This window comes from Pituophis catenifer, unplaced genomic scaffold, assembly GCF_029215685.1.
Source record: "Pituophis catenifer annectens isolate HBS135680 unplaced genomic scaffold, rPitCat1.0.hap2 SCAF_1, whole genome shotgun sequence".
In the NCBI taxonomy this organism is placed as follows: Eukaryota; Metazoa; Chordata; class Lepidosauria; order Squamata; family Colubridae; genus Pituophis; species Pituophis catenifer.
Genome location: NW_027256881.1, coordinates 258,126,101 through 258,247,758, shown reverse-complemented (window position 1 = coordinate 258,247,758; position 121,658 = coordinate 258,126,101). Strand labels below are relative to the sequence as shown.

Below are 121,658 nucleotides of genomic sequence, written 5' to 3'. Positions count from 1 at the left end.
TGGTCCTCTCGCCTCTTCTGTTCAACATTTATGTGAAGCCGCTGGGTGAGATCATCCGTGGTTTTGGGGTGAAGTGTCACCTGTACGCTGATGATACTCAGCTGTACATCTCCACCCCAGACCACCCCAACGATGCCCTTGATGTGATGTCTCGCTGCCTGGAGGCCGTACGGGCCTGGATGGGGAGGAACAGGCTCAGACTCAACCCATCCAAGACCGAGTGGCTGTGGTTGCCGGCGTCCCGATATAGTCAGCAGGTGCCATCGCTGACTATTGGGGGTGAATCCCTGCCCCCCACAGAGAGGGCTCGCAATCTGGGTGTCCTCCTGGACGCACGGCTGTCTTTAGAAGAGCATATGACGGCCGTGGCCAGGGGGGCCTTTTATCAGGTTCGCCTGATCCGCCAGTTGCAGCCCTTTCTGGACCGGGATGCCTTGCGCACGGTCACTCATGCCCTTGTCACCTCCCGGCTGGACTATTGTAATGCTCTCTACATGGGGCTCCCCTTGAAGAGCACTCGGAGGCTCCAACTGGTCCAGAATGCGGCCGCGCGGGTGGTTATGGGCGCAACCCGCTGTGCCCGCGTGACACCCCTCCTGCGCGAGCTGCACTGGCTTCCGGTGGTCTTCCGGGTGCGATTCAAGGTGTTGGTTACCACCTTTAAAGCGCTCCATGGCACAGGACCCGGGTACCTTCAAGACCGTCTTCTGCCACCAATAGCCTCCCACCGACCAGTCCGTTCCCACAGAGAGGGTCTCCTCAGGGTGCCATCAGCCAAGTTATGTCGGCTGGCGACACCCAGGGGGAGGGCCTTCTCTGTGGGAGCCCCAGCCCTGTGGAATGAACTGCCCCCGGAAATACGCAAGATCTCTGACCTCCGGGTGTTCCGCTGCGCTTTGAAGACCTTGTTGTTCCGCCAGGCAGGGCTGTCAATATAATAATTTTAAATTGGGGTATTTTAAATTTTAGAGTTTTTAAAGCAGCCAAATCTATTTAATTATTTTAATTTTTAATTATTGTTGTGTCTTGTGTTTTAAACTGGCTGTACACCGCCCTGAGTCCTTCGGGAGAAGGGCGGTATAGAAATAAAATTATTATTATTATTATTATTATTATTATACCAGAAATCTGTTTTACTGTGGCAAAGCAAGCCTTTAGGTTCCTTCTCTAATTAAAGAGTAGTTGTAAATCACCCTTGGTGCTATGCAAGTAGTTCTGTCCTTACATGGAGAAAACAATTGTATCAGTGTGGGAAGATTAATGTTGAATAAAAGGAAGTTAACCCAAGTGCAAGTAAAAGTTTCCAATATATCCTCTGAAAGTTGTTCCATTCCAGGAAACTTCTGTGCTCAAATGTCTTTATATTCTCAATGAACCATGGTGGCATAGTGGTTACAATGCAAGCTAATTCTCCTGATTGCAAATTGCCAGCAGTTTGGTAATTCGATTTTCACTGGTTCAGGGTTGTCTCAGCCTTCTATCCTTCTGAAGTCGGTGAACATGAGGATGTAGATTGTTGGGACAATATGCTGACTCTAAACCACTTAGGGCTGTAAAACACTGTGAAGCAATATATAAGTCTAAGTACTATTGCGATTATCTCATATTTCATAACAATGCCTATAAATTACAAATACTTATTCAGTAGCAATTGACATCAAAATACTTAGCCCACTGGTCTCCTGTATTAATTAAATCAGATTTTAATTTGAAAATACTTGTCTCTTTTTCTGAGTACTCATTAGCTTTAGTGTACTACATTATAATATCTCTGGCAGAGATATATCTGATTTGAAATAATGCTAAGGCTGGTACTCAGCATTATAGGTGTCAGCCTTGGAAGCCATATTAGGCCGGAAGCTTCAATGCTGCCACTTCATGTGTGGGAAGGTAGGAGGAGGTATTTAGGAGAGGGGTTTAGTAGACCTAATAGCATTCTTCCTGTTGGTCAAGGTCAGGGCGATCCAGCATCTGGAGAAGGAGTAGTCGGGGATGGGTTGAGATGGAACGGACTTTGATTGGAGCATGTGATCGACTGGGGAGAAAGGGAATGATTTTGGGAGCTTTGACTTACTGAAGGAAAACCTGGGCTTTTCAGATTCAGGATTTCCCAGATGTGCCAGTTTACCTATTCTAATGAGAACTTTGGAAAATGCCTGCTTCCGCATCTTTACTTGGAGTTGGGGTTTTTCTGGAACACTGACAATAGGTTTAGAACAGGGCTGTTCAACCCGTGGGCCAGATGCGTCACACACTGGCCATGCCCATGCCCGGTTTAGCAAAGGGGGAAAAAGTTGTGATATGTCATGTGACAATACCGTGATGATGCAAGTTTAACACCCCTGGTTTAGAAGATTGCTTTCAAATATGTTGCATGAAGGAAGAAATTTGAAACTCGGTAGAGTGGTAAAAATAATCAAGATGCGTATTTTGTTCTTTTTCTACTTTTGAATTAAACTGGATGAGGAAGTCACAGATTGATATTCTAGCTGAATCCTTCAGTTGTTTCAGTTGTGTTTTGGGTATTTCTATACCGTATTGAAAATATATGCCAATTACTCCAAAGCATCTCCTTCAGGAAGAAAATTGACAGGTTTATTTGTTCATAGCAGTATATTAAAATGAGAGAACCATGGACAGGTGTTGCTTGCCTAAAATATACAAACATATTCCAAAAAGAACATGAAATGTTAATAACTACTTGAACTGGGCAGTGATCTGGATTCAAAAAGAAATATGTGATTTTGGAGTATAACATCTTGCACTTGTTGCCATAACCTTAAAACTATATTTTCCTGGCTGCATGTCCTCCTTCTCCAATCTCGGGAAAAGGCCCCCTTTCTAAACAGTTGCCAGAAATGTTAAATGAAATATGAGAAACAAATGGGTTACTACATTTTTTTTCCAGATATCACTATTTCAAACCCAAGTTCATCATCACTAAAAAAACTTATAAGAATATTAAACCACCAAAAGTTATTATGCCATTTTTTCTCACCCAGTTACAATCATTGCAACATACCTGGTACCTTTCTATTCATAAATGTGTAGCTTTGACTTAGAGCAGAAATATTGTCCATTATGTTGCCTTTATGGGCAGGCAAACCATAAACTTCAGGGATTGATAGACTACAGGCATTCCCCACCTTTTCTTTTGAGTGGCCCCCAAGTCATTGCTGCCTAGAGAAACAAAATAATAGAAAAACAGAGTTGGAAGGGACCTTGGAGGTGGTCTAGTCCAACTCCATGCTCAAGCAGAAAACCCTGTACCATTTCAGACAAATGATTATCCAATCGCTTCTTAAAAATCTCCACCCACAACTGGAGACAACTCATTCCACTGCTTAATTGTTCTGTCAAGAAATTTTTCCTTCATTCTAAGTTGGTTCTTTCCTTGATTAGTTTCCATCCATTGCTTTTTGTCCTTCCTTCAGGTGCTCTGGAGTATACATTGATCCTCAAATATTGGAACACTGCTATCATATCGCCTCTAGTCCTTCTTTTCATTAAGCTTGACATACCCAATTCCTCAAACTCTTCTTCATTGACCTGTCAATTTTCTAAAGTCTCTTTTAATTTTGCTACATCCTCAAGCCTCAGATGAGTACTGTGACTTCTAATAACATCAACTCCACACTTTATTCAGATCTCAAATACTTTTAAAAGACATCTCCTGAATATAAAGTTTGCATATCTGCTCTGTCAATTGTGTTTGTGATACTTTTATACAGGCAAATAGAGGAGTTCTATGATTCTGTTGCCCAAAATATTTCTATCTCATCAGAAAAAGTGATGCATTTCAGATACATTTTCTAAATATAAAGTATATGTTGTATCACACACATCATAGCCATTCTGATGTGTGGTGTGTGATATGAACTTGTCTTGAATGGTGAGATAAGTGGCATATAAATTTAATAGTAATAAGGCATACATGGACAATGCCAATGGTGGTTCAGGTGTAAATCTGAGGAATGTTTATGTTGGTATAAATGAACAATCAAGGAGTATTAGGTTCATGTATTCCTCCTTCCCCTATATGTAAGCATTTACTGTTTGAGACGGCCCACAATCAGCAATTTTCACTGAAACAGCATAAGAAGGAAGGCAGTGTGAAAGACGAAGGAATATGTGATTCTATACAATATATCAAGAATCAGAGTTTCTCATATAAGACTACTAGACTGTGTTGTCATGAACAATGGCACTTTTAGAAGAGAGACACCTTGCCTTCCTTCCTTTGCCTCAGTCATAATCAGTAAAACATTCTGCTTCCAAATCATTTTACCCTTTGCTACCAATAATGTAAAAGAATATACCTTCCATATTGCATTTCCAAAATGGAAGATATGTTATTTATTCTTGGCAGCGAGGCATGGGAGTTGAATGTTTAATTCTATTAACTTAAAAATGCCATAGTGATAAAAACATAATATTACAAAAAGAAAAGTGCAATTTTTATCATTGTATCCTAGCTGCATCGTATTATGCAGGTAGAGTAGTATAGCAGGTTTGAGCTTGAATGCCTTCTTCCCCGAAGGTTAACTCTTAAATAAGAACTATAAATAAGAGCTAGGAAAACATTTCCGCTCTCTCCTTATTAGAACCATGGGAGCAACACTATGGAGCACCACAGGCCTACAACATGACTGCAACTATTCAGATGTAGCCATCAAAGCAATAATCCAATTATATTGCCTAGTATGCTACCTACATTACTGCACCTAATTCTTGCTAAATGCAGAGGATGGACTGAGTCTAAGGGTGTACAGTTTTTGCCAGCAGATATTTCCATAGAAGCTTCTAAAAAAACCCACATAGGTTTTCTACATTGGAATTTAATAAAAAGATCAATGGTGATAACCTGATCAGTTTGGATTGGTCAGCCACTATTTAAGGGGGATTAAAATGGTATTTTTCTAATGTCAGTTATTTCCTCATTGCTTATCCTTATTTTGTTATTTTATTGTTTCAGCTTATGCATGTATATGTTTTTTTTACTTATTTAACCCTTTCTGTATGCATTTTTTTAAAAAAAATAGTTTCTGATCATGAATAAGTTTATTTCCACAATATGTTTGGGATCTGTAATTCTCTTCCATGAAACATTATAAATTGAGAGCGATTAACCCAAAACCACGCAATAAGCTTCCTCTTTAATGAAGTTTCATTAATTGACCTGTTCTAAGAATTCTTGCCCTATGCAGCTTGTTAAGCTCACTGGACAACCTAGTGCTGCATAATGAGAACAATTAATCTGTGGAGCAGCTTGCTTCCAAAACTTGTGGGTGCTCCATCACTGGAGGTTTTTAAGAAGAGATTAGACAGCTATTTGTCCAGAATGGTATAGGGTCTCCTGCTTACGCAGAGGGATTGAACTAGAAGACCTCCAAGATCCCTTTCAATTCTATGTTCTGTATAACCTCATTTAACCTCATATTAACAGCAATTTTTGTCCTATGACCTGTCTTTAGGACTGGAAAGTTGCCCATGATTATGATGGGCAATTTCTGAGATCTATGTGGTTTTCCCCCCGATCATGTGACCAAACAAGATCTGATGACTTTGCAGCTGGTGCAGTTTTTCCCCCTCCTCCTTGCTGCTTCTTTAATTGCTGTTGTCTTGAGGACTGGAGTATTATGATTGCCTTTCTTTATAGTACTGTTTATAAGTACAGGAAGTCCTCAAGTCCTCAACTTGTAAGTACAGGAAGTCCTCAATTTATGAGCACAATTGAGCCCCAAATTTCCATGGCTAAGTAAGGCAGTTGTTAAGTGAGTCACATCCCATTTCATGACCTTTTTTGCCTTCACTGTTAAGCAAATAACTACAGTTAAGTGAATTGTTATCATTAAGCAAATCTGGCTTCCTCCATTGACTTTGCTTGTCAGATGCTCCCTAGCAAGGTTGCAAATGAAAATCCCAGGGCACAGGGATGCTGCGACCATTGTAAAAACATGCTGGTTGCCAAACACCCAGTTTGATCATGTGACTGTGGAGATGCTGCAACAGTCAGAAGTGTGAGAACTGGTCATATAAGCCACTTTTTTCAGTGCCATCGTAACGTTGAGCAATCATTAAACAAATGTAAATGGAAGACTACCTGTACTTTACAACGATAAATGTATTTTTTTTTTCATTACTGTTTGTTTGCATCTGCCTTGCAATTGCTTTCAGAAATACTAGCCAGCATCTACAGAAGAACATTCAGCACTGTAAAGTTCCTTTGCATTCTACTATATACTGTATTTGTTTGCATGTGTTTTATATTTATTCATCTCTTCTTAGCATTTACCAATAACCTGCTTCACAGGATCATTAAAAGAATCAGCAACGCCTTTACGATCAATCAATCAGAATAGAGCTGGAAGGGAGCTTGGAGGTCTTCTAGTCCAACCCCCTGCTCAAGCAGGAGACCCTATACCATTTCAAACAGGTGGCTGTCCAGTCTCTTCTTAAAAACCTCCAGTGATGGAAGCACCACAACTTCTGAAGGCAAAGCTGTTCCACTGGTTAATTGTCCTCACCGTTAGGAAGTTTTTCCTTAATTCCAGATTGCTTCTCTCCTTGATTGGTTTCCATCCATTGTTTCTTGTCTTACCTTCTGGTGCTTTGGAAAATAATTACTATTAATACATCATTATTAGCAGTATTTTCCTCACGTTTTCTCTTCTCCCAATTTAAAAATCAAAAGTACTGGGCTGGAAAAAAAAAATCAGTGGCTTAATTTTTTTTTAAAAAAAGGGTATGTGTGTCATAACGGTGCTACTCTCCCGTTCCCGGGGTTTTGGGGAGGCGGGATTGTCGTTTTGCTTGCAAGGCTTATCTCCCCGCCCAGAGAAAGACACATGCATGTTGCGGGGGAGGAGGAGGAGGAAGAGGAACTGGATACTGAGCCCGGGGCTGCTGGAATGGGCTCCGGGGGAGACCCGGTGGGGTTTCCTCCCAAGACTTTCTCTCCTTACCCCGTCCAAGAACAACGCCGCTCGCCGACATCTTTTCGCAGCCTCTCGCTATTGTCCATCAAGGATTTGCAGGTACACGCGCGCGCGCGCGCCCTCTCTTTCGCCTCGGCGGGGCGCTAACATGGCTGCGCTCTGCGGCGGACTGACAGCCCCTTCCGCCCCGCTGCAGACCTCCGGTTGGCCGTGAGGAGAAGCGCGAAGAAGCTCGGCGTCTGGCCTCCCGTGTGGCTGCTGTTGGTACTGCGCTGCCGGCGGCGCCGCACCCTGCCTCGGTTTACCGCCTCTCCACCCCGCCTCGTTTGGGAGCTGATCGCAAGCGGGGGGCGAAAAGTTGACTCCGCCCGCGCAGGTAAGCAAGCAATAAGACGGGGAGTGGGGGGGGGCGGCGGAAGAGAGCCGACCCTCTCCCTCTCCCCCTCGGCACTAAATGGGTTGGGTAGCTGTGGCTATAGAAGGGGGGGGGAGGTGTGTTGCTTTGGGAAAGGGAAAGGCCGGGAGCAGCATCAGATTCAGCCTTAGCCGGGCTGTAAGTCCTTTCGAGGCCGCGAGTCAAGCGGTGCCCTAAATAAACCATCCTGTCCCTGCAGCAGAGACGGCGAGAAAAACCATTTAATTCGCCAGTCACTGCAGCGGGGATGGTCAAGGGCTTCTTCCAGAGGCCCGTGTTCCCCCCCCCTCTCCCCGCCACCCCCCTTCCCGGGCTGCCAGTCTTGGCCTTGGCAGAAAAATAACCGAGGGGTCCTTGGTGCTCTCTGGGCTTGCTTGTTTTCTTGGAGACGTTTCATTACCCTTAACTAGGTAACATCATCAGTGCTAGTAAGGAGTGCTGTTTGCTGTCAGTTTATATTCTGACAGTTTATATTCTGGTGTCTTGCCTTGTCTGTGAGACAGTTGTAGGGGTCTCCTGCTTGGGCAGGGGGTTGCACTAGATGACCTGCAAGGTCCCTTCCAACTCTGTTAATCTGTTAAAGTGTGTGTGGGGGGGGGGGCGGGGTGTTTTAGAGATCCGTTGGTTGGGCTGTTTACTGATGAAACATCTGCAAGAAAACAAGTAAATTCAGAGAGCGCCAACGACCCCTCATTTCAACCCTGAGCTATAAATATTCTCCTTTATTGGAGAAAAATAACTGTGAGTTGGAGTAAATCCCGCTTCCTGAGTCTTAACTGGAGAAGATGGGGTGGGGTGAGGGGAGTTTTATCCAGCTGCAAGGTACAGTTATGCCTGGGAGGAGTAGGAACCTGGCCTTCCTGTTTGGAAATGCTAAAGAAAGGGTAGGGCGCATATCACTTGGATTTATTTTACGAACAAATGTGAAATACAATCCTGTACAGACTTAGTTGAATTCGGTAGGGCCTTTTCCCAGATACTCAATTGAGGTCCTACTCCTTTAGGTGCTGCTGGATTAATGTTTAGGGTATGCAGTGGAAGTTTTCCTTTCCTGCTCCTTTTCTACAGCTGCCCACTATTTGGGCTGACTCAATACTCTGGAACAAAGGAGGAGGAATTTTACCTGGAATAGGTTGAGGTTGGGCATCCTTGGATACAAAAATGAAAAGATTTCAAATGTTGCTTCTTTATCTCCAGTTCTTGTGTAACTTAGTTCCTGGGCTTGTGAAAGAACAAATGAGAAACAGGGTTGATAATGGAGTTCCTTAAAAAAAAAAACCCCAAGATTTTACACTCATGTACAGATTCTACACAAAAAAACCAAATAACAGCAAACACAATAAATGAATTTTTACCTATTTATTTACCCATTGCCGGTAAGGTTTCCTATACCAACCAAGATTTCACCTCAAATAAACCCAGATTTCACACAAACGGTAACAAAAAATACAGTTTAAATTAAGTTATTTTTACCTATTTAATACATACAATATAATGTAATGTAATGTATAGAAGAACTTAGATTTCATTAAATATTAAAATAAAAAGCTATAAACTCAGAGAATCAGCATTGGCAACCCTGAGGAAAACTATTTTCATAGTTTTTGTGTGACTGTCACTGAGAAAGGTTCTGAAGATAGATGTACAGTATATACATTGTAGTGACTTAGATTAAGGATTAGTGTGTGCAGGGAAGAATGTTGGAAGAAAGGAGGGAAACACTAAAATTTATTGAAAGTTTAATTTTTTTTAAAAAAAGTAAATTCACTATGGCAGCTATAAACCCTACCCCTTTTTACACATATTGTATGCGCTGTCATGTAAAGAGGTGGGGTTAAATCATATAATTAAGGTTGACATAATTATTTTTTGATCTTTCCATGAGGTTAAATCTGATTTTTTAAAAAATTGATTGTGTTTGGTGTGTTGATTATTGTAATTGCATTTATAAATATTCTTTCAGATCTATTTAGCAATAAACAATCTCAAGAATTAGACTTCTTTTGGATAGGAGTGTTAAGATAAATTTTATGGGAAAATTGTTTTATAATTAGGTAAGATGATTTTGAATCTGTTTCTTGCATATTTTGCTTGTAAATAAAAGGTTGACTCAGCCTTCCATCCTTTTGAGGTAGGTAAAATGAGGACCCGGATTGTGGGGGCAATAAGCTGACGTTGTATAAAAAAGAACACCGCTTGGGGGGGCCGAAAGCCCTACTAAGCAGGTATATACAAAAGTATGGAGGCTATTGCTTAACGCATTGTAAGCCGCCCTGAGTCTCCGGAGAAGGGCGGCATATAAATCGAACCAATAAATAAATAAATAAATAAATAAATAAATAAATAAATAAAATCCCCCATATTAGATTTGCATAATCAGTTTTGATAACAGTGTTGGATGGGACCTTGGAGGTTTCTAGTCCATCCCCCTGCTCAAGCAGGAAACCTTATCCCATCTCAGACAAATGGTTATCCAATCTCTTCTTAAAAAGTGATGGAACACCCACAACTTCTGAAGGCAAGCCATTCCACTGATTAATTGTTCTAACTGTCAGGAAATTTCTCCTTAGTTCTAGGTCAGTTCTCTCCTTAGTTTCCAATCATTGCTCCTTGTTTATTTTAATAATTCATTTTGGTAATCCGTTTTGGTGGTATGATTAGGGGAAAAAGGCAGTCATTGAAAGAAAATGGCTTCTGTCTTAAATTCCTACAAATCATTATAGTACGTCTAGCATTGTCTATTTGTGAGAAATGGTTTGTTATTAATACTTTCACCTTCAACCTTTGCTTGTCTTTTTTAAAAAATATAATTTCGGTATGTCTGTCTTACAGAAGTCTTGATCCTGTTTGGTTTTACTGGCTTGAAATTATCATCTTGTTTTCGTGATTTTTTTCCTATACCTATACATATTCATAACTTATTATAAGGACATTAAAGTGAAAAGTAAGTGGCAAACAGAGATCTGGAGTGATATAGAAAATTGATTTCAGTAATTTGACTTTTATTCAGATGCTGATTGTAGAAATAAAGGCCTTTTTCAATTAAATTAAATTAAATTTTATTTTACTAATAAGCTTTATCAGTTTTAATATTTTGTTCATGATACAGTTGACCACTATCTGTGTAAGATTCTATGAAGTATAATTCACATTATTTATGTCTGCTTGCTACAAGAACGTTGATTTCCTGGATTATAAAAGACTTTCCTTCAACAAGACTAATTTATCTTTGAAACAATGAACTAAAATAGGAAAAAAATTTTAGAGCTAGATTATTTTTAACCTCCAGTTTTTAAAACACTGCACCATACTGCATCTTAGTATTTGTATTTCAGTATATATGTGGTTTGTTAAAAATCTAACCTTATCTTACAAGAGTTTTTGTCCTGTTGCCTGTTTAGAATAAGGGACTTCCTTGTTGTAAAAATATAAGTTTCTCAGAAGAAAATTAGAACTGAACTTGTGTCTCAAACATGGGTTCAGATTTCATTTTGAGATGGAACAACAGACCATAATTATTAATATTAATGATACTGTTGACACTCAGCGTTAAGGTTTGGAAAGCTACATATTCAGTGCTGATAAACACTGAATGTGTAATAAGTTGGCTGTGGCAAAATGACTGTGGCGAGTTGGCTATGGCCAATTCTAGACCAGTCTTGATTCTGAAAATAGTTCTGTACCTCTGTTATGGTTAGGATGTTTAGGGGACTACATTTTGCTACTTGCTCCTTTTCAAGTGCTGCATTGTGCCAGGATCTGCAGTGAGTTAGCATGATTGTTTTGATTATTCTGTCTTTAGTTATAGCTTTAGGGGACACTAATATTGTAAACAAAACAAATGTGCTAATAGGTATTCAGAGAAGGAATTATCTTGAAACATCAGTATTTTGAGGATAGGAAGTAAAGTGCCATTTTCCAATATCTATTTGACAATAGTTATGCGCAAAAATTTAAATATACTTTTGATGTCATAACAGACAACTTTTAAGCTTAAAATGTTCACAACTCCATGTGCAAATACAAATGTAGATCAGTTCAGTCATCATTATAGAATAGAAAAGATTGATAGGCTATCCTTCCTTTGCCAGTCACTTTTGAATAGAAAATAATAAAAAAATAAACAGTAACTATAAACAAGAAATCCAACAGATTGGTGGAAATTTTATTTATTTACTACTAAATTTATATGACTGCCCATCTCACATACGTGACTCGGGGCGCCTGCAATAAAACGAGTAAACAATGTATAGAAAAATATAGTATTTTGTTGGCTTGCTTGGTGCTCACCATCCATAAAAACAACTTCTGTGCTTTTTTCTGGTGGCAGAGATATAGATCTGCTTGTATGTTGCTGATCAGTATGTCTCTATGTTATGTGTGCAGCCATGCCAGATATTCTTTTGGAATCAAAGCACAACAGGTTGGTCATATGACCATCCGTTTTTCCTTAGCATCTTATCTGTTGGTTTGCAATTTATACACAAAGCAGGGTGCTGCTGTCCCCCTAGCCAGCATGGAAATGCAGCAATGGATAAGTTTTGTTTCATTCTGTGCTGGGTGCAGAAAGGTGGCAAAAACACTGTCCTTCACACACTGCTCGGAAATTGGTGTCTTGCAGAAAGGATTTTGTCTTTCCATTAGCAGTCAGTGCACTCAGAGAGGTTGTAATTATTTATGTTTTGGACAACTAGATGAATATTTAATTAAAAGTCTGAGACAAGGCCTAGGCAGGAATTCCTCTTGCAGGGATGAGAGATGCTATTGCGTAATATATTGTTCTCTAGTTTAATTGGAATCAGTTTGGTCCATAGCCAATAACATATTGCCATTTGGCTTTAAAGTTAATTCTGTGTTTTGTTTGATCTTTAGAACATTTACTTCATAGAATATTACTTCAGTATGGCATAAGTTCATTGAGTGATGAATGTTGCCTATTTTATCACTTGGTGTCTTGGGTACTACGTATATTTCAAAATAAGGTGGTATCGGATTTAAGGTTTCTTATTCCAAAACAAAAAATAGAAAAAAAAAACTGTAAACAAACACAAGAGATCTTGTGCAATGCTCTTTTTTCCCACTGGGTCTATCTATGGTTGTTAGTTTCATCTGAAAGCAATCCTAGGATTTCATTGTTCACCAACAAAACACTTCATCCAACTTGTGTGTGAGTGTGCTTATTAAATGAGTACACTCCATACATGTAATTCTTAATCTGCAGAATCAAATGTATCATGCTGATTTTTTTTAAAGAAATTGAATTATGATTATTATAACTGCTAGAGTGTTATTTTAATATGCTACTTTTCTCACCTTTAAAAATTAGATTACATCAGTAGTGGTAGATGCAAATTTGTATTGATTAACGGTTTAGTATAGAATTTGGCAGCAGTGGTAAAATTATATGGATAAGTCTAATTCCATCTTTCTCAACTGCCAAAATTGAGGATGTCTCAGGATCCAAACATACCAAATGTAACTGAGGGAAAATCAGATGTGCCACAGGATAATCAACAGGACCATGTGGACAATGCAGAGCAGTGTGTCCGAAAGAAGATTCGACAGAACACACCAAGTCCTAGTAGAAGCAACATATCTGAGGGTAAGCAAAATTATTCCGATAGAATACTTTTTATCACAAGCAAAATAATTGTTTCGCAGGTTTCCTTCTGCTCTGTATATCTGTGTAGCTTTCTTCTGATAAATGAAACATCTCCCACACCTCAAAAAATCTCAGAAACTATTCACTATGAATGTGTTTTCTAAGAAAATTACTTGGACCTGCATAGGGAGTGGAGCAATGGTGGGACCTTTTTTTTACCTAATTTCTCTATAGAAAAATCCTTTCATTATCCAGATTAAATGCCTTGCCATCTATGTTCCTGGAGGGAAGATTCAACAGTATGCCACCACAAGGTCCCTTGGGCCCTTGCTCCAACAGGTTGATCAAGATACTCTCGGACATTCTGTTGCACTGCCCGTTTAATCAGCCACAGTGCTCTGAATTAATTCTGCTCTTACTAATTTCTTGCTTCGTTTGGTTAGAATTATGCCTGCAGAAATGTATAGGGCTTACTATGATTGTTTGATTATAATTGTTATATGACAGCTTTGAAATTAATTTTGGCAGCATTCTACTGGCAGATTTATCTTTGCTTTGATGGTTGATAATATTATTAATTTCCTGGGGAAGGTGTTTCCTTTTGTTTGTTTTTTTCTGACTATATTATGTTTGATATTTTGGTCTTGATCACAAATTAACTAAACTAAACACATATTTAATATGTATTATGTATACATTAAAACTTTTGCTATGATACTGTATCATGTCCGAATAAATGTTTTTAAAAACCTAACTAGCAAGCTAATGTCTGGCTAACATAAAACTGCCCAATCTTCAGTCTTCCAATTTGGGAGATTTTCTGAATTAAGATCTAAATGCTGATTCTATTTTGCATTCGCATTTCTGTTTCATCCTGCACAGATGGCTCTTTGTTTATCCTTAATCTCTATTTGCCACTAACTCTTATTCAAAGCATGGATATGGTAATGAAAATAATAATGATAATACATTGATAAAAATGCCAAATTAAATCCAAACGTCTGGCTGACTGTGCAACCAACCATAATAATATAATTTATTTACCCAGCATTTCAATTTCCTTTCATTTGGGGGGACCTTCATTTTTTTGTGACCATGTTTTTTCAGAAAAGAGATGAAAAATGGTACGTACATATGCTTACACCCAGGTATCTTTAGTGAAAACCACTCATCAGTAACCCAGATTTTTTTTTTTCATTTCAAAGGTTGTGAAGTTAATCTTCTATGGATTGAGTATGAAAAATTTGAATTAGATTCTGTTAGAACCAGGGGTGAAATGCTCCCGGTTCGGACCGGATCGCCCGATCTGGTAGCGATGGAGGCGGATGGTTCGGAGAACCTGTAGCAAAAATCCCTGCCCCCCCCATGTCCAGCTGAGCCGCACAATCATCAGAGGCTTTTTTTACTTTTAAAAGCATTTTTTCTACAACCTCTTCAGCCAAAAAATGTTTTTAAAAGTAAAAAAAAAAGCCTCTGATGATTGCGCCGCTCAGCTGGGATCGTCAAAGGCTTTTAAAAGAAAAAAAGGGTTTTTTTTCCTTTTAAATGCCTCTGACGATCCAAGCTGAGTTGCCTGATCGGCAGAGGTTTTTTAAAAAAGCCTCTGCTGATCAGACAACTCAGCTGGGATTGTCAGAGCCTTTTGAAAGCATTTTTTACAACCTCTTCACCAAAGAGGTTATAGAAAAAATGGTTTTAAAAGTAAAAAAAAAAAAATGGCCATGCCCACCCAGTCACATTACCTCCTCCCCCAAGCCATGCCACAGAATCGTTAGTAACAAATTTTAGATTTCACCCCTGGTTGTCATGCACAATGGCACTTTTAGAAGAGAGATACCTTGCCTTCCTTCTTTTGCCTCAATCAACAGAACTATATCAACATCAAAATTAAAGTCTTCTTGGTATTAATAGCAATAGCACTTAGACTTATATACTGCACCAGAGTGCTTTACAGCACTCTGTGAGTGGTTTACAATGTCAGAATATTCTCTCCAACAATCTGGGTCCTCATTTTACTGACCTCAGAAGGATGGAAGCCTAACTCAACCTTGAGCCAGTCAAGATCAAGCTCCTAGCAGTGGGCAGAGTCAGCCTGCAATATTGCATTCCAGCTACTGTACCACCACAGCTCTTTATAAAGACTTCCTTATACTTATCATGCTGTACTTGGATTGTATTTTCCTTCTAATATCCAAAATATTGGTACAACATGATCAGTTCTTAGGAATTTTAACACAAAAAACATTTCAGACTATACTTAATTGCTGGATTCAGCTGCATTAATGTCTATAATTTATTTGTTAGTTTTGTAACCTACCATTAGTCCTTGTACTGGGTGACTTTAGGCCAGTCATTCTCTCTCTGCCCAATTTACCTCACAGAATTATTGTTGTAAGGAAAATAGGAAGAGGAAGGTGTGTTAGACATGTTTGCTGCTTTGAGTTAACTTGTAAAAATTATAAAGGTGGGATATAAATAAATACGAAGTAAATATTGATAAAGCAGTGATTGGGTGATTGCTCATTGAGCACATCTTTTCTCCCTATATGGCTTCATCCTCATCATTTCACGTCCTGTAAAAATCTAAAATTTAAGGAATTGCATTGAGAGAAGTTCACAAGAGGCTTAGAACAAGACAGATTGTTATCTGGTAAATTGAGAATTGGTTTGGGGTGAAAATAGACATGAGAAAATAGGAAAATAAAGAAATGAGAATGAAAATAAAATGACTATAAGAACAGAAAGTATTAGTCCTGTATCAAAAAATAGATAAATCTCCCAGCAGAATGAATGATGAGTAAAAAAAAGAAAGGATGATATTCAAGCTGCTTACAACAGCATGAAAATAATTATTTTGACAGAGTGCCATAGAAACATGGGGAATTTGGCAGATAGGCGCACAAGCAGACAGACAACCAGCTAGTTAATAAGAAGTAGCTAAATAATAAGAGAATTGTATTAAAAATGAGGTTGGGAAAAAACATTTCTGAATGTATATTTGTGTGCTATGCACAATATTTGTGCATTATGGTTATGCACACACACAAAAATAGTTCCAAAAAGTATTCAGAAGAAACAACAAATAAAAGAAGCTAAGAAAATGTGAAGTGATTTGGATATGAATAAGAAACTTGTTTTAGAAGTAGGTGAAAAAGGGCTAAAGATGGAGCCTTCAGTACATTAAGAATAAAAGTCCTGATCCTGAGTCCTTTGGGAAAAGGGCGGTATAAAAATTAAATAAATAAATAATAGATAAAAGTGATAAAATAATTTGAGTTGAAAGCAAAGTGAAAAAAATTAGAAATTTGAATGGGAATGATAGCAATATGTCAGACTGAAATTGAAAGGAACTATAAAAGTGTCCCAGCAGAGAAAGTTATGAAAAATAATTTAAGTACTGTGAGAATGCTGAAAAATGGTAAGGGTGCTGGTATAGCTGCTTTAACTGGTAAAATGTTGAACTTTGGATGTGCTTTGTTTATGAATGGCAGGGTAGTTTCTTTACATATGTGAAGGTTGTATCTGTGCATGAAGATTGGAAGAATGCCTATATTGTTTTCTCATACAAAAGATTAACGTAAACATTAGTAATCTAAGTATGTTTAGGAAGGTTCTTGTCAAAATTCCGACTGAGCAAATGTGCAAAATTTGAGAAGCGTCAAGTGGCTTTATGCCTGGCAACAATGTGAAGTCTAGATCTGAAATAATTTGATCATATATAAAGAGTGAATGAGGATCCAATTGCACAACAAATACATGAGGAAAGAGTGAGTGTGGTGAGACAAAAAAGAAGACCAAGAACATGTTTGTATGTGGAGTTTATAATACCCTTTAAAACTATAGTGAGAAATTTAAAGAACAAAAGATTGTGAATTACTATGTAGACATGATTAAAAACTAGGATGATTTGCAAAAGCAGAAATGTGTTGACAGGTATGAATGATGTTGGCATAACAAGATTGGGATAAATTAACTATATCAGTTAATAAAAAAGAAAAAAATTACATAGCATTTCTTAGTTTTCTTTTCCACGTTGCATAAGGATTCTTTATTTTGAAAGGGAATACACATGATGGGTACATATATATAATACATGATTATATTACAGCTTCAGGTGCTGTATAGCTTGATTGAAATGATCAGATTGTATGTTCAACTAGGATATACTTTGCTGAAGCGTATTTCTTTGGTCCACAGCTAGCCCTGCTCAGTTTGTGTCAGTGGAGGAACTGATGGATACAGCAAAAGGTGTTACAAACATGGCCTTGGCCCATGAGATTGTTATCAATGGAGGTTTTCAGATTAAGCCGACTGACTTGCCAGAAAACAGGTAAGAGGCCTGTTATGGGTTGAAAAAATTCTAGAGGTGGGCTATAGTTCATAATCTTAAAGGAAATATATTTTCTTTTATGGAAGAATACCCATAGGAATTTTAAGACAGAAAGAAAATATATTAGGACATAATCATTTTTTAAATACAACTGCAAAAATACAATAGTTATGAAATACACACTGTATTTCATTAGCACACAGTAAACGAACAACACAAGTATTTTATCAGTTATTAAAACACAGTTGGAATTAGGCAAGTCTTGCCAAAGTGTTGATTGCTTTGCAGAAGGAAGAATAGTTGTCATGGATGATTTAATGTAGAATAATAAAAATCCTTAAAATCATGTGTAGAAAATTAGCACCTATCCCTCCTAAAAGAATGAAATATTTTAGGAAATATTAAAAAGGGAGGATAAAATATTTCCCCTAAAAAAGAAATAAAAATCTTAAAGGAAACAGAAACCCAAAAACCCAGCTCTCTGCCTCCAGTAGATATTTTGGTACACATTGGGAAGGATTGGGCCATCCTATCTAAAAGACCCCCAGCTCCAGAGTGATGGGATTAAGACATGACCCTCCAGGACATTATAGGATTATCTAGCAGCAGGGCTCACTGCCCCAATCACTTGGGGACATTACATCAGCCCAAGGTTCAACCAAACTTGATTCAGACAATCATGACTCTACATTGGAGTCTGACAGCAACCAATAGAATACATGGTCTTGCCACAGGAATAGGAAGCTCAGGTTCAAAGCCCAAGAGAGGGTGTAAATACCTCTCACTCTCCACTCCATGTGGACTTCAAACTCATGTGGTCCTGTCCCTCAATAAACCTTCTTTCCAATCAGCCTCCATGTTTCCAGTGTCTTTCTCCCCACTTGGAACTGAACCAGATGGATATTTCTTCCAACACATGTGTTCCAAGTTGTGCCACTCTTTGTTTATAGGTGGTATCTTCCACAGTTCTGTCTCCCAAACCAGGCCAAGCATTCCATTATTTCTTTTCAATTGCATTTTATCATTCTAGCAACTGCCAAGAATAGTGAAAATGCATTTTTAAAATGGAATTCCATATAGAGACAAGCATGGGATAAAAGCAAACAACTCTTATGTGAGCTCTTTTGTTACATAATACATGGAGCTTTCAAAACCTGGGTTAATTGAAGCTTTTCAGCTTCTCTGGTAGCCATTCCCTCTTATATATATATATATGAATGAGTAATAAAACCTGCTGAGTTTCTCTTACTGCCATCATAGTCACTGAGCTTAGCAAGAAATTATCTTGCCTTTTTCTTCTCCATTGTGATTCCTTCTTTAATGTATAATCTTTGTGGGTTGGTTGGCAAGAGATTTACCCATGCATTTCTTATAATGTGTTTGTTAATTAACTTCACATCAGAATTTCTTTTCTTCTAAATCCCATATGCTGATTATTTTTATTAATGTTATGTTTTCGTTTATTTATCTTCATTTTGCTTACCAGTTTTGAAAAAAGAGTAAGAGATATTGTCCACAAAGCTTTTTGGGATTGCTTGGAAACACAGTTAAAAGAAAACCCCCCTTCATATGATCACGCAATTAAACTTGTAGGAGAAATTAAAGAGGTAAGATAGAAAGTATTTGTTGTCATTTGAATGTTTCTTGTCTATCTGCAAATCTAATTATTTAAAAATAACTGAAGTAGCAGCAGTCTATATACAGCTTTAGTTGTACACCTAGTGATCTCCAAAGTTTTTTGAATAGCTAATCAGCCAGGATGGGGGATAGCAGCGGCAGCAGGAGGTGGTCATAAATATGAAAAGTCCAAATTTTGTTCATGTGACTGTGGGGGCATTATGACAGACAGAATTTTGAGGATTGGTCATAAGTCCCTTCGTTCAGTGCCATTGTAACTTCAAATGGTTGCTGAACATTAAGCAAGGACAATTTATATGTTTTATCTTCCAAATAATCCCATTTACACCGTTGCTAGTACTCTTAAAGTACTAAAGTATTCAAAAACAATGGAGTAGTATACACGGAATACCCAATGAAGATGTAAAATTGGGCCTTTGTGTCCCATTTTGATATTCAGATGCAGTTTTTGGAACTCTGGAATATGGTATGCTGAGTTAGATGAACTTTGGTTTGATCCTTTAAAGAAAGTTTTTACTTTTTTAAAACCATGATCTATTTGTTTTCTTGTGCTTTGGAAACATGGATGCAAATCCTTTATTTGTAATTTTGAAATACCTTTTGTTGCTTTGCTGTCTTCTCACTCCTTTAAGATCTGCCATATATTGCTCTAAAATGAATGTACTAGGACTTTTTATTTTCCAATTATCTGGTTTATGACCTGACACTACCGAGTCATTACGCTAGTCATTCTACGCTGCCACTTGACTGAACAAGATTTTTCAATTTGGTTGTATAATGGCTATAACCTTTTAGACACGCCTTTACCTACCAAATTGAAATTCTATCCATTGCGTCTTTGTAGCATGATATTGGGAGAGAAAAGTGTTGCAAAAAACATAAGGCATACAGAAAGAGAATTGCTTAACTTTCATTTACTTTTTTTCCTATTTTTCCCAATTGAATTGTTCAAGAGGCTTTAAAAGAACAATGGAGCAAAAATCTATATTCAACTGCATGTCGAATGTAGTTGGAGAAATGTCCAAATTTCAATAAATAAAACTGAAACCTAAGATCATTTGACCATATATTTTTATATGACCACTTTTCATAGTAACATAATGTTGTTGTAGTGTTTTTTTATTTTTGAATGGTGATGACAGCAGTGTAATTAGTACTAGGATCTAATAAAAAGGACATTACTTTCTTTCAGGCTCTCTTGTCTTTTTTGCTGCCTGGCCATACTCGATTAAGAAATCAGATTACCGAAGCTCTTGATCTGGAGCTGATAAAACAGGAGGCTGAGAATGGTGCCCTTGACATTTCTAAGCTGGCAGAATTCATCATTGGAATGATGGGGACACTCTGCGCTCCAGCAAGAGATGAAGAAATCCGGAAGTTGAAAGACATTCGTGAAATTGTTCCCCTGTTCAGGTGCTAGAGGGGGAAAAGAAAAAAAAGGAATAAGTCTTCAGTTCAAAATGGCTTAAACAGCTGCATCATTTTAATAGGCATTAAATGCTACGTGGACTACTTGAATATATTTTCTTCTTTGCTTTTTATTGGAGACGTTACGTTAAGAATTAAGAAATTTGGAATAATAAAGGAAGATTATTCTTTGATTAAGGATAGTTCTTGTAATGTTTTGCAGTGAGGTGTATTTCCAATTCTTTAAGGTGAAAGTTCAACCTCTTTATAGCAGATCCTAACAAGGCACAGGAAGTTCTCAACTTATAACAGTTCATAGTGACCATTTGAAGTTACACCGGCACTGAAAAAAGTGACTTATGTCCGTTTTTCACACTTACGACTGTTGTAGCATCTCAGTGGTCATGTGATCAAAATTCAGATGCTTGGTAACTGGTTCATATTTATGACGGTCGCAGTGCCCTGGTGTCATGTGATCCACCTTTTGCAACCTTCTGAGAAGCAAAGTCAATAGGAAAGCCAGATTCACTTTACAACCATGTTACTATCTTAACAACTGCAGTGATTAGCTAACAAATGTGTGAAGAATGGTTGTAAAATGGGGCAAAATTTACTTAACAAATGTCTCATTTAGCAACAGAAATTTTGGGCTCAATTGTTGTCGTAAGTTGCGGACTACCTGTAAAGATTCACACAGTTTCGTTAATCAGGTTTAAGATAAAGAAATGGGAGATTATCATTCATTCATCTATCTATCTATCTATCTGTCATATTTCTATGCCGCCCACTCTCCGAGGACTCTGGGCGGCTTACACCAAAGACAGTATACTAAATAGCATATTGCCCCCTAACAATCTGGGTCCTCATTTTACCCACCTCGGAAGGATGGAAGGCTGAGTCAACCTTGAGCCGGTGAGATTTGATCCGCTGATCTGCTGAACTAGCAGTCAGCTGAAGTAGCTGCAGTACTGCACTCTAACCACTGTGCCACCTCGGCTCATGCAGAACCTTGCAAACGAAATAAAACCCATGCCTTCATTTATGAATGAATTCGTAATAGTGGGCTCTTTGTGAATTGTTTGAACCTCTTTTCCCCAGAATGTATACCTTAATGGCTAAGTGTCCTTTTCCAGATAAGCTCAGGAGTGCAATGTTCATCTCTGTTTGTGAGTAATGTTTTCATATATGTCTCTTTCTTTCCCAGTCTCAGTGAGTTCTCTTATTTAAAGGCTCCTCTGACTATAAATGTGGATTCCTTCCAGAAAAAAAGCCCCACTAGCTTGGGATTTTGCATCACATGCCATTTTTCTGTGTAGAAGGAATTGCCTCATGGGTAGCATTTCATCACCACAGATCCTCTTTCCTGGCATTCAGAAGTAGTATTGCTCTGAGGTGGGCATATGTTATCAGTAGGAACTGGGCTACAGTTATCAGAATAAGTATGGATAAAATCATGCTATTTGCCTTTCTTTGGAAATCAATTCAAATTGATTCAATGGAACTTTTCCCCCAGAGAATAGATATAAGATTGCAATTTAAAGATAATTTGTAAAATAATGAAGCTTTCTCAATCTAGTATCTTTCAGATGTAATTCAAATCTCATACAGTAATTTCCAAATACAAAGGCTGAACGCGATATATCTCTGTATTATGGGAATTTCAGATAAGAACTTCTGGTGAGCCTTTGTAATAAGGATAATATGTAAAGCATTATTCCAATGTAACTACTATTGGAAAATACTTCGTTATTTCCATAAACTTTCCTTGAAAAAAGACTAATTCTTCCTTTCCTTTTGACTTAGTTAATTTTCTTAACTGTTCAAGGCTTGCTGTATTTTTTAAAAGTATGAGTCAATTTTGAAAAGCTTAATGTCTTTTTATTTTTTTGCAGAGCAATTTTCTCTGTGTTGGATTTGATGAAAATGGACATGGCTAATTTTGCTGTCAGTAGCATTAGGCCACATTTAATGCAGCAGTCAGTAGAATATGAAAGAAAGAAATTTCAGGAACTATATGAAAAACAGCCAAGTATGATTTTTCTTGCCTTCCTTTACTAAATGATACACTTGCATTGTTAAAATGGAAATTATGAAGTAGATTCAGCATGAATATTCAGTTTCATTTTTTAACAATTTACTTAACTGTTCAGTAATCAAAAGAATATTAAATAAAAAACTCCATAAGATATGCCCCAAATCCCTGTTTCCCTCCCAATTCAAAATGATGCAAGTCAAAACAAATTAAAATCTACCACCAAATGCCTGCGTAGTGCTGATCTTTATATATCATAGATCCAAATAAAAAAATTATACCAGATTTCTTGGGCTTTGCTATGTAAATCTGGCAGCTATTCCCCAAAGTGGAATTTATCTCTTGTGTTGGATGATTGTACGGTAAATGTCCTGGGAAAATGGACAATAATAGCATAATTATTCAAATGTTTTAGTTACAATAATGAGTAACTAAATGTGCATAAGAAATGGTGGTACCTGCCAATTTTATGATAACTTCAGTATATGACCCCTTCCACTTATGGACCTGATTTAAGCCCTTCCTGGTTCCTGTATGGAGCTAGGTGTGTGTGATAACCTGGATTTGAGAGATTATCAGTATTTTTTTGGATATGAGCTGTTGGAGAAGGTTCTGAAGCACATGATGAGTATTTAGCTGCAGAAATCACTCTCGAAAGGCGATATAGGTTTATTTTAAATGGATAAATAAATTGGTGGAGTAATGACAATGAAAAAAATCTATCTCTCTTTAAAATAGATTCCTTAGATTTTATGACTGAATGGCTGCAAGAGGCCATGGTTGATCTACAATCCAAAATTGCCTGTGGTAGTAATAATGGTGCTGCCTCACCCAGTAGAGTTCCGGCACTGAGTCCTGTTGCTGTACAAAATCATGCATATATCCAACTACTCAAGTGGAACCATCTGCAGAAACCTTTTCCAGAAGTAACTATATCTGTAATTTCTGAAATCTAGATAACAACAACTGTGTGAAATCTTAGGACAGATTTTAAATCAGCCTTGTTCTTAACTCTCCTGTTAATGCAATGAAGAATTTAATCCAAAGAAAGAAAACATTATCCTAGATGTGAGTGGGTAATGATGGGGAAAGAGTATTTACCTCTAGAAAATCAATGTATTTCTTTATTGGGTGTACAGGAGAATCATGTCTGCCTTCCTGCTCTTAGGTTCTTAGAGGAGGCATAGAAAGCCCCATTTCTTTGGAGCGCCTACATTTTTAGCGTAGCTATGGAGAGGTGGTTGTGATGGCTCAGTGGTTAAGATAAGGGGTGGTATTCACTTACCTTCGCTACCGGTTCGCAAATGGGAGCGTGCGCCACCTCTGTGCATGCATAGGAACTTTGCATGCGCAGAGCGTCAGAAATGGGATGTGATGACATCCAGGAGAGTGGACGGAGCCTCCCGCAGCTGCCGCTACCTGTTCATCTGAACTGGATATAACTGGTTGAATAGCACCACTGGTTAAGATGCTGAGTTTGTTGACTAGAAAGATTCAAGACCCGAGTACCACATGATGGGTTGAGCTCCTGTTTTTGTCCCAGCTCTGCCAACCTAGCAGTTCCAAAGCATACAAATGCAAGTAGATAAATAGGTATCACTTCAATGGGAAAGTAACTGCATTTTGTGATGTCATGCTGAACATGATCATAGAAACGTTTCAGAGTCATTGTGTCAAACGGAGATGAGCACCACCCCCTAGAGTCAGCTATGACTAGCAGAATAAAATCCTCAGGGACTCCCTTATGGAGAAGAGTACAAATACTCACAAGAGGTTGTCAAGGGAAGATACTCTCTTTTCTCACTTTTTATCTTCTCTGGATTTGCTTACATTTTTATTTTTGTATTTATTAAATTTATAGCCACCTATTTCACTATGAAATGATTCTGGACATACATTATTACAAATAAAAGTTTTTTCCCCTATAGTTACTTTATATAATCCAAACTTTATAGTACTTAAACTGTTTTTGCATTTAACTATTTTTTTCTTTTCTCTTTTCAAAGTAAGGAAGTTTGGAGAACTTTTTTTTCAAGGGAGAAATTATTTGACTTTATGTTAAATTTTAGTCTTTTATATTATGCTGGAATTATATATTTGTGAAAATGTGGATGTGCTTATGAGTTAGAGTGGAGATATGGAACAGGATAATTTTCTATTTAGAATATGTAGTAGAGCTTGCCTTTTGTAAAGGAAAAATGGTTTATCTTCATCATATTAAACTTGAAGTTTCTTTTTTAGTTTGCTTATATTAGGATATTTGAAAGCCTTTTAAATTGAATTGTGTTATACTTAGGAGTTGATATGTGGAATGTTGAGTTTTATATATGTTAATTAATATTAAAATGTTAGGGCTTTGTTTGGATCTTTTGCTGGTAACTGTATTGAAGAAGACATTACATATTTGACTTGACTATTTTTAAGACATAGTTTATGGGATTAAGCAGTGGTGGGATGCTACCGGTTCACCCTGGATTGGGCGAACCGGTAGTGGCGGTGGCGGGAGGCTCCTCCCACCCACCCAGACGTCTCTGCGCATGCGCAGAAGCATCACATGCGAAAGCAGATGCGCGTGCCCACAAGCAAACTGGTAGCGGCCAAAATTGAAACCCACTACTGATTAAGAGTTTTATATTTGTTAGGTAAGAGGCAAAGAGGTTATACAGTAGGATTGTTTATACTTGCATTGAAGAAGGCGGGAAATCAGATGGGAGTTCTTTTTATGCTTCTTTTTCTTGCATTTTTTTGTTTCCTTCTAATTTGTATCTTTTATTGCTCTAAAATCTGTAATAAAATTATTTTTTAAAAAATGAAAAAATAAGGCGCCATATGTATCTAATAAATGATTTTTTCCTCATGGAAAATAATTATTAGTACTCGTTAGAGAGCAAACCTATGTGAAATGGCATATAGATAACATTGATACTGGATCCTTTATTTTCATAGAGAACTAATTGCCTTTTTATTATTGTTTTCTTGGAATTTTGAGAAAGAGCCTATATACCTTCACAAAATTGAGACAATTTAATAGCAATACCCTGTTTCCCCTAAAATAAGATATCTCCTGATAATAAGCCCCATCAGGCTTTTGAGAGCATGTGCTAAAATAAGCCCCCTCCCCGAAAATAAGCCCTTCCCGAAAATATTTAAATGCATGTGCAGCCAGTCCCTGCCATTTCTTCTGGTTAGGGAGGCAGAGCTGGAAATCAGGTAAGACGGCAAGAGGAGCCCCGCTTGCTCCACGTGCCCCAAAATAATAAGACCTCCCTGGAAATAAGGCCAAGCACTTATTTCGTGGTTCAAAAAAATATGACATGGTCTTATTTTTGGGGAAACATGGTATCAGTAAGCTTACTGACTATTTGAGAAGCTGTTGTGTAATACCTGAGCAGTTCAAAGCAGCACTGACAAGGACCTCAACATTGGAACAAATGAGAAGAGAATTCAATTTTGAGTTGTCCCAAAGGTACTTTTTTAAGAGGCAACTGGACTTCGTTTTTCCTTGAAGACATTTCGCTTGTCATTCAGGAAGCTTTTTCAGTTCAGCTCAGTTTTGAGCTATTACCAAAATGACACTTTGTCTTACATATGCATGTAACCAAATACAATGCTTACTGCATGAATCAGTTCTTAGAATATGGTTTAGATTATATAAGACAAAGGTTGTGGTCCCAAGCTACCTAGGATTTTAAAGTTAAACCCATAATTTATGAGTTGTATCAGTCACAGAAACTGCTGTAAATAAATTACGTTTGAGTGACCCACCAGTTCTGATTGATATATTTTGATACACATGGCATGTCTTGATTTATGAGAAATTTCTATCTATATTGGTTTCCTTCCCATACTGTAGTTTAAAAACCAACTAATTAAAAACTGGAACATTCTATTCATTGGTATGAACTTTGCACAGAATGATTTAACTACAGCAGTTTTACAACATCGAGATAGGTGGTGGAATCCAATACCTTTTATAGTATTATGAACCGGGCAGGGTTCAACTTTCTCATGATTTTTAATTGAAGAAACTCAGTGGGACGTTATAGAAAAGTGTATCTTGAATTGAGATACAATAGGAATTGATCAGAAGGAATTATACAACATTTGATCCATTGGTCTTGTGTAATTTTACATTAGCTTTTCTTCTTACTTTTTACTTTTTTACTTCTCTGAAAGCTTTGTATTTATTAAAGGTTTAATTTCAGCCAGTTATAAGTTGATTGAAGTTTTTGGAAAAGAATCCATACATGTATATTGTGGCTTAAGATCAAAAAGATTGAGAGGCTGGCACCTAGAATAGTTTGGAAGTTAACTATATTAAGAACTTTGAATAAGCCCACTTATGTTAGGCTGTGAGATTTCTTTCTTACCACACTTTGTCATTCTTTATAGTCTAAACTTAGATCCATTTTCTATGCTGAAAATGTTTTTGCAGACTGTCTTAATGGACCAAAGCCGTTTCCAGGAAATGCAGCTGGAATTGGACCAGCTTATTCTAATTGGTGCTATTCTTCTGGTCACATTCAATGCATCAGGCACAGCTCTTTCTGATTTGCCAGTTTTTACCAACGAACTCAAAATGGCTATCAAAGTATTGCTGACAGGGCTACACCTTCCGTGAGTACCTTGCAAATTTTGGTCCTTATGGTATAATGTTATTTTGGTCTCTTATGCTGAATGTTATTGACATGAAACTTTGAGCTTAGGCCTACTTATTTGAAAGGATTCAGGTATTTTCCTCAGCTTCTGTTTGATAGTAAAAAGCCTTAAAATTATTGGGAATGTTATTTGCTTGGTAGATTTTTCTGAACTTGGAATAAGGAATCTGCTTAAAATCAGCTGACCTCAACGTTACCCAAGTTGGTCTATTCAGCCTACAGATTCTGTGCTCCCAGCCAGCCAGCTAACCTAAAGCTACCAATGAACTCACATGTGCATTCTAAAAAATGCAGGTTTGAATTCCGCCCCCCCCCCAAAAAAATCATAATTAACTCCTAGTGTGAATAGGAAATGCTACTTTGTCATTGTCATTTCTTTATGAATTTAATTTCCTATTACAGGTAGTCCTCCACTTACGACTACAATTGAGCCTAAAATTTCTGTTGTTAAGCGATACATTTGTTAAATGAGTTTTGCCCCATTTTGCGACCTTTCTTGCCACAATTGTTAAGTGAATCACTGCAGTTGGTAAGTTAATAACTTGGTTGTTAAGTGAATATGGCTTTCCCATTGACTTTGCTTATCAGAAGGTCGCAAAAAGTGATCAAGTGACTTAGGACACAGCAGTGGTCATAAATATGAACCAGTTGCCAAGCATCTGAATTTTGATCACATAATCATATGGATGCTGCAAAGGTTGTGTGAAAAATGGTCACATTTTTCAGTTGTGTTGTAATTTTGAACTGTTGTAAGTCGAGGGCTACCTGTATATTTACAAGGCACAAAAATGATGACATAGTTTCCACTAATGCCACTTTTCTTCTTCAGGACTTCTTATTGGTTTTTATTTTGGGGCAAGGCTTATGATTTTGCTGTCAGATAAATCAGTTTTAAAGTTTCATGTGAGCTATTCTAATATATGGAAGCTTTTTATCATTCTTTAATTCTTCTAACCTTTGTCTCTAGTTCCTTCAACTTGGATGAAACGTTGGCTGTTGTAAGTGAAAAGATTTGTGCTGAAGTTAACAGTTGCCTTTCCCAGCATGGCTTCACACCATTTACATCTGAAAAAGTGATTGTGCTTAAAGGACAAATCCAGGCTCTTGCCAATCCTGATAATGCTGTATGCAAATTGATAGGTATGCATTATGGATAAAATGAATTTTGTTCAAAGTTTATAATTGTCCGCAAGTTCATATTCATATTTGAGAACATGCCATATGTTAATGTTATAAAAAAGTGGAAATTATTTGGGATAACCTTTGTGATAGGCCATATCTTTTATATACATAAACAATTTCTTTTAGCTAAGTGAACAAACTAAATGATATTAAAAGATTAACGATTTTATCCTGGGATAATTGCAGATAGATAAAAAAACAGGATATGAATCCTTATATTTTATATATTTGGATGCGACTAAAATACAAAGATGCATTGGGATATTTGGACTAAAAAGACAATTATGCTGAAGGAACTTTTAGTATTCATTATTGGGATAGGTTTCTTGAATCAGAAAGCAGCAGAATCCTTTAATTTATTTGACATAATGTATTTTTCGGACTATAAGACACATTTTTTTGACTCCCAAAAGGGGTGAAAATGTCTGTGCGTCTTATAGACTGAATATTGCGAAACCCCGCCCACCCACCAGCTGGTTTTTTGCCTCCGCACGCAAATTTTTGGGGCTTTTTTCAGCCTGTTTTTGAGGCTTTTTTCGGCCCATTTTCAAGGCTTTTTTTGGCCGATTTTTGAGGCTTCTTTTGGCCAATTTTTGAGGCTTTTTTCAGCCCGTTTTCAAGGCTTTTTTTTGGCCTGTCTTCGAGACTTTTTTTGGCCTGTTTTGAGGCCTTTTTTGGCCAATTTTTGAGCCTGAAAAAAGCCTCAAAAACGGGCCAAAAAAGCCTAAAAATGGCCAAAAAAAGCCTCAAAAACAGGCCAAAAAAGTCTAGAAGACGGACAGAAAAGAGCCTTGAAAATGGGCCAAAAAAAGGCTGGAAAAGGCCCCCAAAAAGGCCCGAAAATGGGGCACGCGGAGGCCAAAAACTTTTTTTTGTTGATTTCTTCTTTTAAATTTAGGTTCATCTTATAGTCAAGTGCGTCTTATAGACTGAAAAATATGGTAAATTTAATTTGGTTCTTGATAAATTAACAAGATAAATTAAGACCTCTTAAATTGTGTTATTAACTCTCTTCTTTTCTCAAGATTCAAGGATCCAGTTGTTTTTAGAGAATTACCTTGCTTGTGGTCATCAGAAATCACTTCCTCCTGTGCCTGGTGGATTGGCCCCTATTCAGAGAGAGCTGGAGGAGATTGCTATCAAGTATATTCGCCTTGTTGACTACAACAAGCTAGTTTTCAGTCCTTATTATGATTCAATTCTCAGCAAAATATTGAATAAAGAGTTTCCTTAGTTGTGAAGAAAACTGAAAAATGCCAAGTCCATTTGTATGCAGTCCCTCAACAATAGGGATTCAGTCGGGGGCCAGAAGGCTGTTTTAGTCTGCTTTTACTCTTTTTTGTCAAAATTATAGGGCTGGAAAACGAAAGCTTCCTTTAGATACCAATTGTTCATTTAGGATCCTTACAATCAGTCCTGCCATGTTCTGTAACCTTCTGGGTCACCTCTCCCTACTCAGCCCACTGCTATTCAGAGACCTCTCTTTTAAACATTACCTGGGGCAGATACATTCGTGCATTTAGGGTAAAATGCAGTATCTCAAGAATTGTGCTGATCATACTCCAATTGGACTATACTCCCCAGCATGGTTGGCTTACATCACCGCATTCCACTTGTTCCTTTCAGATAGTAGCTTAGAGATACAGATAAATTTAGGAATCAAGTGATTTGCTGTATTCTGTCAAAGGAGAATCATACATGGAAAAAAATTGTGAATCTATGCTTGGATATTATTGCTGGCTTATTGTGGTTACCTTTCACCTATTGAAAAAACATTAAAACATTTAAAGAGAATAGCTTTCCAAACACGTTTCCAAATAATTCAATAGCAGTGATCAAATATCATTATGTATAATATACATAAAATATTTTGGCTTGGTATATAACTTTATTAGCCATGATGGCCATTGGCAACATATAAGGGTAATTATGAAAACTATCCTGTTCACATAATGCAAAGTACATGCTAACAGGTTATATATATATATATAATTCTTCAAGCCTGTTCTAAAATCTACAACTTAAATTTCCACATATTCAGAGTTTGAATATTGGTAGTTAAAGCACTTTAGATGTATTCTGCAAGCCAAGGCTCTTTTGTGTTTCTGCGAGCCATGGTTTTCTATAGCATTTGTTTCTGTACCTGCAGATACTTGGTCAAAATCATATATTTTTGTAGAGTATTTTCCAGTTCTTTATTTCCCTATTCATAAGAATGCTGTTCTGTAGACTGAAGGAAGTGTTTTTCTTTTGACCTGTGAGAACTCTTTTGAAAAGAGCGGTTTCTTAGTTTTCTATTAGTGTAGATTTTCTTTGCAGCAAATACGAACGAGACCTTGAATAAGAATTTTTCACTAGATATAACGAGAAAATGGGATGAGGTTTTAAACATTAAGAAGGAAATAAAAATGATAATATTAGAGAACAATGAAATAATTTCCTAGTTTCTTAGTTTTCTATTAATGAAGTATAAAATGCTACTAAAGACAAGCAAACTTTTATAAGCTGAAGCAGTTGAGTAAGATAAATCCACTGAATGTTAATATCATTTACATAAATGTTTGGGATTAGAAGAAAAGACAGATTAAAGTCCTAGCTTGTATCCTCCTTACTAGTGAAAATATGAAATTTCCAATTCAATTGCTATTTTAGTTGCAAATATTGGCATTAGTGTGCTCATCTATCTAGATCAGTGATGGCTAACCTTTTTGCTGTCGCATGCCAAAAGCGGGGGGGGAGCGTGGAGGGTTGCGAGTGCATGTGCCCACATCCATAATTCAATGCACCCACCCTCCCACGCATGCGCACGTGATCTCCCCTTCACCCTGCTTATGGCACGGTGGGCCTGGTAGGCCCATTTTTCCCCCCTCCCCAGACTCCAGAGGCTTTCTAGGAGCCTGGGGAGGGCAAAAACAGCTTTCCTCATCCCCCCGGAGGCCTTGCGGAGGCCGGAAACAGCCAGTTTCCCGACTTCTGGTGGGACCGGAAAGCCTGAAAATCAGTTGGCCGGTGCGCGCATGCGCGCTGGAGCTGAGCTAGGGCAACACTCGCATGCCCATCAATATGGCTCCGCGTGCCATCTGTGGCACCCGTGTCATAGGTTCGCCATCACGGATCTAGATGGTAGCTGGCAGAAATGAATTCTGTCTCACCTTTTCTGTTAGGCCCGCAGCACAGAATTTCACATGCTCAGGTCTGACACTGCTCAATCCAGAGGGGGAAAAAGATATGCTTCTATGTATGCATATCTCTTGCTCAGTTGGATGCAAAACATTTATATGATTTATATGTTACATAAACATAAAGGTTTATGTTTATATGATTCATATGTTAGAGATTGTTAAAATAGTTAATCTCTTATACAATTATTGAAATTTGCTTGGCTGCCTTAAAAACTAATTTCAAGAATTCATAAACATGAAACAATCTGGGTTTTTGACAAAATAACTGGGTTTCTGAAGCAGAATTACTGGTGGATTGCTTTCCAGTGTTGAAGTTTAATAAAATACATTCTATTTATTTATTATATTAATTAAGGTAGCTGAACTAAAAAGTGTTATGTGTTAGAAAGAAAGTTATATTCAAAAACAGAATAAAGCAGAGCAGCTTTAGTTGGAAAGATGGATGCAATATGGAGTCCAAATGTTTAGTGGCTGTCTGTTAAATATGACTGAGCTTTGTTGCCAAAGAGCAAAAGATCTGTTTTTTCACTTAAATAATCCTTTTAGTGATTAGAATTCTTAAAAACAAAATATTTGATCATATTCTAAATGAAACAATAATTGGTCTGATGCAGTATAATCAAACCAATTGTTTTTTATTAGATTGTTTTATTGATTTTTTTTGGCAATTTCTTTGTTGATTGTTGTGAGTTGCACAGAGATGGTGGGAGTTGGGTGGCATAAAAATTTTATTATTATTATGTCTGGTTGCACAATTAGCCAGATGTTTTAGAATGGATTTGGCATTTTTATTTATTATTACTTCAATCCAACAACAATTTCAGTATATCATTGAACACTTTATGAAGGATTTGCTTTTTATTTAAAGAATGCTCCCATAAATACTTTCTTTTTGAAATTTAGAATTTTAATAAGCAAAAATAGGAGTCCAAATGTTTTTGTTTTATGTAAACAAGCAGTCTAAAACTAGTATTTCTAACATTAAAAGAATGGCCAGAAATGGTAAAGCCAAATTTAATCGTTCAGTCTCATCAATTCTGGAAAATTAGCCCTTACTTTAAACTTTTTCATTAAAATCAGTTAGTCTTCAGATTTTTAACTATTATCTGATATTTAAATTTACCCATCCACCAATTTTATTGCTTTAAGACAGAAAGCAATTGAAAAAAACCCTTATTGGTGGAAATTTAGTATTTTATCAGAATTGTCTATGTATGTGTTTATGGGTATTTTTGAATTATTAATATTCCAAGCTTGATGTTTTTCCTCAGTGTTGCTGTCATCTATGCTGTATGTGCATCTTTAATGAGATGGTAATTGTCTGTAATAAATTAATAATTTTGATGCTTGTATGTAGTTTCCAATAATTTATCTCATTTTTGCTGTTCTATTTTCACCATTGTCAAACATTTGTTTATTTCACAAATGCTTGCTTTAGGTTTGGGTTTTGCTTCATTGTTTCTTTTGGAACTTTTATCCCCACACTAAGCTTTAAAAGAGAAATGCTGTATTAAAGTAGGCAACTATTTAGGAAACTCAAGGTTTTCTAAAACGACTCCCACATTGTAAAGAAGTGACAAAGAGGAAGAGGAATGACCAAGAGTCCTGAAGAACTGAAATTCAATTCAGGTTTGGCAAAACCATTCATTTTTAAGGGTGAACTTTGTGCCTGGTGATTGAATGGAACTTTGGTGCAATAACTCTAAGATTCCTGGAAGCCTGAAGTCTATTACTTAATAGACTTAAAAAATACTTCTACGTATGCTCTCTCAGACCATCTAAACCAGTTCCTTTCTTCTGATTTTGTTGATGCAAATAATATAGGAAAGCCCAAAGCTCAGATTCTTTCAGCATCTCTCCAGAGACACCAAAGTTTGTGTTTCTTGCATGGAGCAGATGAAGTAGAATCTGATGCTAAGTTACTAAGTCGTATTCCTGTCAAAATCCCAACAATGCACGGGTTAGAGAATGTTATCTATTTTCAAGGACCACAGTACTACCTCTATATTAAAATTATCATAGTACACAGAATAAAGAGTGAGGCACTTTTTATATGAAATTTGTAATCAGATTTGCATTTTGCAGACTTCCACTTGAAATGTAAACTTTCTCTGGAGTGATTTAAAAGTACCGAGAAAGGGCAAAATAGTAGGTCAGAAAGATAAATTCTATAATTCGTTGTTTTGACTATAGAAACACTAAGTGATTTCATACCTTCCATACAATTAAAGGTAATAGGCAAGTGGCAAATTAAAATCTTGTCCCTTATCTTGAAGCTAGCTTGTATGCTGGAAAAAAGATAACTATCACAGTACTTAGCATTTTATTTTGTAATTTGATAAATGCCAGAAATATTTTCTGCATCCAGTTATTATTTATATAACAAAAACAAAACTAATGTTAAACTTTTGACTGACAGAAAAGTTGTATCTTCCCTAAATTATCAATGACTACTATTGTATGCCTGGAGAATTTTCTGACTAGCATTAATTTAAGTGTCAATGAAAATGGGAACTCTTCAGTTCAAAAGGATCTCAAACCATTTTCTATTTCTATATTTCTATGAAATAATTTTATTTCTATAAATTATATTATTTGAATTATGAGCAGACCTCTTCTAGATACTTTTGTGAATTAATTTTCATGCCCTGGACAATTATCTATTTTTTTTAATACTGTGATACAATTATTAATTGTATCTTTGAATTACAAATTTCATTTGTCTTCAAAGCTTATTTCATATCACTTTGTCACACATCAAGTCTAAGGAAAATAATGCTAAAGACAAACTTAAATATACACTTATCCAAGGAAAAGTAAACACCAGCGGAACCAAATTTCATTTCAGTATTTAAGATGATTAATGGTTTTGAGATACAATTTTTGTGTCAGCTAGAAAAAAAATCATGAGACGTAATTTTAAGGAGATCCTTTATTTGAAAGGAACATTTGTTTTTCTATTTTAAACTACAAAACAGCTTCCAGTCATTCTGCCATAAATTAAAATGAAGAATAAGGCAGGACAGACACTACATGAGCAAAGTGAGAACGGTTTGTTTTTCAGAAATGTGAATTTAAAATATTTCCCCATTATAAGCTTTCCAGTTTTTAAAAATAAAACTGTCAAAATCCCCACAAGAATTCAAGTGGTGTGTGAGGATACATCTGAAGACCAATGAAACACATGACAAACACATTTTGCATGGTCTGTGTCCCAATGTGTAGTTGCTGCCAGAACTCAAGATTTGCTCGGTCATCTGCCCTTTTCCTTTTCTGATGAAAAAACAGCTGGTAAAAAAGAGGCACCACAGTAACAAAACAACCTTAGTTGCAAGATGCATGTTAGAAACTTTCAATTCTTTTTAAACATTTGATTTGTTGAAAGACAGCATATTACAAGTCCTTTAGATTTTCACGACTGAATTTACGACCTGCCTCATCGGATTCGTTTCTGTTGTCGTGCTCTGTAAATGTCATGAATTGGAGGAACCACTGATCCCTTTTCCTCGTCGTCATCTGAATCTTCGTTTGGTCTTTTGACAGATTTATTGAGAAGGGCATTATTTTCCAAAGGTCCATTCCCTTCCATTGTAAGGTCAGGCAAGCCTCCTGTAATAATCCGTACAGCTTCATCCACAGCTTCGGAAGAGGGAAGAAAAGAGTTCATTTTGTGTAAAAAGGTTTGCTCAATAGTTGTGAACATACACATGATTTATATTTAGAGACATAAAGTACATCAGTAATTACGAGAAAGGGATAGAATACTCTCTAATATTTTTGCTCAAATGGCCATTCCCTAAAGTTAAGGATGACCCTGTTTATATAACACCTTTAATCCAGCCAGCCTCTGACCCAGTGAAATCACCTTACTGGGGATCACCATAACCAACTCTATAGTTTCCCGTTTCCCAAACACAGATCTATCCAGGTTCTCTAAGAACGGTCCAGGTCAATCTAGCAAAGTTCCATTATATCACCAGCCCTGAACCCATTGGCTAGGAAAGTAGTTATCTGGGAGCTGAGTGGGGAACAAATAATCTGATTGGAACAGGGACAACACAGGTGATCATGTACTACCGCCAGGCACTTCCAAAATGGGGGCCAGAGGAAAAACAACTTACTGTCTGGAAGTTTGCATCTTCTGACAATCTCCATGAGTTCATCCACTTGCACAAATGGACCCTGCATACGCACACAAAAAGATTAGCCATTTAATAGAAATATTGACATAAAAGCATTATAGTTCAATAAATATAATATTAATGAAATGAGGCAGTAAACTACCAAAGTCTTCAGAAGATTTCATTATATTACAACTAACCTGAAAACACACAGGAGGTGGGAGAAGTTTCATTAGAACTACAGCAGCAGGTGGAACAGGAAAGACACCACCAGGAACTGGATGTAAACCTGGAGCTGAAATAACAACAATAATAAATAAACAAAAATAACTCTTAATGGTTTTATAGCAAAAGTAAAAAGGCTTGATTGGAGTTTTGTTTATTTTGGAGATGAATCTTACAAGGCGTCATATGCAATGAATAAAAATCTGAGATCAAATGACTTAACTCAAACTTCATGCACTACAGAATACATGCGTAAGGGTGAATTAGAAAAGCATTTTAAAAATAACAGTTTCAGTCACAATGTAGCAGAGAATTTCCCTTTTTATCTTGATAAAATTTAGTAATCCTCTTACGTGCTAAATGTCTTGGTTGAAATGGAATCATTTGCTGGGTATCTGGTTTTGGATATTCTGGCTTTCTGTCTGCTTCATCTTTTAGCACAGGCACTATTGAAGGTGCCACTACAGGATCTGGAATTATGGTTGATAGCTTTGCACGAGAGACATCCTGGAAATTGTATTAAAAGAAAAGTGTTAATGAATCCATGTGACTTAATTAAAAAATCTTTAAATGATGAAAGTGTGCAATGGACATAATGTAAGATTCTCTGTTAACTTACCTTATAACCAAGAGCTTTGAGTTCACTGGCAGAACAAGGGTACAGATCCATGAATTTATACCTGTCTACCAGCAAAGCTGTTTCTTTGCCCTCATATTCTTCCTTGAAAGCTGTAAACCTTCGTTTCTCAACTTTTAATATGCTAGCCAAGTCACCAATATTGCTTTCAAAAGCTAAAAATCGAGCCCATATTTCTCTGTATAAGAAAATACCGAAGAAAGCAAATAACCCAATAGCAATTAATTCATATGCCCAACAAGAGACAGAAAAATCAAAATATAGAAAGCATGCTTATTTAAGCATATTCTAACTACATTGTCTAAAATAGTACCAATGTCTTTTGCAACTGCTCAACTGTTCAGCAGGTTTCAAATCCAATTTATTGCAAGACTCACTGCTACATGTTTACTAAAAAATATTTTATGTGTTGGTGGCTTGCTACTAATCAGCTCTGTCTTTGCATGAGAAACTATTCTAGTCTAATGTTAAATTTATTGTAAACAAATACCAGTCTTTTTTTTTTTCTTATAACCAAAAGGCACAGCAATTGCCCATAGGTTAATTTTAGCTGCCTCCTTTTTCTAGAAAATGTTTATTTTAGATCTAGAAAAACTGACAACTGAGTCTATTCTATAAACTGCTCTAGTAAGGAGGGACAGTCAAAAGAAATGATTCTATACTTAATATTGATTCTGGCGAATGGCAACCAGTCAGTTTATGTATAAAGAGGGAGCCATGGTGGAAGAGCTCTTACAAATAAAATGGAAACAAAATGAGCTGCATGCATAGATTGTCAATTCACTATATTTAGGAGCAAAATGGCAGACAAAATAGTTACTTATTAAATTTAGACAAACGTAATCCATAAATGTACATAATTCCCCAGCACTTTTGTTCCAAAAAAATAGGGTCCAAGTGGAAATCATTTGTTAAAGGGAATAGTTTTCAGTGAGTAAACACAGATGAGTTGAGGAAGAATGTACGGTGAAAGCCAAGAAGGAGGTATGATCATTCATTTATGTATGTTTGTATTAATCAAATTTATACACCACCCATGTCACTGTACAAGTGATTTTCACACTAAACTCATTACTATAGTTTTCAAAGCATAAACATAGATGAGATGGGGAAGCATGTAGGTACAAAGCAGGCAGGAAGGTGGAACTATTCATTCATGTATATATGTATTAATTAGATTTATATGCTGCTGATCACACTGTAAGTGACTGTGAGTGGATTACAGTAAACTCATTTCTGATGCATGCGGGTCAAAGTGCCAAAGCATGCCAGGTCAGATCAGAACACCATCAAAGCATTTGGGGGCATCCATAAAATGAATGCCAACAGAATGTGCTACATTCTTTGTTTCTCTTAATAGCTGTCTCTTTATTTACAAGTAAAACAAAAGAGATCACTTGTAGGAAGAAGCTTTGGTAAGGCTTACCCAGATTTCTCTGGTGGAAGGCTCCCCGAGGTCAACACACGTTCAAACAGGACTCTTGTATTATTATCCTCTATTTAAAACAGAGTTTAAAAGCAAAGATGAAAACATGTAAATATTTGTCTGATTTTTTAAAAAGGCAAATTTTTAAGTTTAAAAAATAAGGTTAAAATACTGAATCAAACTAAGAAAAAAAGGGAAGAAAAAATCTGTAAAAGAAAAAAAAGGAAAAAATATAAGACAACGATTTCCCCCTTAATTCAAAACAAGTAGAAATAGTTTCAGTAATTTATCACCTTTTCTATCATTTCAATCTAAAATCTCTTCATCCCATACCCTTTTAAAAAAATATTAAAAGAAATTATAAGAAAATAACTTTGATTCTTTGAAAATCCCTATCTATTCCACATGGACAGAACAAAATACTAATGGCTGCATTTCCTACATAAAAGCTGACCAAAAGGGGCTTAAGGCTGAAAAGAAGCTATATAAATTTAACTTTTAATTACATATTCATTACAATTAAAGATACTGTATCACACTGAAACAATCCAAATCTTAACAGAAGAATTTAAAACTCAATTTACAATTGTTGACAACAGCAGGGTACATAGGATCAAACATCATCATCATCATCACTATTACTATTACTATTATATATAAATTTGTAAAAGTGTCATTGTTAAACTGGCTGGGAAGGCTGCAAATGGCAGTCACATTGACCACAGCATGCTGCAAGTGTTGTAAATATGCACTCGTTGCCAGGCACCCAAATCATGATCACATGAACATAGGGGGACTGGGAAATTCCAGGATTTCTGACACCTACTTTTTCAGTGCTGATGTAACTTCAGCCACTGAATTGGTCAGTCAGCAAGTGAGGACTCCCTGCACTATGAGGGGAGATTTAACTCAGTCTTCCCAGTTCATTTTTTTAGTGCTCTGTTATACACATGTCTGCTATGCAATTCATCAGCCTTTGTCTACATTCTCTTCAAATCAGATTGTGTCTAATAACCCTTCTGGGTACAAATCCTGATGAAATAAACTTTTTGAAAAACAAAGAAACACTAAATTTTAAAAGTCCAGGTTTTTTAGCAATTAACTATGCAAGAATGCCTCTACAATTATCAATTGCCCAATATTTACAAATTAGGTGCTCAGTTTTGGGGATAACATTTATTTTGTTTATACAAAAAAGCTTTCTAACATTTTCACTGCACTTAGGGCGATTATAAGAAATAAAATAAATGAATATTAATATTCTAATGGAAAAAAGATACAGTGAATTATAATCTCCAATTTAATGATTTATCTGAGTTCCTGGGACTTACCATTCAAATGAGAAAGGTAATCAATATATGCCAAAACATATTCTGGAATGTCTCCATATTTCTTCAAGCCTAGCTCAAAAATCTTAAAAGCCACTGACTTGTCCTGTGAATTTAAAAACGTTATTAGTCAAGTAAAAAATGAACCATCTAAAAAACTGATATAATAATTTCACTCACTATGAAGAATTACCTTGCTGCAATAATATTCCATCAGAGCAGCTGTAACATAAACATGGTGGCGGGTGCGGGCATCTTCTCGTGCTTTCTTAAATATCATTCGGCCTGATTTTATACCTTCTGCTCGCCTTGCAAATTTCATGTACTGAATATAAACCTGAGGAATGGATAATCTTTTAGCTGCAGTGCAGTATAAAGAGATCTACGCTTTATTACGAATGTGGCTTTGTTGCACATTTAAACTTCTTTATATTTTGAAATTCAAGGTAGCATATATATTTAACATGTTTTAGTTCTTAAACATCCAAAACGTAACAACCATCTAAAAAACGTAATTGTCTAAACTCATATAGCTTCTCAAATTCCTTGGGGGGGTCAAACCGAGCCCCACATAGCAAATAACTGATATACAATTCATTGATCAAAAATCCCCACTACCATATTGCATAGAGTTGGAATTATAAGCCACTTTGCTTTTCTGCTTCTCCAGCTGCTATCCAAATTGCCAGCAACTTTTCGGGCTGTGAATTTTGCCAATGAATTGTTTAAGTTTGCTTAGATGTGGAAAATGAGGTGGAACAAATCAACTATCTGTCTTTTCATAATAGATAATTTATAATCTCATAATTCTGATCAGGTTTAATAATAATGATAACTGGCATGATTTACTGAAATCTGGTAACTATTACTAAAGCCTGGTTGGAAGGGGAATTCCCCTCTCAAAAATGTGCCCATCTGGGTTTCAAGTGTAGCACCAGCCATGATTTTAAGACAGGGCAGCAGAGTTGCTATTGTCACTTGAAAGATCCTGACAGCTCTCAGAGAACTTATTGATCAATTTGGACTGGTGATCCAGAGGGATTGCTGCTACTGGACCAGTTTCATTTTCTGAGCTGCTCAGTGTCATAAATGGATTGGCAATAGTGTTTCTCAGACGTATATTGAAGGACCTCCACCTGCCTCCCCTGGGTATGGGGTCAGAAGCAGCTTGAAACTTCATGGTCATTATAAAGCCATAGTTGCTACCTTGAATGAAGGGTTCAACAACACCTCTAGATTGGGCTGTATCTATATAAACTTTTTCTGCTTGTGGATCCCAGAAAATGTTCCTGGTCAGAAAGCTCTGGAAATAAAACAGTACCAGAAATATCTAAAATATCTCTGGAACAAAACTAAGAATGAATCCAATCAGGAATGTGATTATTTTTCTTCCCTTATTGTGTCTTTAGGTGAAGGTAGCCATCTAGAGGTCAAGGTGACCCAGTCTCTCCTAGGTAGGGATGGGCCTGAGGAATATCTGCAAGACAACTACAAAGGTACCTGAGGCAGATAAAGTCACTAAAATCCTTTCTGAATTGGATTCTAGTTGTGCAGATGCTTTGAAATTGCTTGAGGCACAGTCATGTAGGTTATATGAGAAAAGTTTAAGCCAGTTGGTCTCAAGGATGTGGACAAGGAATCTATGGCCTCCTGTAACTTACATCCGTGTCCCTCCTGGCTGGTTAAGGCCTCTTGGGAGACAACCTGTGGTTGGATCCAGGCAGAGGTGAAGTCATCCTTGAGGGAGGAGATGTTCTGCCGCCCTTAAAGTGGTGGTGGTCTACCCCATCCTCAAGAAACTATCCTTGGATCCAACAGCTCTGGAAGATTTTCACCCTGTCTCCAACCTTGAGAAGGTGGTAGGCTTGCAGGTCCAGAGGAACCTGGAGGAAATAGATTATCTGGACCCTTTTCTGTCGCGTTTCAGACTGGGCTATAGTACTGATACAGCATTAATTGCACTTGTACTTGACCTACAACAGAATTAAGATAGGGGTGGTGCCTCCACCCTGACCATACCTGATCTTTCATTAGCCCTCAATACCATCAATCATGATATCCTTCTGAATTGGTTTAGGGATTGGGTGTGGGGGGCACAGTGCTGTGTGGTTCTGTTCCTCCAAGTCAGTTGGTTTTGATGGAGAGAAATGTAGCCCTATATTTCTGATTTTCAGGTTCCTTTAGAGCTCTACCCTCTCTCTGCTTCTATTTAACATGAAACCAGTGAATGAAGCCATCCATTAGTAAGGGTGTAAGTATCATTAGTATGCTGGTGATATACAGCTTTACCATTCTATCCTTGGTCAATCAAATTATGCAAACAAGATTCCTTCAAAGTATCTGTAGACTGGGGATCTGGATGGAAAAATAACGAACTTCAGCTCAATTTAAGCATGACTGAGTGGCTGTAGGTTTTAATGCCTCCACCATTGCCCCTACATCTATAGATCCATCTTTAGTTATAGGCAAGGTTGCATTCTCCCAGACAAAATTAGTTGTCTCACAACTCCAAAAATTGTGGTTGCTCCAACACTGGAGGTTTTTAAGGAGAGGTTGGACAACCATTTGTCTGAAATGGTACAGGATTTCCTGCTTGATCAGGGGTTGGACTATCTTGGACTATCTTGCTTTACTTTTTAATCCTATTTTGGCTGCTCAGCTTCATATTTAATGAGCTGAGCAGCCAGAAAAAAATTGTTTAAATAAATAAACAAATCCTTAAACAGCTGAAAAAGTTTGTAACACTAGAACTTATTTTTGAATATGGTTCTTCACCTTGCTTTGATACCTATATATGTATCACCGCAATAATAACAACAATAACAAATTAAAGTTGGATGTTACTCGACTCTCAACAACTCTGGGCGTTCACATCAAACAGAGTATAATAAAATCAATAAAAGATAAAAGAGATCTAGACACTTATTTTGTTTTTTGCTAGGATATTCTAGCATTCTTGATGACCCTAATGCTGTTAATGCGTATGAAATTATTGTTAACAGTGATTCCACTTGCTATTCTCCATATTCAAACATATGTTGAAACAATGTGTAATATTTTTCATATTTCCATAATTGTAAGCACAGGAATATAATCACAATGACAAAAAAGCTGAAATAACATATGATTTATATAAATTGGGGGATACAAAATAAGCACCAAAAACGGTTTTAAAAAATGTCACTGAGAGAGCTAAGCCAAAGAATCGAAGTTGGTCAAACTGCAATTATTTGAAAGTTGAAGTACTAGAGATCAAACATACCAAAGTGGGATCGATGTCTTCAATAGCCAAGAGTCTGTTATATATGCTGTGTACTTTCTCATATTTCATACGACTCTGCACAAATTAAAAAATATTTGATTAGTTTAAGTCCAAAGTGACCAGCATAATAGTTTGACTGTATTTTTATGGAGATTACAATCTCTAAAGATAGAGGAGGATTTCATTAATGTTTGAGAGAATAAAGAAATGTTTTGATTCACCTCTTCATAATCTGCATACGCAAAATAAAGAAGCATATTCTTTTTTAATAAAGTGCTGATTGCTCTTTCATAAATATTTGCTGCTTCATCACTGAAAAGTTTAGCATTGTTCATATCCTAAAATAAGATGAAATAATGAAAAGAATTTGTCAGGCAAAATAATTAAAAAGGATAGTCAGAAAACAATTTTCAACCATTTAAACCATGCTCACTGAAAAAATTATACTACCATTGTAAACTTAATTGGATTGCGTATCAAAAACAAACAAACTTGTTTGGTTTCTAATTGGATATTGGAGTCCATTTTATATATACTGGCTGCAAACATTTTTGTCATACAAGTAGTCCTTCGGTTACAACCACTTGTTTAGCAGCTGTTCAAAATTATGATGGTGCTGAACAAAGGGCACTTACAACTGGTTCTTCAAATTCCGGCCATTGCAACACTCCTGCAATCATGTGATTAAAATTCAGATGTGCAGTGGTCAGCTCATTATTACAATCATGTGACAGCCACAGTCACATGATAATAATTTCAAGCAAAGTTAATAGCAAAGCCAGAAGATAGCTGAAAATTACTCCCACATCCACTGCGTTTTTGTTCACCTATGCTCTGGAATTATTATCCATGGCATTCATGCACCTGCCCATGATCCACAACATCTGATTGCAGCCCACCCCAGCCCCCTTCCAAAGCATTGAAGCATTTACCTGTAGAACCCTCTGCCCCCCAATGGACCTCCCCTGCAGCACTAGAGTACCCACTGGCCCTCTTTCCTGGAATTCCTGCGTCTTCTCGCTTAACAATTTGAACGGGTCTGGGATTACAATAGCAACTGGAACTACCAAGATTGCAGTCGCACTAAGTGATGTCATCATGTGACATCACCTTTTAGGACTGCATCATTTAGTGATGGGACTTTCAATTGCCATTGTAATCATTGTAATAAATTCACAATATTGATTACTTTTGTTTCCATACCATTTTTCAATTATTTAAACCTGCATTAACATATTAAGTCAAATTGGTGTTTGTATACTGTTATAATTAACAGTGTTAATAAATAACAATGTGTAATAAAACACATAGATAACACAAAACAATGTGTTATTTATGTCAGTAGTGTACATGCAGATATTTCAACATTTTTTCTTACTCCTTTCTCAGCTAGCAGCTTGCTGGATTGTTCAAGATATTGTGCTGCTTCGTACCAGATATCAGGATGATGACCCAATACTAAGAGGCATTGTTCATATGCAAACATCACTAGCAGAAGACACAAGAGACAATATTTATTTGGCATTTTGCAAAACAAATCATTACTTATTTAAATCACAATGTTTCTTCAAGCTCCTCAGTAACCAATTTTGCATTGTTTGACTGAGAAATCACATCTTATTGTTCCCCAATAAGTCTGTAAATTTGAGGGCATTCTCGTTGTTTTGTATTTTCAGTAGGTTTTTTTAACATTTAAAATTGTTGGTGACTCAAGCAACATCATATATTTAGCACACAAAGGAATCATTTTTGTATCCTGTAATCTAAGCAAAGGTAGATTTATTCTTCTATTTCAAAATTATCAGATTCTGTTTGCACATGCCTTGCAGTCCCATCATGGAAGTGATCTGGGCAGTAAGACAAGACTTAGCACACAATACAGTGCTCTAGATTTAGAATCTAGACTCTATCAAAGTATCTGAAAAGCAAAACAACAACAACAACAAGACCGAAGTTACCTCTCTTCGTGATGAGGGTTTGGTCTTCGGTACGCAGAGGGTTACTCTTTTCCCACTGAATGTATTTTTTCCACATGTCTACCTGCTGTGCTTCTTGTGGAGTATTTTGTGGTGGGACAGAGGGAGCATTACGGTCCAGACCTTTCATCACAGTTTCATACTCCTGAAAGATAGGTAGATATTACAATAGTTAAAACAAAACAAATAATTCAATAATCTGTTTTGTTTTTAATATTTGAAAGTTGTTCTATTGGACATATATTGCAGTTCAGTTTTTCACCACAATGTATTCAAAAGAAGGAAAACAAAAATCCACCATCATCCGTACCTTAGCAACACGTCTAGCATTCATATAATCTCTACTACGATCTTCAATCATTTTTTTGGCTAAGTGGATATTGATTCCCTGGAAAAAGAGAGCAAGCCGTTAAACTCTGAAAACCTATATTTGCAGAGGTTCACTGAGACCTCCTATGTATTTTATTAAACAAGTTATATATGCCACACACAGAGTTCCCTTTTTACGATCTTCTAATCCAGGGGTGTCAAACTCAAGGCCCAGGGGTTGGATCCGGCCTGTGGGGTGCTTAGATCTGGCCCACGGGGCCACCCTGGAAACAGCAAAAGACCAGCCTGCGATGCCTCTGCCAGCAAAAACAGAGCTGATATCGCTGGCAGAGGGTTGCAGGAGACCATCGCAGCCAAAAACAGAACTCAGAAGCCTATTTTCACTGGCAGAGCGCTCGGACCACCATAGGCCCCCCAGACATGAGTGATGCTTGAGCTGGCCACCTACACCCGGGCCACACCCACCCTGGTCCCCTGAGGTCGAACACAACCCTGATGTGGCTCTCAATGAAATTGAGTTTGACACCCAGCTCAAATCCCTTAATTCAGAGTAGCATCAGGGCGAATGGATGGAGCTGAGCATTTACTGGCTGGATGCCCATCCTGACGCCACACAGAGTTCACCGCAGATATTTTTTTCTTTGCACCCTGGGGGAGAAATATCTGCCACCAACCTAGGACTGAACTCTCAACCTTCCAAGAAGCATGACCAGAAATGTACATAATTAAAGAAAACTTTCAAAAACTTTGACTAGGCCAGATTTCTTGTAAAAGGAAGGGAGGGAGGGAGGTTTCTTTTTTTTTTCAGATGAAAAAAATTAGCTTCAGAGTTTTCAGTTTTTTGAATAATCAGCCACTGATTGTCAAGGTAAGGTATTCATATTGTTATAACTGCTACATAAACAATTCATATTAACTCCATCAACTTTTTTCAACTTTAATAAAGGTAATAAAAATAAAGGCTTGAGAAGGCTTGAGAATTCTTATAAGTTAATTCTTATAAGGTCTCAGAAAACTAATTTCAGAAGTAATTCTGAATTCATTGTGATTAAGGCAGACAGATAATAAATGCTTAAATTCAATCAACTTTGAAGAAGCCTTAGAAGTCAATTAAATTGAATGTTATAAGAAATTAAAATCTATCTGTTTATGTTATGAAAAAGATTGTTCCCCAAAAGATGCATTAGCTATTCTTGAGCTAGGATTATCACAGAATATATACCTTGTGGCCAAAAGGATCAAAACTGTATCTGCAAACCAATGTTCCCATATGTAAATTCTGCATCATTGAGATCAGGTACAAAAATCCATAGCCAAACGAGGATCCCAGAAATTTCAGTGGGATAGGACTTACTTTCGTACAAATTATTATTTTCTTTCTTTCTGAAGTTAACTCAGCTTTACCAAATAATGTATTAGCTTTCAAATTCTATAGCCTGTTTATGATTTGAAATGATAAACAAAGCAACAAAGGGGGAAAGGAATATAAATGGCTGGTCTTAAATGCAGAAGACTGGTTTTAATTTTGAACAGTATGAGAAGAGTCTATTCACTTTGCCTTATCAGAAAAAGCTCCCACTGCAGAGGAAGAAAATAGTTGTGTTAGAGTCACTCAAGTTGGAATGCTAGCATCTTTTCATTTACCTCTTCATACTTGTTATAATCTCGCCACAGCTGTTCAATGTTGATCATAGGGTTCACACAGCCTCGCTGATAAACCCTGCGGACAGCTGTTATCCTCTGGTTTTCTGCGTAGGACCCTACTGCTTCACTAAATAGTGAGGCGAGACAGTAATATGTCAGCAATTACACTTTGCAACCTGTATGAATATCAACATTGCATTAATTAACACAAAAGAAAAAAATATTGTACTTACACGCCTTTCAAAAAATTGATGTAATCCACCCAGATCTATATAAAAAGCAGTCAAAGTTTAGTTTGTCATAACTGTTCAGTATTTAACAAAAAATATTTCCCAAAAATATATAGAAACCTACCTGATATGACATTATTTCCATGCCAATTTTATCTAGAGCAAAATCATATGCTTGAGCCATTTTTTCTCTGCAAAAAATACACAGAAAAAACACAATTAAACTTGCATGGAAAAAATATTTATTATGTTCTATTACCTTAAACAAGCAGGTTATCATACATAAAAATACTATTCCAAACTTTTCATAGGGGACAGTTTGACATGTGTAAGAGGATCTACATTTTGGGGAGAATTCCCTGATCAAGGAACCTACATGTTGCATTTTAAAAAGATTTTTTAAAAGTAGATTGAGATTTGAACTTCTTTGGGAAATAACATAGGGTTTAGAAAGAGCTGAAATAAAGCAGTTTTAATAATATTAAGATGTTTTGCTGTTTATTGGCAACCTTACTCTGGGTTTACATTACTATACAGTCATATAATTGAAAATAGTGGTAGTTCTTGTTCAGTGACTACAATTGAGGCAGACAACTCAGTTATTAAGTGAATTTTCTCAGCTTTTCAAAGCTTTCCTTTGCTTTACATATCTAGGAAGATCATAAAAGCAAGAACTGATTACAAAGCTATTTTTTTCATCATCAATTTAACTGTGAACAGTATTAAACAAGGCAGTCACCAACAGATTACCTGTTCTGCAAAGTAAGGTGAAATAAGATTTTAAAAGTAACAATGAGAATGTTTACACTTCAAACAACTTTCAGGTTAATTCCAAACTGCTTTAAACTGATGGCTGTCTAGACATTTGATTCTCTAAAGAGCAGGAAGCTTGAAAATAATTCAGAGTAGTTTGGAGTGAGCTAGATGCTCATAGACTAACTATAATGATGCACAACTATTTGCCACATTTTAAACCACTGAATCAAGAAAATTAACTTTGTGGTATCGTTATACCAGAGACACCACTGAGCAATAGGGTAGTTCCAAGGTTATTGTTGCTTCTACATAAACTAAAAAGTAAAAGCAGGAGGTGAGAAAGAGGGGGAAGAGGGAAGTACCAGTCCCGGGTCAGCAGTGTTATAGCAATACACTCTAAGTCTAAGCAATCCTCCTACAGTGCTGAGTCATCCATTTGTGCCATGGTATGTCCATGTGAAGAATTGACCTTGGCAGATTTATCTATTTCTTCCTAGAAATTCTTCTTATTTCTTCTTCTCAGGCCTAGAAGAAGTAGCCAATAAACCATATCAACTTACTTATAACTGGGTAGCTTCCCTTTTGTTTCTCGCACATATGAAAGGTAGCACTTCCACAAGTCAATGTGTAAGACTTTCATAAGGCATCGCTGAAACAGCTATTTATATTGAGAGAAAAAAGAAATAGTAGTCCATCAGCAGGTCAGAGTAGATTCTTGTTTCGCAAATTTGAACAAACTTCCTCAATTTTGAACAAAATACAATGATCATCCTCTATGTTTTTTTAAAGAAACTTGGGCAAAGCTTCATGAATTACACTCAGTCTCGATCATTTTTAACCAGTGTTAAAATAATAGAGCTGTAAACTACAGCAGTATGAAAGAAAAGATTGACAGTATCCAGTACTGGAGCCTTACAGGTTCTGATTTTCTAAATGGAAATTTGACTGTCACTTTATACACCTTAAAGCATCAGAGGGACTTCACAGAACATATGGACTTTGTTACTCAGATGACTGTAGTGGAATATAAGGATATCTTTGAAGGAAGGCCAGGAACTCGATACTAATTTAGAGCACAGCTGCATATTTATTGAAGACATTTTTCTAAGTAATCCATGTATGCCTCATCAACAAGGTATCTAAACCAAAGTACTGTCCCCAAATCAACCGTGGCATAGTTTAAGGCTCTTAAGTAGTTTTTGAGGAGAGATACAAAGGCATCCCATTCATATTCCAAACTTTGACTGAAAGAAGCATTGAAACCACCATGTTTCATGACATTGTCTGTTTTATGCCAAAACTCATAAGCTGTTAACCTAATTAAATATCCTGGTTAAATTGGTCAATTATATTTAAAACATTTCATTTTGACTTTTTCAAATGAGCCTATCTATTTAAGTAAGGTGAGTAGCATATGTTTGATCTGTTTGCTAATTTGCTAATCAGTATTATATATATGTGTGCAATGTGTTTTATGGAAAGATCATTAACCAGAATAAAGATTTTTGTCTTGTTCAGCAGGGTAATATGAAGGTCAAAACAAATATTTCATCAGGTTCACTTTTCCCAGTCAGCTTCTAGGTCCAATTCAAAATTCTTCTATCTTTGCAAGCCTAATTCATAATCCTCTCTAAACTGTAAGATTTTAGATGAAATAGAGACGTAGGGCCTCTCAATGCTATACCTTCTTATATTTAAATGTATACTTTCACTTGTCCAATTAAATTGAAAAAAGTGAGGAAAAACAGAAATGTGTGGTATTTGCGGAAAGGCATCAAATGCATGATAAACCCAATCTAGCTAGAGCCTATCTGATTTTATTTCTCTGCCAAGTAAAGCTTGATGCACATCCCATGGTATTTTAACTTTATATAGGTAACAGTTTTAATATTTTAAAGCATGTTGTATTTATGTTAATGTTTATATTTATTATGAGCAATGAACATAATAGACTAAGCACATTGTAGTTTTCCTGTGAACAACAAAAAAGCTATTTGCTCCTGCCCTCCTTTGTGATTTCTTTTTTAAACTTTCCAGTGTAGCCTATTTCCTTGGGATTGTCTGATGTTAAAATGCTCAAATATGTCCAATCTTGTTTTGCATGCATGTTAACTGTGGTTCCGCCCCAGGCGCCTGATGGATCCTGAGAGATTCCAGATGGAGCTTGGCCATTTCCTGAGGTTCTAGCACACGACTCGGCTGAGGACTTAGTGGCCGCCTGGGATAGGGCGGCGGCTGATGCTTTAGACCGAGTCGTGGCTTTGCGGCCTCTGACCCGGCGCTGGTCTCACCTGGCTCCTTGGTATACTGAGGAGCTGAGGGAGATGAAGTGCCGGAAAAGACGCCTAGAGAGCAGTTGGAGGGCTAGTCGTTCTGAATCCAACCGAACACTGGTAAGATCTCATATTAAGAATTACCTAGTGGCGATAAGAGTAGAGTAACTACTTTTCTACTCTTATTGCGTCATCAGATAATCGCCCAGCCGCCCTGTTTAGGATGACCCGCTCTCTGCTCCATCAAGAGACGCGGGAAGACCCCTTGGAGGGTAGAGCTGAGGATTTTGTACACTATCTGTATGACAAAATTGCTCAGATTCGTGAACAGCTAGACTCTGACTGGATTGATCCAGAGGAGATGACAGGGGCAGGTCCTGAGAATATTATTTGGGAAGAGTTTGATCCTGTGACTCCCGAAAGCGTGGACAGGATACTGAACAGACTAAATGTGACATGTTTATTGGACCCGTGTCCATCCTGGTTGGTACTGGCCTCCCGGGAGGTGACGGGAGGCTGGCTCCAGGAGATTATAAATGCTTCTTTGAGTGAGGGTGTCTTTCCCACCGTCTTGAAAGAGGCGGTGGTGAGGCCCCTCCTCAAGAAGCCCTCCCTAGATCCAGCTGTATTAGCAAATTATCGTCCTGTCTCCAACCTTTGCTTTGTTGCAAAGGTTGTTGAGAGTGTGGTTGCACAACAACTGCCTCAGTACCTGGATGAATCGAATTATCTAGATCCGTTCCAGTCGGGATTCAGGCCCGGGTACAGCACAGAGACAGCATTGGTCACATTGGTTGATGATCTCTGGAGGGCTCGGGACAGGGGTTGCTCCTCTGTCCTGGTCCTACTAGACCTCTCAGCGGCTTTTGATACCATCAATCATGATATCATACTGCACCGGTTGGAAGGGTTGTGGGTGGGGGGCACTGTTCTACAGTGGTTCTCCTCCTTTCTCTCTGACCGGTCGCAGTCTGTGTTGACAGGGGGGCAGAGGTTGACCCTGAGGCCCCTTATATGTGGGGTGCCACAAGGATCGGTCCTCTCGCCCCTTCTATTCAACATTTATGTGAAGCCGCTGGGTGAGATCATCCGTGGTTTTGGGGTGAAATACCATCAGTACACTGATGACACCCAGCTGTACATCTCCACCCCAGACCACCCCAATGATGCCCTCGAGGTGATGTCCCGGTGCCTGGAGGCCGTACGGATCTGGATGGGGAGGAACAAACTCAGACCCATCCAAGACCGAGTGGTTTCCGTCGTCCCGATATAGTCAGTTGGCGCCATCTCTGACTATTGGGGGCGAGTCGTTGGCCCCCACAGATGGGGTTCGCAACTTGGGCATTCTCCTGGACTCACGGCTGTCTTTTGAAGAGCATATGACGGCCGTAGCCAGGAGGACTTTTTATCAGGTTCGCCTGATTCGCCAGTTGCATCCCTTTCTGGATCGGGACTCGTTACGCACGGTCACTCACGCCCTTGTCACCTCACGCATGGATTATTGTAATGCTCTCTACATGGGGCTCCCCTTGAGAAGCACCTGAAGGCTCCAACTGGTCCAGAATGCGGCCGCGCGGGTGGTAATGGGAGCAATGTGGCGCTCTCATGTAACCCCCCTCCTGCGCGAGCTGCACTGGCTCCCAGTGGTCTTCCAGGTGCGCTTCAAGGTTTTGGTTACTATCTTTAGAGCGCTCCATGGCTCAGGATCAGGGTACTTACGAGACCGCCTCCTGCCACCAATAGCCTCTCACTGACCAGTTCGCTCCCATAGAGAGGGACTCCTCAGGGTGCCGTCAGCCAAACAATGTCGACTGACGGCCCCCAGGGGGAGAGCCTTTTCTGTGGGGGCACCTACCATCTGGAACGGGCTTCCCCCGGAGTTACGAAACATCCAAGACTTACGCATATTCCGCCGTGCCCTGAAAACATTTCTATTCCAACAAGCTGGTCTGGCCTAACTCTCCCTTTTTAATTGGCTTTTAAACTGGCTTTTAAATTGGGTTTTAAACCTCTTTAGATAAATTTGGATGTTTTTAATCTTTGAGCCTAAATTACTTAATCTGTTTCTTAATAGTTTTTAACTTCTATATGTATTTGTATTTATTATGGCTGTTCACCGCCCTGAGTCCTTCGGGAGTAGGGCGGTATACAAATATGAAAAAATAAATAAATAAATAAACTAAAAAACATATACAAAACATCTTTTTATGAATTGTTAAGACAGCCATTTTTCCAACTTGGGCAGCTGCTTCCAACATGCATAGGAAATACATGAAGCCAAGTGGGTAAACATGCATTTTTGAAGCAGCCCCAAGCACCTGAAGAAAACATGGTTGTTTTGATGTTTGAGGGGAGAGCTTCTTCTATTGTAATCTCACATGACAGTTATCAGAATGGCTGTATGTTACTTTTTTTTTTAAGCCTTTGAGCCAGTGTTGATCCAGGCAACTACTTGGACAAGTCTCTGTAATTTTCTTGGCCAGATTTCGGAAATGTTTTGTTATTGCCACCAGGGCTGAGAGACAGTAATTGGTCCAAAGTCACCCAGCTAAGATGGGACCAGAACTTAAGACCTCCTGGTCTGAGGCTTTAATCAGTTCATCACACTGTCTCTCTAACAGTTACTATTGTACACAAATTGATATAAGCAACTGTAGAGGCCACTCTAAGCTCTATTGTCTACCACTTTTATGTGTCAACCATCATTTCTTCTTCCCATCCATTGGGTTCTTCATGTTGATAACATATGGTGAATTTTTTTTCCATAACTATTTTGATTATTTAGTAAGTTGTTCCAGAAGTGTCATAAGGGAAAAAGTATAGTTATGGTTCATACTAGAATGTGAGCTTCAAAGATAACAACTTTGGCATATTGCAAAAAGGGGATTGAGGGATTTTCTGGGGAAATTTTTAGACAGATTTTTAAGGGGTTCTAGGGGGCGGGAGGGTTGTGTGGGTTTGGGGGTTAACCCATGGGGGGAGGGGTCCGGCCCAGCTGCCAGTCGGGCCATGGAGGGTGCGGATTCCGGGGGTAAGGAGGGCATTAGAGTTCATTCTGCTGAGGGCTTTTCCATCAATACGCTGAGTGAGAGGGGCAGATATGGCAGGAGCAGGGGGCCATATCATGTGGTGGGGCATGCACTCGCTATCTCTGAGCGGTGGCACGCCCCGGTCCCCATAGCCCTTCTCGTTCCCCAGGCTGTTCAGACTCTCAGGGCCCGAGCCTTCGGCTGTTGCTGTGCAATTCCAGGTCCGTGGTAAATAAAGCCCCCCTCATTTGCGATCTTATTCAGGAGGGGGGAGCGGACCTGGCAGGTATTATGGAGACCTGGTTGGGCCAGGAGGGGGGAGTTCCCCTCGTAGATATGTGCCCACCAGGCTTCCGTGCAGTCCACCAGCCGAGAGCTCAGGGCAGGGGCGGGGGGGTGGGGTGGCGGTTATTATAAAGGAAGGTCTTGATCCGAGGGAGACCACTGTTCCACAGCTAGCCGGATGTGAGTCCCTTCTTGTGAAGTGGGGCCGTGGAGTGCAGATGGGCTTGTTGATCATGTACCAGGCTCCTTGCCACGTGGCAATGGCCCTGCCTGAGCTGCTCAACATCATAGCCGAGGTGGCGGTTGATACCCCCAGACTTTTGGTCATGGGGGATTTCAACCTGCCATTCATCGGTGAAACGTCTGAAGTGGCTTGGGAGTTCATGGCTTCCATGACGGCCATGGACCTGACTCAGTTAATTCATGGCCCTATTCACACGAGCGGGCACACTCTGGACTTTGTTTTTATCTCTGGTCAGTGGTCGAGTGGCCTTGATACAGGGGATATAGCCATCGAACCCTTGTCATGGTCTGACCACTCGCTCCTTCGACTTGACTTTCTAACCGCTACACCCCACCGCAGGGAGGCGAGACCGACTAGGTGGTTCCACCCCAGGCGCCTGATGGATCCTGATAGGTTCCAGATGGAGCTTGGGCCATTTCCTGAGACTCTGGCTCATGACTCGGCTGAAGACCTGGTGGCCGCCTGGGACAGTGCGGCCGTCGGGGCTTTGGACCGCGTTGTGCCTTTGCGGCCTCTGACCCGGCACCGAACTCACCTAGCTCCTTGGTTCTCCGAGGAGCTTTGGGAGATGAAGTGCCGGAAAAGACGCCTGGAGAGCGGTTGGAGGACCAGCCGTTCCGAATCCAACCGAACACTGGTGAGGTCTCATATTAAGACCTACCTAGTGGCAATAAAAGCGGCAAAATCTAGCTATTTTGCCGCCCTTATTGCATCATCAGATAATCACCCAGCCGCCCTGTTTAGGGTGACCCGCTCCCTCCTCCATCTGGGAGCGCGGGATGATCCCTTGCAGGGTCGAGCTGAGGATTTTGTGCAGTATCTGTATGACAAGATCGCTCAGATTTGGGAAGGCTTGGCCTCTGACTGGGTAAGTCCGGACGGGATGATTGAGGCAGGTCTTGAGAGTGTTATCTGGGAGGAGTTTGATCCTGTGGCTCCCGAGGACGTGGACAGGATTCTGGGATGGCTGAATGCGACCACATGTTTATTGGACCCGTGTCCCTCCGTTGGTGGATGATCTCTGGAGGGCTCGGGATAGGGGTTTGTTCCTCCATGCTGGTCCTGTTAGATCTCTCAGCGGCTTTTGATACCATCGACCATGGTATCATGTTGCACCAGTTGGAGGGGTGGAGGGCACCGTTTTGCAGTGGTTCTCTTCCTACCTCTCTGACCGGTCACAATCTGTGTTGGCAGGGGGGCAGAGGTCAACCCCGAGGCGCCTTGTTTGTGGGGTGCCGCAAGGGTCAGTCCTGTCGCCCCTTCTGTTCAACATTTATGTAAAGCCGCTGGGTGAGATCATCCGTGGCTTTGGGGTGGAGTTCCATCAGTACGCTAATGACACTCAGCTGTACATCTCCACCCCAGGCCACCCCAACGATGCCCTTGAAGTGATGTCCTGGTGCCTGGAGGCCGTGCGGGCCTGGATGGGGAGAAACAGGCTCCGACTCAACCCTTCCAAGACCGAGTGGCTGTGGCTTCCGGCGTCCCGATATAGCCAGCTGGTGCCATTGCTGGTTATTGGGGGCGAATGACTGGCCCCCACGGAGAAGGCTCACAACTTGGGCATCCTCCTGGATGCACGGCTGTCTTTAGAAGAGCATGTGACGGCCGTGGCCAGAGGGGCTTTTTATCAGGTCCGCCTGATATGCCAGTTGCGTCCCTTTCTGGATTGGGACTCCCTATGCACGGTCACTCAGGCACTCGTCACTTCCCGCCTGGACTACTGCAATGCTCTCTACATGGGGCTCCCCTTGGGGTGCACCCGGAGGCTCCAGTTGGTCCAGAATGCGGCCGCGCGGGGGATTATGGAAGCGACGGGGTGCTCCCATGTGACACCTCTCCTGCGCGAGCTGCACTGGCTTCCAGTGGTCTTCCGGGTGCGCTTCAAGGTGTTGGTGACCACCTTTAAAGCGCTCCATGGCTTAGGACCGGGTATCTACGAGATCGCCTTTTGCCGCCAATAGCCTCCCACCGGCCAGTTCGCTCGGACAGAGAGGGCCTCCTCAGGGTGCTGTCGGCCAGACAATGTCGGCTGGTGACCCCCAGGGGGAGAGCCTTCTCTGTGGCAGCACCTGCCCTCTGGAACGACCTACCCCCAGAGATACGCACGATACCAGACCTCCAGACTTTTTGTTGGGCCCTGAAAACACATCTATTTCATCTGGCCGGGCTGGCATGATCCCATCCTTTCGGTTTTAATTTGAAATTGGTTTTAACTGGGTTGTTTTAAATTGAGGGCTGAAATTATTTAATGTCTTTTAAACTGTTTTTTAAATTTTTTATGTTATGTTTTATCTCAGCTGTTCACCATCCTGAGTCCTGTTGGAGAAGGGTGGTATAAAAATAAAATAAAATAAATAAATAAATAAAATAAATAAATAAGATACAGAAGGACATTTGTGAGAACAGGAACATGTATGCAGCTGGAGTGATTTCCATAATCTTTGGTCAAACAAGCATGTTTTGTATGCATTATTTATGGAAATCATATATAACATGTGGAACTACTGATTCTCATACATACAAGAACCAACAAGTTTAATGACAACCTACTCATTCCTGAGGGTCTCATTATGTCTATACCATATCACAATGCTAATATGAATACCTTAAATACCTTCCTGTGTTTCCCACTTTTATACATTTTGTATAACAAACAGCCATATGGAACATTTCATTCATGATCCCTCAAAAAAGCTACCATTTTAGCTCAAGGTAGGCACATAACTCATTCTTACACTAGAGAAAATAAATATTCTAATTGTTATTAGTTTGATTTTTTAAAATTAATGTATACATAGAAGCTTACCTTTTCTACTTTGTCATAATTTTTTGCTTTTATCTGAAAAACAAAATAAAACCCTCAAATAATTAGGTCAGCCTTTCATCAAATATGAAAAAACTATTTATTAGTTGGAATAGACTTGGCTTTTTTTTAAAAAAAATTGAACTGCAAAATAATTGACAAGTTAATGAAGGGTTTTGAAAAAGCTAGTATTACTTTCAGTAGACGAGGATATATTGTGAGAAAATATATACTGTGATATATTTCAGTTACATTAAAATTTGCTTAAGAATGTGTTATCCTCCTGATAATCAAGCATAAATATTAATATTATTTATAACATATTGTATTAATATGGAAGGCAATTTTAGAACTCATGTTTCACAGCAAGTTAAAGTTTATATTCAGATAGTTATTATAGAAAACAGTAATCCTTTATTAGTTTAAATTCTAACACAGATTTAACATATTATAAAACAATATGTTGTTTTATAACAATTTAGTGTCTTTCTAATAGCTGATTAAGACGCTCATTAAGGCTGATACTACAGATGCCAAAGCAGCTTTTGATGTTCATTAATAATAACTATAATACAAAACTTCATGAAACAGATCCCTTCAGTGTTTCAGGACATGGAAACAGCTATTCTCCACCCCCACCCCCCCAAAAAGCTGCTTAGTTACAACATGAATCTAACACACAAATGAAATAAATATTGGAAACGTCTCTGCCATGAAATATTCAAAAGACTTAAATATTTTTTTGGAATACACACTTGTCATTTGTTTCAATGTATTGATAAAATATAGCTGATAATTCTCCATACAATATTTGATTTCAAAGTTAAAATTAAGGTTAAAAGCAGAGGCCATGGGGGGGGGGGGGAAGAAGGTTTCGATTCAAACTAAAAGCAACAGGGCTTTGGAAATCACTGTGGAATTTAATAGTAGGGTGTTCTATCAATGATACATCTTGGAGTTCTGCAATATTAGTTCTAGTATGAATCAAGTACTGTAGTGAAGAAATTAATGCAAATACTTCAGGGGGTTGCATCATTGCAAAGGAATGTGAAAACCTAGGAACTTGTGCATTTTTAAAATTCTAGGCAGCATTGTAATAATTAAAGACTAAGCCATGAAGAGGAAACTTAAAAATACCATCACTTCCAGTATCTTTAAACTATATTGGGCTTCACAGGAGTGAATAATAAATATCTAAAAAGACAAGTGAAGCAGCAGAAGCTAATGAAATGAAAGGCGTCTCTGTGAAGGGACGGAATAACCGTAATGATGCTGCCACTGGGGAAGGTTCAGAGTGTAGGACAGCAAGTCAGACTGCTGATTCTTTCGGCCAAGCACTGCCTGCAATCGCTCTCTGGGATTGCAGAGAGGGGTTTCTTAGCATTGCAAGGAGATGCTGGAATATCTGGGACCTTCTGCATGCAAACCTCATGTTCTACAGCTGAGCTTCAGTGACAATTAAATAGCAAGGTAAATAATTACCTGCTATAAGCATTTAAGCCAGCAGGATACTCCACATCATCTGCAGGCATTTAAAAATAAAACATATTTAAACTTAAAAGTTTATAAAGCTGAGAATGAACCAGGGTGAACAGATTCTTTCACTCACCAACGTAAAGAAATAGAAATAATACTTAATATCAAGAAAATGCCACTCATCTGCAAACACTACCTGCTTATTTGTGTTCTAAATTAGATATGTTCAATCCATGGCCTATGGACTGCATGCAGCTCTGGGCAGCTAATGATGCTGCACAAGGTTGCAAATATTTAACATTATTATGTGATTTATATAAAGATTAACAATATTATATATTTTATATGTGGCTCAGGACAATTTCTCTTCACTCAATGCAGTCCAGGGAAGCCAAAAAGGTTGGACTCCTATGCTCTAAATCAGGGGTGTCAAACCTGTGTCGTCACAGTGGCGTCACATGGCATATTTGGACTTTTTCCCCCTTTGCTAAACCGGGCATGGGCGTGGCCAGCACGTGACACATCTGGCCCACGGGCCACAAATTTGACAGCCCTGCTCTAAATTATCCTGAGCAGCAATTTCTCAATTGGTTACCCTCACAATATGTTGGGAAACCACACAGCTTTTGGGGAGATTATGGGAACTGTAATCCAATAGATCTTTAGGCACCAAATTAAAAAAAATGTTCTGAATTCAAAATGTTTTTATGTAAAAAATGATGTACGGATAGGACATCTTAATGAATATTTTGTTTGCACTGACTGGCATGAATGCTAATTGTGTAAAAATATATCAATATTCTTTCAAGAGAAGAACTCTGTAGTAGAATTTTGTAATCTGTAAGCTTTTACTAATTGAAGAATGCAGAATCCCCTTAAACATACATCCAAAATTATGATTCTATGTTTTTTAACTCATTGTTCTACAGAGGAATTATTGAGTCTGTCATCTGCACCTCTATAACTGTCTGGTTTGATTCTGCAACCCAACAAGACAGACAGACTTCAGAGGATAATTAGAACTGCAGAAAAAACAATTATTACGAACCTGCCTTCCATTGAGGACCTGTATACTGCACGAGTCAGACGGCTGTATGTGAAATATGTGAAAATATTTCTCATCCCCTCCCATCCTGGACATAAACTGTTTCAACTCCTACCCTCAAAACGACGCTAGAGCACTGCACACGAGAACTAGACACGAGAAGAGTTTTTTCCCGAACGCCACACTCTGCTAAACAAATAATTCCCTCAACACTGTCAAACTATTCACTAAGGCTGCATTACTATTAATCTTCTCATTGTTCCTATCACCCATCTCCTTCCACTTATGACTGTATGACTGTAACCTTGTTGCTGGTATCCGTACAATTTATATTGACTGTTTCCTAATATGATTTGATTGCTCATTTGTTCCCTATGACTATCATTAAGTGTTGTACCTTATGATTCTTGACAAATGTATCTTTTCTTTTATGTACACTGAGAGAGTAAGCACCAAGACAAATTCCTTGTGTGTCCAATCAGACTTGGCTAATAAAGAATTCTATTCTATTCTATTCTATTCTATTCTATTCTATTCTATTCTATTCTATTCTATTCTATTCTATTCTATTCTATTCTATTGTGTAAGCATAATGCCTTGATATCAGAAATTTCTTTTCATAATTTTCGCTGTGTCGTTTTTTCTTTCCTTCTTTTTTAATTTGTATTCTAAAATTTGTAAATTATATAGGTTAGTGATATTTTAAATGAAATTAAATGTATTTTTTATTCCCGATATTACTTGTACTACCTGTCTTATTGTTATTAATTTAAAATTCAACAAAAGTAACAGGCTTTTACATACACACAGTTCCTTTTAAATTCAAAATAATTCAATAAAAGACAGGCTTTTACATACACAGTTCCTTTTAAATTCAAAATAATAGCTTGATATGTAAATTGAAACCAATAGTGTCTCAGTGGTATTTAGGATAAAGAAACTGGGTTACCACTAGTTGGCACCAAAGAGCTTGGATTTTTTGTATCTCTTTGCTACCATCTAATTATCATCTCTATTTTTGCATCCCAGATTTGTAAAATAGTAATTTAAACACATGACAATGTGTCCTATATCATCTAGAACAGCTGTTCCCAACCTTTGCAGCTCGATGGCCCAACCGGGGGGGGGACTACAAATTGAGCTGCATGCGCATGCCTGCCACTTCTGCGAGTTGAGTACATATGCGCAAGAATGCTGACCTGTCTCTCGCATGGCCCAGTTCCAAATAGACCATAGCCTTTAGTGGGCTGCAGCCTGGGGGTTGGAGACCCCAATCCAGAATGTCAATGAATGTATTCAGAAATTGGAAATAAGGCTTGTTGGAGTTTTTTTGAAGTATGGATTGTTTTCTACTTTCATTTTCCTATGATTTCAAACAAGGATGTATTATGTCTGTGAATTAGCAACTGAGAAATTCTTACCCCCCCCAATCTATTCAGTTCAGTCAAAATTCATTACTTCCTTAGTACAATAAAATAGGGATCTTAAATTATAATTGAGTTTTTTAAATTAGTAAATTAGAAGTAGTAAAAAGGAAAATTATGGTTAAAAGCTCCCTAATTTTTGAACTTTTAAATCTACAAATTTGAAAGCATTGGGTGAATTTCCTTGAATACTTAAGCAAAATACATTTTAATAATAAATTCAAGAATTTTTCAAAATAAACAGTAAAGGATAATTAAAATTTTGATTTTAGAATGTTACAGACTAAACCACTTAATCATATTTCAAATAAGATTCTGGAATTAATTAAAAAGAATACTTCATGTGGGAAAATGGTTTGATTTGAAACATAGTAAGATAAAATTTTAAAAACTGGACATTAGAGGGAACAAAAGAGTACAATTTAAAAACTTGATTTATAATTACAGAATGAAGCAAAATATTTTAACATTGAACATATTGAAGGTTATCTTGGAACAATGGATGCAGAAATTAATTTTAAAATGGTCTGTTTTATAGAGTCTGTCTAACAAATGTTATGGAAGAGGAACAAGCATGAAGAACAAGTAAGTGGGTTTAAAATGGATTTTTTACTAGAATGATATTGAAAAATATGTTACATTGGACATATCAAAGAAACTGGCTGATGTTTTATATAATGAAAGAGATATACAAATAACAAACCAAGAGAGTGACCTGTATAATTTTCCTAAATTGGATTTACAAAAAAAGTTTTGTGAAGCTTTTTGTGAAAAATTTTGTGACAAGTAAAAGAAAAAAAATGGGGGGGGGCATCAAATTCTAGGACATTACTAGAAAGAACTAAAGATCAAGAATCTGAGAAGTAAAAGGAAGGAATATAAAGTTGGTTTTATTTCATCAAAGTTAAAATAGTTAATATGCTATTATCTCTGATAATCCTCAGTGGACTTTTGTGGAAAAGGATTGAAATGAGATGCTTTATGGTTTTGTTTATAGATAAAAGACAGGAAAATGGAATATCATTAGTTGTATTTTAAGAGAAAGTAATGTTACTAAAATTGTCTATTTTTATTGTGATGAACATGGGAAATCACTTTTTTCTTTATATTTTTCTTTTCTATTTCCCTTTCCATTGTCCCTTTCTTCTTTTTTGCACCTTCTACTCTTTCTATTCCTTTTTTCAATTTGTATTAACTTTTACTGTTGAAATTATAATCTTTGATAAAATTACTATTAAAAAACATAAAGTTCTTTTGATTACCAGATTCTGAGGGCCTTATCACTTTATCATTTCTATTGTATTTTAATCCTGAAAACCAAATGTTTGTTTTTATTTTGCTAATAAGTGATTCATATTAAAATTATTCTGTGTCTGCATTAATGCTTACTGAAGTAGAAGGGTAGTAAGATGTGTATCTGTAATTAAGCTGTTCCTTAATATCATGTATCTAGACAACAGCTAACTAAGAATAGTAACTGCAGGTTCTTACCCCATTATTAGCATCCCATTATTCATTTCTATATGCTATCAGCCAAGTACTATTTGCTTTCTACCATTTGCTAAATAGGGCTTAAATTTGAATACTGGAAATTCCGTTGTTTTTCTTGCTATGTGCCAGGAGAGCATGTAGTTTTATACTCAAAGAGCTCATCTGAACACAGCAAAAAAAATGAAAGAATGGGGAAAGAAAACTTGCCATCTTCCTGCCCAGAAACCAGCAAAAAACCCCATCAAGAATCATGGGCATATGTTGGACTTCCGGTGGATATCACGGCGAGATCAGTTATGGAAAACAGGTCTCTGTGTTTCCATGCTGAGTTCTCTCCATTGGTGGGTTCCGAAAGGAGCCAAAGCTACCTTGGAAGGGCAGTGAAACAAAGAGGGATGCCCTGCGAGATCTCAGAGAGTCACAGCTCTCCTGCCTGACCCAGGGCTTATTTTCCTTCTCAACCATGACGAGAAGAGACAGTCTAAGATGGCTGCCATGAAGCTGGGACAGCCAATGACCATCTAAGCTTTGACCTGGAGCAGATTTTGGTGAACAGTGTGGAACTGGTTAAGAGGATTTTTTTTTACCTGAAAGTTAACCCCAAAAGAGAAATATCGGATTTACTCAGAACTATCTGTTAAAGTGGCGATCAAACTCTTTGAGAAAACTACCAGACCAGAAGGAAAGAATTACAGAGAGAAAAAAAAATCTTCAAAAACATAGGAAACGAGACTCTCAAAATGGGAAGACGTGATGTTGGGAAGGCAATTTAAAACGCTGGAATTACGGATTTAAAAAATTAACACTGCTTCTATAATTGAATTACAATTTAAAATAATTAAAACCATATTTTTAGTAATAATATTGAAAATTAACCTGAGAGCGTCACCTGCTAGTGAAAGAAAAATATACAAGCCTGGGAATACTCATTTAAAGGAGTGTGAAAATATTTACAGGACTATATACATCTATCCTATGACCACTGGAGATTTAAATGTGGGAACAAGGAAGACACTTAATTAAAGTGAACCCTGAATGTAAAGTTATATGGCTGAGTCTATAAAGGTGATTTAAAGAGGCTTGGATAACTCCCTGGACTATGTAAATGGAACTGACTGACTACTTATGGAACATAAAGAACTGTGATTAGTGTATCTTTGAAGAGTAACTTCAGGTTTGAACAAATGGTTCTTGGGCTATTGGCCAAAAGTGGAATTTATTAAAACAAGATGCAACATAAAGAGGAGGAGATGGACTGGATGTTTCAAAGTATAAAGGATATGATACATTATAGAATTAATGGATGGCATAAAAAAATTGGAAAAAAATCATACAAAGGGCAATGAGCAATGACCAAGATCCCCAGGAAAGAAAGGAGCTACCAGAAGGAATAGAGGGAAGAACAGAATTGAGGAATCAACGAAAAGATAACGAAGAGTCATCAATAAAATTAGTAATGTTTGATGAATCAAACCAGGGGGAAAACATTCTAAGAGATCTGGAAAGAAGAACGGGAGGAGCAGGAAGATACTTGGGGAAAGGAGACAGGGATCCAGGCTGATAATTTCAAAGCTAGACAGTGGAAGACGGTAGAGATGGGAGAAACACTTAGATTGACTAGACAGGATGTAATCACATATACAGACAGAGATAAAGATTTAAGAGAAGAATATGGGAAGCATGTTAAAAAAAGAATAAAAATTCATGCTGAGATTCCAGATCAGCATGTTAATTGTAACAAAATAACTGAGTTGAGGAAAAGTAATAGGCATTTGTATAAATAGGTATCCAAGCAGGGTGCGAGAAAAGCCAACACAGTTCTAAGGGTGCATTAACAGAGGGATAGTATCAAGACCACGTGAAGTGTTAATATCACTTTATAATGCCTTGGTAAGGCATTCCAGACTTGGAATACTGCATCCAGTTTTGGTCACAATGTATAAAAGATGTTGAGACTCTAGAAATAGTACAGAGAAGAGCAACGAAGATGAGTAGGGAACTAGAAACTAAACATATAAAGAACGATTGCTGGAATTGGGTATGTATAGTTTAATGAAAAGGACTAGGGGTGACATGATATCAGTGTTCCAATATCTAAGGGGCTGCCACAAAGAAGAGGGAGTCAAGCTAGTCTTCAAAGCACCTGAGGGTAGGACAAGAAGCAATGGGCGGAAACTAATCAAGGAGAAAAGCAACCTAGAACTAAGGAGAAATTTCTTAATGGTTAGAACACTTAATCAGTGGAACAATCTGCCTCCAGAAGTTGGGTTAGAACACTTAATCAGTGGAACAATCTGCCTCCAGAAGTTGTGAATGCTCCAACACGGGAAGCGATTGGACAACCATTTGTCTGAAATGGTATAGGGTTTCCTGCCTGAGCAGGGGGTTGAACTGGAAGACCTCCGAGGTCCCTTCCAACTCTTATTCCTAAGGAGCGGTGGTGGCGCAGTCGTTAGAATGCAGTACTGCAGGCTACTTCTGCTGACTGCTTGCAATTTGGCAATTTGAATCTCACCAGGCTCAAGGTTGACTCAGCCTTCCATCCTTCCAAGGTCGGAAAAATGAGGACCCAGACTGTTGGGGCTGACTCTGTAAACTGCTTAGAGAGGGCTGTAAAGCACTGTGTAGCTGTATATAAGTCTAAGTGCTATTGCTATTCTATTCTACTTTAGAAAATAGTAAATTTGGCACTACCCATTTTTACTGGAGTGCAATAGGAGTTTCTACATATTTCCTGTGGAAATATTAAAAACAAATTTTAAAAGCTGTGAAACTTATCATGAATGAAAACTGAAAACCTATGTTTGCAACCTTAATATTATGGGAATGATATCTCACTTATTCTAGGAAATATGCTAATATATTTATCAGATGCTTAATGCAGAAAATCTGGGTCAAAATTGAATTTTTGAATTGAATCAAAATTGGAAAATAACTTTTATTCGTTTTATCTCCCCTTTATTATTTTTTTATAAATAAAGCAGCAAATATACATAATACTTCTTTCTCCTCCACAACAACCCTGTGATGTGAATTGGGCTGAGTGTGTATGACTGGCCTAAAGTCACCCAGACAGTTTTTCATGCCTATGACAGAGCTAGAACTCAGCCTCTCCTGGGCAGTACCTTAAGTAGAAATATTGAGTCTCCTGAACTATAAATTATATAATACTGTGTTTCCCCGAAAATAAGACCCTGTCTTATATTTTTTTGAACCCTGAAATAAGCGCTTGATCTTATTGCCATGCGCTCAAAAGCCCGATTGGGCTTATTATCAGGGGTTGTCTTATTTTGGGGGAAACAGGGTAATTATATAATAAGTTCAGAGTTTGGTCCAGAGTTTTGGAATCACTTATGGCTGTACAACAATTCAAGTCTAACTTCCTACTTAACTAATCAATAATAATCTTTCCAAACTGATCACAGAAATACTTGAGAGTTCTGAAAAGAAGCTGTGATCAGTTTGGAAAGATTATTAAAGATTAGTTAATTGGCCCATCCCATAGTTTTCCCATCATTCATTTATCTACTGTATCCTATGTCTCACTGCTTTCCCATTACTTCACACCTGTTCTAGATTGCTATTTGAAACCCACCTGCTTATTGGCTATTACCTAAGTTAAAAACCTTACACCTGAAATAACGTTTAACAAATTTAATTAAAACAATAAGAATTATTTAAGAATAATTATTCTTAAAATTATAAGAATAATTCTTTTGTTATTAGGATTCAGTCTCCGGACACTCATGAAACTAAATAAGATTACAAAAAACTGGAGAGGTATGAACCAACTTCAGCTAACAGTCTGCTGGACTAATGAAATAGATTGTCTTAAGCCAATTATCACAATTGCTGCCTCTTCCACACCATTAACTAATTATAGCCATAAAATAAGCTGCATTTTAACTAAGAACAGATTCTTATTCTTAAATCACACTAAAGTTACAAAGTTCTATATGCTTTAAAGAACTTATTATAAGCATGGTTACTAAATACTAATTGTTACTGCATCTGTACAATGAACTTAGTTGGAGTGATGAATAGACTAATAAAACTATGACAATTCTATGAGATTATTTTAACCTCTTGTAACAATAATAAATCTGAAGCCTTCTTTGCAGTTAAAAAACCATCTATTTTAATACATGACAAAGACCTGGGAATGAGAATGCTCTAATAGCAACACTAATCTAATGGCTGGCATCTTTACTCTTTTATAAAGAATAAAATGGTTCTTATGCTTGACAGTACAAAATCAAGCCCTGAACCATAATGGAAATCAATTATGGGAGATTAATCCTTTTGTTGACAAGGATGTAACATTTATCTATCATATTCTGCATATAGATTCCTGGCTACATCCTATTTCCTCATGTATCATTTTTTCTAATCACCCACAAATTGATCAAATTTGGGTGCTATTACAAGACAATAAGCTCTGACAGATTTCCATGTATTTTTGACCTTTAAGAAGAATCAAGGAAGTTGCAACTATTTGTTATTCGAGGGGCACACTTCCTATGAGATCTATAACCTCTTCAGTATTTATGATTTTGGAACAAACTGCATATAGACAAAACTTGACTCTTCTGAAGTTGCTTATGTTTGGAAAGAGTATGCTTATATCTGTAAACAACTATATTTAAAGTAATTGAACTGAAATGCTGATTTATCAAGAGCAGTTTTACAACCTAGGACAGTGGTGTCAAACTTGTGTCATCACGTTGTTGTCATGTGACATATCATGACTTTTTCTTCGCTAAAACAGGGATGGACATGGCATGATGCATCCAGCCTGCAGGCCGCAAGTTTGACATCCCTGACCTAAGAGAATTTAAGCACTCATTATGGATGGGAACCACGATGCTCTAACCCAAAGACTTGGTGCTATTCCTGAATACTGATTGAATTACTAGCAAATTTTCTTCCTTACTTGGGACTAATTCTTATAATTTATAGTTCAATTTTAGTGATAGTTATAGCACAACATAAGTCTTTTCTAATAGGTTGGTAACCTATTAGCAAAAACCAAATATCATTACCTGCTTTCTGACTTAAAAGGAAATAATCAGTAGCATGATATAGAAGAGTCTAATATCTAAACCAGATTTCTACTTAAGCAAATTAAAGATGATTTGTTATAGCCTAGGAAATCTGGAGTGGCAGTAGGACTATTTCCTGTAACTATTCTTATCTGATGTAAAGTTGATTTCTAGAAACCAGAAAGATACTAAGCAGTTATAATCATAAATAATATATCATATGAAATATATTTTCTTCCATTCCTACAATAGAACTAAATGCTGGATTTTCAATATGGTGAGTAAAAATATGGGATTTGTAGCCATTGCATGTTGTATATTTGGGGTGATTTTGGAAGAGGATTAGAAAAATATATGGAAAATACAGCTAGTAGTCACCTAGACTACTAGTAATATATATATATTACTAGTAATATATTATTACTATAAACATAGTCAAGTAGCATGAGGCAAGGGCAACTGGATGTTCAAAGCTTCCACATCATGTTTTTTTTCATATTACTAAAATGTTCCATATTATAGTAGAGCCCAGTTAAATATTGACATTATTTAGACCTAATCTACTCACATGCTTGACTATACTCTCCTGTCCAGGTTATTTTTAATTATTTTTCTTCTTTTATCTATTTAGAACATACTTCCCTGTTATCTCTTCAATTATAGCATAGTACTCTAGATTACTATAAACACAGTATACATTACTCCTTCTGTTTTTAATACAAGCATTGTTAAGTTTTCTTTCTGCATTTTTTGAGCTTTTCTCTTGGGTTATTGATTTGATAGCAGAATAGTTACAAAATATACTCATTGCTAGAGTTTGAGATTCTGGAAAGAGGGGGCAGAGTGAAGGTAGCTGTAACAAAAATTAAATTATCCTAACGTTTTTCATTTTTGACAGATTTTATTGAGGCAGACCATTTTAATATTCTTTGTCTCTTCTTTATTTTGCAATGTTGAACATTGCAACCTTTTTTCCAAGATACATTTTCAAATGTAACCATCCACTTGCTATAAATTCTAACATAATACAATGAAGTAGTATTTTACAAACTATCAGTGAATTCATAGACTGTATATTGCATAAACAATTGATCTATAAATACAGTGTGTAAATTTAAAAGTAGAGTTTGATTGTGCAATAAAGATAATTATATTTTGAAAGATAGAAATGTTAACATGAAGGAAATTACCATCTTCAGCAATAATTTATTTGTAAGAATTAGGATAAATTGTTGAATATAAGAAATTTATCCCTGACACTATCCAAGTGATGGTCATTATCCTTGACATCAGACCATTTTACATGAAAAATTCATTATACTATTTTCAAACATTCTAACATTGGCTATAAATAAAATTCAGAGCCGTATTTTAAAGATTTTTGTTTTCAAAAACATCCAGACATTGAATTTGTAGAAGTTACTAGACTCCAAAAGAAAACTTGCTCAGCACTTGTTCATTTCTATAGTCAAAGAGAGTGACCAATTCCTGCAATAGGAGGTATCTTCCACGTTTTGTCAATATTTATTCCAAGCCACTAATAGAAAAGGACTGTTCCATCTTTGTTCAGACTTGCTAAACAAATATAAAGTACTCTTGATGTGCTCTATTCATGTATCTCAATCATTGTGTCTATCTTGAACAATACTCTAAAGGTATACTGGGCTTTAATTAGGAAGAATGAAAATAACTGAAGCTTCTTGAGTTGTGTAGCATGTACGGAAGGTATTAGGTTTGTGTATAAACTCACTATTGTCAGGTTTCATTATAATCATATTTTACTTTTACAATGTAACTGTCAATATGCATTTTCCAATTTGTACTGTTCTACAATCTACATTTTTAGAATATGTGGAAATACTGGTCATCTGCCTAATGTTGCTATCCATTGGTGATGTAGGGCAACAGCAACTCAATAGTCTACAGTACATTTGCCAAGAGAAATGACTCTTGGTGAACCTGCTCAGCTTTGCAGGCTGTCTTTGAAACTAGCAGAAAATAATCTGAAATGGAGAAGGTGGCTTTTCTCCTTTCAATGAAAGGGAATTAAATATTACATATTATCTCTATTGTTGTATGAACTTCTTGTCTTTCTCATACAACAGATATGAAAAATTATTTTAAAAAGTAATGGTGCCCAACTAGTGTTCTGTAATAGTTTTTTAAAAATAATTTACTCAGGAATTAGAACTAATGAACAGAGGAAGTGGGCTAGAACACTAAATGTTTCCAATAGTTAGTTTATTTTTTATCTACAATACAGAGTAGTAAGGGATTATTTAGGCCAAGATCAACTTTCTGCTCAATGCAAGAATCTAAATTAAAGCTAATGTTTTTTTTCCCATACTGACAGAATGTCCCCTCTGAAGGGAAGTTTACCACCTCCCTAGTTAGTTTTACTGCTGAATTGCTCCCACCATTAAAAAAAATCTATTAAAAACAACCTGTCAATTCCTCTTCTATAAATGAAGAAAAAGCACTTAATCTTGTATAAAAAGTTAGTACAACAAAAGAAAAAAATAATTATGAACGTAATTAGCACTAGCTGGTTATTTTAAAAGAATTTAGAAAAACTATAATCAGAACAATGTAATCTTGGCCTAAAGAAGAGAAATATTCACAATGGATATGGATGGTAAACAGAGAGATCCCTTATTAAATTGCACAAATAATGCCAAATGTGTATGGCAGATGAAAGAGGTTAGTGAAAATACTGTACCTGAAATCAATGTAATATGCAAATGGTTCTACTGTCATTCATCAACACTTATAACACATTTATTACAAGTCATGCTTTTGCATGAGCAAAATTGCTGTCGAAGTTGAAATGGGAAGAACCATCCCTATTTTTTAAATGGTTGAAATGTGAAGAATCAACTCTGTCACAATTTGTCATAACTACTTTAGTATTTCCTACATCTAAATTAGAGTGTGACCAAAGCGCAAACAAATTTTGAGAAAGGCTAAAATATGGAAAAGAGAATTATGTTTATTATCAAAATTTTAAAAACAAATAATTATTTACAGCATGGAAGTTTGGTTAATTCTATAATGTAGAATTATGTAGAAATAGGTACCGTATTTTTTGGAGTATAAGACAAACTCTCCCGCCCCCCCAAAAGAGGCTGAAAATTTGGGTGCATCTTATACTCCGAATGTAGCTTTTTCTAAGCTTTCTTTCAGCCCTAACGAGGCGCTAGTGAAGTGATCATCCGTGCTTTGCCTGCTCCCTCCGAAGTTCAGCTGTGCTTTAGCTTTTTTCAGCCGAGGCGCTAGCGAACAGCGATCTGTGCTTTGCCTGCTTTTCTCATTGCTGCTCCCTCAGCTGTGCTTTAGCTGTTTTTCAGTCCTAACGAGGCGCTAGCGAGTGAAGCGATCTTCCAAGCTTTGCCTGCTTTTCTCATTGCTTCTCTCTCCAAAGATCAGCTGTGCTATAGAAGCTGTTTTTTATTCCCAAGCAGAGGATAAAACCCAGCAAACTAATGTGCTGAAGCTGACCAGACTAAGGACGCTAGCCAAATGAATATGTGGTAGGCAGATTTTATCCATTTTCCTCCCCAAAAACTAAGCTGCGTCTTATACTCGGATGCGTCTTATACTCCGAAAAATACGATATATATATATATATATATATATATATATATATATATATATATATATATATAAGCTATGAAGCTTTTATTCACACATTTTTATTTTAGTTTGCAAAATAGAACTTATACTCAAGTGTTTCCATCAAATTGATGGAATTTGATACATTGATACATAAATTGTGCCCAAAATTTAAAAAATATTAGGAGACAACTTAAAAGTTTTAGATTTATCATACAAATATTTAAATGTAATTTGACAATGTTACAGTTCATGGAATGCAAGGAGCTCAATGTAAATCAACTCATGTACAGTAATAAGAAAATTGCCCCCATTTCTAGCAACAACTTAAATGAAGATGTATAAAAACAGTATGAAAAAAAGGAATTAATCTAGAATGACAGAAGATGCAGCAAAGGAGAGAAATAGTAACTTGAGATGTATTAGACAAAACATTTATTGATTCTGAATATCCGCATCTGTTCTAGAATTTGGTGCGGCCTACTATTTACTCTTGAAAAGAAGATATAATTTTATGGTATTTATGTGTGTAAATGAAATGTTTCAACAGCATTCTCTTTAATGTTTTAGTGTGTACTTATGGTTGATGATGAACCGTGTTTCTGGGATTTCACCCTGACTTTGGATTTATAAATTTAAAGGTTCTGGCTATTGAAAATCAATGTCCAAGAGGATAAGTCTCACATTCGAATTAAATATTTTATTTAAAATCTTTAGTTGAGCAGTATGATATTTACACTACATATCAGTCTACGTGTCTATGGAGATTCTCAGTCATCCAAGTTATAGTTGTCCCAAAGGTGCTTTTTCAAGAGGCAACTGGATTTTCTTGTTTTTCTTTGAAGAAGTTTCACTTCTCATCCAAGAAGCTTCTTCAGCTCTTACTGGAAGGAAGGATTTATACTCCTTGCAGACAGATGGTCATTTGCATTCTTTTAGAGTTGTTGAGGCAACTAATACTGCATACATAAACCTCCAGGTGCCTCAACGACTCTCTTGAAAAAGCACTTTTGGGATATCAGGCCAAGTCTGACTTACAGTAAAAATTGCTGCTCATATTAAACTGAAAAACATTAATAAATTTTTTTCATTGCAGTTACATTTCTATTTTAAAGTGCATTTTACAATTATGATTGCATATATGCATAGTAGTATGAAAGAAATCTACCTTGAATATTATAAATGTATAAAATAGACTTGTCAAATAAAAGAGTATAAACAGTGCAGGAAAGACTTGCACTTAAAATTGTTTACATTTTAATATTAACAAAACTAATATACTAAAAGGCATAATATACATAATATATTACAGTATAGTTCATGAAGTACTGAATCAAAATCAGGGAACATTGCAGGAAAATAACATGCACAATCTATAGTACTATTTTTAAGTGTTCCCACCTCCGTTTTTTGTGGGACTTTAATTCCCCAAATCATTACATACCCAGTAAAAAACCACTCACATTTCACTGAGTGTTTTGGGCTACGTAAGGGTCAGAGAACTTTTTTCATATATAAGATGCTCATGTTATCTTCACATGAAAATAGCCAAGGATATATTAATTTATTGTGACTTTTAATCCACAATTTGGTTGGTATGGCCCTCTAGATAGACTGTAATTTAGCAACATTTTCTTTACTCCAATCCTAAACTGTCACAGTATAAAATGATTAAATCTAATCTTAGTCTTATTTCTAAACTGAGGACACTGTAAATTTACCAAAATATTCCTCTCTTTAAAATAATTTGTATCATTTTTCAAAATTAATTTTAACTTAATTTATGTGTTATAGTTTTTTTCTGTTTTGTTTAGCCATCATGGATGTATTATTTTCACAGAACAATGAATATAATTCATATTCAATTTACATATGAATAAAAACGAATTATTTTTTCTTACATGACTGGAGTAGAAGCTCATTTTTTTAAAAAAACATTTTTTTCTCCCACACACAATCATCCTTTGCAGCCAGAGGAGTATTTGTTCAGGAAAGCAAAATATCCTGAATGGAACTGCAGAAATGTAAAGAAGGAAAATAAAAACTTGTGCTTCTTGAACAGCAGCTTGTATGTTGCATGGCAGATAATTTTCAACTGTGATTTTCAAACCAGTCTTTAAATTGAAATGGAGACTTGTTTTTCAGAAAATAACAAGACTTACAATGTATGCTGTAACCTCAGACGTTGAAGATACAGTAATGTATGTATCTCCCCAAAGTATGGAAAAACCTCATTGCTACAGTAGTTATAACAGAATATATTAGCTAAAAAAATCTGTTTGGAAATGTTTAATAGACAAAAAGATAAACTTCAATTTAATATAGAAAATGTTAACCAAATTATATGTGGGCTGGTTAAAATATTAATTCAAAGATAAAGCTACAAAGAATGAAAGAATTTATGTTCTACACATTTTCACAAAACTAATTCTGAATATTAAAATAACTGAAGAAAATTAAGATTTAAATTTCGTAAAAAAAATTTGACAAAATTGTTAATTTACAATATATACTATCTTTCTACATATTCATGTGAAATTCAAATATTGTGCATTGCAGAATATGAGATTGAAATATCACTTTTACACATGCCATTGGATACAAGATATTTTTATTATAAACAGAAGTGAAAGTAAAACTAAACAATCTTTGAGCAGAAAAGTTTTATACTGGTATTTGGAATAGAGTAGCATAACAATAGTCAAAACTTGATGGCAAGGAAATTGTCTGAAACCTCAAAAGACCATTTCTGAAAAAAAAAGTCAAGTAAGTGTGTAAGTTGACTTTAGCTCACTTGTGTATAGATCTGCATTACCCCTTGACTCCAAATCATGCTTATCAGCATGGCATTATTTACCCCCTTTTTAATGTGAAGTGTGTCTGTTACTATACATGGAGTTGAGATAAAGGGGTTACAGTACATAGTATCTTATTCTCTTATATAATATCCTGGCAGAATATTTCTTTTCCACGTGAAAGGCTAAGGCCTAATACTTCACACTTTCTTCCCAGCATCCCCAAATTCAGTACTACTACCATCTTTTAGTCATATAGAAAAACTTTCAGGACATTTATATAAACATGAATAAATACCCTAAGGCAGGGGTGTCAAATTCAATGCCCGCAGGGTCCTTAGATCTGACCCGCAGGACTGACCTTGGAACAGTGGACCAGCCTGTGGTGCCTCTGCTAGCGAAAATGGAGTTCGGGAGGGCCATTTTCGCTGGCAGAGTGCTCGGGCCACCACAGGCGTCGACATGAGTGACATCGAGCTGGCCAGGCCAACCCTGACTACGTCCACACACACACACACTGAGGTCAAACACAACCCTGATGCAGCCCTTTTTGGAACTAAGTTTGATATCCCTGTCCTAAGGCTATGATTTGAACAAAAACTATTATGTTAAAGTAGAGGTTGTAAAATAACACTAAAAGTCACATCATGTGAGTGTGTTTTGGGGTAATCTGAGTCAGTCCATTTGATTTTCAGAAAATATATAAAACATTACAAGCTCATGAGATGAAATCTGGCTATGCATCATTCCATCTATGTACTGGAAAAAATTAATCTTATTTATTAGTGCAATATAAAACAGAATGTTATATATTGTTATAATGGTATATAAAAATTATTTACATGTTGGGACTTGATGTTTTAAGTCTATATGATTTCATATGTCATCTCTGTTCATGTTTCTATTTAGCAATTAAATGCCTGTAGTAAGATTTCAAAAAGTAAAATACTAGTATATCTCCATTATAGAAATAATATGGGATGGTTAAAGCTTTGCCATATTATTCCATATAAAACTATCACAGGTTGCAGGAGTCAATATATATATTCATCCAAGCTCCTTCCAGGGACATTAATAGAATTAGAACGGTCTCCTGTGAGCCTCAGGAAGTGAAGAGGTTTAGTTGCTCCTTTCAGTTCCATTGACACTGCTACTATACGACTCTAAGAACAGAATATTAACACATAGTAAAGAAGAAAGTCTGATCTGTTGCATTTTGCAAGGATGAAGCAAGTAGAATGTTTACCCATGCCCCTAAACAGAATAGTTTCACAATGTTGATTACAAAACTGGGGATTGGTAATATATTGAGAAACACCTGACAATAAATAATGAAAAGATGGAGATAAAATGGAACAACCTTGGCCTAACTTATTTGAAATAGCAGATGTATACATTCTTATGTTTCTGTTCAGAACTGCAACAGTATTTTAAACCTGGAAGCTTAGTTTGAAAACACTATAGGCAAAATGCTATAGTGATGCCAGATTTAATGCCACATATAAAGTAATTTGGATAATCCAGTACCCACCATCTTTAAACAAAATTGCCTTGCTAAAGCCTAGGTGAATAGATTACATAATTGGACCTTCCTAGCTATACAAGTCTACATGCATGCAAATAGAAGTAATTTTAAACACCTAAATAGGATCAAGATAAATTTCTGACACATAGGATATTGGTTGTAGTTGAGTCCAGAGAGTAAGTTAAGAATATAAAAGAGGCAAACACTTGGTGCAAGTTTAAAATTGAGAAACAAACACGTAAAGGAATGTTTGGTAAAGAAGAAACTGGAATACAGTCACAACTTTTAAAGGGCATGGGGAAAGGAAGTAGCATGAAGGAAAAACACATTGAGATTCAACCCCTTTCCACTGGATTCTATAGGAATGTTGTAGAAAGGAACTAAGAACCATTTTCTTTTCCAGTAATTATCACCCTCAATTCTACTTAGAAATCTTTTATTTGGGCTTATGTGTGTATATAAGGAAAGTTGTTTTGCTGTTTTGATTCTAACATCCTGCTTTAAGTTAAGTCTGCTAAGAAACAAATATATGCACAAAACCAATATATTGTTTTGACTTCACTTCAAAACCTCAGTTGTACATCACTACCTAAAACTACATAAAATAAAAACTTGAATAGGCAGAAGAATATGAATAGCAAATGTTTAGTCATAATTTATGAAGAATTTGCAAGATTCAACTCACACATTTCAAGAAATAAAGTATTCCTAATTATAGCCATATTTCAATCATATATCATAAAGGACTAGTACTTTATAACACTTCAATGTTATACTGAAGCAATCAACCTGTCAAGTATTGTGTTGTAAAGATAGATGTGAGATTTCATGTTCCTTTCTGGATAGGATCATATGATCAGAAATGTAAGATGGTGTTTACTGGTAAGTATTAAAATAGAGACCAGATTGAGAACACTTTATATTAAAGTACTAAATGGATATAATCAGGCTGAAGGTGCTGTCATTTGTCTTGAATAAAATGTTCACTTGCAGATGTATGAAAAATCTAAGTTATCAGGAAAATATTGTCCAATATAGTTATTATTTTTCCCTAGAAAACTACCTGATACACACAATAAATTCACAGCCTTCCTGTAAGTGAAATGTTCTCATATTTCAAGAACTTTTTTTAAATGTACAGGTGAGAATACCAATGACCTTGTTCTTTTAACTAGGTAGATTTTACTCCATTGGACTAGATGTCTCATATTTGCAAAAACTTTCCACCTTCAGTGAAAATGTCTTGCATACATGCAGTGTACTAAAGATAATCCTCAATTTACAACTATTTGTTTACTGACAGCTTGAAGTTACAATACTGGAAAAACTGACTCTGACTGTTTTTCATACTTATGATCATTGCAACATCCCCCTGGTTATGTGATCAAAATTCAGACACTTGGCAACGGGTTCATATTTATGATAGTTGCAGTGTCCTGGTGCCATGTGATCAACTTTTGCGGCCTTCTGACAAGCAAACTCAATAGGAAGCCAGAGTCACTCTGTTACTAATTTAACTGCAGTGATTCGCTTAACTATGGCAAGAAAGTTACAATGGAGCAAAACTCACTCAACAACCGTCTCACTTAAGCAACATAAATTTTGGATCAGTTGTGGTCATAAGTCGAGGACTACCTTTACGCCCTGCATAAATTTTTCTTCTGTTTCTTTGAAGCCATAAACTTTTTATGTTTTAAATATATATATTTGTCCCAGTATCAAAAATAGCAAAGCTGAGGCCATAGTAGAATATGAATTGTACGTGTTTTCTAAGAAAGCTTAGCTAACAGATGGCGGAATATGCATTAACGAATGGAAAATATTTTTGACAGTGCAGCATTTTATAGTACTGAGACCTATTTCATGCTGAGATGATTAAATTATCATAAAATAATTTAGGTACAGTAGATACAAAATAATAAGTACTCTTTTTAATGTGTCTTTATTCTTTGAGGGGAAAAAATCAATCATATCCATAATAAATACTATGTATAATTAATACAATTAAAGAAGGCATATTTAAGCAACCATAATTTCTAACACTAAAACGAATTGCCAAGAGATGAAAATTTGGGGATAAAATAAGTATATTGCCAAAAGCAGCACAGGAAAATAAGTAAAAAAGGTTGTCTACCATAAAACTGAAGTTTACACAAACAGAACATGTTATTAATCATATATAATGGTTGAGTCTACATATTGAACGTAAAGTGCAATAACTTTCTTGCCAAATCAGAATGATTTTAATCAGCATTTTGTTTCTATTAATGGAAAACTAGATAATATGAAATTCATGCAACTATGATGAGCCTTTTACTATAACATAGTTATAGGTAATTAATAGTACTAAAACTGCAATATATATTGAGGATTACAATATATTGAAAGCAAGGGACAAAATTAAGTCTTAAGTGGAGACAATCTGCATTACCCAAATAAGGACAGCTATTTGCTGCTCTGCAGAATCTAAACTGTTAACAAAAAAAAAAACCTGTTATGAAGGAAATAATTTTTCTCTGCCTTGGCCATTTTGTACTTTTGACCGTGACCCAGAATGCCTTTTCAATTTGTACCATTAAAACTTCAAGTATCCAACTTGTCAGTTTATATTTAATTCAATATAAATGTTTTTCCACCATTGATTTCCAAAATATAATTTTATTATTATTCTACAATAATTCTTTATTTTTTCTTTAGCCTTTATTATTTATTTATTCTTTATTCTACAGTAAGATCAGATTTTATCTGAACAGGTAAAATCTAGAGCATGAAGATTTCACAAAACTTAATCTTTGCTTTGTAAATGAAATACATGGAGAGAAAGAGAATCTCTCTAACATTATTCTGTAATTTAACCATTAAAAAAAGAAGTCAATTTTTAGAAACCACTCGATCATTGCTTTATTTTATCTTAATTTCATGCACTAGTAAAAGAATACATATAAAAGGCATTTTTAAAAAATATCTTTATATTCAAAACAGTTGAAGCTTTTCTGTTTGTAAGGACTTCACATTTCAGTAATTAAATCTGTTGGTTAGAATATTAAAACAATACTGTTGGCAACTCCTCTACCAATTCTTAAAAGTAAAACTACTGAAACTGAAAAGTACAAACTGATTCTTTTTAAAAGTAGCACAATTACATCACAGGATTTGAAAAGCTTCATTTCTTAAATTGTTTTTTTATGATAATGAAATGTTATTACAGCATATTTTCTAGCATTACTAGATCTATGCTTAAACATTACAGAACTTTCTAACAGCACTAAATTTATTGTTCTGATTCTTTAATCTGTCCATTTCTGAACATTCTATTTTTTGTAATATATAAAGGCTGAATAAATATACAGAAGATAAAGCTAACCATTGGCAAGGACTTAAAAATTTGCAGTTCCTTGAAGCAGACTATATATACAGGAAATGATACATAAATTACATAAACAGACTATATACCTGAAATGATAAATTAAAATATTTTTAAAATTATGTATTTGGCAAATTTACTACATATAAATAATTTAGGCTGTGAATGAAGGTTGTATAGTCCTGAGAATATAAAGCAAATGATTTAATATCCAACTTCTATCACTGAACAACATGTGGCTCCAAGTTGCCCATCGCTCAGAACTTTCTTGAATAATACTGTTGGTAAATACCAGAAGTTCTGGAAATATGAGGGGGGGGGAGAGATTTGCAAAGAATAAAGAAATATATACACAATGACATTATTTTATGATGGGTTATTTTACATTTAGCAACTAAAATATTCTAATACCTACTTTAGAAATCTGAAATATATTTAAAAGTAATAGTCTCCTTTAGACAATCAAAACTAAGTATTTGCATACATTTAAATAAGAGTTGCTATGGACAACAGTCCAAAATAGAGTCAGGATAATATGTGAAAATGCAGGGATCCAGATAATCTAACAGTTCTGTATTTCAGAATTCATTTTTTTCAAGCTCAATGGTATGACTGATTTTTAGAAACAACTTTGTTAATTTATTGTAATTTTAAAAAATTGACATTTTTTGTGATCACATTTTCACAATATAAAACTGAAACTGAAGTTTTTTAAAAAATATATGCAGTCATTTCTACTTCTATATTTTTTATTTTTATGAAGAAAATATTACCTCATATATTAGATTACATTAAATAATCCTAAATCATATGACAAATTACTTTTGTAATGTAGGTTTTAGAAGTCAAAAAAAATGCAGCATGTTGTCATAAAGCAAATAAGCAATTTAAAAACCTGGGCCAATTAAAAATCAAATCAGATCTGATCTCTGATGCAAAACTACAACAGACAAAAATTAATGTTTATTAACTAATAGGGAAAAAACAGACAAGTGCAATTTTTAAAAGATCATTTTTAGGGAAGGAATACTTAAAAGATCTAAGGAGAGTAATTACTTTGTACAGAGAATCCATACAATTTAAAAAAGGCAAATATAACTCATAGAGCATATTAATGTAAGTTCAGTGGGACTTGCAGCAGTGGGAAAATATTTTACAAATGATGTATTTTTTACATTTTTCCTAAATATCTTATGAAAAGAGATTAAGGAAAAATAAGAAAAAATAAAAATAACTTCAAAATCCTAAATTTTAGGACTAGTGTCTACCATTTCTTGATTTTGCAAAGTATCTGCCAATCTATGGCAATATTCAATTTAATCTAAACGTTGGTTATTGATATTCTCAAGTGTAAAAGATATTAAAATCTGAAGTACTAGTTTGAAATTGATAGGTAATCAGATTTAAATCTCTAGAACCATGATGGTGAACAGGTGGCATGTGGAGCCATCTCTGTGGGCACGTGAGCCAAGGCCCAGGTCAGCTCCACTGCGCATGCCCAAGTGCCTCCTGCCAGCCAGCTGATTTTTGGATCTCTGCTGGAAGGCGCGCGCGCATGTGCAGGGGTGTCACGTGCACATGCACAGGGGGGATGTGGCAGCCCACCGCCCATTTTTGGTTCCAGGTTGTTTCAGGGAGGCCTGCTAGCACCTAAATGGGGGTCACGCGTACGCAGCAATGGGAGTGCGGGTGGGTTGTGTGCGCCTGCATGGGAGGCGATGCCTGCGTGGGGGCATTGCATTATGGGTGGCGGCATGCACACTGTTGCGCGCACGCTTTCAGCACCCGAGGGAAAAAAGGTTCGCCATCACTGCTCTAGAATATAAAAATCATTTTCTTTAATGAAAGTTGATACTTACGAAGGCACATTATATTTAACAAATTGTGGAATGAAAAACTGACATTTTACTTCAATTTAAATATAATTGTACGTGAGTTTTTATCAGTTAGAGAATGTCAAGGTTTTAACTAAATATTCATCTAAGTAATTCGATTCATTTTATTGCCATTACATACTTTTGACTGATTAAATTGTGTGTGTGTGTGTGTGTGTGTGTGTGTGTGTATGAAACCATAGTTTTGTTTTGTGAATGAACCACAAATCGTTTTCACAAATCTACAAAGTTCAGAAGGTATCATGTTCAGCTGTAAGGGTTTAACCAAAATGTTATATGATATCAAACTTAAATTATTTAGTTTAGGTTTTAAGTAGGTTTCAGATTTATCCAATTTCTTCCTCACAGTCATGCGGGGGGGGGGGGGGGGGGGAAACCTAGAATATTTACCGAAACTGCTTTGCAAAATAGAAGTAATTTTCCCTAATACATTTAGCTTATATATTTAGCATTTCACCATAAGTATTCATCTATCCATTCTACAAAATTAAGCCAAACAAATAGCATTTGCAATTTAATATATTATTGTCCCTTAGGAAATACATCCCACAAATAAATGAAAATTTTATAATTAATAGACAAAGGAGCTGAAACATTTAACTAAGCCTCACAACAACCCTGTGAGGTAGGTAAGAAATCTTCCAGAACAAATCTTCTGGTTGAGTAACTTCAATTAAACTTACCACAAGTGAAACAACATATGACAAGAGAAAGTAAAAGAAAGTTCATCCATCTGTGTCCCAAGGAGATACACGAAACGCTCAGTATATTCCTTTAAGCTGAAAATATTGTGATTTGTGTATAATGTGTAAGCAGCATTTTTAAGAGTTTTTTTTAGTTACTACACTTAAATAAAATTATGTAACAATGTTACTATTTCTTAATAGCTCTGTTCAATTTATCAAAAATTCTAATTTTTAGATATAAAAATAGTGCCTCAACTAAAAATAAATTGAAACTGGAAATTATTTGTACATTCTTACAATTTTACAAAGTTAGATTTCCCTATTGCTGCTCTAATAATTACTAAGTACAACCCCCTTACATTTTCTTAGTTTAAAACTTAAGTTTTAGATCAGAATATGTATAAATGCTTATTGTTAGTCTCTTAAGAACAGGTTTATATAATTAGATCTTTTTCCATGTACTGCAAACATTATAGAAATGAGCAAAATTTACAATTTTAAACCCTTTATAGGTGGGATAAATTCATCAATATATTCCAAATGCCAATCACATAGTCAACAGTCGAGTGTATGAAGTTTGCATAGAAAAAATAAACCAATGTAAAGAAATGGAGCAAAGCAATGTTGAAGATTTTGAAGTTTATCCAAGAATATTTGATTGCTTTATGAAGTTGTGTTCACAGATGTCAAAGAAAAAAGAAAATGCCAGTTTCTTTAATTTCCCTAAGCCAAGTAAGAGTTTATGATTCAACAAAGCTTTATTCAGGAACTCCAAATGCAGTCTGTCACTTCTAATATAATCAGCATCTCCATCGACAAAAGGCACACTTATTTTAGAGAATATATGGATTACCAACCCAAAAATGCAAAATAGCAAGCGGTCTTCCCACACCTGAAGGGCCCCCCATTTGTTCTTCTCTAGAGGGCAGGCAATGAAATTATTTAGCTTAGTTCACAGAACATGTTGACAATGCGTGTTTATTCCCATTATAATCTGTACTGCTTTATTCATTTCTACAGACAAATGAAAATATATCAGTAAATGATTCTGCCCATTGTGCTGCTTCTGGGTATTCTCCCTACTTAACATGAATGAAAATTAGCTCACCATGCAGTCTTCCTAGCCCGCATAGATGATTAAGAGAAAGATGAAAAAGAGATGAAGATAGATTGATTTTGCAATATTACTCTATTCCTTGAACAACTATAAATTAAGATGAGTCAAGAGTGTATTTTTGGACAGACAAATATAAGGAACATGAAAATATCTCTATGGATACAATGCAAAATATTTTTGAAGACAACATCAACTAAAACTGAAGACAAAGAAGTGATATTCTGAAAGACAAGAGATTTTAATACCTATTCTTTTTATGATTAAAATTGTTTAGCAAGTACTAAAATAATTTCCCTTATCATATCACCTATCTTATCATCATATGCCTATCATATAGACAAGAATCTCCCATTCATTCACAGCATACATATGCAAAACATCTATGATTCAATCTTTGGTATCTCCAAGTAGGAATGGAAAAGCCTCTGTCTTAAACCCAAGGCTTACTACCAGAGAGTATTTAAAGTACTGAACTGTGATTTGGTACAAACAGTTGCTTGTACAGTGCAGATTTTAGACCTGCTCAGAAATTTCTTATTTATAACGGGTGCATATTGGCACGGAGGGCTCATGGCGTTAATGATATATCCTAATCAAAATACAATTTTATATAATATGGAGAAAAAAGGTTTTTCCTTTTCCTATTAGAAATACTTAATACAGTCATACCTCTGCATTCAACTGCTTCAAAACTCATCGATTTCAGTATTTTGACGTATTTTGAAGCAGAAATCTTGTCCTAGCACTTGTCTTTCTCTCAATAGTCAACACGCAAGGAAGAACTTGCTGATGTCAGCTGCCTCATGATTCACTATTTCTTCTGGCCAAAATAACAGGTCACAAAGTTTTCTCAGTACCCATCAGTTTTAGTATTCTTCCAGTGGTGGGTTGCTCGGTTCGGCCGAGCCGGTAGTAGTGATGATTTGACATCACCGAACCGGTTCTCTTTGACTGGGAGCTGGGCTGTCCCGCCCACCCACGTTATTTCTACGTAATTTCTCGTTTTTTAGCACAGCTGATAGGCGCGGCAGAGTGGATTGCCGCACCTCAGCTGGACAGAAACAAGAATGTGCTTGCGTGGAGCGCAAGTTTGGCACGCGTGCACGAAGATTATTATTATCATTATTACTTCAATTATTGGTGCTTCTATTTGGATTGTATTCACTTGGGCAAAAAGATGATCAAGCAAAATATAACAGTTATTTTTTATTCACATAAATCATATTACTAATATTTACCAATATTAGTAACTTACACATGCATTTCTCTTACTAATATTCCCAACAAGGCTCAGTCTCTTAATACAAAGCTTTATCCAAAGTACTCACAGCCTATTCTTGTTCATGTCCTCAAATCTCATCGAGTAATAACTTTGTTTAAAGTTAGGGGTGGAATTAAAATGTTAGGGATAGAGTCAAATGATATAGCTTATAAATGTAAGAGTTATCACTTCAAAACTTAATGTCTAGAATATTTTAATACTATATACAAGTAAGAAACTCCTGGAAATGAGTTGTAGAGATACACTACAGAAAAGGATTCCCAGAACATTATCTCACTCATTTTCTTTCGGTGAAGCAAGTCTTTCTCTTTCAACATATCCACACACGTTTGGCATTATAAGTATGGATGGAAAAGCAGAAAGAAACAAAAATGCCATAATTCCATTCCTTCCTTGAAGAAATGCTAATGAACATTAGGGAGCTTATAACACATAATCTAGTTTTTTAAATTGCACAAATAAAAGAAAAATTACTAGAAATGTTATTCACCATAAAGGAAATGAACTTTTCAAAGTACAGCATCTGATCACTGAATGCAATATTGCAATAAAGGTATAATAACTGTTAAAGAAAAACTGATGTTCTGATTTATTTCCCTCCTTTGAAGATACTGTCCAGTGTAAGAAAAATGGTGAAGGTATCACTCTTTCTCCTATCATTTACAGAAGTTTTGCTCCAACTGACAATATTTATATTTTTGTAAGTGGAAAGATATACTAATTATTAAGGACTGGTGTGCAAAAATATTTCACACATATCATGGCAGAAGTTTAAAAGTAGAATTGTTACAAGAACTGGTCTACAATTGGAATTCAGGTCTTATTTGCAAAATTACTCTTCCTTAAATATCACTCCGAAATATTCTTTCTTGCAATCTGCTGCATTGCTTTCCCCCCCATTTTTAACTCAAAGCTGTTTTCAAATAATAATAATTTAAAGCATTTATTAAAAACAATAGAGGTTTCAATGTGTCAAATGAGGTTTTTAAGCTGCTATGTGTAAAATTCAAGAAATCTGCAGCAAAGAAAAAAATGTTTCTGCTATGCTTAGGAGTTCTGCAAACTCAATAAACTACTTGGTGACATAATAATTATAAAGACAAAGATCTATAATATAAATAAAGACTTTACAGTTTGTATTAATCCTATTTCCAATTGTAGAAAGAAATACATATCTTCTCATTCCAAATGTGCAGGACTATAACTCAGAATTTCTAGCCAGCATAGACAACATTTAGTTGGTCAGGAATTTTTAGTTTCAGTTCCACAAATCTGGCAAGCCTTAAATCAGGCAAGGAAGATACATAAACTCAATTACGGATTGGTAATTTGCCCTATATGTATCCTAACTGGCTGAAAACCTGAGATGTACAGATGTTTGTGTACAAAGAATTTGCTTATAAGCATGGAAATAAGAGGAAAAAAACCCAACTTCCCTTTCGTATGTTGTAAGTGCTGCTTTGTAATGAGTTGAGGGATATTTTGTGCATCAAAGAACACGATCAGGAGAGCTGGGAGTAAGTATGATGACCATGATAGACAGTATTTGGATTCTGAACTTTGTTCAATTACCGTATTAGGATGAAGGCAGACTACTAAAAGGTTCTATTTTTATTACAACCTACTCATCATTTACAACTGTTCTGTAATTAAAGTTACCAATATCTGATTCTTTTTTTTTAAAAAAAAATCCAATTTACATTTTCTTAGCATACAGAAAAAATGCTCAGGCAAAAACCTTTATCTTAATTTCTGTTACCAAATTAATTTCAAGGCACTGGAGTAGGCTACTAGAATAAGCCTGCTTATGACATAAAATTCCTCAGAATGTATTAGTGTTATTAATGGGAAAAACTTAAGAAAGGCATATTGTGTTGATTTAGTTTAGCTGCTTACTTGTATAGATGTCCCAATATTTCCACTAAGGAAAAAAAAAATACTAAGAAGGCAAATGTAGTATCAAGATTTAAATCTACTAAATCAGGGCTGTCCAACTCATAGCCCACAGGCCAGATGCATCATGTCCACACCCAGTTTAGTGAAGGGGAAAAGTCAGGATACATCACGTGAAGACGTGAGTTTGACACCCCTGTACTACATCATGTTCTATTGAGACCCCGCCAAAAAGTAAGCAGCTCTTCAAGTCTCCTAAAAACAAACAGAAGAACTAGAATGTTTCTTTTATCTAAACTTGTGATAACCATACATATTTATATGCACAAAAGAAAAAATATAGGATAGTATCCAACATTTATCCTGGATATGTAAGAAATTAATATTCATGGAACAAAAATGCTGGATACCACAATTATATGCATTTATGTTGAATAGTCCTGGATGGACAGCTTATCATAAATAAATTGCCCTAAAAAGAAAATTTTAACACCAGTACATGTTAATCACAAAGTATTGTCTTAATTGGAGTGACATATATGTTGCTGAATGGGTGGGGGTATGTATCCCTACAAAGCATAACATGTAACTGAGTATCTCTATATTTGAATGTGCGTTATATACTTATTCCAACAATGTCAACCAGTTTTTTTACTTAATCTCTGAAAGGCATTTAACATAAATGCATATCCTGTAATACTCTGTACTCGTCTCTTTTTTTTTAAAAAAATCTTACATTAACTTATTCATTTTATGCCATATACATGACATAATGCAGAAGATTTTTAATCCTGACTATATTAATTTATGTAATGTTATTCTACAGAAAAATTATTATCTACACATTTTTTTAAACATTTTAATAAATGTAATCTTTGCACAGGAGTGAAAGGCCTAAAAATCCAAAGAAAGAATTAGAAAAAAAAAATTTTTTTTCCAGAAAGCTTAGGTCTTTCTAGGCTTTTAACAAAACAGGATAAAATGCTTGCCTGCTCTGATTATGGAATTTCTTGATGTATGTACTTACACCCTTGATTCTGGGTAAATCTGCATATGACACATGTCATTGTTTGTCAAATAAAAATTGCCTGCATCTCCACCCTCCAACCCAGAAAAATATTTTCAGCTACTGAAATCAGGTTCGGAAATACTATTAGAGCCCAAAAGGTCATAAAACCATTTGTTAACTTTACATGCACAAAAAGGAGCTCTAAATAAATGACACAGGAGGCAATAAATTGACACGACAAGTAAATAAAAGGCTAAAGCACTCCAATACCATTGAAACTGTTTTAATGTTGTTGCAAGTCCACAATGCAACAATCACCAGATCATATAGACCCAAATATTTGGATTCACTTTAATTACCCTTTTCTCCTATTTTACATAAATTATGAAATGTTCAGCTCCTCTTTTACCTGAATTTGTGTATGAACCTAAGAAATCATTTTTCAACCCTACTTAAATTCTTATATGATTAAGAAAAAAATATGAAAATATTAACCTCAGCTTCAATGTACAGTTTCCAGAATCTGCCAGAACTGGGGAACTGGGCAACAAGGCGTTCATAGGTCTTCCGTGCTTTGTCTATAGGTTGATTCTAAAAATTAAAAACCAATAATATTTACAATATGTAAAATGTATTCACATTTACTTGAGAACCAAGCATTGTGAGTGGACCCACTGATAAGGAAATGTAATCCTATTTCACTAAACCTGTGCCTCTCGAATGAGAATGCTCCAAGCGTCAAGGTCATATGGATTCTCTTCTAGTTTCTTTTCAGCTTTCTTTACTTTTTCTGGGACATATTCAGCAGCCTAGAAAACACAGAGCAGAAAGTTAAGAGCCAATAAATAACATGGTAAATCCAATGCCACCCACAATCTGTAACTTTCATATATAATCATAGTTATAATTAACTAGTGGTATATTTTTTCCACCACTTGAGCATGCGCAGAGGAACATAAAAAGTACCGACAGAATGTACTACATTGGATGGATTACTTAAAGCCAGTACTAAAAATGTTAAATCCAATTTCTTCCGTGCTTCTTTATTATTGCATTGGTTCACATAGTAACATTAAATCATAATCACAATACTATGCATGTTTTGTGAGGCTTATTTGGGGATTGTGGTGTGTGAATGTATGTTTTAAAGCATGTTTTAGGGGAGAAATGTTTGAATATCACATTAAACTAAATAATAAAAATAATAACAATAACAATAATAATAATAATAATAATAATACCTTAGATTTGTAAATCCCTACCAAATTATTTACTTAAAAGAAGTCTGTACACAGAACATAAAATGCCATAGAGAAGAGATTATTTTTTCTTATTAAATGGTAGGATTTAATCCTACTTATTTTTTAAATCCAATTTCAGAGACTAAATATTTAGACCTCTCAAATTTGAGATAGTATGTTCTTAACAGGCTATGTCAGAAAGGTACATATGAAATCTAAAACACATTGTTATCCAATTAGCTTGTAATTTAAGCATGGGGTATTTCAGAAATTGAAAAAAAAAAAAAAGCTGAAAATGCAATACTTCAGATAATATACCCAAACACATTTTTATGGGCCTAATAACTATGGTTTTCATTAAATTTCCTGAACCTAGAAGAAAATAGTTGAATACCAATTTTCTACTGTACCACAGTATAGTTCACATTTAACTGAAATTTCTTTGCATATTAAAATATAAACAGCCGCAGAACAGAAATGTTATTATCATGTTCTACAGCAGAAGTCATTGTAACTACTCTAACCAACCTGACCATGATCCAAGGTGATTCAATATTAGGTAACAAGAAGCCAATCAGTTTCAGCTGTTAAGTGCAGAACTTAAAGCTAATGTGAATATGAGTGGATGTTGTTCTGTTTGGGATGGATCTCCTCAATACTTTTACTTTACAGAATTTACCATCAGTTTCTTTTATAAAAGTGTTATTTTCTCTGCTCTGCTCTTCTACTTGAAAAGGACAGTCTCTGTCTCTCCCTGTCTCTTTCTCCATCCTTCCATCCATCTGATAGAATGAGCAAGTATATTAGGGTGAGGTGCACTTTTAGCTTCAAATTAAAGGCAAAACAAAGAAGAAAGGAAGGGTGCAATTCCATTTCAAGGAATTTTAAGTAACCTGCTCTTCATGCTGATACAAAGATTTCATAATAATTAAGTCTTTTCCATTTCTTGAAAGGGCAGAAAGAAACTTAAAATTCCTATAAGCTTAGAATTTGCTATCTCAAATATGGTAGAGTATGTAATTTGTTTCAATACTGATGATCTCATATAGTTATTTAAAAGAGCAAGAAAACGTACAGGTATTCTTCAACTTACGACCATAATGGAGTTTGCCCATCACGATCTTAAGTCATGATTATCATAAAACAAGTCGGTCATATGACCGACCCAATTTTATTATTTTTTGTGCAGTCATTAAACAAACCAGGTAGCAATAAATGTTTTGCTACAGGTGCAATTTTATTGAAAACAGTAAAACCATTGTAAAGCACAGTCATTTGACCACGGAACACTGCAAACATTCGTAAATGCAGACTGGTTGTCAAACACCTGAAGTTTGGTCACATGACCAGAGCCCCCTCAACAATTGTGACTTTAAATCCAGATGACAAGTAGTCCCTAGGTAGGTCCATCATAACTTTCAACGGTTGCTAAGCAACCAGTCATAAATTGAGGACTATCTGTACAGTTATTCGAATTAAAATAGGTCTCTTGCCTTTGGTCATTAATGAAGAGCAGATATAAAATGCAATTTTGAGAAAATAAAGACTTGAAAATGTAAGATAGCTTAAGGATCAGGCAGAGTATAGATTCACCAAACTTATCTGTGTAGTCTCTAACAGTTGGACCAACTTAAGATAAATGCAATTTATTTTATTTAAATACATTAAACTACTCAAAAGTCATGGGGACAGAAACGTTATCTAGCATAAGGAAAAAAAATAGAGCAAAAAATAGTGCAACAGAACAAAACTGAGATTTGCGAGTTAGGAGTCAAAATGACCAAGAATGAAAAAAGAAACTACAGGGAAACTAACTTGATAAGAACTATAGGAACCCAGGAGAAAGAATTAGAAAATCTGAAGGTCAACACAATAATAAAATGTATATACATGAATTTGTATGCATGTGAGCAATTAGGAGATGATCCTTAAGGAGAAAAACTAATGCTGGATAGGAAAGGTAATAGTTAACTGGGTTTTTAATTTGGCAAATATTCATTATGAAAAACGAAACAAAACAATGGAGAGCTATTAATGTAGAATATTCATTCTAGATTGGCAAAGCTGAGGGAGTGTATCTAAATGCTTCTCACATGCACAAAGGAATCTGGATACAAAGTACATCTGGAATGCCTTGTTTGAGACCTCCTGCTAAAGATCCATTTATACCAAGTATAAATATAAAACATGGTACGTAAGGACAAACACTGTGCCAAACGGGAAAAAGTATGTGGCAAAGCAAAGGGCTGACTTCTATCAACATCTTCATCTAGAAGAATGCCTCTTATTCATATAGGCTGGTTCTTAAAAACATGGAAGTGACAACAGCCAAGACTGCTGCTGCTAACCACATACAGCCTACAAAAAAAGTAAACCAAGGTGGTAGAGATTACTTTGCACTTGAAATGGTAACAGAAAGCAACCGAACCAATTATGAAATTGACCATACTGGTAGTCCTCCACTTATAGCCATTTAATCAGTAACGGTTTGAAATTACAACAGTGCTGAATTAAGGAATTTATGGCTTGTGTCCAAAATTACAGCCTCTGATGTATCCCATGCTTACATGAACGAAATTCATGTCAATCCACCCACCTTTACAACCAACTGCAAGGATGCTGCAGCTGCCCCCACCCCCCATCTTTCCCCTCATTCTGCCCTGCTGAGTCCCTTAGGCCTACTTCACACCTGGCTGGGTCACCACAGGCCTTAAGCCTTTTTGCCGCCTCACCAGGTCCCACTTCCAAATTTACAGCTGCTTCTGAAATGGAACCCGCTTCTGGGATGGCACTATGTGGCTTTTATGCAGGAATGTGGTGCATTGGTTGTCTCTTCTGGGGAAAAGCAATCTTCAGAAAAGGTGTAATGGGCCCAAGGATGTGGGATCCAGCAGGGTAGGAAGCTGTGCAAGGGGTGCTTCAGGATGGTGGAGAACCTGGGTGACCCAGCAAGGCCATGTGTGAGCTGCAGAGGTGCTGCAGTGCAGGCCTTGCCATGCCTCCCAAGTCCTCCCCCACTCCAAGACTCTACTTAATGACTGCAATGGGGACAGCAAGGATTGCAATCATTAAGCGAAGAAATCACAGCACTTTGCTTACCAACTGCTATAATTTACGACCACAATTCTGAGCTCAATTGTAGATGTAAGTCAAGGACTACATGTATGTATCATGCAGCAATACCATTAATAAACATTTAGAATGCTTTTGTAAACACCTAATAACATTTAAAAATGGGGGAGAATTGTCTACAAGTTGTACATACCTTCCAAAATTCAACTAAACAAAAGCTTTAGAAAAACGAGCTGAAATTTGCACTTGTCTTTGAATACACATTTAGATAATATTTGAAGGGGCATAACAGGGTTTTTTTTCAGCTGGCATCACTTAAATAATCAATTTTGCCCCACAAAAATGGGAAAAATGTAGTCTAAAAATATTGGTTCTGTTGACTTATCTGACTCACAGGGAAGGCAAAAAGAAGTGCAGTCCCCAAGCTAGAAAGGATTGCTCACACCTGTAATAAAAATTCTCAATATTTCTTTCACAACAATATTTTTCTATATTGCTTATTTAATTTATACCTCACTTTTCCTGCAATCTGATCATCCAAGGTGGCTTAGAATCAATGCAAAATGAAATTAAAAATGCAAATATATAATTTCAATAGAGAAATTAATGATCAGAAATCTGAGGAAACAGATGTTTCTTGGTTATTCTGATAAAAGGAAAATAGGTGAGCTGCCAAATGCAATTTCTGAAGAAATGTATTTTATGGCCTAGTAGCAAGACCTTCAATATGGCATATAAACGAAACTTTTGCAACAGAGAAAGGGCCTCATTTATGAAGCTTAATGGTCAGGCAAGTTCATAAAGTTCTTTTAGATGGTGAGATTCTAAATAATTTAGAGAGTTTAAAATCAACATCCTAAATAATACCTAATAAAATGAGAAGGAACTCACGTAATTGGCTACTAGTTCAGATTTTGACATCAGATAGCAGTTAAAACAAAGTTAGCTGCTTTGTTTTGCACTAATTGAAAATACCAAACATTTCTAAAGGTTAGCCACAATCATAGAAATGTGTTTTGTAAAATTAGTGACAACTGAAGACCAAGAAATATATTAGGCTGCAAAACTGTTTCAGGAGTTTAAGTCAATTAAAATAGAATATCCATCACTAAATCTATTTTTCTATTTTTTTTTTTTTTTTTTTTAATTTGATTTATATGCCGCCCTTCTCCGAAGACTCAGGGCGGCTTACAATGTGCTCAGCAATAGCCTTCATCCTTTTGTATATTTATACAAAGTCAGCTTATTGCCCCCACAACTGGGTCCTCATTTCACCTACCTTAGAAAGGATGGAAGGCTGAGTCAACCTATTTTGCCTTGATTTAACTTCTCTCTCCCATTTAGCCCAAATTACACAAGTTTCAATGATATCAATTGCTTCCTGAGTCTCATTAGCATATCCTCCCTAAGAAGTTTTATGTCAATGTTCAATGGCATAAAGAATGGAATTCTGTGGGAATCCATTTTTCAATGGTCTAGAACAGTGTTTCTCAACCTTGGCCGCTGGACGATGTGTGGACTTCAACTCTCAGAATTCCCCAGCCAGCAGAGCTAGCTGGGGAATTCTGGGAGTTTAAGTCCACACATCGTCCAGCGGCCAAGGTTGAGAAACACTGGTCTAGAAACTGGTAAGTACAATACCACCACTCTTTGGACATGGCACAACAGGATGAAGTGAAACTACTAGAGCTGTGATGGTGAACCTATGGCACAGGTACCACAGGTGGCACATGGAGCCATATCTGAGGGCACATGAGCGTTGCCGTAGCTCAGCTCCAGCACACATGTGCCCGCCGGCCAGCTGATTTTCGGGCCTTCTGGGCCCACCGGAAGTTGGGAAATGGGCTGTTTCCAGCCTCCAGGGGGGGGGGGGGTGTTGAGGAAGGCCCTTTTTGCCTTCCCCAGGCTCCTAGAAAGCCCCTGGAGCCTGGGCAGAGTGAAAAATGGGCCCACTGTGCCATCACTTGCCAAAAGCGTGGGGAGCATGGGGGGAGCACGCGCACGGGAGGGCGGGGCATGTGTGGGCATTGAATTAATACAGCATTTCCATCTTCTTCCCCTTTCAGAAAGCTAGAAGTGCTGATAGGCAATAACAAACATTGACTATTTTTTCTAGCAATGATAGCTATTAAAATCTAACCTACCAAGTAACTCACTTGTTATGAGCTAACAAAGTATAATCATGTTATTTTAAAAAATTCTGTATTTGAAAATCAAAACAATATCCTGAACTAAAATAACCGTTCTGACAAAGCAAAGTTAGATATTAAATTTTATGGTAATATTTTATACTTCATTTGAATATTAAAGTAATTACAACAGTAACATATTTTCACATTACTCTTCTACTTTAGCTATTAAGCATAGTATTTGGTTTCAGCAAATCAATAATCTTTTAAAGATATCTCTTAAAAAGAATCTTAAAGATTCTGATTATAGTCAAGCTTGATTTATTTCAACATTACAGTTTAAGAATAGCACTAATTATAAGTTTTGCGTTATAGCAAAGCTTAATCCTAGTAAAACTCAGGAATAGCTAGGATTTTGAACATTTCTTCTAGACAAACTACAGTTCTAAAACTCTTGTAGATTAGAATCTCAACTCTGATTGCTAATTATAGGATGCTATTTCATACAAATTTACTCAGAAATAAACATTATAAATTCAACATGATTTATTCCAAGTCAAGCATAAATTGAAGCTTTAGATTAAATCATATGGTGTCTAATTATGGAACAATATTTTGGTGCCCCTCCCCCAGTGAGTATATTATCTGAAAAATTGGGGAAATCATATCCTGTAGGTCATCAGAACAGAATTAGGACAACAGAAACTGCAGGATGGCTAAAAGAACAGTTGAGAAGACTTCCTCTTTAGTTCCTCTTTAATATTCTTCTTTAATATTCTTCACGTCAATTGGTGTTATAAAATGTGCATATGGAGGAACAATGTGAGGAGGGAGCTTTGGCAACACAGAACTTTTCCAGAGAGGGGCCAGATTAAGAGACTGTGTAGTCCAAACTGGATGGGGAAGGGGAAAACAGAATCTTTCAGATTACATCTAGCTTGAACTTGGCTAGATTCTATTACTTCTAAGCAAATAAAAGATTGGACTCAAATGGATTTCACTGTCTTATTTGGGTTTGGGACTGACAAGATTTATGAGCATATATAATTCAAACTGTAAAAGCATCTAGTTTTCAGATACCATGTTACTAGGCAAATAGGTATTTTTTATTGGTACAGAATTGAAACATATGGCTATCCATGAAAAGATATGGGCAATACAAGAAAGGCCACTGAACAGTTTGTCTGCCTATATAAATGTGTATTTTCAATTCAGTAACAACTAGCTTACAATATGTAAAATTCGTTTACATATTAAGCCCCACATTTTAGTAAAAACTACAAAAGGAGTCAAAAAATAAACCATTCTTTTGATATATTACTTTATTAGAAACCTTAAAGAAATGTACAAAACTTATAAATGATAATTTCATCCTTTTTCTGGTCTGGAGTCCCTTAAAATCTTAAAGCCAGTGTTTGATCTAATTTAATATATGATCTTATTATACTGAATTACATTTTCAATATACTATCTGTATACACAACAATAGTAAAACCTTTAAAAATCTTACATTTTCTATGAATTTCATCTAAAATTATTTCCCTAGTTGTTTCAATTTTATACCTGAGGACAAATCTGCCATTCCTTTTCTTTCATGAAAGAAAGGATTTCTTGAGTGGTCCTTGGTGCGCTGGGCTTGTTTGTTTGCAGACCTTTCATTACTCAAACTAGGTAACAGTATCAGTGCTTGTAAGGAGTGGGGTTTGCTCTCTGTTTATATTCTAATGGATTGCCCTGTCAGTGTTGGTCTTTGGTTGGGCTGTTTACTGTTAGCTTGTTTGGCAGTTCCTTGACTGGGCTATTGTTTATTTCTTGATTGTTGGACTGATGTTAATCTTGGAGTTAATCTATGCTCATCTGGGTGCTAATTGCTGGTGGGAAGGTGTTTTGGCCATTTTGTTTCCCTTTTAGCTTATTGTTTCTTTTACATAGTACAGTAGTCCTCGATTTACAACAGTTCATTTAGGAACTGTTTGAAGTTACAGCACTTAAAAAAGTGACTTATGACCATTTTCACACTTATGATCGTTGCCACTGTCATGAAATCATAATTCAGATACTTGGGAACTGACTCATATTTATGATGGTTGCAGTGTCCCTAGGTCATGTGATCGTCTTTTGCGACCTTCTGACAAGCAAAGTCAATGGGAAAGCCAGATTCACTTAACAAGCATGTTACTGATTTAACAACTGCAGTGATTCACCTAACAAATGTGGCAAGAAAAGTTGTAAAATGGAGGAAATCTCACTTAGTAACATTAATTCTGGGCTCAATTGTGGTTGTAAGTCAAGGACTACTTTTATGTAAATATTGTTTATGTGTACATGTCTATTGATAGCTAATTTGTCAGAGGGCCAGTCTTCTAGAAATACCTTAGCATTTTTGGATTTGGCTTGGTCTAGCATGGTCATGGTTTCCAATTGAAACTATGGTTAAATCTGTCTATATTCTCTGAAAGTAAAGAGCTTTCATCATGTCTTCTGACAGCTAGTTGGTGTTCGTGGATGCATTCTGCCAGTCTTGTTAGTCCTATGTAGTGGCTGTTGCAGTCATTACACTGTGTGTTGTAGAAAACTCGTTTTTTTCTTCTGGGGTTGCTGGATCTTTTAGTTTATTTAGGAAGTTTAGGAGGGCTTAAGTTGACTTGTGTTTTATGTGGATTCCGTGTCGTTGTAATACTCTGTTGATGGTTTCTGAGATATTTTTGATGTATGGCAGTTTTATAGCTTGTATTAGTGGTACTATATTGGGTCAGACACTTTTTGATGAAGTATGGATATCCATTTTGTTGAAAGATATTGTATAGATGCCGTTTCCTTTTTCTGCTTTTCAGGGTTACTGCAGTATGTTGTGCTCTTCTAAATTACATTCTTAAACAGCTTCTCTTATGGGCGGTTGGGTTGTTTTGGTAGCATTTGATTGGTATGGGTGGTTTTTCGGTACACGTTTCTAGTTTGCCATCACTGCTAATCCCCAATCAAGGAATGCCAAACAACTAACAGTAAACAGACCAATGAAAGAACCTTCAAAACCACTCCCATCAATTTTAACAGGCAAGCCACTAGAATATAACCTGAGAGTAATATTTCTTACTAGAACTGATGATGTTACCTAGTTTGGGTAATGAAATGTCCACAAGAAGACAACTAAGCTCAGAAAGCACCAAGGACTCTTCATTTCAACCCAGAGCTATAAATATTCCCATTTGAAGAATTTCTTTTGCAATAGAATAGAACCAAAAAAATATTAAAGACTTTCTCTTGGATCTTTGAACCAATTCCAATATTTTCTATACTATTCTTAAGAGTAGAAATAGTTTAAGAAACAATGCATTAAACCAGGGGTGGGCAATTGTGGCTCTTTTACAACCTCTGGACTTCAACTCCCAGAATGCTGTCTCAGGAATTCTGGGAGTTGAAGTCCACAGGTTGTAAAAGAGCCACAATTGCCCACCCCTGCACTAAACCATTCTGAATAGTTCAAAGAACTGTATCATGGAGCAACTTATCTCCTTTAAAAATCTGAAACAGTAATTTCTGCTTGATTTTAAATGCTTTGGGTTTATGCTAACTAGAAATGGTGACTACTCTAAGTTTGCACGACACATGTAACTTTTTACAAACACATATGTAATTCCATAAAATTGGGTTGAGCCATTATTAAACTTACCATGGGAAGTGATAAACAAATACATATATTAAGAAAGTTTAAAGTCATCAATTAAGTTAATTAACTAGAGATTTCATTTCCATGTTTGTCAGTTATTCACATTTTCATAACAGTATTCAACCACACACTATGTGAATCCAGGAATACACTACTAAGACTTCTCCAGCAGTAGATATATGGATGTAGTCAGTAAATAGCTATGTTTTGCTCAAAATACATTTAAATACTTGACTTTCTTAAAAAAAATGACTGGACTACAGAATTAAATATGTCTGTAATGTTCTTTCCATATTCATGGATACAAAAGAAATTCCTGTTAAGACTCCCTTTTTATCCATTATAAATTTAAAATAATGTTTCTCAATCATAGCAGAAGCATGGACAACTCACAGAATTCCCCAGCCAGCAGCTTAACATGGCCAACATTGAGAAACACTACTTTAGCTTTTTACTTTTCACTGTTTTCTGCCCATCCTATAAATGGATGCACACATCTGTATAATGGAGAGAAGATAAGTATCTCTCTCAGGAGAAAAGAACTCCAATGGATTATAAAATGGATTTTCAGAATGTTTAAAAAAATCTCCTGGTTTTGGTAATTTCGATCTCTAAACTGAAATAAGTATAAGGCTAAGCAATCTGTTTCTGTATATCCAACTGTATGTACTTCTGTTAGGAAAGTATTCAAAGCATTATTTAACCGAATTGTTGAGTCCTTTGTTTCTTAGATGCCTAGATCTTCTTCAATATGCAATAAAGCAAGCAACTGCATCTTAAAAAATGTCTGCATAACGTGAAATTTCAAATTGTTGGGTTGCTGGAAGAATCAGGCCAAACTTACATATACCACAGCAAGAAGGCTAGCAGATACTAGCTTAATAGTTCCAAACTAGATACAAAAACAGTATCCTAAAAATAATTTCCTGCCCTATTCTGAATTCTGATGTTTCAGTAACTAATAAAAGTGAGGGAAGAATATCAATAAATATCAGTGGCTAGAACAGAACATTAGGCTTTGCTGTGAACTTCTGGAGACATTTAACTGGCTCCAGTGGGAAACAAGAAGTTGGACTAGAACTACATGAATATTGTTTTTAGAATACAGCACAAGTGTGCCACCCAGAGGATCTACCCCTAAAACTGAAATAAAACATGCTATCTATCTAGTACTATGGGTTTTTTTGCATATAGATCAAAGAATCTAACTTCCCATAGAAAAAATCAGAAATCAGGATGTATGTTGGTTGATATGTATGGTAGAGTATGCCCTCCCCCACTCTATATCTTTTTCCTAAAACAAACAAAACAAAAAGATATACATAATACCCAGAAATCTGAGAACTCAGGAGGCAAATTTGCTTTTACAATGTCTTTTTAAATATGTCTTTCAAAACTAATTATACAAAGCAACCAGATCGAGGAGGCCATCCCTAACATTGTTTCCACAGAAACTGTAAAATGTTTGAATAAAGAATATTTGTAGCTCAGGGTTGAAAGGAGGGGTCCTTGGCCCTCTCTGAGCTTGTTTTTTTGCAGATGTTTCATTACTCTAACTAGGTAACATCATCAGTGCAAGTAAGGAGTGCTGTTTGTTGTCAGTTTATATTCTGGTGACTTGCCTGTCTGAGGGGGTGGTCTTAAGAGATTCTTTGGTTGGACTGTTTACTGATGGCTCTTTGGCAGTTTCTTGATTGGGGTCTGATTTACTTATTGTTGGTCTGAAGTTAACCTTGAAATTAATTAATCTATGCTGATCTGGATGCTGACTACTGGTGGAGAAGTGCTGGAGTCTTTTTTTATTATTATTATTATTATTATTATTATTATTATTATTATTATTAATAATAATAATAATAATAATAATTTTATTTATATACCGCCCTTCTCCCGAAGGACTCGGGGCGGTGTATAGCCAAGATTAAAAACATAAATATACAATATCATAGTTAAAATTAATTAAAATCATTAAATAGTTTTGGCCAAATTTTAAAACCCAATTTTAAAACCCAATTTAAAATCATTCAGTTAGACAGCCCCGCCTGTCGGAACAGTAGGGTCTTGAGGGCACAGCGAAAGACCCGGAGGTCAGAGATGTTACGAATATCCGGGGGCAATTCATTCCAAAGGGCAGGAGCTTTGACAGAGAAAGCTCTCCTCCTGGGTATCACCAGCGACATAACTTGGCCGACGGTACCCCGAGCAGAAGGCAGTCCTGTAAATATCCTGGTCCTATGCCATGGAGCGCTTTAAAGGTGGTGACCAACACCTTGAATTGCACCCGGAAGACCACTGGGAGCCAGTGCAGCTCACGCAGGAGAGGTGTTACATGGGCGTAATGAGGTGCGCCCATAACCACCCGCGCGGCTGCATTCTGGACAAGTTGGAGCCTCTGAGTGCTCTTCAAGGGGAGCCCCATGTAGAGAGCATTACAATAGTCCAGACGGGAGGTCCAAACTATTCTCATTTGGGCTGGTTGATTGTCTCTTTTGCATAGTCTATAGATGTCGTTAATGTCTATGTGTCTATTGATGACTGATTTGTCAAGAATGCCAGGCTTCTAGAAATTCCTTGGCATTTTTGGACTTGGTCTGGTCTAGGAGTGTCACATTTTCCCAACTGAAACTATGGTTAAATCTGCTTATATATATTGTAAAATTACAAAATTTTCATGATGTCTTCTGACTGCCAGTTGGTGTTCACGGATGTGTTCTGCCAGTCTACTCTGTTTGTCCTACAGAGTGGTTGTTGCAGTGGGGTTGCTGGGTCTTTTGGTTTGCGTAGGATATTTTGAAGGGCTTTAGTTGGCTTGTGTGATACACTGATTCCATGTGGTTGTAGTAGTCTGTTAGTTTCTGAGATATTCTTGATGTATGGCCGTTTAATTATTTTTAGAGTTTGTGTTGGTTGTGTTGTATTGGGTTGGTGGTCAGGGACTTTTTGATAAAGTTTCATGGGTATCCATTTTTTTGGAATGTGTTGTATAGATGCTCCATTTTCTTTTCTCTGTTGCTGCGGTGTGTTTTGGCTCCTTTAAATGAAGTCCTTACACAGCTTCTCTTGTGGGAAATTGGGTTGTTGCTAGTGGTAATGTAATGTTTATTTTAAAGGAGTGATATTTAAATTTGTACATCTAATCTGCGTACAATTAAGTAAAAATTATTTCAACAGAACAGCTTAAACTACATTTTTAACAGGTAGCTTTGAAAGTAACTTGAGGGATCTATGTAAAAACTAATTTTCGTCAGGAGTCCATTGAGTTTGAACCCTAATATAGCTTTTGCATATAATTTCCTTAGATGTACATACCTACACAGAACATACTTTCAAAAAGGACACATTTATGTAACATTAATGCATTTATTAGCAACTCTGTAACATCAGTTTCTAAATATCACCTCAATTTTATTAAACAAAACTCAGTACACAGGGCTCAGAATTTACATTTTGAAACATTTTTCAAATTTTTTACTATATTTTTACGAAAATATAATGCATAAACCTCTAGGCTGCTTTATTTTTGAGTTTAGCACACATTTGTTTCCCTAGTGTCTTACAATATTTAAAAAGAGAAATTTTCACTTCAGCCTCCGATTAAACCAAGTCATTAAGTGCATGCTAGAAGTATGGTTCTATAGGCATTTATGGTAAACTTCCTTGAATTAAATCGAAGTGACTGTCGAGTTACCAAGAACAACTTGCAGGAGAGAAAAAGCGGGGTGGTGTCCAGTGTATATTCTCCACTGGAGAATATACAAATTGAAAATACTTACAGCAACTGGGATCGTGGAAGAGAAAGTAAAGCGCACATAGCAGATCCACACCACATTTAGGAAATGAGATGAGCGGGGGCGAAAACGGAAGAAAGAAGTACAGACACCCCACCAACACAAAGACGCGCACGTTAATAAGGCCTATTCCTCATTATTTTAGAAACCGCCATTTTCACTCCCCAAAGCCTCAGACGTCTGTCAGCCGAGCCCAGTCACACCCCTTCTCGAGAAGGCATTCCCCGCCAATTGCTTCATGGAGCTCGGAAGGCCCTGTGGTCGCTCACCTGGTCGCCGGCGGGAGCTTCTCCAGACATGGCGGGTTAAAACGGTCCCCGGAAGTAGCGGGGGGAGCAAGGAAGCAGGGTCCGATATATAGATATGCCTATTTCTTAAACCCTCCTACCCACCCACCTACCTCCCGTTCTCTTCCCTCGCAAAAATCCCCCGGGCAGCCCCTAAGTGAACTAATCGACCCTGCGTACGGATTCCACTCGCCCGAGGAACAAAATGGCGGCCCAACCGCCCCCAACTCTCGCCGTCCTCAGTAAAAGGAAGGGGGCGGGGCTGAACGGGAAAGTAAGAGCGCGCAAGGAATAGTGGGGGAAAATAAAAATGGAAGGTCGAAGCAGGGAGCGGCGCGCGAAGGGTTAAGCAAACAGAACGCCAGCTAGGAACGGAGAGCGTAGCACTGTGAGAAGAATGCCGGGAACGAAGGAGACTAAGCAAGCCGCGCACACGCGCGCATGCGTGGAAAGAAGAGCAAACGGCGCATTTTGATTTGGCGGGTAAATGCTCCGTTGGAAAGGTTTTAACTCAGAGGCTGTTTGCTGAGGCACGTGCATAAATCATGTGCCCGTGAGACAACAGACGCTTCTGTATAATGGGATTATTAATTGATCTTTGCTCCCTTTTTTCTCCCCTCTCTGCTCCAGAATTTCTTATGCGTTGTGTGCTCCGGGCTCGTAGCCAATGTAGCGTAAGGCGATCTCGACAACCCCCACCATAGTTACAGCCTCTTGTCTATATTCATATGAAACCGTGAGGAGACATCGCTCAGAATGAGATGCTCTATTCTGCTTGGGGAATAATCGGCTGTAATGTGGTTTTCTCCCCGACGCCTAAAGAAGCTTCTGATTTTCTTGCTTATTGTGTAAATCGGATTAGGGTTCTGGTGCCCCAGTTATGGCTCAGGCACCCCCTTGCAGCTGTTCCTGGAAAGGTGGGGCTTGGTTAGCAGCCTTTGTTCATTATCATTGTAGGAAGTTAGCACCCACCCCTCTCTTAGAACAATGAAATATTCTAGGAAATATTAAAAAGGCAGAATATTATATTTCCCTGGATGAGAACTGGAGAAACATGTTTTTTAGGCAGGAAGCAGACTCACTCTTAATAGCCCCCACCCTCCTCAATAGCCCACAGCAGATGTCAGCACTTAAAAGAGATAGCTAGGTCTATTCATAAGCAAATGCCCTCACCCAAGATCCAACAAAGATAGAATTATCCCTCTACCCATCTAGCAACAGAACTTGCCACATGGCACCTTTGGCGATTGCATCACCCAGCAAGGCTCAACCAAGCCTGGGACTCAAAATACAACCTACAGTTGTATAAAGTTTCCCCTGCATGTCCCCATGGGAGTCTGACAACCAATCAGAACACAAGATCAAATTCAAAACCCAATAGAGGGTATGAATCTCAATCTCTCTCTCTCCCTCCCTCCCTCCCTCTCTCTCTCTCTCTCTCTCACACACACACACACCCCTATGTGTTTTTTAGGCCAGGACCTTAAAACCATGCAGTCCTGTCCACCATTAAACCATCTTTTCAAGCAGTCTCCATGTTTCCAGTGTCTTTCTCCTCACTTGGAACTGAACCCAGATGGACATTTCTTCCAACACCATTATGAGCTATCAAATCGTTTTCGAGTTCTAGCGACCACAGATAGATTTTTTCCAGGATGATATAGCCCTGACCTCTTCTTTCAAGTCTTTCAATGGTGCACTCATCCTCACCATGATAGAACCTGTCCACCTTGCCACTGACAGTCCTCTCTCCTTCCACCATTAGAACATTTTCCAGAAAGCTGGCTCTTCACTTAAAAGTGTCTGAAGTAGGATAACTTGAGTGGGCATTTGTGTCTTGAGTGAGAACTCTGGTTGGTACCTCAATCTATGGAATTGTTCTTGGTATACTTACCCATGAATAATAATAATAATAATTTATGAAATATATATATGCAGCCCAACCCCCAGCAATTCTGGGTGATTTACAGTTGTTGAAACATTTCAAAACGAACAACAATACAAAAACACCAAAATAGTACAAAATAAAAGAACAATAATGAATAATGAATAATGAAAAAAAAAGAAAAAGAAAAATAAACCCAGAGGGGAATAGAAAGGAGGGTTGGTGATCCTCTCTATAAAGGCCTGGGTGAATTCAGTTATCAAATGAAATAGATAAAGAGGTATATTTTGGATATACAGATAGTCCTTGATTTATGATCATAATTGGGTCCAAAATTTCCGTGACTAAGCAAGAAAGTTGTTAAGTGAGTTTTGCCCCATTTTATCACCTTTCTTGCCACAGTTGCTAAGTAAATTAGTGGCATAGTTGTTAAGAGAGGCTTCCTGTTGACTTTGTTTGTCAGAAGATCACAAAAGCTGATCACATGACCCTGGGACATTGCAATCATCATGCATGCCAGTTGCTAAAGCTTCCGTCCTCACCTCAGCTGCTGCCAACCTAGTAGTTCAAAAGCATGCAAATGCGAGTAGATAAAGAAATAAACTTTGGTGGGAAGGTAGCAGCCTTCCATGATGTCATGGTGGCCACATGACCGCGGAAATGTTTTCGGACAGTGCTGGCTCAATGGCCTTGAAATGGAGATGAACCCCCTATGTCGGAAACGACTAGCGGAGTAAAATCCTCAGGGATTTCTTGTCCCCAGCCCATGACTGAGTCAGCCTTAAGTCATCCTTATCTGTATCTGTTAAAATAGTATTTCCCCCTTTTTCTTACACCATCCAAGGTAGCCTCAAAGTATATAAAATCTGTTGGGCTTTGTCACCTGTTACCTTGGAGAGCAGTTAGATAACTTCAGTGACTCCAAACAGAGATGGTAGAGATAGGAATCAGTGAGGTAAGCAAGAAATGTCATGCTTGTGTAGTTTTCTGTTGACTTAAAGATAGGCAGATAGCGTTCCAGATGAGCAGAGTGAAGCAGAGACCCAGATAAATTTTGCTTCATAACTGAAGGCATATACAGGCTTCTGGGGCAAGCGGAAGGGGAACAGAAATTGTAGAACCTTGTATCTTTCATGGAAGTTTGAGCCTTGTGCAACTTATTCTTATGCAAGTTTGCTAAAAGATTATTTAATTGTTGTAGTTGCAAGGGAGTGCATTTTAGGCATATTTGGAAAAAGAAAAAATGGGGGTGGGGGTGGGGCTGAACTTCTGAGATTAGCTTTCTTATATTGGGAGGTATTCTCAAATGCACAACAGTATCCAAGTCTATTTTTTTTCCCTATCTGTGTGCTCTCTGCAGCTCACAATTTCCTTTCTTTGTATGAATTTGTTGCATCCTATATACTGTATGTATTATTCCTTCTTATCCACCTAACCTCTACTAGTAAGATAGACACACAAATACACAGAACATACATGAAATACAGATTTTAAAGTTCTGGATTTAATTCCAACTTAATCTGGAGAATGCACTAGGAAGAACTTTCAATAAAAGCAGTCAATGGGTTCTCCTTTCTACCTTTCAAAAAGGCAATACGTATATATAGTAGCGTCATCTGGCCTTTTTGCTCTTTATTCTGTTACGTGAAAAACAATGTTATCTAATTTAGTTCTAGATGGAATTTTGGTTGTAAGTCATTGCAGTTGTAAATTGAGTCACCATGTGACCGGACTCAATTTTTACAATAATTTTTACGATGGTCATTAAGTGAGATATCATGGTCTTAAACTAAGGCCATGTTAAGTGATTCATGCAGTCATAAATCCAAATCCAGTTTATCTAACGGGGTTTTTTTGGCCAGAAAGTGGCAAAAAACAACAAAGGTTCACATGACTTCAGGATTCTGCATCTGGTTGAAAATGAGTGCCAGTTGACAAGGACCTAAAATGCAATCATGATCACAGGGGTGATACAGCAATCTTAACGTCAAAGACTTTGGGTTGTAAGTAACTTTTTTTTCATTGTGTCCTAATTTCAAATGGTTGTTAAATTATTGGTTGTAAGTTGAAAACTAGATAGTACTTCATTTCCTCTTACTTTCTTCTTGTATATTCTGATAATATTACTGAAGGATGGAATGAATGCTATTTAAATTATTAACATTTAGTGTTAAATTTTTGAACATTATACAGGTGGTCCTTGGCTTATGTCCATAATGGAGGCTGACCATCATGGTTGTAAACCAGGTAAGTCATGTGATCAACTCAATTTTATGATCTTTTTGAAATAGTCATTAAGCAACGCTGCAGTCATTGAGCAAACCAATGGTTTACTATGGGCATAGTTATGCTGGAAACTGGAAATAAACTAGCCCTGATTGTATTTCTTTGGTCATGTAACCACGGAGGACAATCATTGAAACTCCGAATCTAGGTCATAAGTAGCCCACACATAGGCACATTCTAACTTCAAATGGTCTCTAAGTGACCAGTCCTAAATTGAGGTTTACCCTATTCTTGGAGGTAAGGAAAGTAAGCTAAAGATTCCTATAGATTTCACCCTTAATTGTGCCAAAATAGGGGTTGTTTCATGTTGCTTTTTAAAACCTGTCTGTCAAAAAGTCTTTTTGGTGGCAGTCTGTGTAGTTATAGGTCACTAGCAATGGAGTAATTTACGCTGAGCCATCCACATAGTTAAACAGTGGGACATGGTGGCTTTCCTTTCATCATATCAAGAAGTCCTAAATCATGTAAAGAAATTAGGAATCAAGGCTGTCAAACTAATGCTGGGGTCTGCCCAAGTAATGATTTCCTTACACAAAAACAGAATGTTAACTGATGTATCAAAGTCAATTAAACAAATGCTATAAAAACTGATAAGAGTTTGGGGATTGCTAAAACATAAAACAAAAATTCTTACTGACTTTGGGGGCATTGTGTAACTTTTTTAGTCAAGACTTTGTATGGTGGCTGTACCACTAGATGGCAGATTGACCCAGATTCAGGATACTTCTCTCTTCTATAGAGGAGCATATGGGAAGAAATCAAGTTCTTTTATCTATCAATTGTTCGTTTTCTAATAATGCAATCAGCATTTTTATTTAAATAAACTGGAATGCTTAGGGGCTTTTTTCCCCTCCCTATGTATACCACTCGTAAACACAAGGATTTGCTCCATACATATCAGTATTAGCTTAAGATGGAGACATTATTGGGCACTTAAAAGATTCCAAGTATAAGTCCCCATATTAGTGAGTGATTATATAAGTGTAAATAGTAAAAAAGAATGTACAAAAACTGTTAGAGGGCTCCTGGGAATATGTAATTTGAGTTCTTGTCACCATTGAAAAATGTGCAATTTTTATCTTCAACATGCATTTATGAAGCTATAGAGTAACAACTGTACCTGTGGACTCAAAATTTAATTAGTACAGGTAGCTTAATTTGTAGATGTCAGTGAACAAATTCTTCATTTATCTTGTACAACAAGTAATAATCTCCACTTCCACAGATAATACTATGCAAGTTTGGTCAACAGCAAATTCTGCTTTTTCTCAGTGTTTGTTTCAAGGTAAAGGCACTCATAACAATTGCAGACAAGAAACCTTCATTTCAAAATGAAAAGATATGGGAGATGAGTGACAAAACAGAAACAACAGAGTTGATATGTGTACTTTGTAATTTAGCATACTTGGGGGTAATGTACTTGTGGCTTCAGAGTCACCTTTGTTGGGCTGAAAAGGTTGTTTCAGTGACAATCTTGACATTGTCAGAGACTTCTTGCTGTCTGTATTGCTGCTTCTGGCACAGCTGATATAGTTTTCAAATCAGGTATTGATAGCTATTTACTATATTTCAGTCATATATACTCCATGAATTAGAGCAGTGTTAGACAATTTGTTGCTATCCAATTGTTCTGGCTTCAGCTCCCACCAACCCAGACCTCATAGTCAGTGGAAAGGAATTATAGGAGTTGTAATTTAAAACATCTGAATGATACCAATTGCCAATCCTTGGTCCAAGTCAAGCGATTCAACCATTGGATGTGAAAATACTTTGAGCTATTGAAACTTTTCTAAGTGCCTTGAGTTGATTCTTAAAAGATGTACATTTGTACAAAAAACAGCTGCTATTTAAACCTTAGCAGCTAATTTTCTTTCATTCATCTTTATATTTAGGAACTTTTCAGAAATGCTATATATTGTGGTGTGAGCCATGAAATATAGAAGGGTGTGTCTTGTTATTTTCAGAAGGCTTGTATGGTATGTTTGTGAAAATATAAAACTCTGGCTCTGAATCTGAGCTTTACTTATCAAAAACCAGTCTGTTTTTAAAATGTCTTATTTTATTAACAGAGTGCGATTATCCAAAATATCTAATCGCATAAGCCTGGCCTTTTAAGTGCTTTGAGTAATTCCAGAAGTTTCTTTTCATTCTTGAAAAGAATTTTAGTCTGCATGTGTTCAGTAAAGTACTCTAAATTTGTAGTCTAAAAGGAGCCAATGTTTGTATGGAAAGATGACTCATTGATGTAACCTAAGCTGCCACAAAATGCTCCTCCAACTTCTGACCACTCCAAATTATCCATGGCTAGAAATATAACTGAAAACAGTTCAAAAGAGTCATTTTGATTTCTGACTATTCCAGAAGTATTTTGAATTCAAAGCAATCTATTCTGAACTTGTAATGTTTTGCACAACTTTAATGTCCAACCTCCTGAGGATCATGGATTCTGCACACTACAGTATCGCATTTGTATATGTTTTCTGCATTTTGAGTTGGCCTTAATTGGGACAATCTTTCTAGTAAAAACCTATATAATTGTCTGAGCAGTAAAGGAGTAGGGTTGCTACCCAAGGAACAGTCATTTTTCTCTCTCCCTTTCTATCAGCTTTTTTCTGTTTTTTCCTCTTGACCCTATAGATACCAAGGGAAAAATAGATTGCTATTGGCAGTAGCTCAGCCAATGTGTCTTCCAGAAGGCTTTTGAAATCAGGGGAAACAAAGCATGGCAGCTGTGGGCCAGCAAGTTTGCCCGCTTTTATTATACATTCAGAGATATAATGTTCCTTTGTCATGGCATGTATCCTCACTTAAGTGGCTTTGGCTGATTTGAAGACGCTAAAAAATTTAGATCCTGATTAATATGTAGAGGAGAGACCAGGACATAAATTAAACTATCAGATTGAGAAATTGAAAAAATATCCTGGAACAAAACAGTGGCAAGCCACTTCCATATAGTTGCCAAGAAAATAACAAGAATTGATCTTGACTCATAAGATGCTTTATCTTGAAAGGTATGAGCAGACTGATTCATTTCAACATTTAATGGGAAGTTAGTGTGTATGTATATATATGTATGTATGTATGTATGTATGTATGTATGTATGTATGTATATATATATATATATATATATATATATATTTGTGTTTTTCTTTTAGCCAGGTTTTTCCTACGTAACCAAGATTTTTCTACAGCCCTAGCTCAGTGGAGTCACATCCACTCGATTCTGGGCTTTTTTCTTCTGGCAGCCGGCAGGCCCTAAAAAATAGACACACACACACACACACACACACACACACACACACACACACACACACAGTATATGTGGGGGATATATATATATCTCCCCCACAAGCTTGGTCAGAGAGTAGAAGTATAATCAGCTGTCTGTCAGTCCTGATTGCTGAGATATAGTATGAAACATAACTGGCCTTCCTTGAATGATGAAAATGGACATCCCAGTCACTCTGGCTCGAGTCTTGTGCCTTTTTATTTTTAAATCTGAACATTTACACAGAGGTGTCTTTCTTTGCTGCTGAAAAGAGACAGGATATTCTTTGTAACCTCCTCTAAAATTACTATTTACGGTGAAGTGCCTAAGATTCCTTTTGTCCTACTTATAGTATTTTCAAAAGAGTCATTGGAGCTATCACTCAAGTTGGAAGACTCATTCAAAAATATGTCTTTGCTAATTTTATAATGAGTTTGGAAAAAGATTAATAAGATGCTGGATTGAGAAGCTACCAGTTTAGTGACTAGCTTAATAGGCTACTAATACCAGGCATTCAGTGTGCTGTACATGGAAGATTTGTCTAAGTAGCAACTTTGGAAGGAACTGCAAACTCTGGAATCCTTATTTGTTCTCATCTTTCTTCTACTTCAAAGAAACACACACACAGACAAAAATAGTGACTATGGGAAATACCATAGTATAATACCTGTTTGCTTGGTAAGTATGAAAAAGTTTCTTTGAGTCTGTGTGCTCATTACATGCAATTTTGAATATTTTCTTTCTTTAACATAAAACTTCATACACTCATTGGACAATGAACAAATCATACTGGTTGGGCCTGCAAAACATACTAGGCTAAAAAGTAGTTGGCTAGATTATCTAATAGCCAGCCTAACATGTCTAAAGGTAATTTGAAGAAAATTGCAAAAAATGATTGAAAGTAGAGCTACTTTTGCATTTAATTTCTCTCTTCTTCTCTTTTTTGATGATCTTATGAGCAAAAATAAAATACATATTTTCAATATGAAGAACACATTGGATAGGTAAGTATGACTTACAATAGATCAGGAAGTGAAATCTTAATACTGTAGCCTCTTCAGCAATAACTTTCAAGTTAAAAAATGCTACTGAAGGCATTACTTTGACCTTCAACTGCAGACGCCCAGGTGATAGCAGTACTTTTCTTTCAAGCCATTTTCATAAATTTTCCAGCTTCATATATTGTGCACATTCGTTTCAGATACTCAGGCAAGAACTATGGTTTTATTCTATGAGTTGGGCATTTACACTATTGGTAAGAAAGACACTTTAGAGTTAATCTTGTCTCCTGGTAGCTATAGGGATATATTTGGGGGAAGGATATATGCTTAGATTTTGTGTGTGATCTAAACTAATTTGTTTTTATTTGGGTATAACAGTATCTCGCTGACTCATTCCTTGCAGGCGTTATAATATTGTTTTGTGTTAATTGGTTATCCAAAATGGCAGTTAATATAACTGAAGATCAGGGTTGTCCCATTTCAACGAAGTAGTGGTACTGAGGTGAGGCTGTAGAGGCATCAAGGTAAGGAGTGTGGCATTCAAGCACCAACTATGTACTTTACTCTTCATCTGTATGCTGTGCTTTACAAATAACAGGCTTGATAGGTCCTTATTCAAGAGGCTTGCAGTCTAAAAATAGAAGCAAGGAGTGCTGATGAAAAGGAGGGGAATAGAAGCAGGAGTAAATGGAAAACTATGTAATTATTTTAGATAACACCATCTTATGTCTAGTTAGGGTCTAGCACTAAGGCGCTGTTCCAAAGGCTTTTTAGAAAAAAATGAGCTCAGATTTTAATGTTTTAATATGTGATTACCTTATAGAGAGGAGATACATGTCGGCAGTGCTGGACTAGGCCCCACTGAGATGGCTGTGGGACAGAAAAGTGAAGGAATTGCTCCCACTAAAAGTCATGATTAGACTGTGATCTTTGTGGAACTGCTAGAACAAGGAAAACTCAGGTAAATCTGCTTGTTTTTACTTGTTTGATTGGGGAGGGAAGGGGAGGGGAGGGGAGGGAGGAAGGTTGTTCTTAAGGTGAACATTCTTCATCACTCTGCAGAATGACTACCTAGGTTATATGTTTTCACATTTATTCTACCTGGGAATCTAATGAGACCTAGGGGATGGATTTCATACAGCAAGTATGCTAACAGAGAAGATGCATCTCCAGTTGATACCATTTGAGAGTTGGTATTTATTTATTTATTTATTTATTTTATGTAATTTATATGCCGCCCTTCTCCCGAAGGACTCAGGACTGCTTACAAAGAAACGGAACAAAAATTACATAAACATTAAAAATCCAATTAAAAATTGATTAAAATTATTTAAAATCACCCCTGCGGATCAGACCATTTGATGAAAGAGCCACGTGTTCAATTCGCGGCGGAAGGAGAGGAGGTCAGGGGCTGTCCTAAGGTCGGTGGGCAGCCCATTCCAGAGGGTCGGCACTCCCGCAGAGAACGCTCTCCCCCTAGGGGCCGCCAGCCGACATTGTCTGGCTGACAGCACCTTGAGGAGGCCCACTCTATGGGAGCGCACAGGACGATGGGAGGATGGCAGTGTCAGGGTGGCAATTAATCCCATTTTGCTTTTGGGTAATTGCACCTTGATTAGAGAATGGATCGTGACCTTTCCTTGAAGTATACTTTAAGAAAAATAAACTCGAGATATATTCTAATAAACACATTTTATTATAAAGAAGTAAAAACATCTTACTAGCTAATTAATTACATCTTGGCAGCGTTCCTGCCTTGCTGGCAGAAGTTCTGGCAGACGAACAAAGAAAGTTAGAAGAAAGTGAAAGAATGTGGACATGCGCAGTTAGCTTAGAGATAAGAGTTCTGATCAGCTACGGTAAGTCTTAGAGTTCAAACACAGCTGGCAAATACAGAAAAACGCAGGGTCAGGCAGGAGATGGTCCTGCAAGTACCCCGGGCCTAAGCCATGTAGGGCTTTATAGGTGAGCACCAGCACCTTGAAATGGATCCGAAGGACCAACGGTAGCCAGTGCAGCTCGTGCAGGAGAGGTGTCACATGGGAGTAATGAGAAGCCCCCGTAACAACCCGCGCGGCCGCATTCTGGACTAGCTGTAGCCTCCAAGTGCATCCCAAGGGCAGTCCCATATAGAAGTCATTACAGTAGTCCAACCGAGACGTAACAAGGGCGTGAGTGACCGTGGCAAGGGCATCCCGGTCTAGGAAAGGGCGCAACTGGTGCACCAGGCGTACTTGTGCGAAGTCACAGGTATGGTCACAGCCATCAAATGGTCTTCTAAAGATAGCCGTGAATCCAGGAGGACACCCAGATTGCGGACCATTTCTGAGGGTATCTGGAACATGCCAACCCCATCACAAGATTTAATCTTGTGAACCACTGAGATTTCTTTGGGATCGCAGTGTTCTACAAATGTGATTAATAAATAAACAAATTGCCATCATTTATTTATTTAATTAAATTAATTAATTAATTAATTAATTAATTAATTTGTCAAACAAGATAACAGGTATAAGTATAAACATGGACATGAACATAGGAAATGAATACAAATAAATCACCCTGGCAGTGATGACTTTTTGAAAGAAAAGCTATTTTAATATTGCATCCAGGGACTTATTTCCCAGTGGAAATTGTTCGATTTCAATTTATGTGTTCTCTTGTCCAGCTTTCCCAATCTCTTTTTTCTTCCTAACCATAAAAAAAAAGCAATGAAAACAATTATTTATTTCTAAATATATGTCCTTTCCCGTTTAGTATATTTGTCAGTGCTGGTGCCTCTGGACTACTTGTTTCCTGCTGCCAAAAATGGCCCACATTCTTTGGGTTTCAAATACAGTACTCAAATAACTTTTATGTCTCTGTTCAGAATCCTCAAACCTGAGCCTTGGTTTTTGTAAACAAGCCTGCGAAACTACATCACCGATCTTGGTTTCTTTCCAGGTTACACTTTGTACTCTAATAATTCATTCCTACAGCACCTAGATCTGTGAGAGCTCACATTTTCTGTGAGCTCTTGGAGAATGCTTTCCAAATGATAAAGCCAGAAGACATGGCTTTTAGCAAAGATTATGAAATGTGTAACATGAAGCACCTAATGGAAAAATGAGGCCAACCTCATACTAAATAGAACTTGTTCCCAATAGCCCCAGAATGGGATTAGTCTAATGCCTACAAATGTGTATTATATGTTATCTTGCTACTGACCTTGCTTTTCTATAGTAGGTCATCCATTCCCAAAGTCATATTTATTCAGTTGCTAAAGAGTCTGAGATAGGGCAGAGGTAAATTATGCAATTGGCAGAGCTACAGCTTTGTGACGAAACATATTGTACTAAATTGGTCTAGTGCAGTATGAGAGCCTTGGTCATATTTTATGCCCCTCGTTGCTATCAAATGCAGTAGACTTTCTCCTTCTCTTATCTCATGTCATTTGGAAAACAGATTGGTGGGTTACTGGATATAAAATCTTCCTATTAACTATGCTTATTAACTATGTAGGTGTAGTTGCCAGGACTGGTAAAGCAGAAGCTGGACACTCTAAAATATTTATTAAGCAGAAAATTCCTGAGATTGAATGAAATAAAAGAGTTGTTTATAGTACAATAGGTCAACAGGCCACCTTTATGGATAAACCAAAATATTTTAGGCAGTTAGTCCACACCAGAATAAACCATGGTCTTAGAAAGAATAGCAAGTATAAGTGTGGATATTATTAGACAATAGCATTTTCCAGCAGTTGAAACTGATTTCTCACTTTTCCACACCTGGGGAAATGGGATTGAGACTTTTCTTCTATGAATTGGACCAGGTTGCTGTCAATAATGAAAGACCAAAGGATCAGATTGGAAAAAATATTGAAGTTTTATCAGTAATCTAAAGTAAAACATGATGTTGCATGTCTATTCAAAGAGGATGTTCGGGGAAACTAGCTATATAAAAAGAAAATACAAGAGCACCATGTCAGAGAGAAAAATTCAGAGCTTATTGGAATTGTCCAGGTATTTCCAATTAATGTTCATTCAAGGAGCTAAAAGGATTAGAGTTAGGATGTAAGCTTCAGAGATAAAAAAAAAAGTCTTTATTCTGTATATGAATTGTGGTGTTCAATAAATTCTAAGATACAGTTGTGTTATTAACCAAAGAGTCTGGAACTAAGTCCTAGCACAGATCAAGCTTTAATTGCCTTCTGTATTATTTTGCCAATTTTGTAACATAGTGTATTTGAAAATCTTTGTTATATGTAAAAATAAAGTGAGAGTACAATTGTGTCAGAATTCACGTGCAGGCTTGGCAATAAATTACACGTCTCCATATGTTTACTCCATAATTCAGCTCTCAACCTGCTGCAGTGGAAATTAGGATTCTAGACTGCTTCTCCTATCCTTCTGAATTAATTAATAATTGGAAGGGTCATATGGTGACATTTGGCAACTGAAACACACTATAAGCCTCTCTATTCCCACATAACAAAGTGGTCCAAAAATGTTAGCATCCAGTTCTACAAAGTGGAGAAATCTGGTACGGAGCCATACATGAACTCCAACACTATGAGCATGGTCAGCAGTGTGTTTGTAGGAGGCCATGGTACAATTCTGTTGATCCTTGAGGAGAGACTATGTAATATCTTGGAATATCTGGAGGCCCATGGAACAGGGAAAAGGTGAAAAGCATTTGGCAGCAGGCATGAATGAAGGTAATGATGGCCTGAAATGATGATACTTGACTTGAGACATGAACTTAATATAAACAAATTCAGTCTTAGTCAGAAACCAGGTTATGTTTCTTGCTGATAGCTTATTTAGCAATGAAAGAATTGCTTTATGGTGGCATTTCTTCTCTTTGTTTCCCTGTCTGACTGTGGAAAGTAAGCAGATGATAGATGGAGGTTTACATCCCACAGTTGAAACTGAGCTCCCCCAAAATATGCTATGAACTGTCGGCCTCTGTCAGAAATTTTTTAAAAAGCTGTTTTGGGAGAGAGAAGAGAGCCTCACAAGAACGAATAAGAAGACCCATTTTAGAGAAGAAATCAACTTTCACAGAATGGCATTTAAGTCTTTGATATAGGGCACTTCTGTTTAAAGCCCAAGGAAACTGTAACCAAAAGCCTCTTTGGGTACTAGAGAGGATGGAACAGATGGTTGGTGGTCTGAAGGCTTGGCACAGTGACAAATGTTGCAGTGAAAAAAAACTTAGATCTGACATCTGCTCTTTTGAAAAACCACCCAAAGTGGTTTGGGTGAATGAAATAAGTCATTTTAAGTATACCAGCATGTCTAGTTGATGGCTGTTATGGCAGAGCTGCAACACTTTTTCCCCTAAGCAAAAAAAGACATATAACTGGTGGCTGTGGGTGCAGTTTTCTCTGCTCCAGAAGAAAGGGAAGGGAGAAGGCTCCTTGAGGGTCATCCATCTAAGCCCAGGTATATGGGTTCTGCTGTTGTTGAGCATGGATTCCTTTCTGGCCCCTAGGCCTGTCAGTTATGATTTTATTATGGATTTATTTATTTTATTTAAAACACTTTTGTAGCTGCCCATCTTTCAACCAACTCTGGGTGGCTCCCAAAGATCTAAAAACGTGTAAAATCACATTAAAACTATAAAACCAAACCAATTAAAACAAGAAAAAGCTGGTACCAAATCAAAGTTCTAAAGTGTTGGTCTTCTCCCAGTGCTTGTGGGAAAAGCCAGATCTTCAAAGCCTTATGGAAAGCTAAAAGGGTGGAGGCCTGCTGAACATCGGGACAGAGTGCTCCATAGAGTAAGGGTTTTCATGGAGAAGGCATACATCAGATGGCAGTATTTAAGGGAAGAGACCAGGGGTGGGTTCTACAATTTTTACTACCGGTTCTGTGGGTGTGGCTATTTTTGAGGGCATGGCTTGATGATCATGTGACAATTCTTTAGGATTTAGCAGAGGTACTGGTCTACCAGGCTTTTAACTGCTTGCAGATCTACCCATTTATTTTTGCAGGCACTGGTCTACCCATTTATTTTTGCAGGCACTGATCTACTCATGTATTTTTGCAGTCACTGGTCTACCTGTTTATTTTTGCAGGCACCGGTCTACTGATTTGTTTTCTTTTAACACTGATCAGCTGTAGGGTGGCCCTTTGAAGCCCCACAGCAAGAATTTAAACAGTTTTTTCCCCTCTAGCCATCAGCTGGGACTCAGGAGGCAGCAATAGATTGGGGGTGGGGCCAAATAAAAGGTAAGAATAACGGGTGGGTGGGCGGGGGGGCAGAACCGGTTCGGTAACGTCATATCGTCACAGCTACCGGCTCGGCGGAACCGGGCGGAACCCATCACTGGAAGAGACTAGGAATCGAGACAAAGATTTCCTAGTGCAGAATAGTGATTGGAGCAAGGACATTGAAAATATTTTTACTAACAATATAAAACATCAATCTCCTTATTCTGTGATTTACCAAGATAAATGTTAGTCCCACTAGGCAGACTAGATCAGGAAAGCAACCTCACGTGAAGGCTAAAACTACTTTTATTGAAATTGGGTATAATAATAGAACCTTGCAGATCTGATTGTGTTGTATCCCATCCTCCTTATATTTCAGTGAATTAGAGAGGTATCTGCCTCAGCTGCTTCAGAATTTTATGTTACTGAAGACCTTAAAAACAGGCCATTCCTTTTGCCTCAGTAAGTGTTTCTGATTATCTGTCAGTGTTATCTTCTTTACTCTCTACATTAAGAGAAATGAAAATTAAATGAGAAAAAAATTGCTTAGTTAACTCAGCACTGTGTGAGCTTGTGAGAAGTTTTATAAGCATTTCAAATTCTTGTGGTCAGTTTGATCCTGTAGAGGATATTCACCATTTTTGAGAAGCTAGTGCCAATCCTAAAAAAATTCTTTGCTGATCAAAAACGCTTTATAAAAAACATAACTTTGGTTGTTTCAGTTGGAAGGAGTTGCCCAGAAGGAAAATAAGAGGCTGTCTTCAAATTATAGAAGCATGGTTATAAGAGCTGGTTGTCACATTGACAAGGAGGCTAATAGTTATTCGTAAACAGTCTCCAGATACAAGCAAGTTAATCTTGTCAAAAAAAAAGACAAGTCTCTTCATTTATAAACAAAGTCTCTCTCTTTCTCCCTCCCTCCCTCCCTCCCTCCCTCTCTCTCTCTCTCTCTCTCTCTCTCTCTCTCTCTCTCTCTCTCTCTCTCTCTCTCATTTGAAAATAGAGTTGGCATTAGAATTTTTTTGTTGCTGCTTTAACCTACTTCATAATAAACCTACTAATCAGTGATCAGTTGTTCTTGGGATTAGCCACTTCTAATCCAGACAATTAGTGAGAAATTTGACAACAGTATGTAGACAGAGAAAAAGAGAAGGGCAAGAGCAGAGGGAAGATGCAAAGAATAGTATTCAGATTATGGAAGGGATTTTTTTCATGCTCAGATGCACACATTTTAAAAAGATTTTTTAAAAATTCTGCCTTTATTACTTTTGTAAATGAATCAAGGTCGTAAACAAACTCAATACGCCTTCCTCCTCCTTTTATCCCACAATAACAACCATGTGAAGTGAGTTGGGCTGAGAGTGATTGGCCCGGTCACCTGGTCAGCTTTCATGGCTAAAGTGGGACTAGACCTCACAGTTTCCTAGTTTATAGCTTGGTGCCTTGCTAATCTGGGATTTGGATTTGTTCCTTGCTGATTTGAGAATGTGTCAGTCGTATTTTCCTTCTCATTTGTTTCATGGACCCTGGATGGGAATTATGAGAGTTATAGGAAGGCACCGAGCTGGAAAAGGCTGTCATAAGAATCCTATCAGTGTCTAGATTAAAGAACCATTGTGAGGGAGCACCTGTTTGGATCCTAACTGAATTCAGTCCTTCTTTCAGTATTCCAGTTGGGGCTGGCAGTTGCTCTAGGGATTAAATTATTTAAAGCCTTCAGCTGGCCAGCGTAGGCAAGCAATAGCTTGTAAAACACTTAATCTATTTTTTTTAAAAAAAACTGTTCACAGGTTGACTTTACTTAGACTGTAAAACTATATGCAACTGTCAGCTGCTGCTGCTTTTCTTTTGGATACTTGAAATGTAGATTCCTTAAACAATGATCTTCTCTGCCTCCTTTTAGAATAAAAATAAAATAGAGTAATTGCTTCTTAGAAGCCATCTAAATATATATTTTTTACAAAGCAAAATCTTGGGAATGTTTTCTCAGTGCATTGCTTTCATCACTTTTCCACTTACAGGTGCTGACATTTGGTAGTGTTGCTGAAAAAAGAGCAAAGAGTACAAAAATAAATATCTCTTACACTGTATAGTCTAGATATGCTTATGAAAAACTTTATTTTATTTTAATATTATTGCACTAGCAATGTAGGCTCCTCTATGTGGGCAAACAAATAAGTTTAATTAACATTTGTATAAGATACAGTATATCTGTTTTTGGGATTGGGGAGAGAGAAAGAATAATTTACTACATTAAACAGGGCTAAGGTTGAACATGCTTTGAACATTATTTGGAACACATATTTTAGAGCACAGAAGAATGCAGACAGCATCGCTCTAAACCCAGACTAAGAAAAAATAGCTGCTTTAATGAGCTGCATTAACACATGGCTGCTTTAACAAGTTGCTTCAAGGTAAAACACATTTCTTTTTACATTTTTTACACATTTGACTCTATATAAACAAATATTCATTTTAGGCTGGTGGACACTTGTAGACACAGTATAAATTAGACAGTTTGTAAACTATACTCATTGAGAAACAGAAAAAAATTAGATGTCACATCTTATACTTTTATTTATTTATTCATAAAATTTATAGGCCACCTTACCCCTTAATTCTGGGCAGCTTATGGTATTTTTAAATTGTAGAAAAATCATTGCCATTGGAAAAAAAGATTAATAGTAATTTTTAAAGAAAGAAATGTAGGCATAATGATCAGAATAAACTAAACATAATTAAATAAAAAGTAATTAAGAGAAAAAAGATCCACATAATAATGAGATATAACTAGGGATATAAACACAGTCCTTAATCCTATAATGAAATCTAGACTTATAGCTTCATAGTATCATTTCTAGAACACAGCGACTTTTGAAAAATAGACAACAAACTCAAATACTGGAGTCATTTCTTAAAATAAGAAATATTTGAACTTGTTCCCTTACAGAAAATATTGTTTCAATATTTTCCTGTGAAGGAACTAGGTAAAATACCTAGCATTTATCCATGCCTATATATCAAAGTGGCATATTATTTGAAATGTTGGATGATGAGAAATGGAAGCTGCAGTTCAGGTCTTCCTTCCACCAAGCTATCACTTCCAGCTTCTGTCAGCCCTCCCAGGCAAATAAGACAAAAAATAGGAGTAGATGAACGAATTCCACTTTATCGTAAGGCTACATTAACAGAATCTTGCAAGTCTGAAGTCACAAACCTCTTGCTGCCACTTTTAACTGCTTTATCCATTAGGATGAGTCCTTCCTAAGTTTCTTTCTCTGCCTATTAAGCCATTGATTGTTTCCTAGCAGCATCTCTTCCACTCTTTTCCCAAGGTCACCTATACATTCCATTAGAACAGAACAGAATAGAATTCTTTATTGGCCAAATGTGATTAGACACACAAGGAATTTTTCTCCGGTGCATAAGATCTCAGTGTACATACAACAATAGTGATAGATCATTATCATAGTCATTGTAAAAATACATTCATCATAAAACATTAGATACAAAACTTAGTGATAGTCATGGATACTAAAGAAGCAATCAACATAAATAATACTAGGATACTAAGTAAACAATGTAAATCATAAGATACAAGCAAGAAATGTATAGTGATAAGGAGATAGGGAATAGGGAATAATGATTGTAATACTTTCTTTCTAGATAGTTTGACAATGTTGTGGGAATTCGTTGTTTAGCAGAGTGATGGCATGGGGCAGAAAACTACCCTTGTGTCTAGTTATTCTGATGTGCAGTGTCCTATACCATCGTTTTGAGGGTAGAAGTTGAAACAGTTTATGTCCAGGATGTGAGGGGTCTGTAGATATTTTCATAGCCCACTTTCTGGTCGTGCAGAATACAGGTTCTCAATGGAAGGCAGATTGGTAGCAATTGTTTTTTCTGCAGTTCTAATTATCCATTGAAGTCTGTGTTTGTCTTGATTGGTTGCAGACCCAAACCAGACAGTTATAGAGGTGCACATGACAGACTCAATAATTCCTTGGTAGAATTATTGGGTGGTATTTGTTAAAAAAACTAAAGAGGGACTGCTACGTTCACAGTTCTTTACTGGTTCATAATAATTTAAACTTAATAAATAATAACTAATCACATCTGGACTAAGAGCAGGCAAACCTTTGGGTTGAGTGGCCACACTGGGAATAGTGGGGGAATATCCTGCAGGCGCTGCCTCAAAATGGCTGTTATGAGGGGGACTTTCTGGTTCTCAAAATAACTGCTCTATTGAGCAACACCAGTCACAAAATACTGGTTTATCAAATGGCAAACCGGGTTTCTTACTTTCTCTTCCATATTTTCCTTCCTTCTTTCTTTGTAAGGCACTGAGCTACAGAAACTAGCCCATACATCTGTGGACTTCCAGAGATGTTTTTGTAATTAAACATGGTGTTAGAAGCTGATACTTTGCTTTGCAACAGACTAGGTGCCTAGTAAAAAAGAGAAAAATATGAGGAAGGTCAGGAAGCCAGACATTAGTAGGCACATTGACATGCACTGATGCCGTGATGGAAAAGTATCTATTTAACTGTAATTTAATTATACCCTGAAAATAAAGTCAATATTGAGTAAACCAAAATAGCAGATAGGTACAATTATTTAAAAGCTTACTTCTAAAAACAACGTATCAGTATTATAGGATGGTAACCTGGGATACAAGAGACAGTCTACATTCCACTGTTTATTTACAATGATAACTTGCTCCATTTGTTAGAATTCTGCATCCATTGAAACTGAGGGCTCCTCTGTCATTATAGGAAGTCCCTCATTTAGAAAAAGCTCATTTAGTGACTGTTTGCAGTCATGACAGTGCCAGAAAATAAATTTACAACCAATCTTTGCTGCAAAGCAAAGGAAACCTGAGGTAAGATTATAAGCAAAGTCACAGTTTCATTTACTGGGCAGTTTGCTTAAGTTGTCGGTCCCAATTGTGGTTGCTAAATGAGGACTACCTATATACATATACAGTATCAGGTCATCTGGTACAAAGAGGCAGAATTCGTTTAACAGATCTTTTCTATATAAGTAATTTGACATGCATTATTTACAACTAGAGTTAACAATGCATTTTTCAAATTTGCCAAGCTATTCTGTAACAGCATTTGAAAGTATAGTCTTTGTATGTTGTGTGTTAAACAGTTAAAGGAAATTTATATAATAATTTGCGTACATGACAGACTTGTTGAGAAAGATGTAGGCATTATGCTTATGACCACATTGAATTCTCCTCACTCAGCTGCTTAAATATGTGAATGTATATTAATAAGTTTGATGGCTCATTAGCCAGGAATTCTCTTACTTCTCATGCCCAATTACTTCATTTTCAAACTTCCTGTGATTCTAATCTATGTCTCTTTTCCTTCTCCTTCTTCCTTGCATTGTTTCTTGCTTAAGTCACATATATTTATGATGATCAACAAGTTTCTAACTTGCTTTTTAGCCTATTCCTTAAATGGAAGGAGATTTACTGATATATTCTGTTAACTGTATGCTCAGGAGGATAGGGAGCCATTTTGGAAAAAAGCACTATATTCTATGGCAGTGATGGGTAAATTTTTCCGGACCAAGTGCCTAAAGTGCACGTGCGCGCAATTGCATGTATGCCCACCCGAACCCCCAAAATGCAATGTGTGTGTGCCCGCCCCACATGCCCCCCCGCATGCATGTGTAGCCCCCTGCATGCGATTTGCCCCACCGCGCATGCGCGGCAGAGACCTGATGACCAGATGGCTGGTAGGAGTTGCGCGCACATGCGTGACGGAGCTGAACTGGGGCGACAGCTCATGTGCCCACAGAGAGGGTGTTACGTGCCACCTGTGGCACGCGTGCCATAGATTCCCCATCACGGATCTATGGCATTCCTCTATACAGCTTTCTTATATTCAAGGATTGAGCTGAATATAATGACTTAGCATCATATAGATAGGTTGGACTTTGGTTCATCTGTTCCAGTGTGACTGTATACGGGAATTGAAAAGCATATACTATGCAAAGTTAGTCTTACAAACTATAAGTATAGATTATCATAAGCCTGGGGAATTCTGGGGGTTGAAGTACACACCTCCTCAAATTGGCAAGATTGAGAAACACTCCAAATACAGTACTAGTTACTAATTGTCTTCTGGGATTCAAGCAAGTTTTTTTTTTTTTAAAAAAAAATATCTGTCTGGAGTTGCTAGGATTTGAATCTGGGGCCTTCTCCCTGTACACTACCCTTGAGATCTGATGCTCCCTCTGTCTTATTTCCAGTTTACAAGTGGGAAATGGTCAGTAGTTCTCAATTGTATCTCAAAGAAACTCAAAACATATATATGGGAATTCAGTTTATTTAATATACTGACTTTCCTGTAATATATTAATGGAGACTGCTATAATAGTGCTCATCTTGGTTCCCATTCATGGGAAAAATCTTCTGTATTTTCTTAACTATTTATAGCACTCTTTCATATTTCTGCTTGTTATAGGAAGCATTCGAAATAAATGTTCATCTCTTAAAGCAGCAAAGCTTATCTACTGTATACTTGAACCAAGCTTCTAGATGTGACACTATTTATGGATCAGCAACTGAGTTTACAAACTGGGTGTAGATGTCTGTCACTTTGACATTCATACTTAGATTCAAGATATTAAAAGCAGCAATATCTATTATTGAAGGGAGTATCATTTTTAAGCATTTATACTCTGTTTTACAGCCTGGAAGATTTCTTGACATGTTTATGGAAAATTAAAAACTAGACAATCTCTACTTTTAGGCCTGCAATCCAAATAATGCAACCTGAAAGGAAAGTGGATGGGAAAAAGAAATGAAAACAAAGTAAGTATCCATGTACTGATTCTTAATGTTTTATGCCTTATTCATGAATACTGTCAGTCCAGCAACATAATCTTAGCAAGGCATCTCTTGCTTTAACTCAAAAAAGCCCTTGATCTCAGTATAACCTTGCTGTTGTTGCTGTGTAGAGTTGTTTGTTACCTATCTCTTAGGTAAAGGAAAGCAAATTAAATTTGGTAATGACTGCAGAGTTTTTTTCCCCACTGTACTTTTTGATGTATATTTTAAATTGTTTTCTGAGCCTGTTTGTATGACATAGCGAATATAGTCATTGTTCCTGAGCATATGATCCCTAATTGGTTAACTGACAGATGCATTTTTATTCCTTCCAGTCACTGAAAAGATGGTTGAAAAGCTGTCATTTTCTTGCCTAA

The 121,658-nt window shown here is 36.8% G+C and overlaps 2 protein-coding genes across 2 annotated transcripts; one reads left to right on the top strand and one right to left on the bottom strand.

The window, feature by feature from the left end:
• Positions 1-7,113: 7,113 nt before the first annotated feature.
• On the top strand, positions 7,114-29,900 carry TCP11L1 (t-complex 11 like 1). Its single transcript, XM_070934484.1, has 11 exons — positions 7,114-7,314; positions 10,186-10,297; positions 12,801-12,955; positions 17,153-17,285; positions 18,772-18,892; positions 20,116-20,336; positions 22,223-22,359; positions 23,101-23,288; positions 26,798-26,979; positions 27,988-28,160; positions 29,228-29,900. Exons 3-11 carry the CDS (start codon positions 12,802-12,804, stop codon positions 29,434-29,436), a joined length of 1,518 nt encoding a protein of 505 aa, XP_070790585.1. The 5' UTR covers positions 7,114-7,314; positions 10,186-10,297; position 12,801; the 3' UTR covers positions 29,437-29,900.
• Positions 29,901-34,301: 4,401 nt separating this feature from the next.
• Positions 34,302-100,001, bottom strand: CSTF3 (cleavage stimulation factor subunit 3). The gene is made up of 21 exons (XM_070934495.1): positions 99,779-100,001; positions 86,320-86,421; positions 86,108-86,203; positions 55,960-55,992; positions 47,880-47,977; positions 46,688-46,754; positions 46,567-46,601; positions 46,334-46,460; positions 44,670-44,747; positions 44,342-44,504; positions 43,762-43,871; positions 42,605-42,721; positions 42,384-42,458; positions 39,315-39,458; positions 39,125-39,227; positions 37,794-37,863; positions 36,350-36,545; positions 36,084-36,237; positions 35,706-35,800; positions 35,506-35,566; positions 34,302-35,023 (listed from the first exon to the last, which is right to left on the bottom strand). Exons 1-21 carry the CDS (start codon positions 99,806-99,808, stop codon positions 34,821-34,823), a joined length of 2,157 nt encoding a protein of 718 aa, XP_070790596.1. The 5' UTR covers positions 99,809-100,001; the 3' UTR covers positions 34,302-34,820.
• Between the last annotated feature and the right edge of the window lie 21,657 nt (positions 100,002-121,658).

Bases quoted from the DNA above. Each gene is read 5' to 3' on its own strand.
- TCP11L1 (XM_070934484.1), top strand. From the start codon at position 12,802: ATGTCTCAGGATCCAAACATACCAAATGTAACTGAGGGAAAATCAGAT. The intron at 23,289-26,797 runs GTAACTATATCT...ATGTTTTTGCAG, and splicing joins TGCAGAAACCTTTTCCAGAA to ACTGTCTTAATGGACCAAAG. The intron at 26,980-27,987 runs GTGAGTACCTTG...CTTTGTCTCTAG, and splicing joins CTGACAGGGCTACACCTTCC to TTCCTTCAACTTGGATGAAA.
- CSTF3 (XM_070934495.1), bottom strand. From the start codon at position 99,808: ATGTCTGGAGAAGCTCCCGCCGGCGACCAG. The intron at 43,872-44,341 runs GTAACTTCGGTC...GTCTTCTGCTAG, and splicing joins AACCCTCATCACGAAGAGAG to TGATGTTTGCATATGAACAA. The intron at 39,459-42,383 runs GTATGTTTGATC...TCCATTCCTCAG, and splicing joins AAGACATCGATCCCACTTTG to GTTTATATTCAGTACATGAA.